At 38.4% G+C, this 144179-nt stretch overlaps 7 protein-coding genes across 10 annotated transcripts; 5 read left to right on the forward strand and 2 right to left on the reverse strand.

The window, feature by feature from the left end:
- Nucleotides 1-4490: 4490 nt before the first annotated feature.
- Nucleotides 4491-13481, reverse strand: LOC117412632 (non-histone chromosomal protein HMG-14A-like). The gene is made up of 6 exons (XM_034021154.3): nt 13192-13481; nt 10877-10909; nt 9563-9592; nt 9425-9475; nt 8243-8380; nt 4491-5267 (listed from the first exon to the last, which is right to left on the reverse strand). Exons 1-6 carry the CDS (start codon nt 13204-13206, stop codon nt 5220-5222), a joined length of 315 nt encoding a protein of 104 aa, XP_033877045.1. The 5' UTR covers nt 13207-13481; the 3' UTR covers nt 4491-5219.
- Nucleotides 13482-18552: 5071 nt separating this feature from the next.
- LOC131697827 (non-histone chromosomal protein HMG-14A-like) lies at nt 18553-25050 on the reverse strand. Its single transcript, XM_058989284.1, has 6 exons — nt 24878-25050; nt 23618-23647; nt 23097-23126; nt 22384-22431; nt 19756-19884; nt 18553-19260 (listed from the first exon to the last, which is right to left on the reverse strand). Exons 1-6 carry the CDS (start codon nt 24890-24892, stop codon nt 19213-19215), a joined length of 300 nt encoding a protein of 99 aa, XP_058845267.1. The 5' UTR covers nt 24893-25050; the 3' UTR covers nt 18553-19212.
- Nucleotides 25051-28279: 3229 nt separating this feature from the next.
- Nucleotides 28280-41847, forward strand: LOC117412679 (adapter SH3BGRL-like). Its single transcript, XM_034021235.3, has 4 exons — nt 28280-28627; nt 37956-38141; nt 39228-39308; nt 39865-41847. Exons 1-4 carry the CDS (start codon nt 28583-28585, stop codon nt 39895-39897), a joined length of 345 nt encoding a protein of 114 aa, XP_033877126.1. The 5' UTR covers nt 28280-28582; the 3' UTR covers nt 39898-41847.
- A 2634-nt stretch (nt 41848-44481) lies between these two features.
- Nucleotides 44482-48080, forward strand: LOC117412096 (TLR adapter interacting with SLC15A4 on the lysosome-like). Of its 4 annotated transcripts, XM_058989285.1 has the most exons (4): nt 44486-44634; nt 45163-45355; nt 45680-45855; nt 46203-48080. In XM_058989285.1, exons 3-4 carry the CDS (start codon nt 45684-45686, stop codon nt 46982-46984), a joined length of 954 nt encoding a protein of 317 aa, XP_058845268.1. In that variant the 5' UTR covers nt 44486-44634; nt 45163-45355; nt 45680-45683; the 3' UTR covers nt 46985-48080. The 4 variants fall into 4 exon arrangements, with proteins under 4 accessions (XP_033875980.1, XP_033875985.1, XP_058845268.1 ...); XM_034020089.3 differs by lacking the exon at nt 45163-45355 and having other exon boundaries at nt 44482-44634; XM_034020094.3 differs by lacking the exon at nt 45163-45355 and having other exon boundaries at nt 44482-44634; nt 46206-48080.
- A 3364-nt stretch (nt 48081-51444) lies between these two features.
- On the forward strand, nt 51445-54805 carry LOC117412471 (nuclear receptor subfamily 0 group B member 2-like). Its single transcript, XM_034020925.2, has 2 exons — nt 51445-52016; nt 53475-54805. The coding sequence occupies exons 1-2, from the start codon at nt 51509-51511 to the stop codon at nt 53714-53716; spliced, it is 750 nt and encodes a 249-aa protein (XP_033876816.1). The 5' UTR covers nt 51445-51508; the 3' UTR covers nt 53717-54805.
- A 1093-nt stretch (nt 54806-55898) lies between these two features.
- Nucleotides 55899-62539, forward strand: LOC117412470 (sodium/hydrogen exchanger 2-like). Its single transcript, XM_058989286.1, has 12 exons — nt 55899-56295; nt 56906-57369; nt 57778-58028; nt 58609-58826; nt 59193-59389; nt 59496-59585; nt 59789-59859; nt 59966-60121; nt 60667-60772; nt 60923-61033; nt 61466-61529; nt 62331-62539. Exons 1-12 carry the CDS (start codon nt 56067-56069, stop codon nt 62537-62539), a joined length of 2166 nt encoding a protein of 721 aa, XP_058845269.1. The 5' UTR covers nt 55899-56066.
- A 2056-nt stretch (nt 62540-64595) lies between these two features.
- On the forward strand, nt 64596-68963 carry LOC117412455 (transmembrane protein 182-like). Its single transcript, XM_034020907.3, has 5 exons — nt 64596-64786; nt 65685-65805; nt 66266-66364; nt 67256-67393; nt 68092-68963. Exons 1-5 carry the CDS (start codon nt 64616-64618, stop codon nt 68313-68315), a joined length of 753 nt encoding a protein of 250 aa, XP_033876798.2. The 5' UTR covers nt 64596-64615; the 3' UTR covers nt 68316-68963.
- The last annotated feature ends 75216 nt before the right edge of the window (nt 68964-144179 follow it).

Here is a 144179-nt window from a genome sequence, read left to right on the forward strand (position 1 = left end):
TGGATGCATACCTTTCGGACACTGCCAGTGCCACCAGTTCTTGCAGCATTCCAATCATTACAATATACTCACTGTATGCTATACTGATAGAAAAACCGACAATAGTAGGGAACAATAAAGCAAATACTATTAGACACTGCCTGTGCCTGTGAAAGGTTGAGTAACATACTTGGCCAAAGTGGAAGGGGCACTCACCAACCTGCTTGGCCAGCGTGGTGAGTTAAATGAGTTGAATGGGGGAGGCTTAGAGTCCTGGCACATGGGATTCCCAGACAAGCTCAAATCCAGGTAAAGACAGATTTAGAAAACACTGATAACACAGTGTAACAAATTTTTTTTTTTTTTGGTTCCTGGGTAGTAAGTGTTATTTTCTAATTGCTTATGCCTCTAAAGTATAGAAAATGGCTATTATTCCCCACAAACTTTGCTTTTGTGACCAGGACAGTGATATTTTGAAATTTACCTATTTTCCAGAACATTCCAGATAGATTCAGTGCTGAGTAAACTTGGAGTAACTTCTAGAACTTTCCAGTAATATAAATAGTAGTATAAATACAGGGGCCTTAAGCCCACCAGTTCAGTTTAGTTCCAGCTGCCTAAGTGGATACATATCTGCATTTTTCTGAGATGGCATCAAGAGGCTGCAAGCATCCGGCAGACGCATTTTGCTATGTCTGCGGCCAATTTATCAAGACAAGAGCGAAAAAGTACTCCGTGGAAGCATCTGCTAAGATGTGTGAGGCCTACAGGGATATTTCGGCATGCCTGTCGGGGATCAAGACAAACCCTTGGCACCTCATTTCACCTGCAAACACTGCAAAAAAACTCTGAAAGGTAAGATGGACAATTGTTGCTTTGAATTTTATGTTATAAAATTTGTTAAAATTTTTAAAATTGTAAAAGTTTTTAATTTTAAAATGTTTTACAATTTTCAATGTTATTGGAAAAATATATCATATATGAAAAATGTTGCGAGAATCTCTTACACATTAGTCATGGGTGAAATAAATGTATTTTTGTAGGATGGTACAGAGGGGAAAAGAGAGCCATGAAGTTCACTATCCCAAGAATTTGGCGGGAGCCAACTGACCACTCAAGCAACTGCTACTTCTGCATGGTGGACCCTTCCAAACGTCGGACTGGCAAGAATGCACCTGCTATCACGTATCCGGACCTTCCTTCATCCATCGCCCCGGTGCCACACTGCCATGAGCTCCCCGTACCTACTCCTCCGGAGAGAGAGCAGCCGTCTTTAGAAGAGAGCAGCAAGTCAAAGAGCGAGGAAGACGTTGTAGATCCAGATGACAATTTCAGAGGTGTAGCTGAGGAGAGAAACCCCAACCAAAAAGACCTCAACGACTTGATTAGAGATCTTGGTCTCACCAAGTCCAATGCCGAGCTTTTGACGTCTAGGCTCAAGCAGTGGAACTTGTTGGATGAAAGTGTGCAAGTCGCAGATCAGAGGAAGCGTCACCAACCTTTTTCCAGCTTCTTCACCCGTCAAGATGGGCTCTGCTTCTGCCACAATGTGACCAGTCTGTTCGAGGCAATCGGAATCGCCTGTAACCAGAATGAGTGGCGCCTCTTCATTGACAGCTCATCCAGGAGCCTCAAAGCCGTGCTGCCCCATAATGGTAACAAGTACCCGTCTCTTCCCCTGGCTCACTCGGTGCACCTCAAAGAGGATTACAACAGCATCAAGACCTTGCTGGACGCCTTGAAGTATGATGAGTACGACTGGGAGGTCATAGGAGACTTCAAAATGGTGGCATTCCTGATGGGTCTCCAAGGCGGTTTTACCAAGTTTCCCTGCTATCTTTGCCTTTGGGACAGCAGAGACACAAAGGCGCACTACCACAGGCGGGACTGGCCACAGTGGACCGAGTTCTCTGTGGGGAGGAACAACGTCAAGTGGGAGCCACTGGTGGACCCCCGGAAGGTGCTGATGCCACCACTGCACATCAAATTGGGCCTTATGAAACAATTTGTCAGAGCTCTAGATAAGGAGTCGGCAGCCTTCAACTACCTTCAAGACTTCTTCCCTAAGCTGTCTGAGGCAAAGGTCAAAGCCGGTGTCTTCGTCGGACCACAGATAAAGAAGATCCTGGAGTGCAATGAATTCCCCAAGAAGCTCACTAGTAAGGAGAAAGCGGCTTGGAACAGCTTTGTTGCAGTGGTTCGGGGCTTCCTGGGCAATCACAAGGCCGAAAACTATGTGGAGCTGGTTGAGACTCTGGTGAAGAAATACGGCACAATGGGCTGTAGGATGTCCCTCAAAGTCCATATCCTTGATGCTCATCTTGATAAATTCAAGAAGAACATGGGAGCGTACTTGGAGGAGCAAGGCGAGCGCTTCCACCAGGATATACTGGACTTTGAACGCCGCTACCAAGGACAGTATAACGAGAACATGATGGGAGACTACATTTGGGGGCTGATTCGTGAAAGTGATTTACAGTATAATCGTAAATCTCGAAAAACTACTCACTTCTAAATCTTTTGTAGTCATTTTTGTATTACTTTAGTATATATACATGTTCATTTGGATTCATATGTTGTTTTTTTCTGACTTTATGTGAACGAAAAGACACAAATTCGACCGTTTTCTCACTGGAAATAGGTAAATTTCAAAATATCACTGTCCTGGTCACAAAAGCAAAGTTTGTGGGGAATAATAGCCATTTTCTATACTTTTGAGGCATAAGCAATTAGGAAATAACACTTACTACCCAGGAACAAAAATTGTGTTACATAGTGTAATAACTCAATATAGGAGCACCAGAACCTAGAACCCTGAAGGATTATAAACACCATATAATAAAAGGCAAAGAAAAAAAAAACACTTTTGAAGCTGCTAACATTTTAATGACAATGTATATTTTTCTAAAATAAGTCACTGCAGCTTAAACCCTTTGGGGAATGTAAACAGACTAGACAGTCTAAACCGTGGATGAAGGGACCCTAGTAAACCAGCATCAAAGAATAATACATGTTGGTATAAACTTCAGCATTAGGTGTGGAACAGCTGTGGTTTCCATGATCTGGTGTGAGAGCCTCTATTTTATATGCTGCTCCAGAGTTACAATTATTATGTGCCTCCTGCCCCTTTACTAACCACCCAGTCACTGTACACACCCAAACCCCACCCTTCTGTGAATACCGGGTTTAGTGCCAGTGCTTAAAGGACATTTATATGTGTGGCTATTTGTCATTTCTTGAGACAGGCTTCCCTCGGGCCTAGAGCTTAGACTTTTTTTTAATGTATTTATTTATTTTAGTTCTGTATTAAAACAGATTCCTAAACCAGTAGCCAGGGTATTCCAAAAGGAGCTGATGTAACTGTTGTGACTGCCAGGGTGACTGTAAATGAAAGCATAGAGCCTCATACTGTACATGCAGACACTAGAATGAAACACTTGCTCATAGCGGTGTAAATAGCATACTACTCTGTAATATGCATTCTCCTGCAGTCTTACTACCCCAGCTTTAAAGAGGTTACAGTTAGTGAAATAATTCCATATATCTGCACACCCTTCATATTAATCAATGTAATCTTACACAGCATGTGTTAGTACTCGCTGTATCGATATTTTTATAGCAAACTTGTGTAGACCCCCCAGTATATTCAGTGGTTGTGCTGAAGAACATACTCAATTGGATAGCTCAGGTGGGGTTTACACTTGTTTTTTTAATATACAAGTTAGATGACTAACTTAACAACTTCTAGTCCTAATTTGAATAAAAGGCAAATACACGTTTCCTAATAGGAACAACACATTGTAATGCTATGCTATCTGAACATCTCTTGCATGTGTGTGCAAGTCATCTGGCCAGCAATATTTTGCACACCATGTTAAACAAGTTCTGACACATGGCAATGACGTAATGATTCTTAAGGCTGGTGTTTCTTTTAGGTTGACGCATGTTTTCTCAATGTTCTATTTCGGCAGGATAACCTGTTCTTGGGCTGGAAGATATTAGGCATTAATAAACACTAATGCAATTTGTTTTTTGAGGATCCTCTGACTACGTATGTGACATTCACTAGCTCTGGAGTACACAAAGGTGGGGCTAGCAGAGCTCAACAGCCACTGTCACGATTTAAATGGTATAGGGAATGCTGTTCAGTATTGTCACTAAGGATACGCTAGACAAACTCAGCTCAAAGCCAGGCAGCATTAGAAAGAAAAAAAATAGAACTCTGAATGACTACAAACCATAAAACAGCATAGGAAATGTCAAACAAGCAATACAATTTATATGAAAATATTTAGGCTGAACTGACATGCAGCGAGCTTCAGCTCCTCACCTGAAGGCCTTTGTGATCTGAAACGATATTTTATCCAATTTTAAAAGGGATCGTCAAAAAATAAATTTTATATATATATATATATATATGAACCACACATATTATGCTTTAAAAGGTAATTTCCCTACTAACACCTCACAAAAAGTAAACACTCAAAACAGGCAATGGTCTTCGAGGAGTGTTTTTCTGTTTTTAAATTTGTTTTATTAAGATATTATTAAGATCTATCCAGCAAAATGTTTAAAAGAAATTGGGTACACGCATCCATCTGCCCATTCAAAGAGATGTTGGTTTTCATTAAACTTATTTTACATGATTTTCTTCTTAATTGTATAAAAATCAATAAAATTAACCCCCCAAACCTGGTATTTTCACACTTTACAGTATCACTAAAATATTGATTATTTTCAAATTTTTATAAAGCCAACCCCCAAATAACTGGAATGTTTCACTGTATTATTTTTTATACCTATTTTTTTTCCAGGCTTCCCGGAAAAAACAAACAAAAAACAAGCACACCAACCCAAAATAAAATGTGATATGGAGAAAATTAAAACAGCTGCTGGGTAGAACTGCACACATGAAAAGGGGACACAAAGACCAAAAGTTAAAATCTACCACAAACTTCCCTCTTAGGTATCATACAAACTATTACAACCACAGTTTAAAATGTAAGGGTTTCCTGTCCTCGCTGATGTGTATGTTTTTCTTGTTGTCACGGTTTCAGTCCTTCCTCTTGGAATTTCTTCTTAACCCCAAGCAACCAAGCTGTTTGGCGCTCCTTTCTGAAATTCATGCTTTTAAAAAAAAACTTTTATTTATAAAATAGTTGATAAAAATATTCCTCTGTTAACAATACTTCATGGAGGTACAGATACTGGACAACAGAGATGGGAGGGCAGACAGCATGTTACTCTGGGTGGGCTTCTTTCTCTTCAGAGGCCTTAACGGACTCTTCCTGCGAAATGGAACAAGACATGAGTAGATTCTCTGACAAAAACCACAGCATTGAGCAACTACTAACAGTTAAAGACCTGTCATATATCAATCAATAATGCACTTATACATGCGTCTTATGGCCCTAGTCACAAAACTATAGAGTAGCTTAAAATTCAATTTTCTTTCTTTTTGCTTCAATTTTTATGATGCTTACACATTCAGAGTTGTTCTTTTTGCACTTTCTCAAACACTGTGTGTTTCAAAAGTGAACTTCCGTTCACTAGACACTGTACACGTAGGTCCCAAATGTGCAGTTTCAAAAGAATACACAATACCGCAGACATGTATTTTCAATTTAAAACAGGACATCTGGTACTACGTACACGGAAAGAAAGGTCTCAGTTTGATTCCCTTCACTTTCAGGAACTCTTTTGCACTTCCTTTTCCTGGGTCATTTCATTTTTTGTAGTGTCTTTGGGGTCAAAGCATCTTACTGGCTGCAAAGCATGTCACTCATTAGGGTAGGCAGCTGGATGGTTATTGACAGGGAAGGCGACCCCGATGGGGTGGGGACAATTTCACTCTCCAGTTGCAATGACAATAAAAGCAAGTCAGGCTTGCAAATAGATTATTTTGTGTAGTACCAGCTATCAGGTTTTAAAATGAAAATACATGTTGGCTACTTTAAAAACTACAAAAGTGAGACCTAATTAATGAATGGAGGTGTATGGCATTAAAAATGTATGGAATTACAGTCTAACTTCACTATAACGAACCCCCTTTAACAATCCAAGCAGCAAGAACTGTGTTTTTTTCAATGGAAAATAGCCCTATTAGAACGATCACTTTTACAAAATCTACCCAGATAAAACGATCTCGATAGTGACTGACACTGAACTTTCTCCAGTGTGGATGTTTTATTCTCTCAGTGAAAACAAAGCCCTTGGTAGGCGAATTCGAAGATAAGGCTGATTCACAGATAACCTATTATAGTGCGAATCACGTGTGACGTATGCAACCGTTGCCATCTTCACACAAACTGCAATTGCTGTATACATATTTCTTATATATACAGTTTAAATGTTGATCAATGTGAAGTTGTCTTGAAAGAACTACTGAATACTGTATAAAGATGTTCAATTCAATCTGGGCATTCTTCATTCATCCGATACAGCAAATTGCCAAACCCCATTACAGTGAACAACCTGATATAACCAACATTTCTCCAGGTCCCAGGGGGGGTTCGTCCCGGGGGGGGGGGGGGTATTTTGCTACAACCATCACTTTAAGGTGCTTTGGCCGTGTTCAGCAGCTGTTCTTCAGTTCGAATTGCCTTCCACAGACATATGTAGTGTAGGCTACATCAGACAGGTCTTTATTTAATAAGTGCAGCACCATCTAGCAATGCTGTGTATCGCCAGTAAAACAACAGGAGACAAACTGGCAGATGATTATGCTAAAAAGCCCCTTTGGCTAATTCATGTATCTATATGGCAGGCAACTAGCAATGAAGAGCAAGGTGGACCCAGGTGAAATCACCTCCACACAGACTTAAGAAAATGCAATGGCAATAGAAACAAGCAACTAAGGCACTGGCAAGAAATGTTATAATTACTTCAATAAAGATTTGCACAACTAATGCAACATTAAAATGCTATTGTAATAAACCTTTTTCCTTGTTATAAATCACCGAAACCTTACACATATGTTTAAAAATAGATCCTTAAAATAGTGTGACACAGCAATTATTTCTAAAGGTAAATCTGAAAGAACGTTTGATGAACGTCTACACCGCTGGGATAAGCCACAGCTGGATTTGCTTAGAGGATTTTACCGTATACAGCAATCTATCTGGATGGTAGTCAATTTATAATTTGAGTTAGTATTAAAAAAAAAAAAAAAAAAAAAAAAGTAATAACCATATTCAAATAAGTTAATAGTTTTCTTACCTCTCCAACAGCTGACCATTTTGTTTACCAGACTTTCACTTTAGTTCAGGCAAAGAAAGTATTTCCTGTCCCAACATTAGAGGTTCACCTCTTGCCTTACAGATAACAGACCCCCCAACCCTACACTAGCATTCTGGGTCAGTTGGGGTGCAATACATTCACAGCAGGAAGTCAATTGGCAAAGCAACCCAAGTACTTCCAGAAAATGTAATAGTGCTATGGCTTATAATGAGCTTCACCCCAGTCAAAGTCTGTAAAAACCAAAATATCAACAGTGAAACAAAAATGTTATGTGAAGACAACCGCTGGGACCCATGGTGTAGACCCAGAATGTGGCTGCCCATTGTTGTTTTCACCTGCCAAGTCTATCTGTGTTTATAGATATATTGAATACATAATATATTTTGGGGTATACTGTATGTAGTCTGTTTGTCTGTCCATCCAGTTCAGAATATGGGGTACCTGGAGACACACCCTGTTTGCCTGTTTCTCTGTCGAGTGTCACACCAAGTTTTTACAGTAGTGCTACAAAAAATATTTTATTAGTTGGAGCAAGCTCTCCACAGGTGAGGGTCATTGGTGCTGATTGGGCTAATTTACCATTCCATGTGAAACAAGTGAAGAAACAGCTGCTTAGATTTTTGTAGATTGCTGCTCTGCAGTCTAAGAAAAGCAGCAATCACAAATCCAAGCATCTGTGTCTTCACTTGTTATACTCTGAATGGTAAATGAGCTCAATCAACACTAATTACCCTCATCTGACATCAGCACTGGATTTCTTGGAGATCTCAATAATCATGTCATGGGTTTGCGCAGCACTAATATCTAGAGAAGTGCTTCTTTAATTGTGATTACCCTTGATCTGGACATGCTTTAGCACAACCCATTGATAGTATTAGTTAAAATTGCATGACCACATGTGCATACACTGGATAAAGGCCATGGTGATCTACAATGCATGTCCATCCTATATATCTTGCGGGGAGGAGGCTGTCCAGCCCTGTCTGACCACACCCACCCAGGCTCCTCCCCCTCTACACTGTACCTCGTTGGTTTTGGCGTCTCCATTCTCAGAGTGGTTTTCCTCCTTTGTATCCTCCTGCTTGGTCTCACCTTTCACACCCTTTTTTCCTTTCACCGCTGCCTTCTTGTCTTCCTTTTTATCGTTCACAGCCTTTTCTTTCTGCAGGGGATACACTCTGTTAAGCGCTGAAGAATTTAAAAAAATAAATAAAATCCTGCACTCGCCCCTCCAGCTAGAGAAGAGACACAAAGTCTTACTGGTAAACTGGGCCTCATTTAAAACGTGTTAAAAATGAAAAGGGTTTAGAACGATTATCATCTTGGAGCAGGGGTGTGCAAACCCAGATCCGGGGCAAAATGTTCCCCTCAAGACTTCTGAATCAGACCATTGATTTTTCAGCTGACCTCTGATATAAATGGCAGTGCACACTGTGCTAAACTGACACAAATGATGTATGCTGTGTCTGGCTGGTCTAGTGAGATAAGCCACAGAACCAGCTCAGTTTCAGGCCTGTGGCTAAAGACACCACAGTCTTAAAGCTTGTAGGACAGGATTTCGATGTTCTTTTATATTACCAATACCAAATTACATAAATATCAATAAACTTAAATTAATCAACCCCATTTTCTTGTTTAACACTTGATGGTTGATTAACAATACTCTACAGCAGGGGTCTCCAACCCTGGTCCTGGTGAGCTGCTGTGGCTGCTGGATTTCATTTCAACTAATCCCTTAGTTACTTAATTGAACCAATTATTGGCTTAATTAGTCAAGATTAACAGGTGTTCCAGATCTTTAGACGCTGATGATGTAAAGACACCTAGAAAACCTGCCGGATAGGGGCTCTGCAGGACCAGGGTTGGAGACCCCTGCTCTACAGTAAGGTTAACATATTTTTTTTGTTTGTTTAGTAACTACCTTTCATTGGCATAACAACTTTATAATATATAGTTATAAATAGTTTTGCAGACTATTTTCCTGCCACCATACCATTGATACTGTTATTGTGAGTGGGAATTAGGGTCCCACCCAAAGAACTACTGTATATGCTACGCAGGAAGTCTGAATACTGCTGCAAAAGGAAGTGAATCTATTGTGTGGTGGCAGGAGAAACTTGCCAGGAAGTAATTTTTTGAAAAATAAACAGAAAAAGGGGCTTGCTAGACAGTTGGCAGGTCTGTTGATTCTGCATAGTCACTTTACCTTTGCTGCTGTCTTTTTGGGTTTTGGAGCCGGTTTCGGTGCTGCTGGTTTCTAAATTTGAAAAACCAAAAAAAAAACATATTTTATCAACATTATATATTATAAAATAATGTTTAAGGTAGAAGGAAACATACTTACAGCCGATAACCTTGCCGACCTCCTCTGTGGCTACGTAAAGAAACAAAATAAGTTAGTGATGTGCAATAAATAAATAACACATCGGGGTCAACTCAACTGATTCTAAAGCTGCCGAATCCAAATACTGACCTTTAAACCATTAAATAAGGAGCTTGTACAGGTTTCATAATCATATTCAAGATGTTTGATTTGGATACCTGGCTACAGAAACACCCCTATTTGAATAGATCCCATTATCGTACCACAATCGGGTGTAGAAAGGTAGTGTACCTCCTTCATTTCCATCTGGCCATTCAAATTTTGTGATTTATCAGACGCAACAATTCAGTCCTTGTTTCTGCCCTCTGCACATGTTCTTGAATTTGAAACAGTGGTCTTCACCCTGGTGTTTGGCACACGTTCTGTAGCTGTAGTACTGTATATTCTGTTACTGTGTCTGAGCTTTATGCAACAACAGACGCAAACAATGGTTAATAGAAGTGATGCACGTTGTGTCCTACAAGCCTAGGATTGTTCTGTGTCCCACCCACCCCCAGGGCTGAATGCTCATTGGAGAATGATGTCATAATCTGTTGCCATCACACCACTGAGATTCCACTTCATACTGGAGTGCTCGGCCTAGTTTTAAAATGAGGCTTAATGAAGCGGTATTGTACGCACTTAAAACAGTGTTGTGGTAAGTACGTGTTACACAAGGATTTGGAAATAGACAAAAAGGAGGGCCGTAGTATGTATTGCAATTTGCACAAACATTACACCAGCTGACAGTTTCAATGCTTAGTCATGTCTCTAGGAAAAGGGAGGTCAGGAGTAGCTGCTGGCCCCCCTCGTCCGCTAATGTCTGTCAGTGACGGAGGGTTCTCTTCAAAAGTAAACCCTAGCCTTTACTCTGAGCACAGAAACCAGGATGAGAACACAGTTACAAATTAAATGGAGACAGACTTAGGACAGAGGGGACATGTTTTTACAAAGAGTGGTTTGTGTTTTGGAATAGGATACCAAGCCACATTCTTGATGCTGGACCATTGTGACTCAACTGGACAACGTTTTGGGATCAATCAGCTACTAGGAACTGGATAAGCATTAAAAGCCTCCTCTTATGAGGGGCAACTGAAGGACTGCCCACTTACAGACGTATGTGCTTCACGTCAATAGGCGATTTTAATTTGTTGTTAAACCCCTGTACTCAAGCACCACCGTACAATCTTCAGATTAAAACATGAATGACCAAATGCTTTTATTTTTATTTTAAAAAATAGGATGTTCGCAGTTCTTCCATCCTTCAGGATGGCATGACAACCAAACAAAACCTACCTCCTCCTTGGCATCACCCTCTACAGCTACAGCCTGAAGGAAAAAAAGAGAAAACATTTTATTCAGAACAGCTGAACAAACTGGATTTCGGGAAGAACTGACTGATGTAACCCCAAGATGAGATCACGAGAGGATCAATAAAAACAAGCACTCTTCAGGACTGAAAGGCTACAGCTGGTTAGTCCTACTCTTGAAACAAAGTCTAGACAGACACAGGGCTTACTATTGCAATACTGGCACGACGCAGAATGATGGAAGGCTCTGTACAAATACAAAACTAATAACTTAACAGCTGTTCTTCAAATGAAAAAACAAAGTTAGATTAGGTGACAGTATTAAAGAGTGAGAATATTACTGGTATCTTAACTAATGTATTTGTGTTGTCTAGAGATTCACTTTGTATAATTTTCTGTTTTATTTATCATATCCGGGTGGCATTTTTAATGAAGTTTAAAGCATCTCTGGAGCTTTCAGGATCATGTCCAACCTCCTAGTACATCAGGTATAAATGGAGTGTAACCAGAAACCTGTCCCCCTGCAACACTTCCTCTAGTGGATGTAAGTTATACCAGTAAGAAATATAGCAGGTGAAGCACAGAAGAAATGTGGCAGTTTTGAAACAAGACAGGGTGCAGAGTAAGTGTGAGTTTCTAACCATGCTTAGCAGTCATAATACTAATCAAAAAAAACATTCTGGGTTGTTCCAGTACCCCTTGTTGCATTTTAATATCTGCAGAAGTCTGTTGTGATTTGAGGTTTTGGAAGAGCTGCAGAAACATGCTCTGCGGTACATTGTTACACACTAACCTTTCTGCTCAAATCAAGCTAGAGAGAAATAAAGAAATGAAAAGGCCAAAGCTAGTTCAATAGAGTAGCATGATGACATGGGGATAATATAAATTCTGCAAACCAGTAACTCAAGATTTGCTTTCAAATCTGTCAGTTTAATTTACACTTGTATTGGCCCATAATTTTGAATGAAGTGCAAAGTTTGCCCCAATATATTTAGAAAATGAATTACATAATTTTAACGTTAAATAACTATATAGGCTATACAATTTTTTTTTGCCTATTTTCCCCTTTACTTCGTCTTCACTACAGCTCATTCATTACAATGTTGTTAGTTTCATTACAATTTCTATTTGCATGCTAGTGTGCAAGTAGATTTTTTTTCTTTGATTCTTTGGATAACAATGTATTTTGTAAATTAATATATTTACAGTAAAGACGACCGTTGTCATACATTTATCACGGCAAATACATTGTACTAACATTCTGTTTTTTTCTGAATAGAACTGTTCATTTTGGAGGCTGTAGATAAAACGACTGCTCTGGTGCAAAAAAAACAGCACAGATTTGCCTTTTAAATAATTAACAAAGACTACAGATCCCACAATGCTGCAGAAGCATCCGTTTGCATTGATATCCATTTCTACAAGCACATGATCAATCGAAGCAACACGACAGAGCAGTGAGGGCACTCAACTAAACAATCTCGTAGGTACAGCCGTACGATTGTTGCATTGTACAGGTAGACAGCTATGTATAAAGTTTATGAAGCTATAGATAATTATAACAGAAAAAATGGCAGTGAGCCACGTCCCTTCCGCCAAAGAGTGTAAAACAAAACTGCTATTTGTGGCTCTGAGGTATTATTGAGATAGCCGTGATGTTTATCCTTACGCCCCCTGCTGGGTTGAAATGGTTAAAGCGTCACCATCTGGCACCACAGTACAAGTTCAATAAGCGGGAGACGACAATGGAGGGAAAGCGAAAAATGAAGAAAAACTAAGTCAAATGCAACAAATACATTACATAATAATAAATACAATCCATAAAACAGCTCTTATTCCGCGGTTTATTCCGCCTGTAAAGATAGATATTTTCAGTAGAACTCCGATTAGACCTTCCTTTTACTCATGTCCTTGCAGTCTTTATATAAATCTCCTCTGGGGCGCTATGGCTGCTGTTTGTAATCCAGCATGGAGACACATAATCGGCAACCGTCGCCTCCACTTTATGCAGAGACAGAACAGCAGAAATCTGAGTGAAGCACCGTGATCCCATACGTATTTTCTCGTACAAAACGTTTTCTTTTTTTAAATAAAAGACAAATAAGCACACATATGTACCTGTCCAACACTCGCAAATAACATTTGCATTAAATATATATATTTTTTGCTTCACAAAACAGTCTCCTACTATAAAATATTTTAGTTTCAATGTATGCATTACTGATTTTTTTTTTTTTTTTACTCTCCCCTTTCTTTTTTTAGTGCAGGTAAGCAACTGGCAAAATTAGCGTATGTACGTACCTTTCTCTTCGGCATGTTTTTGTGCTTTTATCAAGTTAGAAATAAAGGGGGAATGATATTCTTGTGGATTAATTGCAGCTAAATTCTTCTTTTTTTTTTCAAACACTAAACACACCAACACTCCAACCAAACTGCTTGAATAGGGACTAGGGGGAAGCGCTCAACCTTGATTGAGACTCAAAAGAGCCAACCAGCTTTAAAATCGAAATCCCGTGGTGGCAATATTGAAATACACGCAGGTTTGGCTAAACTGGGTAGAAAGGGAAGGATAGCGGAGACACAACGAGAGAACAGCAAGGCGGGGAGTCGGGCGACAGTTTTTCACGGTGTTCTGGTGTAGGCAAGGACAGAGAAAAAGGTTTCTTTAACAGGAACTGCTGCATACCTGGTTGCGTTACCCTATAAACACACACATATGATTTCATATTTCTTGGAAGAGGGGCAAACATGCCAGCCCAACTATGGCGTGATAGGTGTCTGGCATTTTTTTTTCTAAGTGTGTGTTGATGCTGTGCCAAAATCAAACCTTACCTGCAATCTTATTGGTTGGCCATTTAATTTAGCATTACAAAAAAAAAAAAAAATAGGATTGGTTAACAAATTTATCGTTTTGGTTTTTTTTCCTAGTTTGAGCAGAATCAAAGTGCAGGGGGAGGTAAGAGAAGTTGCTGGAAATTACGCTTTAGAAAAAAAAAATAGAATACAAAGTGCGTTAATTGTAATTTAAATTTCAAATACGCTATATCTATACATTCAAACTTCCAGGTAAGACTAAAGAAACGCCTACAATGTGTGGCTGTTTCACATTTTGCATGCACAAGCTGTGTCACTCTCGACTGAGTAATTTGTTTTGTAAATTATTGGTTTTGTTTTAAATCATTAAAATATCTTGTACATTACAGAGAACAGCAGACCAGAGACACTCACGTGGATTGTTACTTAGCAAATGCAGTGCCCCTTACAGCAGGAAGTACGTCAGCTCCTTCTTCCCCTACCTGTTTAAATAGTTATACTAACCTTGGGGACATACTCTAAATCGCCAGTAGTACATTTTTTGTCTGAAACCAAAACAAAAAACATAATTTGCTCTTCAAGAATGAAACCATTTTAGACAAATCACAGGCCCCTAAATTAAATCACGAGTTGTTTATTTCTGGGCTTTATTAAATTTCGACTATCTGAAAAAAAATCGTGCAAATGACAGTTTGGAGTAAGTGGGTTTGAGAATCGAGCCCGAAGTGCCATATTTTGTAAAGTAACAGCAGCAGCATTGAAATGTGGTCAAACTAGCCCCAGTTTGTTTGCATGAGCCTGGTGTAGATCAGGCTGCTTCTGTGAGCGCTGCTACCTGGACTGCATGATACTCTGGGGGTAACGTAGCCTCCCATGTCCGGTCTCTGCCAGATTAAGAGGTTTAACTGCACTGCCCTGGTCATTAAGCATCTGCACATCTGAAACCATTTGAACCTCCGCCCAATAAAGCCATCGGTTCCTAATTACCTAAAGATTTTACAAGGTAGTGGAGAGCTGGACAGAGAACGGTTCTTTTAGCGGTTGTTTTAACTAAGAATGCTTTGCGAAGCTAGATCCAGTCCCATTAGAAAGCACTGCAATAACAGTACCATGCATGAGCGTTGTGCCAGCCAACATCATGAAGCACAAGTTTGAAAGTTGGCTCAGACTGAAGTGACTTCCCTTTTTCCTGCATAGATTCAGTATGTTCTGAAGATGCCCTTCTTGTTTTGTCCCCTGGGTCTGCTGTCTCTTCTAAATACTGTAACCTTATTCTGTTTGTGTTTCCATTGTTGCTCCAAATCCGCACACAGCAACCTTTGTTTTGATTGTTTGTATTGTTTTCATCTTAAATACATTTATTTGGACATTTAAGGAGTTGAAAAACCCTTGAACACTGGGTGGCCAGCCGTGTTGTTTTAAACAGGTAGCTTTATATATCCTCCATATGAGGTCAAATCAAATCTTATAATTAGTATTACTGTTTTTATTGTTATCATTAGGTGTTAACTACAGGGCGCAGTGTGTAGCAAAGTGTACAAGGAGATATTAGAGTCAATGATTTTATACAAGGGAGGGAGACTCAGAAATACAGTCAATGTGCTCTTTTATATAACAAGTGACTTGGTTTTTCCTTATTGTAAGGGTCTGTTTAAAAAAAGTTACAGCTAAGTACTGCTTTTACTCTGAGTTTGACTTCAACTGAATCAGTCAATTTTCTTCTAATAGGAAAAGCATGAATAACACATCTAAAACAAAAAAGAAACAGAGTTACAGCTAAAATAAATGCCTTGAGTTGTTTATTTCTGGTGTGGTGCTCGTGCCGATTTGGAAACTAGAGTTCAGAAAATCTGATAAAACACCCATGATTAGAAACTGGAGCTTTATTACAGTTGGGTGTACATTATTCCACTCTCCAGATGTCATATTTGAGACTGATTGTAATAACAGGCAAAGGGATGAAAGAAGGTTACTGAAAGCCAAAAAAAAGAGTCTTGTGTGGTGCTGCAGATGACAGAAATAAACAGCCGTCATTACAGCCCAGCACTTGAGGGCTTTTTACCTGCTGCAGTGTTCATGTATGAGTGGATGCCAGCACAGGTCCAGCAGCCCTTGCTTTGTTAAACTGCACCTGCTCATTGGGGGAAATGAACATACCATATTACCCTTCACAGAGGTATCATGAAAAGAATGCCACTTCTATAGCAGTGTTCTCCCCTCTCTGAACCATCTGCCTGCACAAGCACCTCTCTAAGCCACTTCAAGCATGACAGTGGCTCTTCGCCCTGTCTGGCTCTATCTTTTGATGGCCGAAAACAAATTGTATCCAATTACTACTTTATGCCTTATTTCTTTGTAGGTTTCGTATTTTCTGGCCCATGCAGAAATTGGCTTTCAGGAAAGATGGCGAATCCTTTTCTCTGCAGAATTGAATAGGAAATCACTGCAATGAAAGCTTGCTTTTTTTTTTTTTTGAAATGTATGAAAAACAGCAAACAGCTGTGAAGAGAAAGATCAGTTCCAATAGGAGCTGGTGTAATGTGTTTTGACAGCCAGGGCTGCTGTGAATGACAACATAGAGCCCCATAGCTACAGACCTTAAAGAAACAGCGCAGGTTTTATCTTCTTAAATATGTGAATTGCCCAGGGTTTGACCTTTGTGAAAATGTGCACTATTACAAAAGCAGTTTAAGTAAATGCAATAGTTTCAAAAAGCACTTTCTCTGCCTGACAGTTTGTTCAAGTATTTCTAAACTTACACTAAGTAGCAGTGTTGTGTTTAATAGTTATGTATGTATCTACTGCCCTCTTTCCCTCATATATGCCACACTGTTGTCTACCACAGGAAACCAATCTGTCACACTCATCCTGTTTATATTTCTAACTTATGGCTGTTGCTAATTCCATCTGCAGTCAACAATTAAATATTCAGCCACAAATGTCAGAGATTATCAATTATCTGATTGCATAATTCATGCAATGCCTTTTGTTCTGCCTTAGTTTATTTTTTCCTTCTGCAGCCAGAGGTTTAAGAACACCCCCATCAAAGTGAATTTGAGGTAAACGATATCTGGGGCTGACAAGAGTCCGAATTCAAACCGGTTTCATCTCAGGATAATGTCCATTGAAACAAACAGGGTTTCAATATTTAAACATCCCTGTCCCAGTGGTAATTGGAAATGTATTAACAACTTTTGTAACCAAGCAAATGCCATGCTGCACCACACACTAACAGAAAGTGTTGTGTATGTGCTGTATAAATGTGTCCATAACCTTAACTTCTCAATCAGGATATGCAGGTGAACTAAATGCAAACGTTATAAAATTAAACAAATATTGTGGCCTGTTGTTTTACAAAAGACATTGACAAAGACTTCACGTTGTAGCGTGTCTAATTTTCAAGTTTTCTAAAGAGCAGTAATCCTGTTGTAATTATTTTTGATAATCGCAGCGGTTTTTGCATGCAGCGCTGGATTTAGTATCAGAATGGGGGGGCTTGTGCTGTTAACTGGGTTTGAGAAAGAACAGCTTGAGGCAGCAGGATTTGCTGGTACAGGCAATACCAGAGATGTACGATGCCTAGAATTTTGCACCAGTTAAGATAGAGGTATGTGTCACCTGAATATTGGTATCTTCTGAAATACTGTGTGAGGACAATGTCCTATTACTCCAATAGTGAGAACTCCAATTCTGGCTCAGTTACAATGGCTGCCTGTTGGGTTCCATAGTCTGTTGCCTGTACTTTTCTATTGGTTCTACCTATCTTTCTGACTGGGTCGCCTCTTACATTCTCAAGTGCCAGCTGTGGTCTTCGGCTGCCAGACACTCACAACTACCTAAACACAAGGCAGAGAAGTTGCTGTCTGCATTAGTCGTCACCCCTCATCTGGTCTGGAACTCTGCCCAGAAACATCCAAGATCAGACTTTCCCTGGCTTTCTGTGGGTTGTAAAAATCCAGTTTTGCTTTTTTTTTCTATGAAAATGCGTGACAATGCGCTATCCTGTAAAGGTCTGACTCAAATGATAAGGGTGATGGGTGCGCATCATTTACATTATAAGGTGTCAACCACACCAGTCCTTCTTCACCACTGTCTACTAAAGCTTCATTCCAAGACGGATAGCTAAAAGGCAACTGCTTTTTCTTTTTTTTTGGTCAAGTGAATTTTGGACTACATTGTATTGGGAGTGCTAGACTCCTAAATGTTTACTCTTAAAGTTTAAACCATCTCAGATAACCCAGAAAAAGAAGCACTCCGACTGAGTTTAAAATCAATGCCTACATTATTAATGTGTACGAGACAACATGTGTACAGATCAAATGTGTATATGAAATGGACTAGGAATAAATACTGAATATTAAATTACCTTACAATGTATAGTAACTACTGTAACAAAGCGAACATCTCTATTTTACATGCATGTTTCTGATAACATTTAAAAATGTAACTTTTGGAGAACGTTTAAACTCTGAACTGTTACCACCTCTACTCTGTGCATGCATACAGAGATCTTCTTTTGTTTTCACAAGACTGTACTTAAGAGATATGAGGCTCAAGAACAGAATCCGATTTCTTCAACATCGACGGGTGTGAATAAAGAAACAAATGTGCTGCTGTTCTGATAATAAAGTATCCAAGAGCATTTACACATTGGATAACATCTGTTGTATAAGAGATTGTTCCACTGAGGGAATAAATAGAAATTCCACAAACTTATATTGACTTTAAGGTTAGGATTAAGTTAAAGGTTTGGGGTAAAATTGAAAGCTTTACTGTGTGATGCCCCTGGTGATCTGACATACTACAGAAACATCTACAGAATCTGAAACAATCACACATGCTACAGAATGAGGAAAATTCCACAGAGTCTTTTTATTAAGATACATCCAGAGTTAATGTTTAAAAGAGCGGGAACACACAGACACCTGCATATTTAAATAGATGTTAAAACTTTTATTTTAAAAAACTGTTTACCGTGATTTAAAAATCAGAAAAAAGACATTGTTATTTTTGTTTTTTCTTCCTGCTTATTATTTCACATCCTGCAAGTTTTTATCAAAATGGTTTATTTTAAACCCGGTTTACAAAGCCAACCCTCACAACCTTCCTGGAATGTTTGGTACATCGTTATTCCTCTTTCAGATTTTTCCCCATTTAAAAAAAAAAAAAAAAAAAAATGCACTGAACACGTAAGGAAAATATTGGAGATGGGGCCATTTGGAAAGGACCTCGGAGCAACACACTCACATTTCAAATCTACCACCTGTCCTTTCCCTACACCATAACAAACTGTTACAACCACATTTCATTCTCAAATAAAAAATGATTTTTTTGTTATTTTTATTGAAGAGATATTATAGATGTACCTCACTGCAATGGTCTTGCTTAATTAGCTTTGTGCTAAAAACCTGTATTTATAAAATCGTTGATAAAAAATATTCCTCTGTTAACAATACATCATGGAGATTGGGGTACCACACAACAGAGATGATGATAACGGGGGAGGGGCTACTCAGACTTGGCTTCCTTGTCTTCCGAGTCTTGAGGAGACTGTGCCTGTGGAGGGAAGGAGAGAGACGTTTAGATAAAGAAAACTGGGAAAGAGACATTAACCAGCCACAACAGAGAGCACAGTTCACACAAATTCAATTATTGCAGCGAGGAACATTGTTTCAGTCAGCATGGGCAGAAAAAAAAAAATATGTAGAGGGGGGACTTAACATGAAGATTGGTGAGATTTTATATTACTAATGTATGAAAATATCCCTATGGTATCGCAGCGATACTGCTTAAAATGTAGAACTGTCTAGCAGGTCTGATAAGTTTAAAGAGTAAATTACTTCACTTGACCAACTGAAATGAGGAAATGAAAGACAACAGTATTGACTCAAGGTGCATGGAACAACAGTGTGGGCTAGTGTTGATGCCACACGCTAGTTCATCAGTAAGACTTATCCTCAGTAGAGGGTACAGAAGACAGCTGTGGCTCTTCACTCTGTCACCAGCTCCACCCACCCACCAGTCCCAGTCTACTGCTTTGTTTGCTTGTACCTCGTTAGTTTTGGCATCTCCATTTTCAGAGTGATTCTCCTCGTTTGTGTCTGCCTCTGCCTTCGCTCCCTTCTTCCCTTTCACCGGCGCCTTCTTGTCCTCCTTCTTATCGTTCACAGCCTTCACCTTCTGTGGGAGGGGAAACTCCATTAGCACCTTTAACACGAGGGACGGAAAAGCTCTTCTCCCAAGCAAGATTCCGCTCTCCATTGGAAAGGCAAGCAGTGTGCCCAGAGTTTTTGTATTTAAAATTGAAACTTGCTGCTTAAATAATAAATATAATAAAATCTGGTTTGTTAATTTATCATAATTTCACCTGTGCAATATACCATGCTTTTTTACTGTGCTTTACGATGGCTAATCTATGCATTACAATACTCGTGGTGTGCCAAAGTTGCTTATGCTTGACTGACCTTTGCTATGATTTTACCATTACAAACAACTTAAATAAGAGACAGGATCCTGTATAATGCTGCCTAATTTGGATATTTTTCAATGGAATAGCCCCATTTTAATGAACTCTGATCACAGGCTGTATTTACTGTGTTTCCAGACCACCACTTCATGCAAACTCCATGGGTGTGTTCGGTTTTAATTTTACCTGAAGCCAATACAGTGTATAGCTTTAATGTGGCAATCAAGGCACTACTAAAAAAAACAAATCTGACAGGTTGGCTGCAGACTTAGCCACGCAATTCTAATTTGAGAGAAACCTTAAATACTTTCTGCTGAGTTTAAACATTAAATGGTGATTGGCTGCCTTAAATCGTGAGCACCAACAGGGCGTGAAATTAGCGTTTCCTTGAAGGGAGCTCAATCTCTGAGACGTTTTAGCAGTATAGCAGACGACCAGAGAAGCGACAGTTATCCCTTTCACGGGAAGGGTAATTACATCCCTGTGTAGAGCCAAGGATCTCCTTCCCTACAGTGACAAGTACAGTATGTACACACTAATCACCATGCCATGTTAACTTCAAATACACAGAACTAGCAACACAGCTCTCTAATTCTTACCTAATGTGACTTCCTGTTACTTCACAGGTCTCCTGTATAAAAGCTGCATACAATATGGTACTGCATTTTTAGATACAACCTCAATTACGCTGTTGTATTGTACAAAACTGACACGGATGAATTCGAGATCGGGCAGTAAAGTTTTGGTCTAGTCTTTTCTCAGCAGTAAGTCACGTTGCTGCTTGTGTCCTCGGGTAGCGACGTCTTTTAATACACACATCGCTACACTGTACTTGAATTTAAGACGCAGGCTATTTCTGAGAAGCAAAAAAAGGTTAAAATAGTGCATCTTAAATTCAAATGAATATGGTATTTTTTTTTTATATTAATGAACAAAATGCACTGATCACTCTTTGATTTCTGCATGTCCGGCCCATCCTCCCATTCCACTTAAAAAGGTTGCATATCGGAACACAGAGACAAAGAAAACATGTAGGAAAACCAGCGATTGGTTACAGCATTGTGAAGGAGAGACAATACAAGAAGCTTCTTGGTGTGATTTTAAAACTCCTACAAGTAAGCCCTCTATGACCAATGACTGCTTTTCCAATGTCCATGCAATCTTTATCATGAGGTGGCACGCAGGACACACTGGAAGTGCTGTAGCTCAGGGATCATCAGGGAACCATCAGTACGTTTGGTAATTAAGAGCTTACAATAAAATACATGTTTGGGGCTTTAATCATGGAAACTGCGAGATCTATGATCTAATGGTAATACATACTGAGCATTCTGATATGATGATGTTAGCATGGTGCTCTAAACCTGCTACACTTCTGGGTCTTGTATTGCACACCATACCTTCACATACAAACTTCCAGTAAAACTAGAACAATGTGTTTTAACTACAATTAATGTATTTTTGCTCAAATCCTTATATTGCTGGCAACTATTTATTGGTCTATTACAGGTTCCAGTCCCATCCGATATGGGGGAGTCTACTCTCTACTGTAAAGAAACTGCAAATAAAAACACCTAATAGACCTTAAAAAACATGTTTTTATATATTCTTTTGAAATGTATATTGACTTCAGTTTTTTTTTATTATTATTTTTAATAACCATTGCATATATTGGAAATTTTGCATTTTATGTTTGTCAATCATTTGGTCATAGACCAGCATGCCAAAAATTGCTGGCGGCCATTTTGAAAATGAAAGCCACCATTTTAGGTAGCAATAGCTACTCACATTGTTTTGACAGAATGTTAATGTGAACAGTATCTACTAAATTTGAAGTCTCCCCCCCCCCCCCCAATAGTTGCTTACAATAAGTGAAAAAAAAAGTTTACTGCTGGATATGTAAGTACAGTAAACCACAGAAAATGTAGGTCCATTCATTCTTAAAGGCTGGTTAAAGACGGCAGGTTGCATTATTAATCGTATTTGTGCTTTAATAGATCTAATGATTGGTGGTACTCTTTTAATGCTTATGTCTGTTTCAAGTGCCATTTTGGTGCAAACTTGAACTGGCCAAACCTCCACTGACAGGATTCCCTTGTATGAAAGCAGGGTCAGTAAACTACAGCTGCTTCTGCCACGGGTGATGTTCAGTGACCGACGGGATTGATCTCAGTTACAGACAGACAGACAAACAGACAGACAGACAGGTGTACCTTTGCTGGCTTTTTAATTTTTGGTTCAGGCTTGGGCGGTACTGGTTTCTAAAAGAAAAAGAAAAATCATGATTTGGACAATTAAAAGAAAGTGTTACCATAGCAAGCCCTGCCACATACAATACCGATCAATATACAATATACATCAACATACACAAATTGCTCCAGTCAATTGAGTCTCAAATTACAAACATGGTACCCAAAAGTCACACTGTGAACTGAGCTCAAGGAACGATGGCCATTTTGTAATGAAAATGTATGTATTTTTTTTTTTTTAATGTAAGGGTAGATAAAACCAGATTTTCCATTTATAAATTCTAATGATGTCAGAAAAGTTTTGAAGGCTGTATTTACAGTACTAATCCTTCCAAAACAGTAACTAATTTATATATTGCATTTAAAATCAAAATGGCTGCTATTCCACAAAAAACAAGTAAAATAATGTCAAAATGGTGACTTGGCTGACCAAAATGATGATGGTAATGTTTATTATCATTATGTATTTATTTAAAAAGTACCTATGTATATTTTAAATTCATAAAACTAAAAAGAAACAAAAAAAAACTAAAAACAAGCAAGTATTTAATTGCTCCAACCTTCAGCTGTTTCTGCCTAGTTTAATACACTTGATGTTGGTTTGTTTTTTTCCTCCCCTTAACGAAAAAAACAGGGTTCTAGACTTTTCAAGAGAGGAGAATAAATGCAATACTCACTGCTGATAGCCTTGCAGATCTCCTCTGAGGCTGTGGAAATGTAACAAACAGGTTAGCCTCACCAAACAACATCTACTCAAAGAATACATTATCTCTCTATTATTTCTGCTTCACACAACTTGTATAATAATAATTCCTGGTAGGCTTTCAGATGTTCTTAAAGATCAGGTAAGGGCTACCTTATCGACTAGTATCTAAAACTGTACAAACATTCTTACTGGTACTGTATGAAATGCATAGCAGATTTACCCATTCCAGGTTTTAATAAGAGCTTGATTAGCCATAGTGTTTACTTAACAAGCTCAGTGTCTTATTAAAACTAACATAGTAAAACAAGGAGGCAAATTGCTATGCAATGGGAGTCTTATTTGCATCCCTGATATGTTGTATTACAACGCGTTTTGAAGTTGAAGATAAATGCCACACTTTTTCAAATGAAAATACTTTTTTTTTTTTTTTTTTTAAATACTGTTGACAATCGTTTTTTTTTAATTTCGTTAAGGAGTTAAAAGCAAACTTACCTCCTCTTTCACCTCTCCCTCAGTTCCAGCCTGCAAAATAAATAAATACAATTAAATACAAGTAAATCATTTAACATTGGATTGGATTTTATTTTTGCCCATCCATGTGGCTTATTCGTGAAAATCGGTGGTACTTCGAACTTAGAAAATAAGAAATAATTATTTAACAAACTCCACGAATAACAAGTGCTTTGAAATGGGAATGAAAGCGTGTAATAAATACTTGATAATAAGTCATTTCAACTTTAAGCTTATGTGGGAGGTCAGGTATTCCAGGTGCTTCGCGCCATCTCAGATTTAAGTTTAACCAGACCAGCATTCTGGTACTAAACCAAAAGTCTAATGCTCTGCAGTGAGGAGAAATGTGTTTTATTGTGGTTGTTAAATAGCCGGGTTCTTTATCAGTAACGATTTATTTATTTATTTTTAATAATATTCACTGGTGTTAATATCGAACGCAATTTATTTATGTTTATTGTTTTCACAACATTAATTTTTCATCAACACGTAGTGAAGTCTTTCCTTTTTAAAGCAACATTTTAAACGCACACACAGCGCTATTTCGTGCATTTGTTTTACTTTCGTATACAGAGCAATATTTAATTCGAAAACAATTAGATAGAAAAAGCGCCGTAATATAAAAAAAATCTGAATGGCATCCCACTAAAAGCAAAGCCTACGCGGTACTTTATATTTTATATATCTGTGATTGTTCTTTCTCAGCCAGGCTAAATCGTTACCCGTGCGCCACCTAGCGTCTTTAAACAACTACAACGACCATCTGCCACAACAAATACGAACAAAGAAAATGTAATAAAATTACATCGGGCGTAAAATATTAAATAAGTGAACACTGCGCAAAATTTGCGCAGTGTCTAGTTTTATACAACAGGACTGTGCCTGTATAAAAACAACATGTCTTTGCCTTCTGCCTATCTATCATAACAGTTTACAGTATCTGAATTAGACCATGGCTGCCGTGTTTGTATCCAGCATGGAGACTAACCTTAAGACACTCGGACGTCTACTGCTACGCGAAACAGAAACACCTTCATTTCAACGCATTTCCCATGCAAAACATGCGGGAAAGATGGATTTTAAATGCATTTTTTTATTTTTACAAGTCCTTCTTTTTACCCAGATAAAATTCACAGGGTTTTTAATGAATTAAATCACCGATGTCTCACAGGCTACATAATGCGCTTCTTTGATTTCTAAAAAGAAAAGTGAACCTGCATTTTTTTTTTTTTTTTTACATACCTTTCTCTTGGGCATGTTGGATTCCTGACTGGCCTCTTAAAAAAAAGTAAAAACCTGTTCTGCAATTGAGTGTTTACTGCATGTAAACTACAAATGCTCCCCTTTACTAAATACAGTAGTAAAAACACTCCAACATTAAAACCCTGTGGTTGAATGGGGGAGGGGCGCGGCTAAACGGTGATGGATGTTGCAGGCGACCAATCCGCGGGCTGCACGCTGAGCTGCATCGAGCTGGAATTTCAGCACCGGGAATTTTTACGCGCGAAATGCTGAATCGTATGGGGTGGAATTAAAGGGATTGAGTTATTACCATTGAGAAAAGACCATCTGGCGTTGTTTATATTACACGTAGGGTTTAGGGTGGTGTTATGGTGTTAAACAGTCAGCAACGTATATTTATTCAAAATTCAGCTTTGAAAGAAATGGGCATTGTCAGAGCTGTTACAGAATTTTACTGAAAGAATAAATAATCTATTCAGATATTTCGGTTGTTTGTAATCCAACATGGCGCCCAGTCTGGTTGACATTCCTGTTCGACGTATAATACAAATTCCTCAGTCGGAAAACCCCGAAAGGACAACTGGATCCCGCTTCAGACGGGATTTAGGATTGATAGTAACGATCCTCTTCGTGCACCCGATGGCAGAAAACCAATGACTGCTGCCTCAGTAGCGGTCCTAGTGGCAGAATTTATGAATGCATGTTCATTGTTATTGTCAATCGGTTTTAGATGTAATAGTTTCCCTAAACAATTGTGACAAACTCTATTTTCTTATTTTAATTCGTTTATTCAATGGGAGTAGGCCAAAATACAAATGTAAAGCTTCTAATGCAAAAATAAAACAACACAAAAGTCATACCCCGAGTTCCCCCCTATCTGTGTGTATTTAAACCCAAAGGGTACAAATTTCCCAAATTTAAACTATGTTTCAATTATAACGAATCATTAAAAAAAAAAGATGAAACGTGTAAAATGTAAACACGTAACTAGTTACAAATAGTGTTCCTTTATTTCATTATTTAAATATATAATATATGTTTTAATGTAAACAAAACATTTACAGCTGTTATGGATTTGAAAGAGATTATGTTTATTTACAAAATGCCAGCGAAGCGTAATGCACCAGAATAGATTTTTAACCCATAACATTATTCTACACAAGCACCGATTTTTGGTTTACATTTTTTTTTTTTTTTTAATAATCAGTTTAAAGAAGAACTCAAATGTATATTTTATAAAACATTTTATACAAGGGAGTCTCTCCAGTTCCAACACATTTACTCAACAAAGAGAACAATATATTATGTGTGGGTTTCCTAATTTTTTTTTTATTCCCCCCCCCCAGTTAGTTTGCCCTTTGTAAATGACTCCGCTGCATAATTAAATGGTGGCATAATTACAAAACTGTAGTTTTATAATGATTCCAGCAGAGGGCAGCAGTTCTTTAGTCCAAATCATTACTACCGTTCCTACTGCTGTTTGCGTAATTCTGGAATTATAACAGCTATACTCATTATGAAAGACAGTGCATATAATAATACTATCTTATTCAATTAAGGTGTACTCCCCACATATTAAAACCAATTTCCTAACCTGGCAGGCTAAGCCATTGTTTCACCCGGTGCAATAAGCACTCTATACAAAGACCATTATGTGCCTGACAATAACACAGCGATGGTTTTGTTGTTGTATCTTTCCCAAGGTCTCAAATGCAAATAAATAAATAAATAATCTCATCTCGATTCCAGGTGGGTAGACAGAGTCTATGATTTATTATTTGTATAATAATATAAAGTCCAAAACACTAAGCTAACATCGCACACCGACTGTTTTATAATACAATTACCAGTATTGCTATTGCTGGTGCTATCTCCGGGATCAGTTTCCCAAATGTCACAACGTTGATCCCAATCGATGAAAGTGGAGGTACAACACCACAATAATAGATTGTAGATCAAATTTCCATTCTTTGTGATTATTATTTAAAAAGAACAAAGTTAAAACTAGATGGCACTGGCCCCTTCTCCTATAGTCCAGTTTAATGCAACGTGGGATGTAAAAGCTCTGCTTTTTTAACAGAAAGGGATTTAACATGCTAATCTCACATGCAAACACACCCAGTAAATCTGTAGTGAGTGCTGGATTTGAATGTCAGTTTGCATGGCATGACCTTCACAGCTCATTATTAGTTTAAACAGCACAAAATATTTGATTTGAAAATCACATGGGACACCAGTCACAGCAACAATAATATATAAACATTAAAATAATCTCCTATAGGGTCCCCCTACCAGCAACCACACAATTAAATAACTTCATAGCAGCATGTTAATGCTGTATTCAAATGTGAAGTTTCAGGTTGGTTTATTTGGAGTTTAGTTAGTTTTGTTTTTGTAAAGCTGTTCTTGGTTTTCCAGAGAAATGACAGTAGCTCTCTCAGCCCCCGTGGCTGTTGCACTGTTCCTGTTTACTTTATCTCTGAGAGAGCAACAATGCTGACTGATACACATCCGCAATCACATTGCTCCTTTTTTCATGTTTTCATTTGATGTTGTACTTTTACACACACGTGCTGCTTTTTCCTCATTGAATTTAGTTTTTAGCCAACAGTTGCAACTTGACAGATTTAGAATGTGGCATTCCTTCCAAAAGGCACCACAGCACTGTTCATAGTCTGTTACATGACCAACAAGGGCATCCAAGAATTCACCCACTCAACATGGCAAGATGCCTTGATTGTTTGGATTAACAGCTGGCTCTCATTCCATCAAGGTCTGTTTCTCTGCAGTATACAGGAGCTCCTGTCACTAGCAAAGTCTGTCAGACCTACTATCTTGCCCATTGTTACTGAAACTGTTGGGATATGCAGACTATATATTGCAGAACACATCATGTCAATGACTCCATTCGAATGAGAGTTATCAGTGCTTTGAGGGGCGTCTGTGTACACCTGATAGTGTTTCACGTCTTGCAGGCGTTTCTAAGTGTGGTCCATGCAAATTGCAGGAGACATACAGTTCAACACGCAGAGTAAAGATAAGCCGTAGTATGTTGTACATGCTGCTCGGAATGTGGTCGACAGGTTAAAAACTCAACCATTTCAGGCTGAAAGAGTCACCTCCCTGCTTCAATTTTTTTTTTTCTAACAGTATTGGACCTTAACCTGAGTAGATAAGCGAGCCATTCGTTCATTGAACAAACACGTTTACTCACCGACTTGTTAAAAACAATGCAAGTCGCAATCTCTTTGAGATTAATCTAACCTTTATCCTTTCACTTGAAAATGTTATTGGTACTGAGCAAACAGGAGGCAAGATCTCGCGTTGCTGGCCAGAAGCGATTTCGTTGCCGACTGATGTGATGGTTTCAGAAATTATGCAAATATTTCTCTGGCTTCCTGACTGAAAAAGGGGTTTTCCTGCAGTCAAAACAGTTGCACAGCAGCAGCAGCTAAGAGAGTTTGCACTGCTAGAAGGAGGGTCTCAAATTGAAGCATACCAACCACAGCATACGCAGTCCAGCAACAAGAAGCTGCGTTTGCAAGAACATAACTGCCTCGTTCACCCTCTACCTTTAAGAGTGAAGTCAACAGAAATTTCAATTTTTTTTTTTTTTTTTTAAGTTCCAAATTAATTTTTGCAACGATTTGTATTGTTTGTAGTATTTATTTTCCTGAAAGAAAGATACAAAAACCAAAGGAAACCATGGTGATCAAAGTTTATATAGCATCGTCTTCTGGGTCAACATCGGTAAGAGAAGAGTTTCTATATATGGGCAATTTATATAGCGAACCACTGTGTGGCAGTTAAAGAAACGTGAAGATGAAAGATAACAACGAGAGAAGTTATTTTTCTATTCTTTCTGTTCTTTTTTTTAATGCATTTAACTTTTCAGGTTTAGTATTAAGAAAACATTTGGATGACAAAACGATTTTGCATTTATAAAACTGCGTTCACTTCCAGTCTATAATAAGGGTTAATTTATTGGAATGGAAGCCTGAGCCTTTAATCTTGATCGAATTTTGGTATGGATCTAATTATTTCTGTGTTTTCTATTAGCGTAGCATGTGCACTGCAATTAGACTCGGTTATTACAATATAAACACACATTGTATTTCTATCTTAAGCAGATAGAGTCTGCAAGGTAGTTAGCTATGTTACTGTTTATCTATGGAATAATAGGACTGTGTGGGATGGCTCCACAGCTGAATGCTAAATAAGGTGCGTTGAGCAAGTTCTACCATGCAAGCCTTGGGACAGTGTGGTTGATTTATGAAGCCCTGTGGGGTTAGACAAAACCCACCAGCATAGCAAAGCTCACGGGGTTGTCCCTTAAGTGCAGTATTCATTTTAAAAGTCTGAGCCAATCTGGTAAAGCCACACATAGCCAGTGACCTGTTTGTCTTCTGTTACTCTGTAGGTTTTATTAACTGACTGGCATTCAGTTCCATGGGCTGTCTTTGCATGATAGGTTTTCTTTGCATCTGGCCTCAGGATGGTTTGTTTTCTCTGGCTTGGAAGTATGGTGCACACAGTTGCAGAGTATCCAGTTTTAATGTATTTTTTAACCTGTTCTATGGCAAATAATTAACTTGTGATTTAAAGTTTTGTTTACAGAGCCCAGTATGTAACGAATAACTTCAGACTGCTGCAATAGTAGCAGAACACATCGATTTGGTTCACAGAGGTGGCAACATGGCAAAAACGAACTGTATCGAGTGACGCCTTGTTTGCATAGCACAGGGCTTCTAATTTAAGTTTTCTTTACCCAGAAGTCACTCCAAACCAGTATTTTTCTAGTTTGTCTGTCAGGCAAAGTGTAATTATAAAAGATGAGCAAGTGTAGGCCTAACTATATCATACAGAACTATTTACCAACTTGTGGTCTGTGCTGGGTGTAACTTTGGGCACTAAAAACATTATGCCATGTCACTTGTATACATTAAATATCTTTCCTTTTTTATGCTGAAGAATTAGTTGGCCTCAGAAATATTCAGGAACGTTCCATCCTACTCAGAGCTTTGATGGGATGGAATGCAAGTACCCTGCAGAACAGAATGCAATCTACAGCAGAGCATTTCTATCAGGATTACAGAGGACAATATCTTTTTATTCTGTTTACATGATAGATTGAAGAACTAAATCACAATAGAGAAGCATACAACATCGAATTAAACAAAGAGAAAGGCTTTCAAATGCACTGCAATATTCTGTTCTTCCTTTTTTGGCATCAAAACTAAGCAAACATGTGAAGATGAGTTGTTGGATATTTCTTCTTGTTGTTAGTGAGTTTGATTGCCTCCGGGCTATATACCAGAATATACTGCATGTGAGTTTGATATTGCTCTCTGCAGTCTGGTATCCAGGCCTGTGTAAAAGTGTGGAGACTACATACCAGGAAGTTCACAGCTTGTGATTGGTTCCTGCCCGACCAGCAGTATCAAAGGCAGCTTATTTCAGTTACAGGTTTTGCATTGCCTCCTAGCATTGCTATACATTCAGAATAAAACCATTACCTTAATCAAAAACAGTTGCATGCTAATTTAATCAAATTGCCATTGTTAGTGGGTTTCATGAATAAAGGTTTTGTATGAAACTAAAACCAGACGTTCACTAAAGCAGCCTTTCAAGGGCTGATACTCCACACATAGACATATACATGTCTGGCTCTGTGGTTGATTTAATATCTGCTTTACTCTAACATGGAAACAGTAAAGCTTTATTTGCTTTCATTGCCATCTACTATACAAACAAAGTTTGTCCCTACGGGAAAACAAGACCTGTTTCAAGACTTCCTGCGTTTTGAAAAAAATAAATATGACCGCCTGCTAGAGACGAGAGCTGTCAAGTCAAACAAGACATGCTGTGGTCAGTCTCCACTCTCCACTCTCCACAGAGACCCAGCATTTTCTATTGCGTGTCTTGAGCCAAGGGAGGAAGTTACATTAAATTACAGAATGTCAGAATCAGCCGCTTTTTAAAATGAAGGCCAACTCCATGATCAGCGATAGAAAGCCGTTTTGAGTTTCATGTTTTCGTGTATAGCTTGTTCTTTGTTGTACCTCATTTAAATGGGGCAGATGAAGAAGCTACCGCTCAGTCTGATTCCTGGTGTGACCACCTGAAAAAACCTTCAAACAAAATTCCTCGAAGAGTATCTTGCTTACAAGATGCCATCTTGTAAGCAAGGTTAAAAGACGGTTTAAGCTGATTAAACCCGCTGTGGTTGGTCTCCAGTCTCCAGAGGGAGCACATCTTTCTGTCGCATTCCATTACAGAGTAGCCAGAGGAGGCAGTTACATTAAATTAGACTGACTGGAAATAGAGTTGACTATACCAAAAGCTTTATTGTGTCTGTAGCAGGATAGTTTTTGAGGTACTCCATGTTTATTTTGTTCCAGTTTGTGAGGGGGGGCTTGTGGTATTTCCTGCTGTATTTTTGCTGGAAATTCCTGGAATCCCTCCCCCCACACACACATAAACATATTCCTTAGAATTGTCTTTCTGCATAATTATGCTGTTCTGTAAGAAAACACACATTTGCTTGAATCCTGTGGAATTATATATGGAGTGGTAAACAAGCTTTCTGGAATTTTCTACAGCATTTTTGAATTTTTTTAATTCAGTACCCTCACAAGGGTGACAGTATAACATTGTGAATAATATTATTCTGCTGTGCATTCAAAATAAGGCAGGCTAACCGGAAAAAATAAGAATTTGAATATAAATGCTAGTTAATGTGCTATGTTAAACTGTGGCTATTACAGCCAACATACATTTTACTTTGGTGTGTTTTTCAGTGTTAATTATTTACTTCGCCACCGTGCCTTCTGTGTTATAAATATAGCACTGTGCAATGTGTGAAATTTGTGGAAATGAATTAACACATCATAGTGTTACATTGCGTGTTCGATTGCAGTGCAGATATATCTAGACCTGGATCTCGCATTCTCTAATCCCCTGTAGAAATGAGAGGATAGGCTGTGAAATTATACCATATGTCTCTGTTTTTATTTGCTAACACTATATTGGTAAAACACATTTTATCACAGTACACTCTAATTTGAACACCCCAGGCTCTGTGCATATGGCTATAACTCCCATTTAGCAACATGCAAATTAATATTGAATTAAAACTATGTTGAAGTCAATTGCATTTTATTTAGGTCTGTTGGTAATAAAGTTGGGCTGATCCTTTGAATAAAAAATAGTGTTTGCCAGGACCACAAAGGGTCCAGCATGTGTGATGTATAAATAAATATAACTAAAGAATGTGGATATGACAGATCTTGAAGTGGAAAATCACTGGTCGTGTAGTGTGTGCTCCACACTCTTAAAAAATGCTTTATGTTTCAAGGTTTATTGATTGATTTGATGGCTTTCAATGGGGTAAAGCTGCTGCAAGAGATTATAGATTGCAGACTAGATAAAACATTTTCGTTTCAGTGACCTTTGTGATAAAACACAAACACGTATCATTTGAGCAGGCAATCAGCTGGTTGTCAAGAAGAGCAATACATTCAGTCCTGGGTGTGCTGGACTGAAAAATCAGCACATCCCAACAGATCCTCTACACACACACACACACACACACACACCCCTGTCCTGTGCACTGTCCTCCATACCTCTTAGTTTCGTGGCCTTCATTTGGCTGACAAATTAGCAAAGTATGCTTGGCTGCTTCCCAGTGAGGACATGGCTGGGGAGTGTTTCTGCTGTGCAGCTGGAAATGAGAACGTCTAACAGAGGAGGTTTATTGTAGTAATGTGACATGATAACTCCAGGAGAGGCAGTAAGTGAGTTTTGAAAGTAGGTGCAAATTGTAGGCAATTAAAGGAGTGACAAGGGTGGAGCCTAACACCTCTGCTGTCTGTGGCTATGGGTTCAAGACGGGTAGGAGTTTCTACATACAGTTATTGACTGAGTCAGTGGTCATAATTGGCACTAGTTTAAAAGCTACAGAGCAACAGAGAAAATTAATGTTTGCAATTTAATTTTAATTGCAGAATCCAAGGGTGGGTATGCTTTCATTTTGAAAATATCAAAGGAATGCTAAAAAGGTTTTAAATCAATTTTCTTCAAACTTACAACATCAGCAATATTATCACCTTCTTTTCTGTTGAATATTTTTGGTGCTTTGTTTGTATTTTATACCTACATTTGATGTATACAGATGTTTGAATGGCAACGCTACAGATAAAAAGTTACTGCATTTCTGAGCCACGTTCAGTTTTACAGTACCATATGATTACTGTGTGAGTGTGTACTTCATTCCTCCACAATTTTCTGTGTACTTCATTAGAAACCAAATGTCACTGTGCTCTTATGTCTTGCAGCAGGGTGCGCTGTTGGGTAGTGGGGATGTTACAGACAGCGGGGTATGTTTGAGGAGTCCTGTGTTGCATTGTAAGAAATTACAAGGCACACTAAAGAGTCATAGTGCCTTGGATTAAATCAAAATGACAGTGCTGCTTTGGCATTGAGGTGCTATAAACACATTATTTAACAGCACAGTATGTTTGAATTAATGCTTTATGATGTGAGGTGAAAACTCTGAGGTTTCAAACAAGTTTACCACACGTTGCAAGTTAATTTATTTGCATCCATACAATCATTGCCAAAACAAAACCCAATTTTCAAGTATGTGCCACGGTCCATTGCACACCTTGGTTCATTAACCAGAATACTACAAGGGGGGGTCTTTCTAAGCAAATCGCACACCTTGGGAGCTGCACTATGCCTCATGGAAGCAAACCAGTAATTATTCACTGTTTACTGTAAACACATGAGTGCATTTAAATGGCTGTGGTCTATAATTTAAAACACAAAGTAGTGCTTTGTGTGGGTAGAAGATAATATTACAGAAATTCACTGAAATTGCATGAAAAAGTACCTGTCTGCATTGGCTGTTTTCTGTGCTGTCTCTCTCTCTCATTGTCTTCGGCTTGTTTCAGAGTTATTAACTGACTCTGCCTCCTGTAGCCATGTCTCAGGAGATAACGTCCATCTCATGTTTCAGTTTCCTGTTCACGTTCTTGTTGGTTTTGGGGCTTGTTTCCAAGCATGTAACCGTTACTGCATTGCAATTCTTACCTTACTAATAGTTCCATTCCTTCAAAATCCAATCTAATAGTGTACTGTTTGAAGTAATATGATAAAAGAACATAGCAAAGATGTCAATTAAGTGTGGCAATCTAGATTGTTTTTTAAATTTGTGTTTTGCCTTGACTGTTTTCAGGTATGTCCCCATTAACTTGTGGTTTAGTCTTATTTTATTGTCATAACCTCATTATAAATGAACTTCCTGTGTAACAGGTATGAGGTCCTCATCTGACAGCAACTGTGAGATTGAGGCTCAGTCTGGGGTCCCAATTCCTGTTGCACAGCAAGTGTCTCTATAGTGTGATAGCAGATGGCAGGGTACATTTAAAACTAAACAATGTGCAGTGAAATTGAAGGTAGTGAATACTAACTGTAAAGAGGAAGTGGTGCCAACCCCAGTACTTTCCTTTCCTACACAGACATTGTTTTCATCTTGATTGCTCCCACGAAGTTTGTTCATGCTGAATTATACTTTGTTATTTGTGCAGCCCCAGGCACCAGCTTTTCTCAACTGTATTTGTACCTGCGTTGAACACGGCTTCTGTCTCCATGGTTCTAACGCAGTCAGGCTCTTTTTACAGCCACTAAATCCATGACCTCATTTGTGTGCTCTGAGACTCGGTCCCTTACAGAGTTCCAATCTCCCGGGCCTCTGCTCCATCACATTTTACCAGCAATGAAGTTGTAAAAAAAAAAAAAAAAAAAGACAATTTAATTGCATGTTCCTTGTGTGAACTGAAACACAGCTTTCAGTGCCAGAAATGTTTTTCAAGTAAAAAAAAAAAAATGTTCACTTAGCCCTGCGATTGTGGGACAGCTGCTGGTCAGAGCTAGCTGTGTAGATGCTGGGCTGTCGCTGTTTCTGCGGCCTGTGGACCGCCAGACAAAAGGGCTAGCATACGGCTTTAGCCTCAGATTGGCTCAGTTCCCTAGCAAATTAGTTTAGCTTGGCTCCAGTACAATGAACCCTCTGTAGTTGGCTTGCCTGTAAAAGGAATGCCCTGCTAGTAGTCTTTAAACGGCTTGGAAGGGGGCTACTAATGAGCAGCGGCAGACCTTAACACTTGTGGTGCTGTGCTGGAAGTAATCTACCTGATTTTTTTGTAAATAGGCCAATTTTATAATTGTTTAAAACATAATAATAATTACCTTGCGGGTATAATTTTTACATATCAGTTGGTTACTAGCATTTTTGGCTGTATCCAATCCTGCAGGTGAAACTTGGTATGGTCATTCTTTAGGCTCTGGTTATACAATAAAGAAAGGGAAGAGGGACTTACATGAGGTTTTATAAAATCCTTAATGGTATAGACAGTTAACCCAAGTCACTGCATCGGGTTATACACAGAGATTAGGACGAGAGAGCAGAAATGGAAGTGCACGTTTAGAGCAGGTAGGGAGCGCTCTATACACAGAGAGATGTAAATCAATGGAATAGCCTACCAGGTAAAGTACAGTAGTAGCACCTAAAACATAAAGAAAAAAAAAATAAATCAATTCTGTCTTACTAAAGTAGATCCCTGTAGTCGGCGAATGGTGTGCTATGGAAAGACGGGTCTTGATGGGCAGAACGACCCTATCTTATGTCAGGCTGATAACCCTTTCATGAGAAGTTTTTCTACACACTGTGAATGCATGGGCAGCGTCATGGCAGGTGTGTCTGTTGTGTCCAGCCTCATTCACTGGAACCCGCTGATTTTGCTGAGGATCTCAGAGAGCTGTATCCTGGGGATGGTGAGACTCCTGAATTTCTGACACTTGATTCCAACAATCCTACCATATTTGGTTTGTGTTTGCCTGGCTCCTGCTCCCCCTCTGCATGCTGTGGGTCTGATCTGTGTTTTTGCTTGTCCTTATATGGCCTTGCTGTTACTGGAGAGCAACATCTGTATATATTGATGAACTGTTCCCTAGTGCGCGATGGATGGATTAATAGGGCTTTTGTTTTAGGTCCAGTTTGAGGATGGCCTGGAGTATCATTTTCATCTCATTTATATACAGCTAGGCATTTTTTCAAGATAAAAGAAATCTTCAAAAAATTGTATAAAACTTTTTGTGAAGCACTTTTGTACTCGCAAAACCAGAAACATGTTTATTTTTAAATAGTAATGATTTTATGAAAACATCGACTGTAATTATATATGATTTTAAAAACAAAGATTACTGAATGTTAGCGAAAAAGGGCAACATTATCGTGTTGTCATAGAAAAAGAAAAAGTGTGTGTATTTCTATTTTATTTGACTGGTAATTGATATTACTTGATTAAGGAAAAAAAAAACAATTTTATTTCTCATTATTTTACTTTGTTAAAACAAAGATAAATTGCATTTTGTGTTTTGTATTTGAAATGTCATTATAAGGTGCAATAAAGTTTCGTTTTTTTTAACACAGCCATAATATTGCAACCACCAACCTGCCCCCCCCCCCCCCACCCGTGTCCTGTGTTCATTTTTTTTTTTTTGACATCTGAACTACTTCGTTTTTTTTAGTTCATCTTTTATTTAACCCAGTGTTCACAAAGTGTTGTACCGCATACTTGCTTTTAAGAAGAACATTACATTGATTTGATTCATGTCTGGGCGAGTAGCCACTGTAACAGCATGTTTTTTTTCTCTTTGGAAAGTTTGTCAGTCTTCAGACGTTCAGTAGTTGCCTTGATAAAGGGGTTGGAGATAATGACATGATTCCATACATCTTGTATGTAGTTCACTTCTATTCGCTATATAGGCTAGTGGATATAACGTGTATATAAAGTGCTGTTTTGAAAAAAGCACGTTATACCAAACATCTCAAATGACTGACCTGCGTTGAAACAGAAAATATTGCTGAAACAGACTAAGGGAAAGCAAAGCTTGCAGACTGATGACTTTCTTTAACCTTGAATGCTAACAGTAAACTGCTTTCATTTCAGCATGTACTTCCTCAATTTAAAAGAGGTTTGTATCTAAAAGTTGCTCAATTACAGTATATGTTTACGATTGCTAGCGGTTTATGAGTCTTGATGTAGGAGTTTTTATTGTGAAAGAGAATTCAAAATACATGTGAGTGAGGAATTAAAAAGGCTTTTGTTAATTGCAAAACGGTCATCTTCAAGATTCCATATTAATTAAGCCCACTCGATTCTAGCTAAGATTATTGCTGGCTATTTTGGGTGTTACTGTCGCTGAAGAAGAGCAGTACCATTATTTTAAATTTGTATTCCTCACGATCAGATATGTGTATATAGGTTGTCAAATTTCACGCGGCTCCAATTGCTATGCAATAGGAGTGTTTCGTTTTTATTCTGCATTTCACAGCTTGTGTATAACCAATCTGGCTGAGAGTTTCGCACAGTTATGTAACTGAACACAGCTGTTATGTCTAAAGGGTGAGACACTTTCATCCAGCAGTTTCTTTTGGAAAATGATTCTGAAAATGTAAAGCAATGAAGCAAAAAAAACCAAAAAAAAACTGGCTCTTATAACAGCCAGGAGATTGCACCAGCACATGGAAACATTGTGCTGTTATCAAACATGTTTATTGTGAAGTCTCTGAATGCATGACAACGCAGGGCGGACCTACCAGATATTGAATTAATTCCCTTTTAAATAAATCATAAATCATATGAAGCAAATAGCAGGAAGCACAGCATGGACTGGAGCCTAGCAGTGCTATAATACAGGAGGTTCCTTAAAGGGAAAAAGTCCTATTTTCATTGAAACAGGATTGCTACATCAACACAACCTTCAGCTTCATACAGTCTTCATATTTGCAGAATTATATAAACACAATAGTTTCTGTGATGCTGACCTAGGCTGCCATAAAGCGTTCATATGACTTGTTGGCACACATAGTCCTCTTGCATATAGAAACAGTAATCTGACGTAACATTGCACTGTGCCATGGTGTTTAAGACATATTCCCGTTTGGCACCACCAGGTCCTGTGCTGTGTTCGGTGTCTTGACTGACTGCCCTTGCTGTGTTCCTTGTTTCAGATTAAGAAGCAGCAGCAGGATGTGATAGGGTTCATGGCAGTCAATAAGATTGAGTTTGAGGAGTGTGACATTGCAGCCAACGAGGACAACAGGAAGTGGATGAGAGAGAACGTTCCGGAAAACTCCAGGCCTGCAACTGGAAACCCCCTGCCACCTCAGATCTTCAACGAGGAGCGGTACTGTGGGGTGAGGCATAGTTCTTGTCCCAAAAAACACTGAATAAACAATAATTTATAACACAAGCAGGGCCGGCTAGTGATGGGAGCTATTTCGGTCTTGGATTGTGTTCCATTAAGACTGTAAAGATATACAGAAATGTTTTATTGCTTTTCTGGTTGCTTCCCACTCAATAAGTACCTCAGAGGCTTTGAGTCCTGTCCTCATTGCTGTTGAAAGCAATTTGAAAATGGAACCAGTGTACAGAGGGTCCTCATAATCACCTAATAATTGTACCTGAAAGGTTATCGAGAGTGTGTTGGATTAGCCAAATGCAAATCCGAAAGGTTTGTAGGAGGCTAGGAGTGTATGATAAAAGTTTGGTGAGGGTGCAAAATCATGGCAGTTATCGTGCTTACCATGAAGAGTGTTGCAGACAGATAGGTGATAGACGGGCACAAGCAGCACAGCCTATTTATCAATGAATGAGGACACAAGAAAAGCACTGTTTGGTCATTTAGTACCATGTATGTCCTTTACAAGAGGTTGTCTGTCTGTCTGTCTGCAGTTTCCAACTGCTAATAGATATATTGTAACCAGCTTTAATGAAGTACAGTAGCCTGCAGTTACAGACTGTACGCCTAAACTACAGTATAATTGTTTTCCAATTGAATGCATTCGTTAATCTGCAGTGTTTTGTCATGCATGAGGCTAGTCTCCCACGTGATGCTGCTGTTTACTCTATTCCAGTTTCTCTGTTGCTGTGGAAGCTGAGCTGTGATGGAGCCTGTCTGGATGGCAATTCATGTTTGATGGTTTAGCCCTTCTCTCTCTCTCTCTCTCTCTCTCTCTTTCTCTTTCTCTCTCTCTCTCTCTCTTTTTCTCTTTCTCTTTCACTCTCTTTCTCTCTCTCTCTCGCCTCTCTTGTCTCTCTCCTCCCTCTCTCTTTCTCCTCTCTCCTCCCTCTCTCTCACTCTCGCTCTCTCCTCCCTCCCTCTCTCTCCTCCCTCCTGTCTTTCTCCTCACTCTCTCCTCTCTCTCTCTCTGGTCTAGAGGGGGTCACTGGATGTTGGTCATAACAATCTTATTGTAAAAGTTCTTTATTTTTCTTTTCAGAATTATGAAGCGTTCTTCGATGCCAGGGAAGACAACTGCGTGTATGCGTTTTTAGGCTTGACTGCTCCACCTGGGTCAAAGGTTGGTAATATTAGCTTTGCAATTAGTAAAAAAGCGGCTTTCTTTTACTTTCTTTTGCCCATTTGTACCTCACTTACCCCAGACATGCTTACTAAATAGCTTGGTATCTTTAATGAGCTACCTGTCGGACAAGAGCAGTGGTAAACCAAAGTATTATCCATGTTCTAGAAATAATGATCGAGAAAGTTGGGACATATGTTGCCCATTAACCCTACACTCAGAACTCATTTTATAAGCAAGTCATCCCAAGATGTACCCCAAGTACATTGGCAGGATGACAACCAACTAGGAACTTAGTCTCTCACTCATTCACTTTATCATTGCATTCTGTAAAAGCTATAGGAATGTTTTCCATTCTTAGCAACAAAAAGAAAGAACAAAGAAACTCTCATGGCTGATCTCAAATGGGATAAGAATTCTCAGCAGCTTTTAAGCTCCAGAATGCTGCCTTTGATGTGTTTTGGTGTTCTCTCTCTACAATGGCCTTAGCAAAAGCTAGATGCTTCCTTAAGCAATTCACTTCACATTTCCAAACTGACCACTGTCTCACTTGCAGGAAGCTGAAGCCCAAGCCAAACAGCAGCAGTGAGCAATCGCCCTTCATCAAACTACAGCGCCACTTCCTGCCAACCTCCAGTACTGCAGTTAACTGGAGAAGTGACGGCACTGAGAGAACACTGAAATAATAAGAACCAGTTCTACTGTGCTTATGATTTGAATGCATTGATATTTTTTGATGTTGCACCATTTATTTCTTTTCTATAAAAGAAGAGCCAAAAAAATAATTTAAAAGGAGGGAAGAAATGTTATCATCTTATTAATTTGTTTTATTTTATTTTGTGTATAGAGAATACAGAGGTTTAGAGTACGATATGAGAAATTGTTAAAAAGGGAAATTTTGCATATGCCACCCAGAACATACATTCTGTTTATCACATAGTTTCTTTTGTATCTGTTTTCTTTGCTTTGTGGAGAAAAATGCACACATATTTCACTGTACTAACCATTACAACTGGTATGAAATATGTGTATATATATATATATATATATATATATATATATATATATAACTTCAATATGAGTGCAGACAGAGTTGGCGTTTGCATACAAATTTAGTAAATGATAAAAGCGTAGCGGGCTAATCTGCATGCTGGAGAACCTTTAAGCATAGTACAATATATATTTTTATTGGTAGCTGTTTTTTGTTAATATAATGAGATTGCAGGAAGTGTATATTTATTGTGACTTCACTTTACACATTGGCTCATAGCTCCTTGTTCCACACCACCATAGACGTGCCTTGTTTTCTACAAGAGAGAAAAGTTGTATTCCCTTAATGACGGATGTGAATTGGAAAAATATAGGTGCATTTTAATGATCTAAACCGCCCTTAAGCATTACATGAATCCTTTCATAATGATAAGCATTAGCCTGTTAGAAAACGTATAGAACTACAAGTATGATCCTGTGTGTTTCAGGGCTGGAATCCATACTCAACGTTAACCCTATAGAGTGACAGTGCCCTGTATTTAATATGGGTCTGTTTACCTGCCCTTCATATTCCAGTATGTGTTGATTTCATTCTGTGATAAAGGGTACCATGCTCCCCATATAACAAGCTTCCAGAATGATTGCTTATCTGCAGGGTCCAATTGCATTCATGGCTTACTGTGGCTGAAAAGTCAAGGCGTTTGAATTAGTACTCCAAATGACCTTCTGGCTGTGACACCGTTTTACTGCTTTAAAGACAATAAGGACAATATTCACTGCTTTGCTGTTTAAGCCAGCTTATTTAGCACTAAAAGTGGACTTGAAGGAACAGCTGCCTTTTGGTTCAGGTTATGCGGCATGGAAATACACAGTGGTAAACATTTAGACAATTAAGTTTCAGTATCCATAGTTTTAAAGTAAAATAAATGATGAAGTACAACTTATACATTACATGGTAGATTAAAACATTATTTGAATGGTAGATTATTCTAACAGTTCCAGCAATAATTATTCTAAATCATTCTAACAGATGATCTAACCAGATGTAAAGGACACATTTCCACATATCCGTTACACTTAGCATCCGTTAAATCTGTCAAGCTACGCTATTTAGAAGGGGGTGGAGTACTTCTAGTATACCACAGCAATAAGACAAAAGGATATATAAAATTATATATTCAAACTAAAGGGATTCGTCCGATTGATTTATACTATAGTTGGTTCAACTCTACAGGTACAAGCTTGATTGTAGTAAAATAATTGCATAGAAAAACCCTTTTCATCCTAACGTGCCAGCTAATATAAAACACATCTACATGTTAAATGAGTGCCAGCTAATATAAAACACATCTACGTGTTAAATGAGTGCCAACCTCTCTGGTGTGAAAGTGCAAAGTATAAAAACAAACCAGGTACTGTCCAATGAATCAAACCAATGGTCTTAAAAACAACAGTTGATGCTACAAATGGTGCAGGGTCCATTGCTTATTAAAGAACTGTTACCTTTTGATGATGTGTATGAAATAAAATGCCTTTTTTTTTCTCTGCAGATTGTTTAGTGTTTGTTGTATTAATTGCTCACACAAGATCACAGGTCCGGGTTTGTTCTAATTGGGTTGCTCAGAAATATTTTCTCCCAAACAACTTTGATACCTCCCAAAGCAGCATTCCCACGGCGAGGGGGTCAGTTCACTCTCATGAACATTGCTGTTCTGTTTAGGGTTACAGCATTTCGAATGGAACACTTTCCTCCTTGACTTCAGCCGAGGCCTGTGCTAACAGCACGTGCATTTCTACATTAAAACAGGGTGACTGTAGAGAACGAGATTTCACATTTCTATAGATTCTGGGGTTCTCAGTCAGGAGATCAAATGTAATGGGAGGCGTTGAGCCAAGATGATGTCTGAACCCCTGTCCTATAGTACTTACAAAACAAAGTCAGCTTGATATTTACATTGTTTTTAAGTGTGATAGCGGTAGTAGACATATGTCAAGCAGACAACTGTTTTTGGTAATAACTGTATTGTAAAACTAAAGAACATACTTCCATTCACTGTGTCTCCTTTGTTTCTCTCGCCACAGGGAAATTGTTTACTGTGGTATACCATGCTACAAGCATTGCAGAGTCGTAGCATGGTGACGGTGGTGAAAATTGTACATTTTCATTGTATACTATCAGCAGCTGTACTGTGGCTGAATAAACTTAGAAGATTTACTGTGTTGAAAGAAAGAGTGATGAAAAAACCTCAACTAATTACAATATAGTGCAATTTGCCATGCATTCCAGCCTTAAACTCTTATTGTTTGCTGCAAAACCTTACATAACCAGAAGCAAATAAAACATACCCCCTATATACCACTGATCACAATTATTTCTGCAACTGGAATTTTGTTTAACACTCATCAGTGGCAACTAATAATAACAATGCAAAATTAGTAAATTACCCTATTTTTTTTTTTTTTTTTGAGTAAAAAACAGTTCATGTTTTGCTCAGTAGATGGCACTGCTTATTTAGATATACACACAGGCACGCCATCAAGAGTGTATTCTTAAGAACTGTTCAAAATAGCAGTAGCTCACGATCATGTTCTTTTGTTAAGAACTACTACAGGCATTGGGAAAATAAATGTCAGTCTGTCACCTCGCTGCTGTTTCTTTCATTCCTCTCAAAAGAGTCAGACATAAATACTGAGCGGTACTTTTCTGTTGAGACTGACTGGCCATTCTTCTAGATAAACACTAGGGCTAATGGAAGCTTTGTGATCCTTTATAGGCTGATATGAAACACGGGGAGATTTCTTCCTTCATTCCATTTTTAATATTACCAAACACTGCACACTGACATTTTTAATACATTCAAGTTTCTATCTAAAATATAATGAATGTCTGCTTACTAGACTCCTCCATTCTGTAGGCGTCTGTGCACTTTATAGTATGTTGTGTATGTTCCTCGTAGGTATTATTAGCTGTAAGGTATAACCCTCCCCCATTTTGTTATACTGTACATTTACCAGGAAGCACACAGAGCTGGTAATCCCAATGCAGACTGTAAACCTTCTTACACATGTAATATTGGACAATGTACCTTTAAATAACCAGCATTCAAAAACATGGTTTGTATTTCACCATTGTTATACTTTAAATAAAACAGGGAATTATTTACATATCACATGGCCATATTTGAGCTTCCCTATGACAGCAAGCGGAATTAGGTATTGGTCAAAGAAACAGGATGTGTTGCTCCATATATGGAAATTTCACAGACGATGTGCCTCCATATAAACATATACAAACTCATTTGATCTGAAATATGATCAGGGCTGTGCTAGCTGGTCAGGTTTGATTATACTTAAGAAGAAATTTTTCAGTTTTAAATAGGATTGACAGTTTCAGCTCTGTAATGTTCATCTCTGAATACTCAGCCTAGTACACAATGTAGGGCATTCTGTTAAATATTATGATATGGAAATGATCTGTAAAGACTTAAAAGGTGAGTTCTCTTCCAGCCTGATTGGAAATATTGAATCTAAAAACATTGGTCTTAGTAACCTGCATGCATTTCCAGTTAGGAATACCAAATACCCTCTGAGTTTGCATAATGTGATTGTTTATTATCCCATGATATGTGTTCTTTATTATCATGTAATTACTCTTTCTGTATTCATGGACAATGGCACAGTTAGTAACCAGTCATTCCTTTCCCCTGGAAACAGGGAGTTAAAGAACTGCAATGGAAAAACTCTCTCAAACTGACAAATAGATAGTCTCCCTACACCCCAGATTATTTTACACTCAGTAACTTGAAATAAAGAAGGTCCTTAGAAAATGTATCACAATTGGTCAAGTGGTTCTCTAGCTATATGTAAAAATGTGTGACATGTGGGATAAATGCTTTTTTTAAATCCCTGGCTCTGTACTTTCAGTTGTCATCCCAGGGGGGGATAAATTTATCCCCCCCCCCGATAAATTATTTTACTGCTGCCATAGAGTGTTAATAATACAAAATACCCCATGAATTTGGGCATACTGAAAAAGCATGCACAAACCACCCGCTTTTCTTAAAAAAAAAATTAAATTGCTAAATGGCTGCTTCTGTTAAAATGAATTCCTACACTGTTCCTGTTTCTGAGGGGGGGACAGTGCCTTAACGTTATGAGCAAGCATTTTAATTTGCAGAAGTCCAAGACCCAGCCAGACCTATCTTACTCTTTGTTTTTGGCATTGTGTAACATCAGAAGACCAGAGTGACTGCCTGGTTTGCATCACAGCCGCTCTACAGAAACAAGAACCATTCATTTAAATTGACAGATAATTGATTGATCCGAGCAGGGCTTGGTGAGTACACATTGGCATCTTTATAAATCTATTATACATGATTGATAGTCTGACACAGGGAATCATATTATTCTATCAAGCCACGGACTTAAACACCTTTCCTGTCAATAGCAGCTACGTGATCCTGTCATTGGAATGTGTTGCTAAAAATGATGCCAATGCAAATTGCCTGTCTACTTGCTGTATATGGCATTACACTATTATTTTGCTACTAACTGTATTTGTAAGTATGAGGTTGTTCTTGTTGTGATGTTGATTTTCAAGCAGCATTGGGAATGTGCGAGGCAAATAGGTTTTTCATATTGAATGTTTATTTAATATACAATACATATCATTTTTGTATACATGAAGTCTAAATGTTGTAAAACTTAATAAGTAACAGCACACTATTTAAAACTTGTGTGGGTTACAACTTGATCTGTTCTAGCACTGAGCCCCTGAACAAAGTTTTTTCAGTACTTCAGCCATGTCTTTAGTTATAGATATCATTGAAAAAGTAATTTTACTCTACATGTGTTTTTGGTACAGATGAACAGCGAGTGTGACGCACCAGGATTTCAATACCATCAGAGAGTTGGCCAGTCAAAATTGTTTGTTTTAGTAGTGTCACAATGTCTTCATAAAAAGAAAAGAAAAAAAAAAACATCCATGATGCAACTGGGAATGAACAACTCAGGGAGCTTGAAAAGCTGATAAACTTGAACAATACCAGCGTTCAAAGGTTTTTTTTTAAATGAATGTTTTTTTATGCACATTTTGCACAGGGGACTATAAATTTGTTCAAGTATGAAATGTGTACTGTGTCCGGTGAAGTCACTGACACTTTTCTAAGTAGAGGAAGTAACACTGGTGGTGTACGTTGCTTATTTCCACAGCATACTATTTATACGTGGATGTGGGTGAAATTATGTATCATTGAGCCACAAAAGTAAATCTTCCTTCTCCTGTCTGCATAGCTGCTTTGAAGTGAACTTTGAAGTGGATTCTGAAGCAGGACAAAGTGCTGGCGTGTTTAAGCCGACCTTTACCTTTTCCTCATTGACAGAGCCATGCTAGCAGAGGGCTTCATACGGGTCATTGGATACCAGGACAGCAGGTACACAGCCACTCCCATGAGCCTCCACTGTCAGGATGGAGGGAAAGACAAACCCAACCAGGAGGATGCACTGAAAACAGACTTTGTATTAGCAGAGTTCCCAACGTGTACTGAAGCAACACAAGGTATGCACTTGAGGGCTTTCAGTATCAGGGTATAGTTAAGCTATAGGGTTAGAGTACTGTATCTTGTTGTAGCTCTGTTTAATTATTCAAAGCAGAAGTCAATAAAGAGGGAGTTGAACTTAAAATCGAAATATGTAAGCAATTAAGTAGAATACAGTAGGCTATAATATGTTATGTGCCACACAAATGTTATATACTATTTCACTAATAAATCTTTTCCACTGCTGAGAGAACTTGGCCAGGGTAGTGGGATAAATCCCCTCGCTCTTCTTCAACAGCTGGACATCCACAAATAGCCATAAACACTGTTTTAGAAGTGAGCTAATGTTTTCTCTACTTCTATTTAGCAGAGAAAAATGCAGAGCTTCCTCCGGCACAGAAGTCCACTGATTCCCTTAAGCAGCCCTCTCCACTAACTCAACGGCTGCAGGTTCCACCTTACAAACAGAAAGTGTCCTGCGCTCGTCCTATTCCTGCCAGTCCTCAAGACAGCTACAATGGACTAGAGCTTTACCGTTCCTGGTCTTGCACAAGTATCTGCAAGAACTATCCGGACCTCCAGATCCGAGGGGATCACGTTGGGAACGTCAGCTCTGTTGGTTCTGGATTAGCCATCAGGGAATACGAGTATGAGACCTGCAGTGGACCTCTTTTGCAATCTGGAGACCTGGAAGATCTGGAGCTGGAACAGTCCACTCCAAACCACCAGGAGGATGAGCTGTACCAAGAAGAACCATCGGATGAAGGCTACTTAGCTCTGGACCGCAGCATTACTTTGCAGCAGGAGCCCCTCTCCAACTCCATGCTCAACAGCTATCTAGAGAAGAAGGTGCTGGAGGTCTACAAGCAATACCTGGAGGACAGTTTGACCAAGTGTGCCTCCCCCAGTCACACGTTGGCCCATAGCTTTGTCATGCAGAACGTCAACCAGATCAGCATGCTGATCTCTCAGGAGAAGAAGATGGAAACCTCCAAGGTTCGGAGCATGGTCCTTAATTACCTGTTCAGCGCCATCAGCGGGAACAGCTCTGAGTTCAGCACGCCCAATCTGCACTTCTCAAACCTGGAGCAGAAGAGATATCCAGAGTCCTCCAAGAAAAAGACCACGATCAGCCATCAAGCCTTGTAGAAACTGAAATTAACAGTACTTCCCACACATTACAGAAGTGGATCTCAATTCCACCTCTGAAGAACAATTTGAAAAATACCAGTGCATTACCAAATAGAAACAGTAGCAGAAAAATATGGAGACAACAGTATTAACATAAATGGCAACTCAGTGAATTAAGAACAAATATTGCATAGCGGTCCTGACATGGCAACATGATGTTAGAACCAGCAATATATGATCAGTGTTAATTGATTGGCACAGAAACACTGGCATGCCAAAAAATATAGAAATGTTAACACTGCTTTCCAGTGTACATAACAAAATGCAACACAATATCTCAACAAACAAGCGCGTCTATTTCAAAGATTCTGAAATATTTCTCATGCTACAATTATTCAGTCGCTGCTAAAAAAGAGACACATGCAACAAGTTTGTTCTTAAGAGCTGGATTGTATTTTTATCAGCATGACAAGTCTAAGAACAAAATACTATGAACAAATACAGCAATACAGTTTGTAGTGCATTCTTTTTAGACCTGTGCTGGTACTGGAAAAGGGAAAATCAGTGAACACCAAGATGTTTGTAAAAGTTTTTAACTAGTGCTCAATCCAATCAGAGAGCATACGATTTATAAAATGAAAAGGAAAAAATGTATTGTAGGGGGCAAAATAAGGACTAGGGTTGAGAAACACTGCTGTACCTATTTAAGCAAATTACACAATTACTATATTGATTTTAAACCCTCTGTGTGAAATGTAAAGAATCCCATTATACTTATTCCAGAATTCAGTTATTATCAAAAAATACAGCTGCAGGTATTTCTAAGTAAAAATGTTTACTGTGGCACAGTGTTAAAAACTCACTTCTATATACTGTGAAGCATGAATTTAGTACTGTATTTGTAAGTCATTATAAAGTTAATTGTTTTAAAATTCTACAGACAAAGCACATCTGGATGTTTGTTTTATCTGCCAACTCTATTGTAAAATTCTCTATTTCTATATGTTTTTGTGACTGTACATTTCCAGTGCTTGCTTCTATGATCTTACTGAAATTTAAACCATGTTTAAAATAAAATATCAATATGTGAATAAATGCTGTGTTTCTGTTTAAAAAATAGATTAAAAATTGAAAATACGGGTACCAAACAATGATCCTAAGCGTATGCCTTATGTAATAGTTTAAATAATTAGAGTGGAAAAGCATAGCAAAGTAATATTTTAAAGGTGTGCAACAGGAATTACTGTGCGTATGTGATCAGAAGACTGGTATATTAATATTCATGGGATTAAGAGTGACAGTTCCGCATGTGTAGTGTATCTCACAACAACTTTCAAAAGCATTCCTTTTTATAAGAGCATGATTTGGGAATACAATCAATTCTGTGGTACACTGTGGTAAAAGCATAGTGAAGAGTATTAAGCAGAAGTGTGTGACCAGAGTCAAACACAGATAGGTACGGGAAATCACAGATACATTATGTTACAGCATGGTCAGCACTGTGAATCCATAATGTAAGCAATGGAAAAGCATTATAAAGTGTATAATGACCATGCAAATGTACTATGGTAAACTAAGAACTTCAGGAAAGGCATTTAAATACCGAATACATTTCTTAGAAGTTGTTTTTTATTGAAGTAAAATCTAACACAGGGCTTAAATTTCAGTTTTCTTTTTGTTTTGCACCAATTCCTCCTATTTATTTCTTTAAAGGAGAAGATATTATCAAAGTGCTGTATTATATGCATGTAACTTGACAAAGGCAAATGCATTGTTTTTAACTAGAAAGGGCATTTTGGTTTCACTTTCTGAAAAAAGGGTAGCAAGGAATTAGGTCAGGTTGTAAATACTGATGATGAGACACTGCACCTTTAAATCTTGCTTGAAAGAGAAGCAACAGCTTCTTACTTTGTTTTACAAGAAAATAAATTAGTACTATTAGTATTATTAGTAAAATACAGCAGTAAAATAAATAGCAAATTGAGAAGCTGATATGCTCTAGAATAACAATTTGAAAGCTAAACAAACAGAAAGGATATATTTGTAAGGGTTTTTAGGACAACAAGACACAGCACTAATTGCAAAAGAACCTCTCAGACAAAGGGAACTGTAACAAAAACTAGCAAATCACATTTAAATTAAAGCTACTTACAGTTTAACTTGTTTATTAGGTTCCAGACAATTCATCTTTTTGGCTGCCTGCTGTTTGGGTGTGGAAACCACAGATTCACTGGAAACAGTAGTTGGCTAAGCCTAGTGCAGAGGAATCAGGGATGCAGTGTCCTTGAGGCAGGCGGGGGTGTGTTATTAGCGATGCTGGAAGAGAGTGAAAGGCCTTCTCCCAGTTAATATGAAACGGAACGCAGTGAACGCAAGTTCCAGGAGACCTTGCATTCAAAGGGTCTCGGAAACTAATGAAAAGGATAATTACTCGACAGCAACAAAAATAAATCTGCTTCCTGTGTAACAGTAAGCAAGGACGAACGCTTCTTAATGGTGCTCATCAAACCAAACAGACACCAACAACAAAGCCAGCAGCTGACACATCTATTAGCCTTTTATCCCGCCAAGTTTCTTTCATTTTACTGTTATTGTTGTTGTTGTTATCACTTGTGTTGAGCGTTTCTACAGAAAGGACAGGCTTGTTCTGACAAGGTTACAAAAAAAATGAAAGCTTCTCCAGACTGAACTGTTCTGAAGGATCTCAAGGATATGGACAGCAGCAAGGTCAACACAGACTCAAATCAAATTCAACATGAAACTAAAGGTCAGAGAAGAGAGTTGACAGCCCAGCTTAAAGAGTAACTCCCTGCACCTCAAAGGGAATCCGCCTGGAGCTGAGCGGGAATTAAGGGGCACCGTATCCTGTATTGATCACCAGGACGATGAATACATGTTCCTACTAGGGAGGCTCCGCTGCAAGCACACTATCAAGGACTATCGATTGTACCTGGCGCAAGCCTTGGCCTGTTAGATTTGCTACTGTCAGGCTGCAGCCCAGCTTCCAGCCCTGCATGGAAGCGTGGCCTTGTCTGGAGATTTACACTGCAGTAATTAAAGCACGGCCGCGGGGCCTTCCTGTAAAAGCAGGCTTTATGGAAACACCAAGGCCAGTCGTGTCACAATAATCAACTACATATGTCAGCAGAAGTTTCTTTCATGTGTTATTTTTCAAAGTAATATTTCCTAATCATTTCTTGGGACACAATATACCATTTCCCTCTGTTGTCTTTACAAATATTATGTTTCTTTTCCTTTGTATTAGATTTGCAGAAAAACAAAACAAAAGCAACACTTGGTTATCTTGCAACATATTCTGTTATATTATTCGAAGAACTTAAAGGGGTGTTACACACAGAACTTTCACTTCCCATATTAAAGTTAGCCATGGCAAATTTCCATTGCAGTTTATTATGCATTGCCCATGCTTATTTGCAATTTTCCAGTGGTTTAACATAAGCCTTCTTGTCTGTGATTTCCCTTGCTTGGTTGTGCTTTGAATTACTTCCACTGTGATCTATGTTATCACCACATTACTGTAATGCAGTTATAAGGGCAGGAGCAAGGCTCAAACTATATGTTGTGGCTGTGCTTCTATTCACAAGGAATTGGTTCTTGTTAGAGTAATTAAGTGCTAATTACATTTTGATTTGTGCATTGGGGAACAGAACAAGAAAAACATCTCTGTTAATGGCTTGTTGTTTAGATCTGTGATGAGCTGGCTGCTGCTCATCACTGGTTAACAAAACTGAAGTCAAGTTTAAAGATCAAGCTAGAAAACTTGATTATGTAAGAAGAAAAAAAACTGGATTTACTGTCAATCAATACGCATGTCAGTCACTGCATGGTGTGAGGGAGTGTGGGATTGATCACTGCTTGCTGCATTCTGGTATATTAATAATGAAGAGAAAAAGAAGGAAATCTCTAAAACATCTCTTAACCCATTAAGTGTCATTGTCCTCATTTGAGGACAGGCTAGTTTGTAATTTTTTTTTTGAGTATTTTTAACTGGCACCTACCTGTTATTTAAATATTCTCTTTAACTATATTGTTATGATAACTTCTAATTTTGTTAACCGCAAAAGTAAAAATGTAATGTATCCGATTACATAAATACAGCTTGTGTTTGGACTTTTTCAAAGAAAAATGAATTTGGTACTGCACAAAGTTATCCCACCTACACTATTGGATAGAAGTAGGGTCCCAGTGGAAGTAAGACACAGAGCTGAAGTTTGTTTTTAACAGATCGGCCTTATCTTAGTGCACAGAAATATCGCTTAATAAGTTGGAAAACAATTTGACCCAAACAGCTAGCTTTAATCGCTGCCGTTTTTTTTTTTTTTTTTTTTTTACAATTGCAATTCTGACCTTGGAAGTTGCAAACAGTGCTGTTCAAGGCTAACAGGCAGCCAGGAATATAAAATGATCTATATCCACTCTTCTCTCTCTCTCTCTCTCTCTCTCTTTTCACCCCTCCTCACTCACGTAACATCATAACAGTTCAGCGTGAGCAAGAGGAAGCAGTGCTGACACTGCAGCCTGATGGCTTCCAGCTTGAACCCCAGTCTGCTGCTGATGGGCAGGTGCAGCTGTCAGGGGCAGTCGGAGGAGAAGTGTAGCACCAGCATCCTCTACCAGCTCCTGAACCGGGGCTGCCAGTGTGGGGCTGCCCAAGAGAGGACGCTTTTATCCCCATGGGCCGCTAGCAAGGCAGCCTCCGAGGTACTGCTGAAAACGGTGGAGTTTGTAAAGAAGCTGCCCTCCTTCCTGGCACTGCCCCCCCAGGACTGTGCCAAGCTGCTCCAGGAAGGCTGGGTGCCACTCTTTCTGTTGGGTTTGGCTCAGGAGAAGCTGGACTTCCACCTAGCGTCACCCAAAAAGAGCATCCTGCTGGGGATCCTGACAGAAAAGCAGCAGCAACAGGGAGACTCTGGGGGACAATACAGGGAGAAGCTGGGGAAAGCCAAAGAGTTCTTGAACCAGTGCTGGAGTCTGGATATAAGCACCAAGGAGTATGTCTATCTCAAAGGGATTGTCCTCTTCAGTCCTGGTGAGCCACCAGGCAGACAGCCAACCTTTTATTTTTATATATTTGTTAGTTTTTTTTATGAATATTATTGGTCACGTTTTAAAGCTAAGCTGCATTGAGTGCACTGTTTTGTTTCTTAGTGGAGAAAACTTGAGTTAAATTTACAACACTAGAATTTAACTGACATTTCACCCTGAAAGTGGCTTTTGAGTATTTCCTTTCTAATCGTTTTGTGTTTTCTTCTTTTTGAAACACTGGTGGAACTACATTTTATGCTGTCAAAAACATTTTGTAATATTGCCCAGACTGCAGTGTCGGTGTGGCCACTGTTCTAACTCCAATGACCCAGTAGGGTGCTATGATATGCTCATTGTGGTGCTATATTTCAGATTAATTGGGTTTCTTTAGAAAATAAAAAAGGCACTATTTCAAAGCAGAGCCGACGTGTTGCCCCAGGTATTCTGTTTAAATGATTCGTTCAAAATGCTGTTCTGGGCAAAATTTCTTCCAACCTTGGATAATTTAATTGAAAAAGTATTTACAAGTCCCCATAAATGAGACAGGACATCCCTGGGATTTGGCTACAATATCCTGTGCTTCAGCAGACATGTACCATTGAAATGCTATAATCTGCAATAATTGTAGTAATTAATATTTAATAATATTCATGCAAATAGTTGGCTTTGAAGGTAGCATGCATTATTTGTTGTCAATTAGAGGTTTTTTTTGGAAGATTACGTAACACTCACAATAAATATCTTATGGTTTTGTACTGAGCGGATAGGATTTCTCATGGTTATGACGTGGAGCTGGTTGTTTCTAAATGTTGCAATGCACTGCTGTACTTTTTCCACTGTTTAATTTATTTTACTGGGAAAAACCCCATTTACTAACATATGATGCTGAACATGGTCATCTATACTAGGGCAGAGGGAGACAGAACCACACGCTGGGGATTAGCTGCTATTTATTCCACCTGTAACTTTTCCAGGATCCCACTGAAAATTAAACCTTGGTCTAAGCTCTATTAGCCATAGTCAAGAGACTAGAAGTTGGGTGACTGTCTATCTGTAATTTACATTAAATAATAAGTAGCTTCAAATGTTATTTTTTCGTGTTTATTTTTTTTAATTATTTGAGTGGTACTATTATGAGATATTAGTGCTCCATTTATGAGTTCTTAGATTTTTTCCCCCTACATCTGTCTTTATTGGTCTCTTACTGTAGCCTGCCTGGATAATCCTAAATGCACTGAGCAGAATTCAGTGACAAAGTGAAAAGGATATCAGCTAGATAACAGAGCAATACTGGAGCAACATAACCAAATCCCTCCAGCATAGAGCTAGTTTAACAATCTACAGTATACTGACTGGTTCATGTGTTATATTATGCTCTTTGGCTATGAAGCTCAAATGTTTGCTGTATTGTTTTGCACTGTAATCTTTAATAATAACTGGCCTTGTGTCTGATCCTCCCCAGCTGCCCCAGGCTTGCTGTGTCCCCATCACATCCACTACCTTCAGCAAGAAGCCAAGATGACCTTACAGGAGCACATGAACTCCCTGCACCCTGGCGCCCCCTCTCGACTCTCACAGCTCCTCCTGACCCTCGATGCCCTGCGGACCATCAGTGCCAGGGGCATCACAGAGCTCTTCTTCCAGCCAATCATAGGAAACACAGACATGGGGGTGCTGCTGCTGGAGCTGCTTTACCCCAGCTAATGCTGACTTTTCACCTGCTCTGAACTGAACTGAGGGATGAAGCTGCAATACACAAAAACTGCTTTTACAATATTCCAGAATGATATTCGTGAGTCATTGTGCCAGACAGCTCCCTATCACCCATACAGGTCCACTATTATTAAAAAACTCCAGATTGTTCATATATGAAAAAGAAATATAAATATATCACAACTGTATTTCATATTTCGTAGTTTTCATGAATTGTCTTGGTCCTGCTAAATGTATACAAGCTACATCTATCATATATTTATGACGTATGTTCGTTTAAAATATTTTTTAAATCTAATAAATTCACAAATATATGTTTTTAGATATGTAATTGTATAAAATTGGCATATGGATTTCATTTCAGTTTTAAATATTTTGTTTGGATGTATTTCACATGTTGTGCTTTTTATATGTGCATGCTTAGTTGCTCCTATATGAATTTCATCATACCATATCAACAAGAAAGACAACTTCTTCCTGAAGTCCTACTGCATTTACACACTGTTGTGACCTTTCTTCTCATCATCTGTATTTGTATTATCAAATGGGATGTAGATGGAACGTGCACTTTGTGAGTGGAAATTATTCATACTGGAGTCTACAGGAATCCAATCCAGCCATTAGTTTAAAAAAACGAAAATATTGGGGATTCCGGAGGAAGCGTTGTATTTGCTCTGGCGCTCCTGCGGGTTAAGGAGGACTGTGTCTCCTCATCGCCCTCCAGAGGCTGGAAGCTTGCTGACATCTGCTGTCGAGTTCCTGGGTGTAAAGAAGAGTTTGGGGATTGGAGAAGGCCCACTGAAACAGCTGAGCCCTCTAAATAAAACGAAATAAACAAATAAACAAAGCATAACCCAACTTCCCCAACACTCACTTATTAACAGTACTGCAATTACAAATGTGTATCTTTTACTTGTTTTTCATTGAGGTAAGTTGTATTGCACTGTACTGTCAATTTATGACCAATTACACATTTATTAGTATTATTATCCTTACTGCATTTGACTAAACAGCAAAACACCTTGATGGGCTAAAATGTGAACTAATAAATATATAGAGAGAGAAATAAGCAATGATAATATTATAATATTAAAAAAAATGGAAAACAATCGATTTGGATTATGGCATATGGTAACTATTCATATCCTTATTGGATATAATTAACATATTTTCTTAATTACCTGACTTCTAAAAGCATCAGCATGTTTTTTGAAGGGTTAAATCTAAACTTCTGCTAAGAAGCATTCATTCAAAGGCTGCCATCTTTTGCTAAAGTGAAGTACTGCGAGTCAATATCATTTGTATTTAAATTAACATTGGTTTATTGTACAGGAGCGATAACAGGAGTCTGTTACAATAACGTGTTTTTGGTCAAAAATGATCTAAACAGAAACAGCAATCCATAATTATACAAAACACAATTATCCAGGGCTGGGAGGAAGTGTGCCCAGACCAGCATTTTGAACCAGTAATTTAACCAGAATACCTGGGGCAACATGTCTGCTCTACTCTGAAATAATGCCATGGCTTCTTTATTTTCAGGTAATCATGTTAACAAGGTAATCAATTAAATATCAAAAATACAATCTTTTTAGAATGTTTCAGACAGAAATAGAATGTTTTGTGAACAATGCCTACTTGACATAATTTCAGTATAATATTGGCATGTCAGTAGTTTGGTTTGCAATCAAAACTCTTGCTGATGATTTAGTTCTGTGTCTTAACAGCAGATCACTTCATAGTCACATCTCTTTTCCAAGGCTAAATAACTCAGCAGGACTGCTGTAACTTGCTTATAGCAATGCCCACCAAACCAGGATTTAATGGAGTGATCACCAAGATTAAAATCAATGTTCTTACTCTTTCTCATTAGCGATTACCATTGATCATTCCTAACTGTATAATAAAGTGACTATTGCTTACGGGTATCCATTGTGTGCTGTATGTCAATTTCATTTCAGTGGCCTTATTATAACCAGTCCTGCAGTCTACCAGGCAGCAACAGTATATACATGTACCTATTGCACTATTGTATCTGCTGTCAGAATCTGCTGAAAATATCTTGTAAAACAACCAACCAATCAAAAGGATTTCGTCACAGTAAAAGGGGGCCAGTGGAGGGCATTTGTCAAACAATACTAGAACAACAACACTATTATGGATCCCTTCCAGTCTCCAATCATTGCAAACTAATGGATTCCAGTGCACATTAAAGTAAGTGCATCAATAACCCTCTGTGCAGCCGAGCGCAGTCCCGACTGGGTGTGGTGTGGAGGCACAGAAAGAGCTTTAACCCAGGCCAGTGCATTAGGCAGGCGGACTTGCTTCTCCCGACACTGCCATGGTCAGGCTCTTGGCTCTTGCTCTACTTGGGTTCCTATCAAGCAGAGAATTGGCCGTTTCTTCTGCAGGCGATGCTAGCTTCAAGACTTCAGAAGCCCACAGCAATGCCCTGGATCCCAGGCTCCACAATGGGTCAGAGCTGAAGGTATTCACTTTCGATTACACCCATGTACAAGCGCCTTTTGAAATAGCCCTATGGATTATGCTGGCATCTCTGGCTAAATTAGGTAAGCACACTTTTGTTATGAATTGTAATGTGCTCAGGATTTATTTCTGATACTGTGTTTATCTCTTTGTATCCAGTGAAGGCTACTGCATCAGTTCATTGAGTTGGGACTGGGGTCACCTGAGAGATCCCAATATTAAGTTTCTGAGCTGGTGGGATTCAAACCCAGGGGCTAGTCATTTGTTTGGTTTCAATCTCATAGGTGACATCTATAGATTTAAGTGTTGATCTGTTTATTTCCATCTAGTCTATCTACTGTATATATTCCTACTTTCACTCATCCACCTAGCCTAACAGGTCTTTACTGACCTGCTTACCTATACAGTAGATTATATATTATTTTTAGTATAAGGTACAATAAAGTACAAGGTAAAGTTAACCAGCTTATCATTAAGACCACTCAGTCAATTAGGAAAAACATGATATGCCTTTACTATGACTAACTCTTTAAAGATGTGTTACATAATTTATGGGGCCAAAGATTTGTTGATAATGTTGGACTGTCTACACTTTCTACAAATGACCAGACGTGCACAGAAAAGCCACCATGTGTGGTGTAATGACGACAGCGCGTGCTGGTTACAGACGTTCCTCTCTGTGTTCCCTGGTAGGGTTCCACCTGTACCGTCGTCTCCCTGCGGTGGTGCCGGAGAGCTGCCTGCTCATCATGGTAGGGTTGCTGGTGGGCGGGGTTATATACGGGACCCCGCACCAGGCCAGTCCTTTCTTGAGTACAGACGTCTTCTTCCTGTACCTGCTGCCTCCCATTGTCCTGGACGCGGGCTACTTCCTGCCCATCCGACTCTTCTTCGAGAACCTGGGCACCATCCTGTGCTACGCTGTGCTGGGAACGTTCTGGAACGTCTTCGGGATCGGCCTGTCTCTGTACGGGATCTGTCAGGTGGGGCCCTTTGGGCTGGGCGACGTGTCCCTCCTCCAGGCCTTGCTCTTCGGGAGCCTGATCGCTGCGGTGGATCCTGTGGCTGTCCTTTCAGTCTTTGAGGAGATTCACGTCAACGAGCAGCTCCACATCCTGGTCTTTGGAGAGTCGCTGCTCAACGATGCCGTCACTGTGGTATGCACTGGTTATTACATGCACTGGTTATTACTTATTATTACACTTAGTTTAAATAGAGCAAGACACTGATATGTGTAACATATATATCACTTGCTTTCCTAAAATCACAGTCTATTTTGATTACTTAAACAGCAGAAGATCTTAATATCACTGCTTAAAACTGCTTTATTATTTTGAATTATCTTCAGTGAGGTTAATAACAAGGTCACAATGGTTGCAGTATTTTGATCCGCTCTTGTGTCGATATTAAAATGATGCTGATCAGAATCACAAACGGGTGCTGTGAAACAGAAGATAAACAGCGTATAGACAGCAGGAAGGATTCCTGTTAGATATTCCCTTGACCTACTCCATCTACAGTACTAACACTGCATGAATAAATTAGGACTCTCCCACTCGTTGCAGGTCCTCTACAAGCTGTTTGAAGCATTCTGTCAGATGCCAACGATCTCTGCAGTGGATGTGGTGGCTGGGATCGGCCAGTTCTTCATGGTGGCGGTGGGGGGGGTGGCGGTGGGCACAGTCTACGGGTTCATTGCGGCTCTGACAACGCGTTTCACGGAGAAGATCCAGGTGATCGAGCCTCTCTCTGTCTTCCTGTACAGCTACCTGTCTTATCTGACATCTGAAATGTTTCACTTCTCTGGCATCATGGCGTAAGTACAGTGGGAACCAGTTGCCTTTTCAGTGTATAATGTATTCGTATCACATCAAACTGTTCAGAAGTAAAAAGGAGCTTGAAGAAAACGAACTGCACACTGCATTCTGTAACTTTGAAGTCTGTAATTGAGGCTCAGTGTACCACTTCTCACTTCTATAGGCTGTTTGCATGGTATTGAAGAGAAAAGCTCAGGTGATTTGGTCCTGTAGTTGGTCCAGTATTGTGCAAATCATACCTCTTTTTTTTATTAACTTTTACATTTTAATTTAGGCTTGAGTGTTTTAAGTTATGGATATACTAAAATTCAACTTAACCATCCAAAAATTGCAGAATATTTCTTGTATATCTTGTGGTACTTTGTGTTTTCCTGTATTTGGACATTTCTTTCTATGCAGGATCATATGACTATTCCGGTACAGTAGGTTTTATTCTGATGAGTTATTGCCAAGCTTTTAGCTTTGTTCACTTCTCAGAAACTGCATTCCAAAACCTCATACAATTACACCCAGACAATACGCCTAAGTATCCATTGATGGAAACCACGTTCAACTGCTGTCTGACCTTCTTTCTCTCAGCATTATAGCTTGTGCAGTGACTATGAAGCAGTACGTGGAGTCGAATGTTTCCCAGAAGTCACGCACCACTATCAAGTACTTCATGAAGATGTGGAGCAGCGTCAGTGAGACCCTCATCTTTATCTTCCTGGGAGTCTCCACGGTCAGAGACAGCCACGAGTGGAGCTGGCCTTACATCTCCTTCACACTTTTCTTCTGTCTGCTCTGGAGAGCTCTAGGCAAGTGGGAGGAAATATGTGAAGCTTAACCCTATACAAGCCCTTATAAATATGCACTGTTGTATTCCAGGGTGAAACCATAGCAAAGTAAACTTATACATAAGCATTTGAAAAGCCAGTGGAAATGCTGGACTTGCTACACTTCATAATGGTAACTGACATCACCAGCTGTGTTTTTGAGGAGTTATGTCGGGTTTCAGTGTGGCAAGGGATTATTGGTTACTCATTTTCCAGCTGAAGAAAACAAAACAGTACTGTATAGGGATCAGTGCTAGCAGCATGCTCATATTAAAATATTTTGCTGTGGCGGTCAGGGGTGCATCCAGATGGAAACAAAGTATCATAATGCGTGTCTTCCATTTTTAGGAGTTATTTTTCTGACCTCCATTGTGAACAAGTTCCGTATGAATACCATCACCTTTAAAGACCAGTTCATCATTGCCTACGGTGGCCTCAGAGGGGCAATCTCCTTTTCTCTGGTCTTCCTACTTGATGACTTCCCCAGGAAGAAGCTCTTCATTACTGCCACAATAGTGGTCATCCTCTTCACTGTCTTTGTGCAGGTACATTGCAACCCCTCATAAGATATTGCCCCATACTGTTTAAAGGCCATCTTAGTTTCCCAAGGGAAGCATAGAATTGGAGGCTCACTGTGTCCTTCTGTTACAGGGAATGACAATCAAACCACTGGTTGAGCTGCTGGAAGTTAAGAAAACAAGAAAAGCTCCTCCCACTGTGAGTGAGGAGATCCACTGCAGGGTAGGTAGAGACTGACCAGCCCTGCTGCTTATCTCTTCTTACATTTGTATTCTTCCTTGCTTGGACACTAGTTGAATAACAAGTTTGCAGGCAACAGTGCTGTGTTACCTGCTGGTCCTTCCTCAAGCTGGTTAGTGTATTATCCAGTTTCTATTCTTTCAGTGCTACTCTTACTTAAATAAAGCTAGCTGTGTTTCCTCTAGCTTCTGGACCACATACTAGCTGGAGTTGAAGACATCAGTGGGCACTGGGGCCAGCATTACTGGAAGGACAAGTGAGTCTTTCATCAGTGAATTGGACTCTTCAACAGCATAGATAAGCTGTAACACACACGGAGGAATGTGATGATTATGTATGTATGTGGATTTTTTTTTTTGTAGATTTCAATATTTCAACAAGAAGTATTTGAAGACGTTTTTAATCCGAGGGGACAAACAGCCAAAGTCCAGCATCGTCCTCTTTTACCAGAAGCTGGAGAAAAAACATGCTTTTGAGTTCAACGAGTCCGAAGAGTTGATCCACCCACCTCATCCGCCGTGGGTAGCAAATTGCCTTCACAAATATCACTTATCACATTCACAGGCTGCTTTTAGGCTCCATGAGTTTATCACTACTGGCTGGTCAAGTTTCCTTTTAGCTGATATTGCATCAAGGCAGTTTTACAGGACGCTGGTGCATTAGGGACTTTTAGGAAATAAAATATGAACATAGCTGAAATGCATGGCATGGTATTTGATCGACTGTGCGGTATTGAAGGCCAAGAGCTGCTGTGTAATGGAAAGAAGTAAAGATTTATCAGTGTTTGAAAGGGTATGCAGCTCTTGCATTTGTATCTCAGAATAAAGGCATGCCACAAAACTTTACAGAATGGGAAATTACATTTTGTTCCATGACAGTTGAAAGACAATGGCTGCAGAGTATTGTGACATCTGAGAGATGTCAATCAATGTACACAGTGACTAAACATTGCATGCACTGTGCAGGGAGTTGAAGGTTGGTCCACTTAAGGAACTTCCTAACAAACAGTTTAGATCTGTACCTGATTTTGTGCCGTAATCGTGCTCTCTTGTTCCTGCTGTAGAGGAGACTGCCAAAAACCAGCGCCCAGCATATCACCTCTTCTGCCTGGTGAGCTTGACAGCATCAGGACCATCCTGACCAGGAACCTGTTCCACATCAGGAGAAAGGTGAACGAACCAGGGCGGAGAAACAGACCCTAAATAATTGAACTGGGGGATTGGGCAGAGAGCTGTATAAAACCCTAACTGCTGTTGTGTGTGCATTGTGGTAGGGTTACTTTATAATTTGTAATAATGTATCACTTATTTCCTGTACAGACGCCAGCCTACAACAGACATACCCTGCAGCGGGATGGGAATGCAGAGGAGATGAAAGAGATTCTGCTCAGGAGACGCCAGAGTCTGGGGGGGAACCTCACCGGAAAACGGGTACCTGTCTTTGCTTCAGCTACAAAGTCTAGACTTACAAATAAGTTAGACAAGTACTTTCATTTAGCCTCAGACATTTAAAGACCCTTGTCAAAAATCCTAGCATTTTCAATATCTATTCAATTCCGTAGATGTGTAGTTTCTTTAAGTTTTATCTTTTTAAATTCTGGAAGGTGGGTTTTTTGAGTAGTAGCAAACAATCCCAGTATTTAACTGTTTAGAAAAAGTTTTAAGAAATTGCACCACAAATACCTGTGCCATTCATCTATAATTCATTTCAGATTTCATTTCAAGGTGCTATAAACATCCTTGTTTTTGTTTTAAACTTCAGTGAAGTTCATTGGTAGACACAACTGCAGAACCACAGTGGTTTATCATGTTTATCCTGGATAGCAGTGATTTCTGTTAAAGCTCTGTTTGTTTCCTCTAAAGGGTGGTGCCAGTGAGTCAGACAAGGAGCTAAACAAAGAGAAACGATTAACAAGATCTCATACTGGTAATCTAAACTATTACACTTAGTTACTGTAGAATGATATCATCTCTTTATTGATAGTTACAGTTTATTGTGTTAAATTTACCCCATGCTTATACCATGCCTTCACTATGCTTTACCCTGCTGTTTCTATACTTTCCGTCTGTGCTTTACCATGCTTTCACAACAGCTTGTCTTAGAGCACTTTGCAATGCTTTCACCACGGTTATTTACATGCCTGATTTCTTAGTGTGTAATGTAGAAACAGTCCAGGTTCAATATGTGAAATGAAAATTTTGAGGAAACCACACACTCACTGGCACTTTTTCAATTTCTGCTACAAAAAGTTTGACCGGATATTATAGCTTTGAATGGTTAGAACCATGAACGAGTTTCACATTTTTTGAAGGGGAATTTGCTACTGAATAATATGAAAGAAACAGCACACTTTCTATAGCTTAATAAACAACCTTTCAAGTTATAGAATGAACGATAACTAATCTAACCTCACTTAAAGGAAGATATTAAAATAAATACACAATGTTGTTGTCTATACAATTATTTTAAACTGCAGCTGGTTCAAATTCCACCATTCTTTCAATCACTAAACAGGACTGGAATACTGACAGAAATGCACTAAAGAGACTCTGGGTGTCTCTGCTGGGTGTTTGCTTTTCATAATGTTGGCACAAAAACTTTGAGCTGTGCCAGTGGATATATTTACTGATGGCACTGTTCAGATCAATTAAATAGACCTACTTTGAAAAAATGAGTTTTTAAGAAGCTTGACAAATCCCCATTCCTTCCTATTCCATCTCTCCACAGTGGGTTCAGAGCACAAGCCTGCTGTTGAAGGCGCTAAGCCTCTTCCATCTGACATCCCAGCATCCATGTGTGCTACTGGGGCAGGAGGCATGGAGAACGGACCCGGTTTAAATGAAAGCACCCAGTCACCTGGAGGCAGCACCCGAAACAGAAGAGACAAACCTCAGAAAACACTGAGCTTTTCTTTTCAAAATGAAACTCAAGAGTAAAGAGTCTTACAAAAGGAAAACAAAAGGTGCAAAAGGATGGTTTAAGCTGCACAGAAGATATTGAAAAGGGTTCCAACCAACACAGAAATACACCTATCACAACAAAGAATACATCAAAGGCATTGCTATAGGCGGCTTTCTTTCACAAGGAGTACCTGCTGGTTGTTTATATAAAACGGTTTACTGTTTCCGATTGTAAAATTATTGACAGCTGATTTAAAATTCACACTTACAGTATATACAGTGTATAACTAAAGCATCATGAGGCAGGCTGCTGAACAGCAACATTTTAAGATTAATATATAGTTCTGCTGGAAGACTGAATAGCAGATAAAGGTTTAGGAAAATTTGTGATCTAAGGTTAGGATTAGGTTTTATGTGAAGATACTCCTGGAGGACTGAATGATCATGGAGCATTTGGTTGTGGATGAGATATTTAACTTACATTTAGCAGCTATTGGGTAAATGCATGTTACAGGAGGACTGGATCATTGTGCACTTTCTTTACTTGGTTTTAAACCAAGGGTGTCCAATCGCTGACCTGATACGCCATTCCACTCCAGGTTTAACAGGTACAATTATATAATAAACTACTTCAGGGTCTGGGTCTGAATTAGTTCAATTAAACCATTTAGAACAAGGTTGGAACAAAGACTAGGAGTGGAAGGGCCACTTTGGACACCACTGTTTTAAACCATGGGTCATTCCCTATATATATACTGTTTTGTTCTGTAATACACTATAACTGCTGCACCACTGTAATTTCCAAACATTACATTAATTATATTCAACCAATAGTTTTTAAATGCATCAACAAAACATCAGTAAAGATTGCAGTAGCCCGAGTCACATACAGCATCAATCTCTCAAGGATGGAGAGCATAAACAAAACAAGATAAAACATTGTTCTGTGGCTGCACTCATCTTTGATAAAAGAGTGCCCTCTTGTGGCCATCGTACTTTACTACACATTTTTGATCAAACATGTTGCTAATAAAACAGAAACTCTTTTTTTTGCACAGTTTTATGCTGGAGCAGTTATTGTTATGCCTGTTCTGAATATACAATTCTGTTAAATTGGGTGCATTACCCAATAGGAGTGGGTTGGAATTGCTGCTTAGGTTAGCATTTTGTACTATGTATCTGGCAAAAAGCATTTCAAGTATGAAATAGACAAGTAAGAAAAATCACCAAGTAAAATCTATCACCCATATAATGCTAGGGGACTAACGGTGATATTGTGTCCTTGCACCCTGTTGACAGTGTTTTGGCAGGTATCTCTAATATTTTGTCCAACCTCTGTGTAATTTTAGATCTGCTACATCCACAGGTTTTATTTGCTTTGGTTAATAATGGTCCCTCTAAAGTAGAGTACTAAGTTAACCCTGGTGAAACAAAGTGTAACAAATACACAATATAAAAATGGAAAAGCCGTGGTTTAACTGCAGAATACTCAGAATACTGTGCGAATCTACCATGGTTAATATTTAGATGGGTATTGAACTAAATCAAGTAACCACTTTGATTTTTAGATCTAAACGCCAAACCAAATGTATCAAATACACTGGCATGTCTAAATAGCTTGGTCAGGCTACACCACACACCCTAATGCTAACTATTCAGAGAAGGTTAAATATGCAGCCTGCATTTACTGTGTCATTTATTTTTTGGATCCTACGCTGGTTCACATAGAGGAGCCAAATAGTTAAGCGTGCCTTTAAAAAAAAAAACTGCCAAACTTGTTTGATGCTTTCAAGCAAATTGGTTTAAAATGCACAGCAATAGACAACGAAACACGCCAGCACTAATTATTATTTTTAAACCAACATCAACTGTGCTGTTACTTTAGCTCACTTTTATTTTTAATTACTGTACTTGTGTTCGCGTGATTATCCCAGTCCCCTGTGAAAATCATACCAGTCTCGAGTCTCACAAGCTGCTGTTAATTCTGAGTCTTAAAATAGCCTCCCAACTACCCTTCTCCCCCTGTCATTCTCACTCACCCGCTTCTCCGACCGAACTTTCCCCTCATACCGCTCCATAGTTCTGCTCAGAAGCCTTTCCCCTGGTTTCACAATGAAAGTCGGTATAGCAGCACTGGTAGCGGGGGTCGTCGGTTCCATTGGTGTTCTCTGTTTTTTAACGGCCTTTGGGACTGACTACTGGCTATTGGCGAGTGAGAACTGCACTGGTGACGAACATATGCAACCCGAAACTAGCACTTCTGGGCTCGCTAATAATAAAGAGGTAATGTTTATGGTTTTTTTATACTGTAATGTTTTAAAGATGCAACAAACCCTCAATAAAAGTTTACCACAGTATTTTCGCACGATATTTTTTGCAGTTTTACTACCATGATATTGGCATGGTTACTGCATACTATGCATTTACTACAGTTTAACACGTTTTGCTATATTTTTAATATGCTTTACCATACCTCGGTATAATGTACAATGCTTGCCTATGCTCTACCACGATTTCACTATGCTTCACTACACTTTGCTATTCGTTTACTATGGTAAACTTTTAATAAGGGATAGACAATCTTTTCGGATAAAATTGTTACCATACATTATCATATTCTGCTACTATACTGCAACAACCTTAACAGCCCTTTTAAATTTGTAAATGGACATTTTAATTGAAACAGATGCTCTGCACTTTTACAGATAGTAGTTTTAATAGACCGATGCTGTGTGTAATCTGCATTGATTGAGTTGACTGCTGGCACACATTTCCACCACTTGCTGGATTTCGTGACAGGTGAAGAAGACTGCTGACCATTTCTCAATTCCTTCCTTCAAGAAAGATGGGGGTTTAAATCTACAGCAAAGTTTTTTTTTCTGTTTTTAGTGTTATCTGTTTTGAGAGTGTGCTTCATGAAATGCCATTGATTTGTGCAACCTCGGGAAGCACCTACCAACTGAGCTCCCACCATCACCCCTCTGTTGATTGGTTGTTTTTGCCACTGTGACTGAAACTGATTGATGGCAGAGATTTATGACAGCTATTATACTGTATATTACATAATATATTTTTAACGTGCATATGAATGAACATATTGCAGGTGATTCTATTGTTTTGTACATGTACTTGTTTTTTGACATGTTACAACCTCATGAAACCGTCTCCTATTCTAATACAGAATCAGACTGTAAAGGTTGAGAACAATTTATCAGAGATCCGCTTTCACCACGAAGGCTTCTTCTGGAGGTGCTGGTTCACTGAGGATGTCTCCCACGACAGCATATGGAACTTCCTGTTCAGTAGGTGTCATTGTCAACCGTCTCTGAAGGAATGTCACATCCCTTATCAAAGATACATGCTACAGATTAAACAAATGGGATAGGTAGAGAGATATATGGATAGATATATCTGCTATTACCTTATACTGCACTGTCCTCTACTAATATATTTCAATTGAAACAGAAAAATGCTTTTGAAACCTACATGAAATTTATGATGGTCTGTGACTAGGCACTGTACCTTACACAGTACTAAGTAGGGTTTCATACTTTGCCACATGAAACATCAGTTATATGAATACCATTTAGATCACTTACTTACAGGATAAGACAACTCAGCGCAACATGTACGGATTGCTTCAAATAATATACAATCTTTACACCCAAAGACTTTCATTATTTTCAAAACGCCAGTACAGACATAGATGATGATACATGAATGACAACAGTTATACAATTCATGATCATTCTACCTTTCCAGCAAATCAGCCTCCATCCAAATACTGTGTTCATGGATACCTCTTTCCCTTGCCCATTTCAATTGGACCAGTTCCCCATCCCTCCTATGATGCTGCTGCAGGTATGTTGAAGCACACACTGAACACAGCTGCTTTGAACAGGCTTAAGGTTGCTTCTCTGGATACACCAGGAACATAAAGTACCTGCTAATATCGAGTAATTCACTAATGACTGTTCCAAGAAAACTCTAGATTGAACTCGTGACCAGTTAAAATGAGTTGATCCTTTGTCAGCATATTATTATTATTATTATTATTTATTTCTTAGCAGACGCCCTTATCCAGGGCGACTTACAGTCGTAAACAAATACATTTCAAGAATCACAGTGCAAGTAATAATACAATTAAGAGCAAGATAAATACAATGACTTTGGTTCAAGCAAGTACAAGTGTGACAAAATACAATTCAATAATACAGCAGATAACAGTGTCAGTGATAGTTACATCAGGATATAATTAAATACAAAATACAACAGATTAAACACTTGGCAGATTATAGTACTCTGAAGTACAGGATTAAATGCAGTATATACAACATTTGAATTATGGAAACTACTTTAAAAGAACCAAACTCTGTCAAGTTGTTTGTTTATCAGTTTTGTAATGTGTATGTTTCTTCTTTAAAAAAAAAAAATAGAAGTTAATTAAAGACTGAAGTAAACGATTTGAAAGTTTGACCACTTTTAAGTTTCTTTTTAGTTAAACTGTTTACTTAATGGATGTTTGGGTGAGTTATTAGTATTTTCAATATGCTAGTACTGTAAATATTTAACAGTCACATACCCAAGAAGGATATCCAACACAAGGACATATTTCTTTATTTGAACCTACATTAATTTACAGCAAAATACAATGTGTAAGGAGCAAAAATAATCAGTATAGGCCTTCCACATTACCGCCACAATTCTTTCTGACAGTCATTCTAACAAGATGTGGTCTGTTTCTCTCCCCAGTATTCCGTGGGTTCTGGACTGCGTTCATTGTTTTAGCTGTCACTGCCAGTCTGGTGGGCGGGTTCTTGCTGGTGTGTGCTGTGCCCTTCACGAGCGCCAAGCTGTACAAACTGGGAGGAGGGTTCCTTATCACAGCTGGTGAGCGTCACAGTGCCCGGGGATCACAGCATTTTAAAGAGAGGGCATGAACTGTATGTGCGGGTTGGGGATCATGGAGCTAACATTGTGAGGGGGCGGATTGTAACAGTAATCCTATAAAAATGAGGCAGTCTGGAATTGAAGGCATTTAAATGAAAAGCCGTGGGGGGCTGGCTGCTCCTCTCTGTTCCTGGTAGAGGTGTGGTCAGGCTCATGGTTATCAGGTTTCTGTCCTTTGTATGTTCCAGTGATGGAACACACTCATCACATTAGAATGCCTTACGCGGACAGGCCAGAAATACAGTATTTATTCTTACTGTGTGGAAAGAAGTCTTCCCAGAGTTCCATCCTGCTTGGAGGTGGGGCTGACCTCACAGCAGAGTGTGCTCAGTGTCAGTGTGCTGCAAGTTAGGAGAGTATTTCTCAGCTTACTGATATTATTAGATTTGGGTCAACTTAACCTATCTTTTCTTAGAACTAGCATGTGTGTGTGAAGTTAGGTAAATGTTTTAACTTCCATTTCAAAACAGACCTATATAATATTGTTGATTTGTGCAGAACTATAGAAAGGGAAAGTTCAGAACTGCACACAGAGTTGTATCTAACTCCCATCGCATCTAAGCTAACGCAATGGTATCTAATAATAAACAAGACGTTTTTTTAAAATGTCTCTTGTAATCTGCTTTGTCATGTCTCAGGGGGGCTGTTCACCGTGCTGATCGCTCTGTTTGTGCTGTGGAAGGAGCTGGTTGCAGACATGAATAAGTACATCTTGCTGGAGAGGAGTCTAATCTGCCTGGATACAGAGGTGTATGTACAATACGGCTGGTCATTCATGTTCGCCGCGGCTGGGATCCCATTGGTCCTCCTCAGCGGGCTGCTCTTTTATTTTATTGGCCGGCACAATCAGAGGAACAAATGATAGACTTCAAGGGGCGGGAGTCTTCTTTTTTTTTTTTTTAACTATACCTATAAGCTTTGTGGACTAGACATTCTCATTAATTATCTGCTATGATGAGAAAGTTAAAACAAGATTTTAAGCAAAAAAGGAAATGAAAATCAGACACCCATCATAGCATGTTGGTCTGTTTAGTTTCAGGAAGGTAACATTTTTATGATTAAATGCGATATTTAGGTCCACCGCTATGTACAGTAGATCAATGGAATAGACACCATTGGGCATAATCTTTTAATTTCTTTGTCCATAATTTATTTTATCTGTTAATACCTTCATACATAATTATACATCATTAACTGAAAATAACTCATTTTGTTTTTTAACGTCTGAAAACACAAGAGATCAACTCACATATTGAAAAACACGCATGATGATATAATGTATGGTAGTCAAAAAAGAAGAATGCTGAAAAAAAAAGAATATATTACATACTGATTTCAACAAGCCAAAGAGTGACTGATAAATGTGTTGCTGTCTAATTCAAAATGACATCATTTAGGCATCTGTCTTCCTCATGTGACTGGTTTTTACTATCATGTTTCATGTTTCCATAGGTAATAAGCACTGTATTAACAGTATAATTATGTAATGAAAATCACCCATTTTATTCAACTGCCTGACATTTTCTTGTGTTTAAAGAGAAACAGAAGTTTCTGAGTTTCTGTACCAGGGGTCTGCTGTGTGGGGAGGCAGCCTCTTATGCAGAGACGAATTATACTCTGTATGGGCTCTTAAAAGGCTCTGTCACACATAAAGGCCTTTCGTATTTGCATGATTCATTTGTGTGGCAGAATCTGGACAGCTTTTTCAGAAGCCCTTTCATAGAGCCCCTGTGCTCTGACAGCCCTTCAGGAACCAGAGTGCCCCCGACAGTGACAGCTCAGCAGCAGACTCACAGCTTTGATGTGGGACTGTTTGCAGCACTGTGCAGCTCTGTGCAGCCCTATGCAGCTCTGTGCAGCCATGCAGCTCTCTGCAGCTCTCTGCAGCTCTGTGCAGCCGTGCAGCTCTGTGCAGCCCTATGCAGCTCTGTGCAGCCCTGTGCAGCTCTGTTGGTGGGGAGGTGGGGGGGGGGTGAAACACAAAGCAGAATGGAGACCAGGGGCGATGGGAGCAGCCAGTCCACTTCGGGGGGTGTCCAATGGTGTATGGGGGCAGGAAATATTAGATCAATATAAAAATGTTATGTTACAGACCATGTTTCAATCTGCCCCATTGATCCGGGCTGTAATAGTGAAATGGTGATGACAGAATCCCCAAATCAAACAGTTTGAATTGCTGCTATTGAAAACCAATGCCACTGATTTCAGATTTCATTACTGGATTTAGAAAATACATAATGCATCAGTGTGCCCTTAGGTCTGCAAATATGAATTTATCAGCACACAGATACATTGACAATGCAGCCCCAAATTCTAATGGGATAGATCAGTTTCCTATGCAAATACATTTCCATGCCCTACACAAACTCAGTTTGTGTGAAATTAAATATTAAACTTTACATTAATCCCCCAACCCTAGACAGTTCAGAATACAAGCACAGTATAGTGAAGAATAACCAAACATGCTATTCAGTTGTAGAAAGCCCATGGAGCACAGGTGACAACAGATCTAACCTAGAGGTCAGGACTCAGCAGGCAAGGGCTCGGAACAAAAAATGTAACACCTGCTAAACCCTGTCAATAGGGTACAGAGCCACCATAAGCAGCATGGTCAGCAAACCTGTAGGAGATTGAATTGAGGGATACGTGATTCAATGAATATGCCATTCTTCAATTGAAGTTGTGGTTGGAAATCTGTAATTAAAACAACGTCAAGCAGGTGCACCAATGTATGCAAGTGGTCAAATGTGAGAAGTGGCATTCACCGTTCTTATACAGTACTGTAGGGTCGGCTTCTCTGTTTTTGCTGAAGGCACTTCATAAGGAAGACATTTTTCCCATTTCATTTTGCACGCCTGCTGTTGTTATCATCAAACATGACCCAAGTTGTTTTTAAGCACCTGTTTGTCTTTCTTGCTGTGCTATTTAGTTCACACGGCTTTAGCTTTTCACATACAGTCGTGTGCACACAAACACACAAGCACACCAAAAGCTCATAAACAAACACACCCATCCATCACAATGTACTATTGTATACTAGTTCATCCAATCACTGTTTGTCCCCTAGATATATTATTAATTATAAGTATATATAATTGTTTACATATCCGTAGTGAACACAGAAACTCAAACACACATTACCAAGACATAACTAAAACAAACAAAACATGCAAATACATACATAAATCTAAACACACGCAGATACACACATTCAGAAACACACACACACACACACACACCACTGCATAATCTAACATAAACATGATCAGACATCTGAGGGTCTTTCATGAATGAAGAAATAAGAGCTTTCGAAACTTGTCTGCAGTAGCGTTGCGGCCCCCTGTCCAGTCTCTCTCTTCTCCACTGATGAATGTCAGATCCTGCTCAGGAACCTGACTGTGCCGTGCACTGTCTCTCTGATTTGCCTCCATATCACTGTCTATTTGCATATCATAGCCAAGCCCTGTCAGCTGCTGTCAACTCACAACCATTTATGCACCTTTCTGCAAAATAACCAGTGAATAGGAGGGAGAGCCTTGAAGTTTCTGATAGTGAGGCCACGTTCTGTACTTCTCCCCTTATCTACTTCAAGCAGCTTCCCATTTCAAAGAAAAGCTTGAAAAACCTTTGCCAAAAAAAGTCACTGATGTAAATGGCATCCAGCCACAACAAAGTAAAGCCATTTTATTTGTTATTCATATCATTTTATTGAATAAAATCCACACAAAAAAAGCGCTGATGCACTTTATTAATTTGAATTACTTGAAGTCATTCTTTTTAAAAAAACAAAAAAAGAACAAAACGTAAAACAGATTTTGATTGATAAATTCAGAGCTATGAAAAATGTACCTGCGTATTTTCAGCTCAGACCCTCCTCCCTGAGTGATACAGGACCTGCTCCTCTGTCTGGTCTGGTCTTTAAAGGGTATGAAGAATATAACAGTTTAAAAGAAATGTTGGAGGTGCCCTTTAAGAGGGGTGACAGCAGTCATTATTATGCCAATCTGCACAAGTTACATATTTATTTATTATACAACAGTGCCACTTACTTCTATTGGGATTCCAAGCTGGTATGGCGGGTATGCTGTGATAAAGCCAACGTCATGAAGGCTTACACTTTTTAAACCCCAGTACAGCTCAGTCTACAGCCTCCACTGAATGAATCTGACTCAGACTTGTACTTTCATGTATCATTTCGATTAATAGAATAGCTGTCTATATAATTGCAAAAAAAATCCAGATACCTTACTTTGATTTGATATTCATCTACACTTGTTTAAAAAAAAAAAAAAAAAAAAAGCTAGATTGTTTTTGTTTTTATTTTTTTATTCACTGGTCTCTCTGGCCCCATTATTCTAAAACTCAAAACCCACAGCATTTTCCTTCCAGCTCAGTCATGGATTTTAGTGTTGACTGATGCCGACGCAAACCACATCCTGCTGGGTTTATTTTCAACCAGCCCTCAAGTTATTGCTTAATTAAATGCTTTGCATGGTTGGCCAGCCTGCCTTCTCATCCTTGCACTGTGCCTGAGTGCTTGGCCCTGTCAAGGGTGGTACTATCCATTGTTCTCTCTGCACCAGGCCCTACAGGAACAGTGCTGCTCCAAGCCATATTACAATGCCACCCCCCCTCTCTTTTAAGTGGGATTACAGAGGAGGGTTATGTGATCAAAAAACCCCACCCTATTCCAAAGAGACCCCACAGTAGAACGGCCTGTGACGTCATCCAATTAACCTGCATATAAACACATGTTTAAGTGTCCAGTAGCACAGAAGACTAATACGTAACGCAGGAGAGATGTCAAAAGCTTTGATTGATTCCTCAACACCCTCTCCCACCTGATGGACAGAGCTCTCTCTCCCTCTATAACCACAGAAGCATTTTACCAGGAAGATGAAAGCAACCTGTTCAGAAGACTGGCCAGGGAAAGGGAGTATCAGTGAATGCAGCAGCAGAGCAGTTACATTACATTCACAGCAGGAGGACAGTACTGCATAACACTCAGACAGGAATCAAAACACAAAACAATTATTTACAAGGGCATCTCGGTTTGAGGGGATCAAACAACAGAGATTGAAAAAGACCATCCGGCTACAATCAAAAAGAAAAGGTGGATTTTACAATAGAAGTTCTGACAGCCGGTACTGTAACTATGTGCACAGGTATAGGATGTCCGGGGAAAGTAAGAGATAAAGGATTTGGAACTAAGCAAAACAATTAAGCCAGTGCTATATACTCCTATCATACAGGGACAAGCAATCAAGCTTACTGTACATGGAGCAATGAAGGATGCAATCATAGTAGTACAAATCTGCATGCTGTGAGATACATAGAACATTGATGGGGAAAATCTGAGATATAGTGTGTTTGCAAGGGGGCTGGGTGGTGCAGTGGGATCATTTACCAGTCTTTCATGCCTTTCACTACTGGAGGTCTGGGTTCAAACCAGGCTCAGATCACTAGGGAAATTATTTTGGTGATGTAGCCCCTGTAGATATTAGTGACTCTTGCAAAACCACAACACAATTGTCTGTCTCTGCTTACAAGAAGCCCAGGAGTGAATTGCAAGGGGGGTTCAGATCAGGTCTGAGGTGTGTCTCAGAGCTTCAATGACACCTATCAACTCCGTGCCTCACTGTAACCTTTGCCATTGATCCTCACCGAAACAAGAGACTAGGCTATTCAATCTTTTAAAAAAGTGTGTTTGTCACATGACAGTCAGTGTCTGGTTGCATTATTAATGCTATCATTTTGAGCCACGCAAATGAAAGCTGACTATATTGCATCTGCCTCCTTCAAAGTAACATCCGATCAAAAAGATTGTCAGCAATGCGATGAAAGGTTTGCTAATAATGAAATGAAATGCAGGTTTTAATGGGCACTCATTTCAATATAAACATACTGTAGCTTTCTTTACCCACTGCTTTTCTCTCATGGTCAAGTATAGGGATTTCATCAAACACCATACTAATCAAATACATCATATTATGATACTGCAAGTACTTACCGCTAATTTAACCCTTTCTTGATAGTTTAATTGAATCAAGGATTTACAAAACAGGTGTTATTACTGGCACTTGTTAATAAAAAAATACATCTGTACAGTAATCACTGCCTTCTACATTGAAAAGAGTTTTCTCTGGCAGTATACCATGGCAGTAGGATAACAATGTGTTTAGTGTATAGTACAGAATGGTGAAAGCATAGTGACACAAATGTAAAGCAAAGCAAAATTTGTAAGAGCAAGTATGTATTATAAAGTATTGTAAAAAAAAACAACCAAAAGTTTAACCATGATAAAGCACAGGAAATACACTGTGTGGTCTGTGGCTGGGCTCACAGCCTTGACACGATGGGGCAGAGACTTCTCAAGGTGCTGGAAGGTGCCTCGAGGGATGTTAATCCATTCAGTCATTATTATTTAACACAACTGATACAGAGAGGTAGGCAGAGGATTATGAGGACAAATCTGTGGTTAACGTTCATCCCAAACCTGCTCAATTGGGCTGACATTGGGGGATTGTGGTAATACAATGGTAATACAATGGTAATACATGGCCACCAGGTATTCTTGCCTTGAATGCTACGGTAATAATCCTGTAGTATGTCAGTTCAGAAATGTGTTTTGCCAAAAGATCTGGGACTCCATTTACGGAGCACACAGACTCGTCTTTATAATACTCTACTCAGTCATTCCACTGAATCTTTTATTCTCATCCCATTTCACCTTGTGTCTGTTGAGCCTGTTCTGAACAGCGATACAGCCTGGCAGATGTGCAGCAACTTTGCTGAGGAGATTGGATGGCCACACCCCCTGCTGCTGGCTGCCAGCACTGCCTGGCTCCCTGGACTCCACTCTTCTGAATGGGTTCATTAGGTGAGCGGTCTGGGGAGCCCTCAGCTTCCTTCCTGTGTAGAGAGCCGGGGGAACGTTTGGAATCTTTATATCCTGTGTGTGAGGGGCAGTCCATGCCTGTCAGGATAGGTTTTCAAACACTGGATAAGTAGGTCATATTCTAACAAGAGCCAAAGAACAGACTTAAGTCAGCAAATCCTCAAGTATGTATTTATGTCAACCGTATTTATGTATTTACATATTTCAATGTTTGAATCATTGCCTCTATAGCTTCCATCAACTGCGCAGGTTCTTTCCATAGAATGCAACACGCAACCATAGCTAACTTTTCACCACTTAAAACAAATGGAGCTGTATCGGGAGATAAATTAGCCATGACAACGCATAACACTTGTTCGTAATACTGTAGGTTAGACTGTTTTCATCTTATTTTGCCTGGTCTCTTTTTAATATACATATAGAAAAAAATAACCAGTAGTCAGACCCAAACACTAACATCCCTCTTCACTAAAAAAAAAAAAAAAATCAGTCTGACTCTGTTTAAAGATACAAAGGGTGAGAAATCAATGTTTTCCTCTGTGACAGATCTGGGTGAAACTGTCTGCTGGCGTCCTTAGAGTCAGGTGCTGGAACTGAAAGTAGAAACATAACTGTCTTCCAGACAGCAAACAGCTTTGTATCCATGGAAAAGCAGGATCCCAGAGGATGCACATCAGTCACTAGATATTAAACAGAGAAACTGAAAAGAAAGCGGCAAACAGAAAACGCACTGTGATCATTTACAAGCTTATAATGATGAGTAATATTCTTATCCTATCTAACATGCTGTATAACACAACATATCATCACACTTATGAAAGCATTAGCTTAAATGTTGATCTAATTTACTTTTTATGGTCCTATTTTGAAGCAAGTGCAAATGGAAAGTGAAATTTGCTTAGGGAATAAAGCAACTTTAATGGCATCAAACTATCAAGAAACCACTGAGTTGCATTGAATTATACAGTGTACAGGATATACAGTTGTGTGGTCACAAAGTCATTGTTACAAAAAAGTTTGGGGGCAGTTGCTGACACTTTTTCTAAGTACTGTACACTGCAATTGATCCAGTAGTTGTGCAATAACAATGCCATTAATGTAACTACATGATGCAGATATATGTGCAGTATATATTCTGCAAGTAGATTTGACCCTGCAACAGTTGCGGACTTCCTAAAAACATACCAGCAATGTTAGAAAACAGTATGTTATCAGATTATTATAAATGGCACACTGATCTCTTTAGAGGGGTTATCGCATTTTAATGTCTTAATAAACAGTAACTATCCTAACTTGTGTCCTTATAATGTCACTATTAGAAATGGAATGGGGATGAGGTATGTTTCTGTTCTGCCCAACATACTTTCTCAATGCCCTGGTATCCACTAACTTTATATTTTGATGAGCAAACTGTCTATAGCGTTTATATCAAAATGGAGATTGGACCACATTATTTAGATTTGAAATAATCCATTCTAGTTCGGAGTCTAATTTATAGGAAAATAAAAAAAAACAAATCCCTGAAACAACATGTTTGAATGCTTTTGGGGGCTTTTTGTTTTTCCAGCCCCTAAGCTACAATGGGAAAATTGATTTTGAAAAAAAGAAAAAAAGAAAGCTTGCTCAAAGGATATGAGCAGGGTCTTCATAATTGGATCCGCGTGGTGAAGGGCTCCAGGCTACTCTAGCCTCATTTCTCAGCTGACAGCTTTCCTCCGCAGCCCTCAAACCCGACGCAAACGGTTTGATTGTAGTGCGCGCCCAACATTTGACCATCCTATCTCTGACAGTCAGCCCGCGGCATAGCTGGTTTGATAACTGTTGTCAGATTTGTGACAGCCGTTTTAATCCAAGCAGCCAGAGAAACACAACGGTCTGCTGAACACAACCCTACCAGTAATATAGACCTTTCGTTTGCATAGAACCTTCCGCAGGTTAGCCATGCCTGAAAGACGCACAGACAGGGCTTCATTCCGTCTAGCTATCCATCTAGATTTTGCACGATCAAATGAATTTCCTATAAAAACAATGTTTAATTGGTTACTTTATTTTACGGTGTTGGGGTGTCATTTCTTCTGATAGTAATTTATTTGCATTGCAGGGATTACAGTAACCACATTACTTGCAACCATGGCTATAAAGACCAGCTGACCATTAAAACCAGTCTATAAAAACATCAAGTACTTAACTTTAGGCCTTAGTTATAACAACTTTAAGCTGACATTTACCATGTGTGCTGAATAACTCTGTACACCTGTTTAATTTGACCAAAACCTTTGACGGTAGTGCTGGTATTTCTGGTTGATTATGAAGGCTCATATATGTTACATATTAATTTAAGTATAGGGCTCATTATCACAGTTATATTTTAATTTGTGAAAATAGGACATTGAATTAGAATGTCCATCAAGGTTTATCTGCCGCTAAAAAACAACAACTGATGAACCAAAAGTTGCTCCAATTGTTTTTATTAAGTGAAATAAATAAAAACTGCAGAACAAGGTCATAAAAAAACAGTGAATGTTAATGATAGGCTTCTTCTCACAGCTAAGAGTTATTGTGTTTAATTTCTGATATAGTATTTCCTTTCTAAAAAGGGGAGAAAACTTTATTTTTGCACCAGAGAAAAAGCTTATTAAATCTGTCTCCTAGTCTTTTAAATATTTCTAACACATTTATACATGATGTTACCGGTACTGCAGTTATGAATTTGACATAGTAAGTATCTATATAGTATTACTCAATTACATCTTGTGTGGGGATGACACTTAAATTGTGGGATTTGCAATGCCACATTATGAAAATCCAAGTACCACTACAGGGTACCAAGAGGGGTTTTAATCAGCATGGATATCTGTTTTCTGCATAACTCAGCCTGTTATAGAAAATAGAAAATTAACAGCACCACGAATTAGAACTGTCAGCTCCATAGGGACTGGTTTATCATTGACCAATTTATTGAAAAACTCGCCACTACATAATGGTTTCCATGCTGGTTACATGTTTTAAGCCTATCCTTTAACAAGCTTTTAGAGACAAGGCAATTAAAACTGAGAGATATGTAAAATGTAACAAATGGAGATTTGTAGTAGCATTGCACGCACGTTGATTTAATAAGACACATGGGGGGGGAGCTGGGGGGCAATTACTGTGCTCTAAGTAGTAAATTATTTTGCCCTTTCGGCGACAGTAGCTACCAAGAGTGTGAAGCCATGGCGATTGGGTATGTGTAACAAGAAAATTTAAAAATTGAAATTTGGTGAAAATCACCATAGCTTCATTTTTTTTGTTTTCTCAGAAAAAAAAAAAAAAACTTGAGTCAGTGGTTCGAAATTACACCTCTGTCATTTTTTTGTTACTCCTGCTAAAATAAAGGAAAACCAAAACAATGGTATAAGTTCAAAATGCTTGCCATTTGTGTAATGAAAGGGTCACAATGGTGATGTACCATTGACGCTGGGGGAGAACACTGTAGATCAGAGCACAGTTTCATTTGTTTTCAATTTCACCAAACGTTCTAAAAATTTAATTTATAAGCATTGTACGGACCCCTCAGCCTTAGCTCCTGATGTTACAGCTTACACTTTAAATGTGCGTCCCCTTGGCGATATGTAACTGTAGTTCATCCCATGAAATGTATTGTAGCTTCTAGTTTGTTTTCTGTAAAGCTAGCATATAACAATCTCGCCAGCAGAGGGCACTCTTGTTTCTTACTCTGCCTCATCAATAGCAGGGAGCAGGGTTTGCATTTATTGTGTTGTTTCCCTGCTTGGCCTCAAGGTGTTTTTTTTTATTTTCAGCTTCAAAGCAGCGACTGTCAAAACAAACAGAAATGCCTTAAAAGGGAGGAACTGATAAACCGACACCACCCGTGAAAATAAACTCATAAGAAATCATTACAGTTTCTAAATTTGTTTTCCTATTTTTGATTGGATTGCTATCTGACAATTCTGTGTATTTTAGTGATATTTACCCATATGAAAAAGACCTAGGTTCAAATCCAACTAAGAATTGAGTTTGGTGGTCTCAACCTAGCCCCAGCAGACTTTAGTCTACACCACAAAGCATCACACCGTTTGAGACAATTTGCAATCTATGCTTGAGAGGGTCAGGATTGCGCAGCAGTGGTTCAGGTGAGGATTAACGTTCATTAGGAGAGTGTGAGCAACGTCCAGAGATACTGAGGACTTTACATTGACTTTACATTGACTCCCATACCCTGGGCACAATAATACAATCATGAAAGTTACAAGAACTAAATGAAATACTCCTGCATTTTTATGTTTGAAATCTCTGTTTAAACATTACGGGGACACGCACGCACGCACGCACACACACACACACACACACACACAATACTTTTATTAATGGATTAGGCGCTGCTTTGATTGTTGATCTGTGCTTCTTGGTATCAGTATATCGGTCAGAAAGTAACAATAATTACCTTTTGCCCAAATAGTTTAAAATGTGTATTAATTGTATGTTCATTTATTAACATATAGACTAAAATGTACACATATAGAAACCATATATATTACAAAGTTTAGATCTAGCATCAGTGTCCAATAAATACATAAATATAGAGCCTAATGGCAATAAGAGTATGATTCTATAAATGAACATGTGGTATGTCTCTTATTGTATCATCTTGTGTGAGCGAGAGAACCATGAAGCGAGTGCCTTGCATGTCAATCATTTTCAGCAACAGGTCGTCCCACTTCAGCTCCGACCAGGGGCAGCCTCCACTCTCACCCTGTATTAGTCACTACATGCAGTGTTCCAAGTAAGAATTCAGGACCACAACCAAATCAAAGGATTACCCATCTAAACCCTCAACCGAAATTAAAATAAGAAAAGCCTAAAGCTTACAATAACCTTTGTGGATATGTGCCAGGAGATAATCATGAACACTACATCCTAGGCTCATCATCAGACTATTTCTCAGCATGAATAGCAAATGGAAGCTACTTACCCTTACCAAATAATCTTCACTGGCAATGATGGAGCAATGGCAATGCAAATTATTCTACAGTAAGTCGTCACAGGCAATATCATATGTTATGCCAATCAGAGTTAGTTCCCCTTTGCTCAAAGACATTTCAGATCTGCAAGAAACAGACAGACGACCAATATTAACAATTATGCCTGTGATGTCCGACTTACTGGATGGCCTGTATATGAATGGGTAATGGTAGCACAAGGGCAGTTACAATGTATGAGTGATTGGTGGAATGGCAGCAGTGTGGAGTAGTGGTTAGGGCTCTGGACTCTTGACTGGAGAGTTGTGGGTTCAATCCCAGGTGGTGACACTGCTGCTGTACCCTTGAGCAAGGTACTTTACCTAGATTGCTCCAGTAAAAACCCAACTGTATAAATGGGTAATTGTATGTAAAAAATAATGTGTTATCTGTATAATGTGATACCTTGTAAGAATTGTAAGTCGCCCTGGATAAGGGTGTCTGCTAAGAAATAAATAATAATGGTAGTATTTTATATTTGGACATACCAATGCAAAATCGATTGCATTCAACACCCCCACATCAAGGCATATTGTAAGTGCAGTGTAGACAGGGAGTAAGAGAAACAGAGGCAGTTTATGACTAGCAGCAGGACTGTACTCCACTGTTGATGCAGGACCTATACTAGTGGCACTGAGCCCTGGCTCCCTCAGTCCCAATCCTCTGTGTAAACTTTAGTTAATTAAGGGCGCATTCAGCACAATGAAGGACCAGCTTTACCCAAATTCCTTCCCCTCCATTCAGACTCTGTAAAGAGCAAGCAAAAAAGAAGATGGCAGTTCATTATTAAAGCTCTCTTTATTTCTGTTTGCCCCTTTCTTATTATGACAATGGCGAGCGCGATTACTTTTTTTATTATTATTATTTTTTATTATTTTTAAATTTCCTTTCAGAAGCGATTGTCTTTCAAATTGCCGTGCTGCCTCCGGGCTCCCGACCTTCACTCTCTCCCCATCTGGAGAACAAATGAAGCGAGGAAGATCAAAACCGCAGGGTAATAGTCAGGAATGCCCTGGTTGCGAGGCTCATTTCAATGCGCTCTGCTGTTCCACCAGGCCGACACAAACTAAACAACAAGAGGCTTTTCGGCTCTGTGCTGCTGGGAGCTGGGTGGCTCAGCATATCGACTAGATGGCATGAAGTGTTTCAGCTGCTGGTCTTTGATTTGATTGTAGCATGTCAATCAGGTGTGAAATATCAATATTCATAGACATCTTAACTGCTGTACTCTTCTTGTTGTTTAGATTCACCTGTATCCAGTTTAAAACACTCCCATGGCCTCAATAGAGCTCTCAGAATCATGTCTAATCCACAAATACTAGTATCCCAGAGTGTAAGCATTAACCTGTCCCCTGCAATACTCCCCAGGTGAATGTAAGAAATACATCAGTAAAAAACACCACATAGAACAAAGGCGATATTTCTTACATCCACTACCCTTGTACAAATTTACCATGGTAAAATCAAAGCAAAGTGTAATAAAGCACAGTGAAAGAATGGTAAAAAAAAACAGGTAAGCATTGTAAAGAACAGAGAGGTATGCTAAAGCTTATTAATAAACATGACAAAGCAGGGTAAACTGTAGTAAATGCATCGTATAACCATGGGAAAAGCATGGGAGAACTGCAAGACTACCATGGTAAACTTTTATAAGGGTAGGGGCAGCGGTGCCTTCGGTCCAGCTTTGAGGACTTGCTAATGGTGTATTTTACCTACTACTGTTGGTATATTTAATCAGAATTTAAAGTTTTCAATGTCTTTATGTATTACGTTTCTTATACATCAGTCTACCCTATGTAATATTCTAATTATTTAGTTTGTACTCATTTTTATGATGCATTTCACATGATAGATAACCGAATCGATTATAAAAAAAAGGATGTTCTGAAAAGCAGTGTTTTTCTGCATGACATAATTGATCATTTGGCTTATTGTAAAAGTAACATTAGAGCTACTCTTTCCACTTGTTCAAAATGTAAGCAATGGATGGTTTGTGGTGCCAGATTCTGGGGGCTTTGTCACAAGTATAACTCACTGTACTCGCTGACAATAGGGGTTACAAGTGAACATCCAGAAAGCCAGAAAAGAAAAAAAAAGGAAATTAGCCACAGAGACTGAGGAGAAGACAGAGCCACGGCAGGGATTTCAGTAGCTGTGCTGCAACCAGCCACTGCACAGAATTCATACAGTACCTCTACTTGAATACTTAATTAACCTTTAATGCGTTTTCTGTCACCTGCAACAAAAGGAATCTAAGTTCATTTGTTACAAAATTACAGCGGCTGCAAGGGTGTCATTGATTATATAAAAAGGGTAGGCCTTAAAAATGAGATGTGAATGAGGAAATAATGTGACTTAATGATTCACAAATTAACCTCGGCTGCCCTCCTAACTGCACTGTAGGGCATTAACAAATACCAGCGGAGCTGCCTGATAATAAGTCCAAGGCAAGCACCTATAAACAAAAGGGCCATATTACTTGCCATGGCAGTAATTATGCTCGGAATCTATCTAAATGTCTCAGGGCCTGGAATTTGTTTGCGCCGTGTTTATTACCTGTCAAAAAAAAATGGAAAATATGGGGAATGGGCAAGGATGGAAAATGATGTTATTAAACAAGGATCGGATGTGAGTCATGAGGCTCAGCCAATGAAAGTGCAAACACCATAGGGTTCAGCACACAGAAATGATCGTTATTGGCGTTTTCTTTTTTCAGTCATTACTCATTACAAATAAGAATATTAAAAAGGGTAGGCTGCTGTAAAACAAGTCTCGGGCACAGTCGCAAGAGGCTTGTCTAAACTGGCTAGAGCGGTCGAGAGCCTACAGTAGTTTGGGAAGGACCATGGGTGAGTAAACACTGAGTAAACATTCCATGTTAGTCGCCCTGGTGAACACTCCAGAACAGCAATATTATGAGCGTTCTTGGTGTTGACGCCCACTGTGACCCCATCAGGTGGGCTGTTCAGGTCAGTAATTCACAGCGGGAGAGACGTGAGACTCAGTCATGCAGAAAGTAGAAAGTTTCAGTTTGGAACAGTGTATTTTAAAAACCTGGTCTGGATTTTTTCCACAGTAAGTGGAGTCCCCATAAAACAGGGTCTAACATGTCTGTAATGTGTTTATTGTCCAGCAGGGGGCTAAGAAGTTCTTAGGTTTTCATGTGGGATTATATCCAGCATTGTAGACAACAAAAATATTTATATTTTAATCGCAGTGCTAGCCACCTGCTGGACTATAAGAACATTACATGCGATTCTGAAAACCTGCTTTTGAATTGAACTGTCTTAAATGAGTAAAACAAAGTTTATCACTTTCAGGTCCAATATAAGGTATTATTCTGACTCCTGGTAAAAGCCATTTCTACTCACATTTAGTCCAGTTTTCATCTGGTTTGTTACAGAAATCTTGTGAGATCAATCAGTAATTACCTGGCAGTCGTTTACATCCGTGAAGACACTGACAACAGGACATAGCTTAAAATTCTATCAAACACATTTGAGCTAATCTATAACAATATAACATGCTTTGAGTGAATATCACTACTTTGTGATTAATGAAGTATGTAAATACTGAATACTTTATCACGGTACTGAAATGTTATCATTAGATCAACAGAGACAATCTAGATTTTCAAGAGTTTTAAACCACTGTTTTTTTTTTTTTTTACAAAACATACATTTTATTTTTTAAATTTTAAACCTATGCATCATCTTACTTGTTGAATATTCATTGAAAGTCATCTTATATTTTTCACCATACCTGTCTGGGCTTTACAATGCTTTTCTATGCTTTATCATGCTTTCAATGCAGTAAATGCTGTCTAATCCAGCCCTTCTGCTTACCAGCATTCTGTATAATTCAGCATGATTTTTGGGTCTCGGCCAAATCCCTATTTAAATGAATGGTGTGATACCCTCTACAATCCGGAGAATATTCTGGAATTAGGCGTGATTTTTATCAGTGCGGCACTGGGTGATTTTATTTCTTTTCTAAGTTCCAAACTACAGTATTACACTTTGTTATGCTTTTAATAGGGCAGACCTTTATAAGGGCAGGTATGTGGGAAAGTAAATCTTCAGCACACTCAAGCGAACAGGACTTGAGGCTCGGTGTCTTTTTCTAAGAAAAGCATTCATAAAGAAATACCTGGTGAGAAAGAGAGCAGGTATGTTAGCAGAGCCCCCAGGCTGCATGCATTGCAGTGGGAGGAGAGAGCACGCAGCACCAAGTGGGTCACAGCAAGCACACAATTAACTCTCCATGCTAATACAGAGCGGCTCACAGCCCAAGCTGCAACATCATGCCAACATTGATTAAGAATGATATAGCACATCCTCATTGTCAAACACTATTCAACCAACACAAACCTGAGCCGGAGAAGTACTTGTCAGAGTGAAATGTGTCTTTGATTTCTATTACGCCTTTCCAGTAATTGCTGTCATCAGTGGCAGGTTATTATTACAGCTGAATAGAGTTTCAGTAATTACTTTTTACACAGATTCGCTAGGCATTGAGATTGAAGCATTTTCTGACAGTCTGAATAGTCTTGGAAATAATCGCTTTTCTTTTTGGAGGAAACGGAAAAATTAAAAAACGGGATTTCTTTTTTTACATTTTCTTTCTTTTTGTGTTTTGTTTTGCGGGGGTTTCTTGTTTTCAGTGTTTAAGAAATGAAGAAAAGCTAATTATACTGGAAGGGTGGTTCTGGAGTGTAAGGGGAACAGAGAAATGCACCTTTTAATCGCAATACAAATATATTAAAATACTTCATTTACACCGTCTAATGATAGTTCAGGCAAATTGTGCATATGTCTGACCAAGTATGGCAAGCAAAAAACAAATATTATATATTGCCTTCATGCAGGCATTTAATGCAGACAGTCATAAAAATATGCATTTACAAATAAACGAGAAGCAAGAAACTAGCAAGAAACAACTCTTTATTAAATTTAATCAGAATAGTGACGTATATTTTCCCGTGCTCAAAACATACTGAATGAGGGCTCCCGAGTGGGCGCATCCAGTAAAGGGACTCCACCCGGAGTGCGTTCTATAGCTTGGCGATCGCCAGTTTGAAAGCAGGCTATGCCACTGGACCATACAATCTCATGCCCTGACTTCAACATATTCACCAACCCTGCCCATGCAATGCTTCTGAAAGCATGACTAGCAATCCAGGTGACTGATTAATACCAGGATTTGTAGACCAACGAAGAAAGAACAGATTGTGGTCAGATTGAAGCATGTATTTGTTTGAAATTAAAAAAATAATAATGGCTAAGGTTAGCAAGCTAACATTTTTAATATTTATAAATGTCAATGTAAAATTCCAGAACAGAAAGTTTTGTGTCTATCACGGTATTTTAATATTTACAGAAGAGGAGCAGGGTCAAGAACAATCTGGCTTTTTCTCTTTACATTCCCTCAGTAGGAATAGAAACAAATTGAATTTCTTTTGGGTTATATTTGGATTTCCAAAGGGGCATGTGAAGAGCGCTCAGCTAAAGATAACACTATATAAATGTATTAATAAGATGTTCTACTAAGCTTTGGATAGTGTAGATAGTACCTACCACTGCTGAAGGTCAACGCCAGCTTGTTATTGGTATGTAAAACGGTGTGTAAATGGGCTGTTTTGCAAATGGCATCCCCAACATGTAACCTTTTTTCTTTACCCAATTATTTTACCCTCCGTTTTCTCTCCAATTTTAGAATTTCTCATTATAATCCCTCACCGCATCAGCTCCCCACACCAGCCCAGGAGAACTGAAGGTCAGTGGGTGTCCTCCGATCCCAAGCCAATATCCTCTTCTTTACACCCAGGAGTTTGCTGCTGGCCTCTCTGGGACAAAGGCCAGCCTTGCAGATGTCGGCTTGAGCTCACCAAGTGCATGGCCAGTAGCAGGCCGCAGTAGCAAAGTGAGATGTCTCTTCTGATTTTGCCTCCCTAGTGCCAGAGCCAACATGAGAAGGACCAGCTTTTATATTTGCCTTCAGAAACAGAAAAAGGGAATTACCTTGAAATGGTGCACCATTTCTGACTCAAAATGCTTGAGCAGAAGCATGTCATCCATATACTGTAGCTACCAGGTATGACAGCGGAATATTTAAACTTCTATTTATTAAGGACGCAGGCTCCAGCTAGTGTCATTAGGACCAGTTCTCTAATTGAAATCAGACTCACTTGTGAGCATTCCTTAAGCAAACAAAGCAGGGAAGCTGGAAAGAGAATTCTGTTAAGATTGTATTAGTGTCCTGTGGATATTTATAGAGCCTTGGGTGCTGTTACAGTACATAACATATGCAGCATTCACGGATTGCTTATTACAAGGACGCCATTTGCTTTACAATAATATAGTTGTTATTGGTCAAACACAGCAAAAAGGGCAATAATGCAATCACAGCGTAATAAATCCAGTTATTCTTTTTTAGGTAGGTAGACAGATTTTTCTATAAAATCATTTACATGTCAACACCAATCTACCTTTGTATGGAAATAACATCTTTTTTTCAACACTTTAGAATTATAGACTTTCCTTATTGTAATACCTATGCAAAGAACATTGCCTTTTATTGTGGTTGTGAATGTGGCACAAAGGCAAATGTAATTCTTTCAATGGGTTGAAAAGAAGCAATCTTTTACATGACAAATCTAACATTATCGTGTGTAAACCTAATTTATAATGCAATCGCACGCTGTTTCCAGCTCATTAATTGAAGGAAACCTATTTGCAAATTTCAGTAGGCAGTGCAGATTCTCATCTATCCAGGAATACAGAAAACTCCGCTACCCCCTGTACCAAATAATTCAGAGAAGGACTTAAATCTAAACGAATGTCAATCGCTCCAGAAAGATTCTTCTTCTCCTGTCTAATGAACTCAGTTATGAGATGTACGTTTATGAAACTAGCAAAGCCCTGGATGAGAGTGACATTGCCGTTTTATTATTTAAACCATCATTCTTCATCTTCTTCTTATTCTTACTATATTAAAGTTGTTGTCTTGCATCTCATCCTATTCAATTTCAGGGGTGCTGAACCCTTATAAAAGTCTACCACAATACATTTGCAATGTAATTTAGCATTTTCCTTTGTTTGACCTTTTTTATGATGTATTTACTGTACCATCTTTAACCATATCCAGCCATGCTTTTTTATTCTTGCTTTATCAATACTTTTCCACACTTCCCAATGCCATGGTTTACCATAGGCAATTTTATTGGCAATACCTCCATGCCTATGGTGCTGATGTCCTTCAGTGTGGTGGATTGGAAGGTAGACTCTCAAAAATGACAAACATCAAGTACCTACAAACAAAACAAAACCACAAAAAAAAAGGATTCTGCTTGGATCAAGTAAAAACATCCAAGACCAGAAAGTGCAAGTTAGCAAAAAAAGCATGACAAAGGAAGGATTTCTTGCGTACTTTGCATAAAACTTCCATAATCCCTGAGGTCTTTTTTTTAAATATTTCAAATCTTGCAAATTCCTTGCGTGATCCATGCACCCCTTGCATAACTCTGGCATATTTTTGTGCAAAGCATGCAGGGAATCCTTCCTTATCCTTGTGTCATCCATACATAGTTCTTGCTTTAAACTTGCATTTATGGGCTTGTATGTCTTCCTTGATCCTAGTATGATTCTTTAATACCATATCAGTACGAGGATGCTGCTGTATCAGGGTCACTGTGCCATATTTGTTCCTAATCTATTGTGGTGCCATTGATGGTACTACTGTGGAAACCGGACTGTGCAGAATGTGTTCAGCTTGCTATTGTTTGTGATCCCCATCCTCATGATGCTTAAAACCAGTAATAAATTCAGCCTCCAGACAGCATAGATGCAAATGATACAAAGAGACCTGACTGGTGTGCAAATAACATAATCAGAAATGAATAAAAATAACCAGAAGAGAAGAAATTAGAGCCTGAGCATCAGTAGTTATCTAGACAATAATGTATGGGGTAGTGTGTGATTTCAGAATTTAATGCCCACCCAAGGGGTGAGATGCTACATAAAACTGAGGGCCTTATATTCTCACACACTACCCCATTAAGTATTTTTTATAATCTCTGGTGAGCATTTTGTTCCTGCCAGGGTTCTGTGTTGCTTGTTGTGGGGGGCTTACTGCTTAGTCTATGTCAGTGAGTTATTATATTAACTTGCGCTGCGGTCACGCTCTGTCGCTGGTGTTAATGAGCACGTGTTTCCCGTAATAACCAGGCAGTTATTATGGGAAATATCAACTGGATGAGCCCATTGAAAAGATTGCTCACTAATTATTATAAACGTTTCATTTACAAATGAACATAAGAAAAGGTCAGATGAGGATTTTGGTGTTGCACTGTTTTTTCTTTATCTTCATGAGAACCTGCATATCATCCTGGGTATGTAATGCATTTCCAGTAACAGAGAGCGCCTTCTATTAGCACTGCACTAAGTATACAGTAGTACAGTAGTTAGCCCCTGCCCCAGTGCTGAGATTCCTCCCAGCTTCCCGTTGCAAGCAGAAAGCAACAACACGACCGTCTTTCCTTCAGTCTGCCAACCCCATTAAAGTCAAATTAAGGGGGGGGGGGAGAAGAAAAGGGAGTCACAGCAAATTCTGCTCAATCTGTGCCCCCAGGTGCGTACTCCTCTTTTACATGTACAAGATTACCTGGAGCTCGGGGGGAATCGCACAAAGAAGCCTTCGGGGGCTACACTGCTCCTCTGATTGAGGTTTGCAGCCTGTCTACACGTCCCACCCAGATAAGAAGAGATGAAAGGAAACAAGAGTAAGGATGTCGCTCCCATCTTCCCTTTTTATCAGAAATCCCATTCTCCCACCCAAACATGTCAAGGGCTCTGCCTTCTTTACTGTGTGGCTTAATCCAACTTGACCGAGTGGAGAGAAAAAGGGGGAGAGGGGGAGTGCTGCCACTTACAAGCTTGAATTAAAAGCTCTGCACCGTCCAGGCTCAGACAGATTCTTCTTTAATTAACCTAACAAAGGGAGGATCATTTTCCTGCTTCTCTTCTGATAAAAAAATAAATAAATTATAGTCAAATAAATGTGAAAATCCTAGACAGAAAGGACAACATACGTGACTGAAGGATTATGAAAGTGGAATGCTGGTTTTAAAATATATAAAGACCCTTTAGTGGAATCTAAAGGAGATGTGTCTTTCTGCCTATCTGTCTCAGATTTGGGGCAATCCGCTTCTTGGCTTCGTTTCGTACCTGGCTGCTCGTTTTTATTGTTAATCATCAGCAGCAGCGTGCTGGGCTCGTTCAGGCAGCTTCCCCGCGAACAATAAACAAAGGGATCTGGTGCAGCTGATAAAAATGGGTGATTTGTTAAACCGGCGATGAAAAGCAAGCTTAACACAAAAAACGAAATAAAATCACCTAGCCTAGATAGTACAGTATAGCACATTACGTGTGTCGCTAGGAATTAATTTCCTAGTCAGTGGCAGCTGGAAACTTTGTGAATGAAGCAGAATGTTCTAAAAGCTTGATGTTAAAGTTTTCTTCTTCACATCCAGGGCTCAACTATCAGTCCACAATATTATATAGCCTCACCCAGGGGTTCCCAAAATTTCTTGGCTCAAGGCCCCCCCATGACATTAGGTATCCTGACTGAGGTCCCCCACCCAATGAATACATAGAAATTGATTTTTATCTTAGAAAAAAAATCGAATGGCATCTATCGTTGTATCGTTCGACAGTGTTGAAATGTGTAGACCTTTAGTGAGGGAGGTTATTAGTTTGTACTGGTAGAAGTACTACAGTACAGTTTTCATTGTGCTCAGAGTCGTTTCTTGCACGTTTGAGAAACCATTCTATAATAATCTTACTCTGTTGTACACTGCCTGACTGCAAATGCAGCATAAACCTGTCTGTAAAGGTAAGTGGGAGTGGTCTAGTAGGAGGAAAATATATCAAGAACTTAAACCGAAAAACCATAAATTGACAGAAATCATGCATTTATTTATTTATTTATTTATTTATTTATTTATTTATTTATTTATTTAAATAAATAAATAAATAAATAAATAAATAAATGCATGATGTCTGTCAATGTAAATTATAAGTGCATCAGTATTGTTGCCTATTTTGTTCTCCTCACAATCACCCCATTATCACCCCATTTTGTTGTATAATGGTACATACTGTAAGCACGGGCATGAGCTGATGTTAATGCTACATTCAAAATAACCCCAAGCACCAGCGTTATTGTAAATTAGTTGATCCCCTGGTCTGAAGAACATTGCTTTGTCAGGGTCATTTGGGAGATAAAATATTTGCCATCTCGCAAACCATCTCGCACCGAGTTTGGGAACCCCTGGCCAAACTAACCAGTCAAACTCCACATACCCTAGGTAAAACACAGGTGGAGGTAAGGGAGTGGTGGAAATCCTATTACCGTAAATGGGCATGGTAACCAAGCTATTCAAGATGTCCCTGATCCAGGGTGAGTCAGTGCAAACCACCCTGTTACCAAGGTAACGAACATGAAGGCAATATGTCACAACAACCCTGCATAACAGGACATACAAAGAGATGATAAATTCAGGTGACCATTGGTACAAAAAAGTAGAAAGAAATTGGGTAGTAGAAAATTGGATATAGCATATGAAGGCCAGTTGACAGTACCTGTATCTTGTCTCCCACTATCAGAACCAACTCTCTTATTAAGACCCTTTAAAGTGGACTGTTTAGTGTATACATTTTTGCAATGGCCTAATTGTTTCATTCACAAGACATGCTAACTTTGCAGGAAGAATAGAACGGGGTCAAAACTTTCAAAATAACTACTTTTTAGAGCAGCAATGATTGACAGGAGGAAGCATATGGAGCTGAAGACACATCTAGCCCAGATTTAGATCTAAGGAAACAAATATTTGCCTGAAGGGAAAAATATTAATTAGTTTGCCTACACACAAGAAGATAAAAGTCAGGGAGACAAATCCATCAAAAGGCAGCGAAGTAACCAGTAAAATGGAAATTATTTGTAAATTGACAGTATCCAAACTTGGCAAACACTGAGGGGTAAACAAGTTATTTGACATGCAAAGCACTCGGAAATCACAAGCTCTGTCGGGAGGCATCTGTGCGTGTATTCAGTTATTTTGACAGAAATTAACATTATGTGCGAATCTTTTTCGCATGATAAAGATTTCTTTAGCCTCCCTAATTATTTTTTAATTACAATCTTAGGATGCTCTCTACAAACATTAGAGAGACAAATTAAAAACATTAAAGAGCTGCATGTATCTGTACGACGCACCGCCACCTTGTGATAATATGACACTAAAAAGAGCCCTTTTTTAATTGGAAGGAAAGAAAGGTTCCTTCCTGTTTTGTGTTTTGACTTATTTGGGGTGACGAGTTTACATGCCAGTTTCAAATTTGAATTTGTTTTAATTATTTGTATTAGTTTCAGAGAGTGGTGACAAAGACAGTTGGATAAACACACTCTGCAGAGCTAATTAACTTGGCAGCTGAAGACACTAAATTATGGTCGGCAAACATTGCAGAAGTAACCCCACAGGTCACATAACGCATTTACTGCTTACCTGCTTGGATGAGTGATAAACAAGCTTTAACATGCATTGTTCTAGGGATTGTTAGCACTTCTAATGACCTTTCAAACAGAATGTTTGTGTTCTTGCTGTGCTGTCAATTCCTAATCTCCTACACATATGCATAGGGCTATACATTCTGTATGTATTTGCTTATATATAATATTACTCAGATGAGCAGCTGCTCAGCACATCTGTACATTAAACCCTTTAAAAAAAAAATACATAAAACTTTAACCCCATAATCCAAAAATGTATGAAACGCAAGATTGACTTTTTAATACAAATGAACAAATAACCAACCATACGATATTCTTTTTGTTAGAAGCTGAGTAAAAACTTCATACAGTGACCCCGATTTACTGCCAGACAGAGACATCTACAGAGACAGTCAGCAAAGCTTCGAAGATATTTATAGATCTAGATAGGCAGGCAGGTAAATGGATTGATAGGCGTCAAGAACATTCTTATTTCAAACCACAGTGGCTATGTTTACAACAGAAACAGAGAAACAGAGATTGCACGCTATGACAGCAGCGCTGTTATTCCACTTGACCCCGTCCTTTTCTATTTGGACATGAGTTTACAACAAACCTCTAAGTGCCCGCACCAGTGGATGTCATTCTATGGTAATTAAGGAGGCTTATATTTCAGATGCCACGCATCATAAGAACTGTACTATGAATTAAACGTCCATCGCATTAAAAAGGGTGTTTACACTAATGAACACTATTACTAATTCTATTGTTAATTTGTTGAACTACATGTTATTAATATGTGTGCTATGCAATTACCCCTCTTCACTCAGCAATACGATCATCAGTATAAATAGCTTCACTGGAATATGAATTTCAAGTTAAAACAAAATGTGTCTGATGAAGGATATATGAGTCTTACCTCCAGACCAATACAGTTTCCAAAAAAAGCTATAATGACTTTTGACAATCGTGGGGAAGCTCTCGTGTAGCTCTGTGTCCATTCCCTGGTTGGCTTGTTTTTCATTGGTCATTATGCTATTTGTTATGAAGTTGTTCGATAAGCACTAGTTTTGCAGCAGGATTGCAGGATGTAAAGACGTGTATTTCTGTCTCAGAAAGATGATGATTCTTCAAATTGTCTTTGGAATTTGATGTATTTTGACCAGTGAAACGATTTTAATCAAACTAAACTGTCACTCACTTACCCCCTCCAGGCATTCCATGCATGCAACAAGCATTTCCAAAATCTAGAAAAGTATAATACAATGACAGCATGATGACATCAAAATTCTAGAAAAGAACATTCCATTCTGTGGGCCAATAGTCATTATAAATATAGCCAGTGCTCCTGAAAATAAAACTTCAATATTGGGTCTTCAGGGGGCACCAAAAGCAAAGTAAAAATCCAATTAGAACCAAAGGTAAACAATAATACCTTAATGGGAGGTTATTTTGGAAATATATGAATGTTTCAAAAATCCCTTATTTGCAGATAGGCAGACAAACATACAGAACAGTATTATAAAAGAACAGACAGACACACAAACAAAACATGTTTATGAATATGTATAAATTTAATTATTTGTTCAGTCATCTATTTATTAATTTGTTTTAATTAGATAACCCTTTGAGGCAGATTTCTCATTTTCAATTCCAAGCAGAAAAAAAAAACAGACATCTTCAAACAAGCAATCCAAACTCACAGAGGGTCTGGGAATTACACAGGCTGAAATCTAAAATTATTAAACTGCATGAAGGCAGGGCCAAACACAAGCAGACAGAAACAGTGCACTCTAGCTTCCCATCCCCCAGCCAAATGAAGGGATTAAAAAAAAAAACTCCAACCAGAGCAATAAGGGGAAATGCTTCTTTTAGCACCAGTCTTGAAGACCTCCCCATTTCTAACAACTTCCATATGAGAAAAGTGTCCATTCTAACTGAAACATGCACATAAACTCAATGAAACGCACCACACTTCAAACGATTGATTATACCAAACAGCTTCCATATTGATACAGAATATGATTTATAGATTCATGTATGTATTCATACAGTATCTTCAAACATGGTTCAGTGTAAGACTGAGATTTTGAAATACCTAGGCCTCCATATCTATGAAACACTCAATAGAGCTGAAGTTAGAAATAGTAAAAGAAACCTGATAAATTAAATGACAGGTCTTTCGACTAGAAGTATTTTTCAATGTCTTCAAATACATTTTTTTTTTAGTATTTTATATCTAGACAACAAAGAAAATTGCCGTATGTGAATGATGCTTTTCTAACATTTGCAGTAGATCTTGGTTATGCATTTTGCAGAATCCTTATTGTATATTATGTTCATATACAACTTTCATTTAAATGTTTAATTCTGAAATTTGTATAGGAGAGATGCATTTAATTGTATGATATGTTCGTGAAACTCACTATGCTACCACAGTGCAGACCGTATAATCTATAGGGGCTTTAAGTTTAAAATACCACCTTGGTCGTCTCTCACTGGGCTGTCATAGCGGCTGAGGGACCTCACTTCCTACTGAGACTGGTTCCTCCAGGGCGAGGTTGAGGCACATTTGGCAGCGTGTGCCAGACCATTCCCCAGTGGAAAAAAAGAAAACCTCATTCATCACTGCTATCCATCTATCACCTTTCACCAGCACCAGCTTTCTATTTAAAAAATGGATACACTTTAAAACCAGATAACTACCCTTTAAAACTCTAGCCCTAGGATAACATTGTAATTATGACTCCACTATCCTTTTAGCAGCTTAAGAACCTAATAACAAAATAAACAGCAACTGTGATCAAATGGTTTGGTTTTTTTTAGGCAGTGTTAGAATTAAGTAATTGCACACAATTATCATAGTTTTTGTAATTTGGTACAAAAGGATAACGGCGCCATCATGAAAATGTAATCCTAGGGTAGAACACAAAAAACATTAACTAGCACACGTTTCTCTCTTTTGAAAATGTCTATTTAGCTTTATCTAATGGTCTCTATTCATAAGAGTTACTGAAAGGCAGCTTTGATGTGTTAAATACAATATAAAGACTGTGGGTGGCTTATTTAACAATAGAAAACTTTAATACATGTGAAACTTTGTTTAATCCATAAACCAAATTGAACAATAACTCATAATGGAATTAAAGCCTGATTTCTACCCCCTCAAAAATTGAATTTTTGAAGCAACAGTTAAACTCAAGTTCAAGCGAGAATTGTGTTCTTAGTCAAACAGATTCCTTTGTTACTGTTGTGTAGATATTATATAGCATAGATAGGATATTTCTTAGAGTGATGAAATACATATTTCTTTCTTTAATAAGTCTAAGAAATGCAGTTCTAGGAGTTTCACAAAGTTATAGGACTGTAAGCATTAACAATGTGTTTTTAACATACAGTACTTACTTTCCCACTTAGAAACATTCTACCCCACAATGGAGTTCTACATCTTTTTTTCTAATAGGAGTCCTGGCCAGTTTCCCTGGGTGGGAATGTCACTCAATGAGAGGAAGTGGCACAGATTCCTAATCAGAATCTCCTTGCTCCACAGCCTCATCTCATTGCTTTCCTTTGTACTGTACCTCTGCCAGCTAACCTTAGCCCTTCTCAAGCTAACCTTAGCACACACTCTCCCCCTGGCCTTGATTAGTGACATTTTAAACAGGAAATTATTATGTTTGTGTTTTTAAGATAATTGTAGTTTGTTGTTGTAAACCATGGCTCCAAAAGATTCAAATTAAGCTTTAGACCTGACTATGAATGTCTTAAAACCGTTTCCCCAAGTTTACATCATTTTGTTCCAAATGTAAAAATAATTAATGAACCAAAACTGGGAGAAACAACTTGAAGAGCCCTTAAATTAACATTCAGAGTAATTTTTTTTCTAGCAATACCAAGTCTTAGTTTAGCAAGTGCTTTTGTATTTAAATGCTTATTTGCCTCTAGGGCGTCTTCACCTCGAAATGTATAATTTGATCATTGGAAGTCATCCACCAGCTAAAACTATTCGTTTGTGCTGTCTGAGACCTAGCGGGGTATTTCAATGTTATTATTATTTATCTGATAGGATAATCACGAAATTGATGTGGTTTCTCGGGTGAAACAATTCATATGTGTTCATGAATCGGGATACCTCCTTTATATATCGCTTCATACATGACCAAAATAACTTCATACACTTGTAATCTTTCAAATGGTTCCTGAATGATGAATGCATCCGATTCATTTTTTGGTATGACTACTTTCTCCCTCAATCTCATTAATGTTTTTCTTTTTTAACATCATAGTCCTGCAATAAATACTCAGACCCCTGACTAATTCCATCAAGTTCAAGCAAAACATAGAGAAAATATCTTATAAAATAAGCGTTGAGATATGTAGCATCAAATAACTTTGTCATGTCCAGTGGTACTGAGTGAATATTTTTTTTATTTTGCTTTCATTCAAACCCAATGACCGGGACAATCGTACTGTACCAAATTACTGTAAGGAATTCTCTGATATCGGCTGTTAAATATAGGTTTAAACATACTTTCTTTTTCAAACATTGTACTTGTTATATAAACAGGATACTCCATTAACATTCTTAGACTGCTGTGGTTACTTCAATAACTCCAGAACTCTGTGAACATTAACCCATGTGTCCTAACATGTTATTTCCCTGGTCTATGGTGCCATTCAATCAAAGCTCCGGACATACAATGGCATGCTTTGAACACATCACTACGTTCAAAAACATTCGGTATTGAAAACACATTGCACCTTTTAGAACAAAAAAAGAAATGTCACCATAGTACAGGAAAGTAAAACCAGTTCTGATCAAATTCAGAGATATGCAGCTTGTCCCGTCTCTAATTGTGTCCCCTCAGTTTTTACCGTTCCTTTTACCTTTTCTTTTTCATTTCCCAGGGTTGCCAGTGACCGTAATTAGCTCACGAACACCAGAGAGCCTTCGGTCACAGAGATACATTTAGTATAGAGAGAAACCCTCAGCATTAGAGCGTAAAAGCTAAAGTCAGTTGAGAATATAAAATTATAAGGTACTTTATAACCACGTTTCTTGCTCTGTACCATTAAAACTGCTTGGAGAGATTTGACATAACACTTCAGTTCTGTCAGAAACTTACTGAAGGGTTCCTGAGGTTGTGCCTCGTTTGGCAGGGTCTATTGAATTTGCAGTAGCAGAAATTTGGAATGTTTTACAAAAGTAATTTAGTTTGTGGTTTTAGTCATAACCTGGATCTGTTTGTAACTGATAACCTCAGTGGCCTCTATAAAGATCTCAAAGTCTTCCCTCTAAGAACATCAGGTACACCAGAGTGTAACCATTAACTTATCCCTATTCAACACTGCCCCCAGTGGATGTAAGAAATAATAAAAAAAAAAGTATGTGGTAGATCATAATGAGCGTTGAAGCTAAACTAGCAAAAGCAGTAAACACTGGAGCCAAACTTTATTTGTTATTGGTTTTTGTTTTGTTTGTGGGTTTAGTCTTTTCTGCTATAAAAAGAAGCCGAAAAAAAACACCTTTGATTTTAAAAGGCTTTACAGACAATGCCATTCGGTGGGCCTACTTTCCTTTTACTTCCCATGTAAAAAGATATATTTTCATCTCCATTAATTAAGCAAGGTGCCTATCTTACTTTGTTTTGTGTATTTTTGAGAAAGATTATCACCTTATTTCAAAAGAATTAACACATGGAAAAGGGCATCCTATTCTCATGCAAATTGCGCCAGCTGTTTAGCCGAGCTGGTCCTGTGCTTTAGGCTCCGGGATCTGCATAAAAATGGAGCGAGCTGATATGACAAGGCTGACAATCGCATGCAAATAGAGATCAGCTACTGCAAAGACAGGGGGCTCATTTTCATCAAAAAGAATTAGCTGACAAAATAAAATAACCCATTGTGATAAAAGTAGAGATCGCATTATTGGTAGGAAGGGATGCAGGATTTCTTTGAGGAAGAAACAAAGCGGGTGGTGATAAGTTGTCACAAAAATAAAATGACAGATTTCTATACCTCATTGTGTGGCTATATAATCTAAAAATATAGTATTATTTACATGGAATATCTATATACTATAGATACTATATACAATACAGTAGACTGTCCTGCACTTATGAATGTGTTCAACAATTCCTCACATGTCTTCTGTAATATATGCAATCTGCACCTCCCTGTTGCAAGTCAGTTTCAGTCTCAATAGCCTGCGCATGCTAGTTTGGTAGACGGTTAATAAGAGGTCCTATCCAAGACTACATAAATCACTAATGAACAAATCAGTCACTAGATAACCCAAGAAACTGTCCATATGCACTGTGCAGTATGTGCAGCAGCTGAATTTAAGGGAAGCTTTTATCATATACATAATAGAAGGAAACCTGAATTGAGATGGGTTTTGTAATGACCACTAGGGGTGTGCAACTATGATTTCTGCCCCATCTGCAACTATGGCAACCATGTGCTAATAAATGGAAAATATCTATACAAAATCATAGTTGCAGAGGAAAACTGCAAAACTACAGCTGCACCTGCCTAGTGGTCATTCTAAACGCACATTTGAAAAGAGACATGCTGGAATGGTTAGTGAGTATGTTAAAAAAATAATCTAAGCAGTAATGCTATAGATAATGCTAGCCCTTATAAACATTTCTCATAGTAAAAGCATGTAGTGAAAGCATAGGTAAGTATTTTAAAGTCCAGAGAGGTACTGTATGATACAGAATATTTAAAAATATGTCAAACCATGGTAAACTATAGTAAACACATAGCACAGTATAACCCTAGGAAAATTGCTAAATTACCGTACACATTTAAATGGGAGAGAACATACAGTAATATGATATTAGAAAGTGATATTACAAATTATGAAAATGTAGGTTATATAAATCGGTGGTTTTCAACCATGGTCCAGGTTTTTGTTTCAACCAAGGACTAAAGATTAGTTTTAATCATGCACTTTTTTTAACAATGCACATAAGACCATACTTTCAGACAGCCTCTGAGACTTTAAACAGTGTACAGCTACAATGATTGCTCTAGAGTCAATATCCATTTACCCGAGGACCAGGGTTTAAAAACACAGATGTAAAACATCCCTTCAATTTCAAATGTGTTCAGTCCCTCCACCCTTGTGGCTTCATCTTGTATAAATGTATTCAAATCTGGACATCAAATGTACAAACATGCCAAGGATTGCTGGTTTCAGGTCTAGACATAATCTAATCAGTGCTGTTCTCATGACAGATAGTTGATTGAAAGCACTACTGTTTCTAAGCCAGTATTTCTCCACCCGCCTGCCCCCTGAACTGAGCCATGACCTGCCAGCCTGGCTTGACCTCTGTGTATTCTTCTATAGCATTTACCTCTCTTCAGGAGAAACACACCTGTTCATTTGCAAAGCTAGACCCAAACAACTAAAGAGGGGTTTAATTCAGGTCTCTTAGAGATGTATTCAATCAGAAAACACAGAGCCTGTGTCTTTCCTTGTTTTATGGCTACATTTAATTCAACCTTCAGTGCCCAAATTTATTTTTACGTGAGTTTTATTAACACTTGGCATATGAATGTACAGCACTATATGTGAATTAACATTGTAGATTTAAATTTAGCAAAGAATTATTGTGTAAAACATCTGCATTTGAAATTATAAAGCAATACATGAATATAAAAAATGAACAAAAAAATATTTTTCAACAAGGTTTATAAACTGTTTTCTTTATTTCATAAATGCTCTTTATTTTCTTGAATTAATCCTAATACAATAAAGCTACATGCTTAAAGGAATGAGAATATTTTCATGTATAGTATAAAGGTATCCACATTTCCTAAGTGGTTATATAATAATAATAATAATAATAATAATAATAATAATAATAATAATAATAATAATAATAATGATTCTGTGCAGTAACCCCATACTCTGATTACTAATGGAAACTCCATTTCCTTGTATTGGTAATAACAGAAAAAAGAGGGAGCCTGTATATGGATAAGGAAAAAAAGGAGTGCGAAGGCTTAAAAACAGACAAGCTTTTGGAATTATTTGTCCTCGGAAAAGTATAATTTAAATGCAAATTCCTGTGGAAAACAGGAACCATGCCCCCCCTCTACTCCCCCCCCCCTCCCTCCCCCCGCCCTGAACAGCGGGCAGTCTGTGCCCTTGACTGGAGGGCATGTCATCCAGGCATCTTTTCAACACCAAGCCGTCAGACTGGCAGTGCTGACAGATGAACAGCTTACCATTAATTTCAACCCCCCTTTCATGCCTTCAATCCAAATGGTGCATATTCTCCACAGGGAGGCATCAAGGTCTTTGCCTTCCCTCCTTCGCCTGCATACTCGCTCTGACTTATAAATCAAGTGCATATAAGAAGCGAGGGCAAATATCAATCTCGCTTGCCTCCACTCCCCTCCCACTTCTCTCTCTCTCTCTCTCTCTCTCTCTCTCTCTCTCTCTCTCTCTCTCTCTCTCTCTCTCTCTCCAACTCTCTCTTCTAATGTTTCTGCTGTTCTAGAGTCGAGGGACAACGCTGAAGTTGTTTAGGATTTATTTTTTTTCTTACAGCCCCAGGTCCTCATTTAGAAACCTTTAGTTCCCTCTGTGGGGGCTGAACCAGCACAGCTCTGACAAGGCACATCTCACGTCCTTTTATTCCATTATTTTCTTTTGCTTTTTTATTTAAAGAGAAGGATTGATAGCCCGTTGGACCCAAGGTTAAACTGGAATTGCATAAGTCCAGTGATACAGATCAAATAAATAAACAAGTCAAGGTTAAAAAGCAAATATAGTGTTTGTTTTGGGCTGTATACAGTACAGCAAATCTACTGTATATGTATAGTATAGTGTGAAAAAAGATATATATTTCCTACAATATGAAACAGGCAGTTAGAACGAAGGAAATGTCAGAGGGAAAAACTGTTACGTGTGCAGCTGGTGGCTAAGGACTGATCTAGTAGCACTAGCAGCATACATGTAATACAGTAATACTACCAGTAGGGGGGTGTGGCAAAGTGTTTGCAGTGCGCAGGTGTAGGGGTAATGCAGTGCTCAAGACAAGGACAAACAACAAAGTACTGGTGAAATAATCCAAAGTCTTATGACAACAGTAAACAATAAAGAGAACAGGCAATATACGGGTTCAGTCCTGAAATAATAAACATGGTATTTTAAACACACACAAACACGGTCACAAGTCCAAAGTGAGTGCTGTAGTGCTCATGGTGAAAATACAATTAATCGTGACACAAGTGCATGTTGTCTGGGTTCAGTGCTGGCCTGTAACAACAGCTCTAGATCGTGTTAGCCGTCTAATAAGAACAAACAAGTAGATTTTAGACACGACAAAACAAACAAAACGCTCATGATAACAATACAATTCTCCTTCCGGTTCAGAGTTAGCCATACAAAGGAACAGATCACCTCGCTACGTTCCCTCATGTACCGTCAATCACGCCCCCTTGGTTAACGATTACAACAGCTTCTCCAATCAGCGGCTGCCACATCGTTTCCCTTCCGGGTCGATGACTTGGTGTACCGTAGCTCCACCCCCTTTCAAGATGGCCGACTTCCACCGAACCCTGGGAGTGAATTGTCTGGCCATCCAGTCCAGGGCACTCTGTTCCCTCTACACAGCGCCCTCACAGGTCGGGAGGGAGATTTATCACCAAGAATCATGCTGTCTCTGTCACAGTGGGATATCAACGTCTAAAGCCTTGTGTATGGGTCGTCTTTGTTGACAAAATTGTTGGAGGGTTGCTAAGTTAATTTACTTTGTGCCCATCAAGGACAGCTTACATCTCAATAGGGCAAGCTGTTTCATAATTACATTTTGTTTTCATATTGCATGTCTCTTCCCTTTACCATAGTGAAAGCATAGTGTAATAAAGCATAGAGAAAGCAAAAGCAAAAATAGGTAAGCATTGTATAGCCTGAAGAGGTATGGTAAAGAATGGTAAATGCATAGTACAACCATGGGAAAAGCATGGGAAAAAATGCTCTGCAAATCGACTGTGGGGAACATATAAGGGTTAAAATTGAATATTTAAGTTCACATGAACAGTTTTACAAATTTCTAAAATTTGAAAAATTGCGAATGAAGTGGATATTCACTACAACCTAATAAAGGTAAGTAGAAAACCCATCCCATTGAAACGTGCCTTCAATAACGTTTATCAATTATTACTTATGGCAACTGAGACCAACCAAAGAGGGAGAGGGTGGAAAAAATGCCTGACAGGGTGCTAAGCACTCCCTTAACGTATAACTGCACTAGTCTGATTCATTTATTAAGCTGAAGCCAGCGGAGAGGTGATAATGTTTGCTAAACAGTTTCAGCTGTTGGGGTGAAGCTGGCTGCCTTGGGGCTGCTTGCAGGTGTCATATCGGGGGAGACATGCCTTTTTCATTTCCTCGCCTTTTTTTCCTGTTCTTAAAGACCCCAGGCTCAATCCATAAATTACAGCTGAGGACATGCACAGCAGCTACAGTGGCAAAAAAATTAGGCCCAAAGGCAAAATAATTATTTATACAGCCTTTAGCAGTGAGGGAGAAAGCCATCAGTCAGTCCTCAATTATTCACTAGTTAATCAGTTCTGCCCTCCTTTTATTGAGGGGTTACAGTGTAATTAAGTTGGCAGCATCCTTTTAATTCATCAAACACACAACACATGGCGGTGTTTGCTGCAATCGGGTGACAACACCTTTGTGAACCTGACCCCACGCAATGCCTGATGGGAGTCAGAGCAAGCTGCAGAGCAGGGAGGATGACGCAGGCACAACGACTCAGGCACAACTGGGCAGCCTGATGCCTGCAAACATCGGTGCTGCAGCCACAGCACTATCATATCTATCCATCTGTCTGTGTGTGAGTTTGTATTGACAGTAACACACAGTAAATGCAGTCCAACGTGACCCCAAAGATGCAATATTACCTTTTAGACAATATTACTTTTAATATTGTTACTACATTTGCTCTTAAATGCCTTTTTGAAATTATTATTATTATTATTATTATTTATTTCTTAGCAGACGCCCTTATCCAGGGCGACTTACAATCGTAAGCAAATACATTTCAAGTGTTACAATACAAGTAATACAATAATATATCAAACGCATTTACTAAGTGTTTCAAAATTACACCATGTGCCATGTTGTAGGGTTTAGATACCATAGCAACATCATAGTACCTTTGAAACATTGATACACCTTTTCCTGGGTTTATTTTATGAAGCAAATTTTACAAAAATAATAAAAATACAAATGTTAAGGATAACATTTATATTAAACAAACCTATAGGCAAGAGATACGCTGTCGCTGATAGATACAAAGCTGTTATGGTTTTAGCACAACACACAGAATTTATGTCCTGAAAGTTATCCTTTAAATACTGTAAGTGAGCCGTGACACATGGCAGACAGCCAAGTGGTTAAAAGGGACTGTGTGCTGGGGGAAGCTGTCTCATAGCCTGCCCAGCTCTCACCCCTAGGGTACATTGTGTTGGCTCTAGCCACGGCCTCCTGTTCCACAGTTCTGTATACAAGACCACACTGCCTTCCATTGCTTGAGCAATAGCTCCCAGTTCTTATCTTTAAAGACATCCAGTTCCTCATAATTCTCAGCTCTTACCTCAAGTCCACAATGCTTCCCACCCCTGTATCTGCCTTCCACCCTGCTCTAACTATCATCTGAAAGATAATTTCAGACTGCAAACTTGCCTCCCAGTCATCAGCTCTACCCGCTAGACCACATTGCCTCCCAGCCCATGAGCTCTACCCACCAGACCACGCTGCCTGCCAGACCCTATCCAATAAACACAAGACCTGACAATCTTGAGGTCCTGCTGGCTTTAGGTTATGAGGACTGAATCAGACAGCTCCTATAAGGGTATTGAGATTGGCCTACACCCTGCTGTTTAATATCAATAAACCTTGGTTGCCTGCGGCCCCTATTTAGTTTGTACCTTGCTGCACTGAGTTGCTGCTGGTGGTGATTCAAGTCTTTGGAAAACAGAGAGCCCAGTTAATGATGTCCCCTTTTTGATGGCAAGAAATCAAACAGGGAGGTGAGGTCTGAGCTAGGATTGCTTAGCAGCGTCACAGGGAGGCTGCGGCTGGGATCTAATCACGGCCAAGGTGAAACATCACAGGGAGGTTGGGGGGTTGGGGGCAATGAAAGCAGCGCTGTCAGATATTGAAATCTCAGCAGGAGAGCCAGCTCCATTTAAACTGAATACACAATTACCTTCTGCCTCCTTACCTCCCATGCATGTGTAACTAGCCCGGGCCATTTCACATTTGTAATGCCCTTTCTGCCAGGGAGGGAAAAAATAATAATGTAAAACTAGACTCCAATTACATATCACAGGTCAGCCATAAAAGAGCCCAGGCCTGGGTTTACAACAGCCGTGAGTGACCCCCGGGGACTGCATTCTCTTTTCATTAGGACCATTAGGGAAACAAAGATCTCCAGTGAATGGAGATGGTAGGTGTGGATGTAATGATTCCCCACTATCTTTCTCAAGGGGACATTTGCCTATTAAGGGAACTGTCAGTCCTGTAAGCACAAGCTTGAAACTATGTATGAAAGTCTGGAACCAAATTAAGGTTTCAGCACCCATGTTGTTGTACCTTGTGATGTTCAAATTCTTGAATGCCATTGACCTCAAGGGCACACATTTGAATCCATTCTCTGTTATCAGTATCACCACACACATTTTAATTATATAAGGGCCTATGACTGTTTTAAATTCTGCAAACAACTGCGTCCTTCTTATTACCAGTACAAATTATACTGCCAGTAAGAAACCTCAAAAAGACTGCTGCAAGTTCTTCAGGACTTAAGTTTAGAGAAAGTGAAATGGCTAGTTATATAATTTGTTTAGCCCAGCTACTGGCAGCAGAAAAATCATCTCCCTTAGTGGCGGTTAAAATCCTACTAGTACAGTAGCCTCCGTGCATAGGAACACCTCCTAAGAGAACACTTCGCCTAAGGGAACACCCTTGTGGTGAAACTGATTTTTCCCATTGTAAATGCTCTGGCTAAAGGAACAGGAACTTTGCTTAAAAGAACACTTCTTGGCACCGATAGTGATTCGCAAGAGTCATCGCAAGAGTGTCTTGAGGGACACTGAGTGGTTTATTAAATCTTTCCAGAACCGCCGTCTTATCATTGAATTGTTTCGTGTTCTGATTTCCACGAGTGCACCTCATCGCTACAAAATGGCATGGCAAAATGCAACGCTGTTTCTCTTGCTACACAAAGTTGGAAATCGTTCGAGCTCTTGAAAAAAACCTGAATCAGACACAAGTCGCCAAACAAATTGTTGGTAATGAACAAAAGGAAATCAAAATAAATAAACAAATTTAAAAAAAAGACAACTTGCTTCCCCCACAAATATTTTCTTTGTTCTCCAAACCAACTCTCTTACCTGACACACCTGCAACACAAACATCTTGTCAATTTTCTTAATTGGGGAATTAGCCAGCACTGGGATTTTTCCCTACCCCCCAGGATAATTAATTATATAAACCAGCATTTAAAAATAAATGTGATTAAAATGAGAATTGTAATTTTAGTCTGTAGCAATGCTTCACTTACATACATAAATTCACTTTTTAAAATGATAATAATTAGCTCTGTGATGTGTGCACTACTGCAGAATGCTGTAGGTAGTGTTGTCTGACTGCTCAATAAACAGATAGATGAAAGGCATGGAGACACTGAACAACACTGTCAGTCACAAATAAAATACTGTATCCCACAGAGTGTACGTAAAACCTAAACTTCCACCTTTTGACGTCAACTGTATCAAACCAGGCCCTTCTTCCGACATTAGGCCCTGTCTTTCCCCTGCTAATAACGCCATCACGCCTACGGCCCCACATTTTACAAGAATAACCAAACGTCTTCTAATGTTAGCAGCTGAAGAGGGAGACAGATTTATATTCTAGACATACAAAAAAAGCTTGGATCAGGGATGGCTGCAGATGCCGCAGGAACCTCACAAACGATTCTTTGAAAGCGGGGAGAAAAAGGAGGATTCATAAAGGCTCCCTTTGAACCCCGGTGTGTGGGTGAAAAGGTGAATCCTGGACATGAAACAGAAACGAACGCCTTGAAAGTGGGCTTGTTAAAACTCAATTTTTTTTAATGCTATTTCTGGGCAAAATTACAGGTGGCCACTCTCAAAGTTCCTGCTAATTTCTCAGGTTTCACTTTTATCCGCTAAGCAAGCATCTTGGCCCAGGTTCGCAGGCAGGGTTCTCAACAGGAGCTTCTCCATGTATATATTAAATATCCCTGATTACACAGCCTGCCTAGAAAACCTCACATCCAGCACTAGCTCGCCCTTTTCCTGTACTAACTGGCTTGGGTAATGGAGGGTCCCGGGAGGATGCTCTCTCCTATAAAAATGTAAAAAAGCATCTTCCTCTAAGGAGCTGTAATGCACATGCTTTTATTTTGCAGAACACATGTCCAGCACATTTCACTCTCATGAAAGGGAATATGGTTTAAGTTTGGTTTAATCAAAGATAAGTTTCTCTGAGGAGGACGTGTCAAAGTGCAAGAGGTTGTGCACACAAAGGATAGAGTTTTATTTCTGTTGGCTGCTTGTGAAATGTTCATCTGTGCTTGAATTCCTATTATAATGTTGTTTTTTTTATATACTGTATATGTATATCATTTGTATACTACGGGACTGGGTCAATTAGTAACATGTCATTACTCACAGACATGTCTATACTGGGCTGCTGGAATACTCACTGTGTGCAGCCAACTTTGCTTCTGAAAGTGGAAAACAAACCTTTTCAACAAGGCACGGTTGACTTGAATTACCCTGTGGTTTCTGGAAAAGGAGATCAATCGAGAATTTGTTATTTATAGGCATAGTTTTTCTTCTTTGATATATTACCTGCTGGGACTATGTATGGATACATGTACAGTACAACTATCTACACCCGGATTGATCTGTGCGATGCATATTGACTTGAAGCATTCCTTGGTGTTGGATAAATAAGTGTTTTTAATACCTAGGACATTGTATTAAAGCATATTAATCACTTTTCTGATGGGTTTTTAAACCAGGGCGTCAGAATGTGAGATCTGAGGTTGTTCAATTACTGTGCCCGATGGCTCCTATTTCCTTTATTCATAGGTGGAAAAGTAAAGCTGAACCCACCCAGGGCATTCTGTTTATTAAATAGGAACAAATACTCTAAGTGCTACCATTCAAACTGTTCCAGGACATGTCATCACCTTTCTTCCCTGTTACTCAGTACTATCCCATATCATTTCATTCCCCTTAATAAGAAAGAACCAGTTTCCCAAAAGGATTCATTAAAAAAGTTCTCACGAGAATGTAAACAAGAAAAAACTAAAAAAACAGTTTGCGCTTTCAGTTCTGACAGCTAACTCTGTCCAAAACCTGCAAAGTTGTGCAAGCCTCAGGTGTAATAATAAGCCGGGGTGTTTATGAAAATACTCGGCTGTTTCTACCACTGACCATCCCCTCAGATACAGGAGAACAGAGAGATACCCATCACAGGGTGACCACAATGAAAATCATTTCTTTAATTTGTGAACCACTCACTAAAGAAATGACCTGACATCTTTTTTTAAATAGCTTCTCAATTCAATGCCATACCCATTTTATACTCTAATTATTTTCCCTCACTGTAATAACTTCCCACAACAGCTCAGGAGAACTACAATGGCCTGGAGGACAAAGGCCAACATGGTGGTGCCTTTTACCATGTGGGTCACCTTCTCTTTCCTTCAATATCTGTTGTGTAGGAGTATTTAAAAGGGTTTGTGATTAGTAATTTGCTCAAATTGTATTACTGTACTATATAGTTGTACTCTACATTTTTTCAGTGTTTCAGTGTAAGGAACATTTTACTGGAGCAGAAGATAAGTAAATCTGGCCAACATTTGGTTGATGAATTAAATATCCAATAATATTAATCGAATTAATCTAACAGTATATTATTATTTTTTTAAAATAACTTAAATTATTATGACCCTGTATTATAACCTTTTTGGCATTTTAAAGTTGTTTGGGTGAAATGTACAAAAAAAGGAAAGTACGGATTTGGAAACATACATTTCATAATGTTTACTTTTCCCAGGTACCTGGAAGTCAATATAAATACCCTGGTGCAGACGAAAGCATTTCAGCAACACTATCTTTACCTAAACAGAGGATACAGTTCACCTCTCTCTAGCAGAGGTTAATGCAATCAAGATTACCATTTCCTGCTGTTTTGCTGTGGGGGCAGAGCTGTGCGTAACATGACATTGACAAATTGCCCTGTATTTATTTAAATAATGTAATACAATCTACCGGTAGTCTTGTAATGTGTGTGTTTAAAGCAGTTGACCCCTCCGACTAACTAAAACAAATGAGCCCTCGGGCTCCACAATAGCACATCTTGTAGTTGAAAGAATGGGAGCTCCATATCACCTGAGATCTATAAACAAGCGCATGATATACGTATGATCTAATTAGCCAGCGTGTTTCAGGCTCCCAAGCCCTTCTTATCTGCCTTGCATTGGGCATTCAGCTTGTGTCTGGGGTGGTACCACCTTACCGTTCAATATAGAGGCTGGAGAAGATCATAACGAAAAGTGTCTGCCTAGTTTAATGTTACTGAAATGTATACTGGTAGTCTGTTCCGGATTCTCTGACATTCTGCTTCAATTTGAACTGGTGTCCGGTTTTCATTAGGGATTAGCTACCATTAATTAGCAATAATACCTTGTGATATTTCCAGCTGCTAGACACACAACTTAGTTTATAGGAAAATTGTGGGCGCTGATGGGCTGAATAGATTATTCCTGTCATAAAATGTCTTATGGCCTTGTAGCTTTGTAGTATTTTTACTTATTTATTATTATTATTATTATTATTATTATTATTATTATTATTATTATTATTCATATCTCTCTCTCTCTCTCTCTCTCTCTCTCTCGCTTGATATATATATTATTAAATGGATAAGAATACTAATTTTGTGCTTTATTTTACAGTTTATTAAACCATTATATGTACATTCCAGTATTTTAATGATCATAAATTCCCTGTGTAACAGAAAGCAGAACACCAACACAAATCAGGCCCCCTCTAAATCAAAACCATGAAGTTTGGCATTCTGTATATTTGGTTCCACAATCAGATTCTTTTTTTCACCTTCAGCATACACTTGATCATCGCCAGACACTGAAATTGATGGAATAATTCTATACAGGTCACAGGTGCTTCGCAATAATGAAAGTTGAAATCATTATAAATGACCCCCAAAGCATTTCTTAGAGTCAAACTGGCAACCAATGCACAGGAGGTGATGCAGGCACATACTAATAATGATGTAATTCTAGTTGTATGGTTTATTTCCAGCAGGGATGACAAACTGGGCTTCCTGTACAATAATGGATCACTGTTGTCGCAGTAAACAGGATCTTGTTTCAATTTTGCACTACCTGTCCTGCAGTACCGTTTCATTCAAGGATTACCTTTGCCAAATGCTCTTCAGTGGTAATGCAATGGTTCTGCACTAATGGGGCTAGGGCACTATAAGGGCAGCTAATCTACAATGCTGTGAGCCTGAGCCATTGGCAGAATGGTATCACTGTGGTTTTATATTTTGATATTCTATGTTATCACGATACAAACCAGTAATCCTATGCTGTTCCATTGTAGTATATCAGTACCAGTGTGCAACTGCATCAGGACCACTTCACAATATTTGTTCTCAATCCAAAAAACTAGAACAGAGTAAGCAGCCTAGCACATTTAACAGTACTGGGCTATTGTTCTTAATCAGATGTCTGATTTATTAATGAATCTAATGAGCACTATTATATTCGTTCTGGGACTGTCGCTTTAAAATTAAATAGCCAGCTAACTCTTGTTTCCATCTTTATCAAGCATGCAGGTTTTTTCCTTCATTGATCTAAAACAGCGCCCAGATATCTCCGATTATGCTGCGTAAACGCTTTGATTTTTAATTGCAGCTGTCTGGAACAGATGTTAATCTAGGTTATCTGGATTACTCTTGTGGTGAACAATTCAAAGCACCTGCCATATGTCGTGTGGTGAAGAGCAGGTTAACAGCTTGATTGGGGTTCAAACTCCAGGTCTCCAGGAGAAAGCAAGGCACACCAAAGAGCAATGCTGACCCCAGCCTCTGCTTACAGGTATTAACATTGAACTTTGACCCAAGACGGACACTTGAGACAAGTAGAGTCAATGCAAAGGATTTATACATGGAACGTGGAAAACTCAATAGATTATTTTTTTTAATCTGGAAAGCGATAATGCAAGCGGGAATCTTCAGTCGGTTATCGACTTTGAATTTCGTTTAATGATCTTAAGTAACATGAGCTTCCGGAACCATTGCCAAGGTCACAGGCCAATGTAACCTACTGTAGTAGAATGACCCGAGGAGCCAGAAAACCCATGGTTCAAATCCATTACTGCCTGTGTGCACTCCTGGGAACGGTGGCGAGTACAGTCATTCCTCCACGCTTACTGTCATCAAACAATAAGACTCGATATCTACCCCTTTTATTGAGTTTCCTCCAAGTGGATCTCTTCGCAGTCATAGCAATCGAAACAGATCTCTGTCCTTTATATGCATCTGCTGCAAATGCACTGCCACCTAGCTGTACTGCCACTATTAGCATGGACTGCCATCTAGCTATACTGCCACCTATTGACGGAAAAGTACTGTGCCGCTCTGCATTGAATTGTGCACTTCTGAGATCCCGCCCCCTGACCTTTCTCTACAAAACTGAAAAATGTCTAGAGCGCAATGCTCATACACAGAGGGTCACTGCAATCGTACCTGCGTTATGAGATTCTATAAGAATAAGCAGACCGAGAAGAGAGAAGAGGAATCTCCTTTGTAATATCCAACAGATACAGAGATGTCATCTTAGAGCATTATTCAAAATACACTTTACTAAAGTAAAAAAATAAAAAATACACCCATCAACACTACTCATAAAGCTACTGCTTTATGACTACAGCCCAGAGCAGGAAAGCTTGTAGATAGAATCAGTCACTTAGACAAAATACATTAAGAACTTGTCCCAGAAGGTTTTCTTTGTTATTTATTTTATTATTTTTTTAATTTAACATGGTTAATCATATCTTGCGAGGGTTAATTAAAAGTACACATTACACTTCAATTATTATTTAAATGTTAACATATCATGAAAATCTGTTGGCACTGAAAAGTCTCTCTCCCTTTGCTGTTAACCTTGCGGTTTGAAAACGGAATGCATTAATTGGCGATAATAACTGTGTGCCATGTTTGTGCCTTAAGAGCTGGTTAATAGATTTTGCTCAGGAGAGGAGACATTGTTAACCCTTCATTTGCAATTGAGGACTGATTTTTGCCTTCCCACACTGTTCCATATTATAGTAATAGAAAAATAAATCGCTTTTCTTGTTACTATTTCTTACAATCTCTGTAAATAATATTTAAAAAGACCAATCCCATTTGATGTTTCACATACCTTGACAAATGTAATTCATTAATCTAATTAACAGATATACTCTTACCAAAGCCCCTCTGTTCTGACATTACAGTAAGTCATTTCAGGCCTATATTTATCACATTAGTAATAACTCTTACTCTTGTCATAGTCCAGTTTTGACCAAAATCCAACTAATGGTCCTGGGGGGAATTGACAACAACGAGTGTGTATTAATCCATGATATAGCTTCAAAAAGAACTCTAAAACACAATTAGAAATGATCTGAGACACCCTTTAAACCATGTGTGTTTGTGTGTGTGTGTGTGTGTGTGTATATATATATATATATATATATATATATATATATATATATATATATATATATATATATATATATATATATATATATATAAGTTTCTGAGTAGAATTGATGTGAGCCAGAAGTGCATTGTAAGTCGCCCTGGATAAGGGCGTCTGCTAAGAAATAAATAATAATAATAATAATAATAATAATAATAATAATAATAATCACTTTGTGGTTCTCTGATCCAAACTGCACAAGATAACACACTACACACAATGTAGTAATTTATAATATTCCCTCAGTTCACACTAGATGGCAGCAACAATCTCTCTAGTCAAGGGGACCAAGCTTTTGGTTCTAATTATATATTTATTATACATAGGAATTTATTTTATTTTTTATATTACCCTACATTATATATGGAGGCATTTACATGATAGTTTGTAACAGTTTGTATTAAAATTAGCTATACTGCATAATTATTCTTACTTAAAAATCTATATATTATAGGGTGCTGTGTAAGATACAAGCAGATTCTCACCCACTTAAGGTCAAAGCTGCCAGTAAGCTCACTCGTGGCAAAGGAGAACATATCTTTGGCATTAAAGAGTTAAAAAATCTTATGACCAAAGCTGCCTTATTGCTATCCACACTGCTGATTCAGCTCCAGATCAGCCTGTGCACAAGGGTGAAGAATGAACTAAACGCTGGGAGCTGACTCTTGCTCCGAGACTTCATTTGTGTGGGTGAGAGGGAAGTGACAGGCACAATATTCTTTGCCATTATCAGTGTGACAAATTTTACAAGGTGCTACCGAAAGCACAGAGCCATACAACTTTTACTGGTTACATTTCTCAGGACTTTTAAAATCACAACAGTTTAAGTGCCTTCAGAGCTGATAAATTAAATGTCCAATAAATTGTACGTTTTGTCAGCTAATAATGCTGCTTTATCTGGTTAAGCATATGTCTGTCTCGTTCCTGAAGCATTATTGTAAGTGCCAAAAGGAGATAATGTGCATTTTACAATGTTATGTCTTAAGTGTAATGGATCATTGACCATGAAGAAGTATGTTAATAAATCTCTTAGGCTTTGTTAATTGCACTCAATGAAGTGTCACTGTTAAAACAGAAAAGATGTAATGTAGAAAGCTGAACATAATGTCTTCCAGTTTTACAATTAACAGTTCACTAGGCAAATCGACCAAACAGCTTATAATTTGTTGAAGGCTTATTAACTTGTGTCTTTCTAAGTCAAGGTCATATTGTGAAATGCTAATGATGCTATAGTGTTTGTGTGTGCGTGTGTGTGTGTGTGTGTGTTCCTTGGGAACGCTGCAGGCTAGAGCTGGTGCACTTTCTTCTTGGTGTGACAGGAGTGGCGGGCTCCACTAATCAAGCCGGCTGCAGTGGGGGTCCTGCACCACCCCCAAGCCCCCTTCAAAAGATTGAAAGACTCTGTGCCTCTACTTTTTCTGTGCAGTTAAATTTGATTGTAATGGAAGCTTCGGTTTTAAAGACAGAGAAATGGAAGCCTCACTATACAGCACTATGTGGCTTTGTTCTGAACAAGGAACTAAAGGGACAATTAACTTAATGTTAGGCTCTATATACTTACTTTTTTATGTTACTGAGACACCCTTTAGAAAGCGCTTGTTCATGATTAATGTATTTTAGAATGGTGCACTCAAGTCCAAGGATACAGTCATTTTCGTTGGAAGTCCCTTAACAAACTGGAGTTCTGCTCAAGTTATGCAACTGTTTTTTGGGGTTTGGGTTATTAGTGTGAAATGGATCCCAAATTGATAGTTATGATGTATGAATTCAGGAGGAAATCGTCATTACATAGGAAATTACTGATTAGACGCTGTTCATACCAGGTTATCATCATATCTAACCACTTACACATCTACCATGAACTATATTTTGTTTTTTGGGGAGAAGCTATTATAAAAATTGGAGTACACCATGGAAAAGCATAGTAAAGAGTAGTAAAACATTAATGCGTGTTTAAGCACTGGCAATCTTGGTAAGGAAAAACAAAGTCAATCTCAATAAATCATGGAATATAAATAGTATTAGCCAGGCGTGGGCAAAATGACTGAGGTGGAAAGTTACCAAGGGAGACGGATATTATTTATTTTGTCTTTTCTTTTTTAAAAATATGATTTTCAAATAAATGATTTGCTGTTATGATTGCTAGATGTAAGGGCTTCTTACTGTATGTCAACAATCCACTGTTTCAATCCCCTTTGAAAACCCTCACCGATCTCGTGCAGGTTTTTAAGGTTCTATCATTTGAATTTTGATTTATGGTGGACAGGTGTAAACTGTACCTAATGTGCTTGTTTATTAAATGTAAGCTGTGTCATTTACACCTGTTATTCATCGTGTGGATTGTTTAGCCACCCTAAGTGGAATAACACGGTTGTTTTTTGTATACACCCATTCACATAGTGTATATAGGTACAGCCAGTACTGCACACATTGAAAGTTTGTAGTCAATAAGGTTCTGGCTATGGCGTTCCCAATGGGTTCTGGGAGGTTTGGAGCCTCAGCACCCCATAATAAGAATGCCACTGGCACAACACTTTAGCTTGGTGAAGCAAGACACGCTCAGGTTTCCATTATGATAGGATTGTTAGCTTTTATGTGTTTAATGACATCATGTTTGGTGGGGTGGGGGGTTTCATGTTCCTGTTGTGGTTTGTAGTGATTCATGTCTCCCTGGTATATGTATTTTCCCACAATCAGTTTGCATCTTATGTATTTAATTGCTTTCTTCTTCAAGGGGAAAGGAGGGGGGTGCCACAATTAGATTTCCCTGATGATAGGCTATTATGAATGGATTGTGTGATCAGCATGTTGAAACCATGCCAGCTGCCACGCTAAACTACACAAAATTAGATGAACAACTCTACACTTTTATCCTGGTGAACAATTTGTATAATAATGAACTAATAATCAAATAATTTAAAAAGAAACAATTTGCAAATGTACAATTTTCTGAAAATGTTGCTGATAGAAGACTGTGTGTTTGTGTTTTCTTCTCCTACTTATCCAACGTTAAATTGTTTTGTGATTATTTCTGGAATAATTGAGAATAATATATACAAAATTGTACAGTAATAGTTTAATCCTGGAAAGATTCATTTTATGAACAAAATGTTATGGCTGCTTATACAAAATGAAGTAATACTGACGCCAAAAACTCATAATTCACTGCTCAGTGAGAACAGTCTGCATCAAAAACCTGTTCCTTTTACAATTTGATCACAACTTATTTTCTGTTGAGAAACATGTAGTGCAGAGTTTTTACATATAAATTAAATTCAGCAAAAATGATGCAAAGGTAACAACAAACACAAGAAGCAAAATAATAGTGTAGACTCTTCAGAAAATCATTCAGCTACAACTGCAAACATGCATGTGCTAGGAATATACAGTATATGTGAGCTCAAAATAGGGCACCAGGATGATCAATTAATGTTTAATTAAGTCTTGTGAAATAAAATCCATGGTGACTAATAATCCATTAATCCATCTAGTGCTAGTTTTATTTATAATACAAAATATCAGTGACCTGCAAAATCACAGAAAAAAAACTTGTCCTGTACACCCTAGTCTGGGTGTACAGGACATGGGGCAGCAGTGTGGAGTAGTGGTTAGGGCTCTGGACTCTTGACCGGAAGGTTGTGGGTTCAATCCCAGGTGGGGACACTGCTGCTGTACCCTTGAGCAAGGTACTTTACCTAGATTGCTCCAGTAAAAACCCAACTGTATAAATGGGTAATTGTATGTAAAAATAATGTGATATCTTGTAATAACTGTAAGTCGTCCTGGATAAGGGCGTCTGCTAAGAAATAAATAATAATAATAATAATAATAATAGTCTACCTCTGCGTGCCTCTGAGATGCCTAGCTGCAAAACTAAATGTAAGCAAGGCAACCTCCTCTCCCCAAAAACAAAACGATTTGTGACATCTCAATCTGGCTCTGTCTTAGAGAAATCATTCCTGGAGCTATGCCGGCTGTGCTCCATAGCTCCTGCTGGGGAGGAAATGGGCAACACACCAACCGAACAAGCCTACAGAAAACACAGCATGCAGCAGTGCTGTGTCAGACCCCCCGTGATACCAGCACACACGGGCACCATGGGAACAGAGAGAGAGAGAGAGAGAGAGAGAGAGAGAGAGAGAGAGAGAGAGAGAGAGAGAGAGAGAAGCATGCATCAGCCAGCAAACAAATTCAAAATAAGATTAATAGTGGAGAGGAAAGAAAAAAAAAGGCACATTTGTATTAATGAAAGGGAAAGTGGGAGTGTCTGCTGCCAGGTAGGTTATGATTAATTGCATTAATCCACCAGTAGTACGTCCAACACTAACTGTCCTTCTCCTTTTTGACGCATTGCACATTTGTGGTACAATCAGCAGAGCATGCTGTTCGACAGCATTAGTACCAATTTAATTCTCTCCCAGAACCGACCCATCATTCTCCCAGGGCTGGCTTCCAAAGATAAAATATAGGAGCTCCCACAATAAATTAGGACGAAGTGAAGCATGCATATATCTATTGTTAGCATCTCAGGAGGCTTTGCCTGTTGGCAGGAGCAGCTTGCACTGACAGTCCAAAAAGGAAGAGAAACAGCAACTCATCTGAAACACATTAAAGAATTAAGAGGCCAAATTACTTCAGCAATCCTAAACTGTATTTGCAGAAAGTGAAGACACAGGAAAATAGTTCCCAGCTGCTAATTTTGCTAGAAAGCAAATTGTGAGGTTGCTAACGATTCTTAGTCTTAAATGTTGATATCGTTTTAAGTGGCCCGACCTCAGAAGGGATTAGCGTGAAGATGCACAGACACGTACTGTATGGCATTGCATGAAAGCACACAAAGCACACAGATCTATACTCGTTATATACAGTATCTATCGCATCCCCACAGCAAGGCCATCACACTCCCCAAAATGTGGACATATGGTCACAGGAAAGGTTTTAGGTGCTGCAATTTCCAACATGTGTCCTTATTAGTGTGGTGGCCTTCAAGGTCTATTGACATTGAATAAAGGAATCGGACTGTGGTTCCTATTGGCATATCTAATACCAGTTTATTATGCTGAAGAAACCAATGACAGTCCATGACATTGCTGGACAACACAATGGATTTGGAACAAGTAACAATAATAGGAACACACCAGTACTGGTGGCACTGTGATGGAGCATGTATTGGTCCTTTGTTTCATATGACACCATGTGGTTTGTCAAGATATAAAATGTTACCAATGTGGTACCATTCTACCATCATGCTACCATGGCTCCACTGTACAGAAACACTGAAGTGCCACTTGAAGATTACTTGGTTGAAGAAGTGTCCACTTACACACTCTTTCACAATAAGCATGTCAGATAAGGTTCTCAAATCAACTAATATTAAGTACTGACTTTAGCTGGGAGCACATAGCCACATTGGTGTTTTAGGTGTTAACCAATGACATCCATTTAGTTACATGCTCAGTAAAATTAATTATTACCTAGGAAATCGATAAACTGGATAAATGCGCAATGGCAAAAGCAAAACAAATTATATATATATATATATATATATATATATATATATATATATATATATATAGTAGGCAAATTCTGTGTGATACAAACACCCCCATATTCTCGATTTGAGAACATTCAGAGCTGGAGTGCTAGGCTAATGAGTTTGAGCTGGTGATTAAATACCCTCAATTTCGCATCTGTTTGTTTAGGGTTTTAATTAACCTTTTCTACACCACTGATTATTCAACACCAGCAGAAATAGAAGATGCTGGAATGTACAATGAGAGGACAGATTTCATTACGACACTTCAATATATACTGTGGCGCTCTCCTTCAAGAAAAGAAAAGTACATTAAGCTTGGCGTTTCGGCAGTGGCAATGGTTCTTCGAGGGCCAATGGTAAAGGCAGCTACAATGGTATACGAGTCACTGGTACTACAGTGGATATATAACTGATGGTATGGCAAGTGGATAAACCAAAACACACTGTTTCATGAAATGATATTGATATGATTGTGCACTATTTGTTTCAAATGCTTTGCTGGTAATATTGTTCTCTGTTAATGGTCCAAGGTTTTCTTCTGGGTAGTATCACAGTTATTACAGAAGCCTCAGTGATACAATTTAAACTGCCATGTAGAGGTATGTCTCCCTCTCCTTTTTGGTTGTTTGTCTGCTTTGCTGTCTTTTCTCTTTACCCCCCTTTAAGGGGACAAGCCTGTGTCTGTGATCAAGGGGCAAATACAATGTTTGTTACTTTAGCTAATGTATCAGTATCAACTATTACAAATCCAAAAGCTCAAAGACCCATCTCCACAAAAATACTGGGCTTGCCAATGGTCTGATATCGATGACTTAGCTGTAGTAACTATACCGTTTTCATGCAAAATGCAGATTTGACTTTCCCTTTAATAGAAACATTCAAATGATCAGTAGCATATACTATTCAGCAATACCACAAATGCTATTAGAATCACCGATTTGGAAGCAGAAGATGGTAGTCCAGTTTATTTACTTCCCCAGTAAGCTAAAGAAAATCAAATGCTGATAACATTTCACACTAAATAGGTATAAGAGATGATATTTTCAACTGAAATGTTTTTTTCTTCTTCTATTTTTCATGAGCAATGAAACTGTATTGACGTTACAAGGTAAAGGTATTCTCAAATGCTCAGTCACTTGCTCTGTAGCTCTGTCCCTGATTCTTTCTTCCTGCCTCAGAAAACAACAACAAACAACAAAAACAACTAAAAACAAGCAGGGAAAGCCTTAAGCCAACTCAAATGTGTGCAGGGCATTCCTTTCTCAACACATTTAATTCATGGTCAGTGCCCGAGCTCTAGAGTTCAAAAATAATAAAAGACTGTCAAAAAAAAAAAAAGGAGGAAAAAAATCTCTTTGTTTTCCGGGAGCCTCTGTTGACACTGCCTTATATTTTTTTCTTTCCCTCAGAGTCCAATGAGGCCAGTTCAGTCCCTGTCTTTGATATGCAAATGAGCAGATTGCTTTCATGCAGGGGACACTGGAAGGAATCCAAACAACACAAAAGTAGTGGACCTCCTGTCAATCTGGGAGCTGCGTTGTTCGACACCGCAAAAAAAACCAAAACAAAGCAAAAAAAAAAAAACTGAGTTTTTATCCTGGCCCCGTGTTTACTGAGGATCTGGGTGCGACATTTAATTCTCGTGGCTTTGAGTAAATTGGTTTAGCGGAGTAATGAGTCTTGCATTAATTCTGTAATACCACACAGAGTGACTAGGGTTTCAATTAGGGTCTTATTTCACTGGGATTTCAAAAGCTTTGTGGGAATTTGAGTGACAAGGTTTTTGAAGAGCCTGGTCTGAAATACGTCCAATTGGAAGCATTTTAAATGCATCTGTTCAGTTTTTACATGGGAGCACAGAGAGAAGTTGCCGACAAACTGCGTTTCTTTGCTTTGGACAGACCCTCGGCAGGATTCTTTTTTCCCTGCTTCTGTTCTTATACAATATACATTTGACAGGGTAGCTGATGCTAAGCTGGGAAGTAAAATCACTGCTGGGGTTACAAGCGCGATTCAGGCTTCATTGGGTCAGGACGGCACGGAGGGGGGGAGGGGGGGAGGTGTCCAGATTCCTCTTAAAAAACCCCAGTTATTTTTCTGCCCACTGTCCAAGTGTTACTGTGGCACCTGCCCAACATCAACAACTATCACGCCTCTTTCAATTGTTGTTAGATCTTTGCCTTTCCCCATTCCCCGTTTTGCAATTGTGCTGCTCCCACAGCTTTATAATGCTGAAGGGATCACATGTCTCATCACATGATTAACCTTGTTTAAATCTCTAATTCAGGATGATAGCCAAATTGGGAAGACAATTTTGTAGCTTGAAACCATGGGAGAAAAAAAACACCCTTGGCTCCTAGGAGACACAGCGATTGCTTCTTAAAAACGACACCTCCATCTCCATCAATGCCTCCTATTTGATTTTCTGTTATTCCTAGCATGAAAAACAATTGTATTCAAATTTAATCACGTTTTTCATTTTGAGGGGATAAAACAGTTGGTAACCCTAAACATTAACACCCTAAATATAAGGCTCTGTTGGTGGATATTCTCTGGACTGCAGATTGTCTTCATATTTTAACTGAAAAGACATTTTCATACTTCAGTCTTAACCCCTTGTAAGTAAAACGCAATACTCACCAAACCGTTTCCTGAGCTGAAAACTGCACAAATTCCCTATGCCAAAATGATAGGCCAGTGAGTGACTCAAAAACAGGAAGGTAGGATATTTTACTCAAAATTATTGCCAATTAGCTGCCGGTTCAACAATAGACTTATTCACCACAGTAGTTGATTAATGTGAAATTTTTCAGTTGGCTACCTTGTACTTGGCCTATTTTTGTGTCCAATTAGTATGCTAATAACAGTAATTATGTTCTATACTGCATGTCTCATCACCTAGAGGGTTTTTAAAATGATAAAATAATGAGAATAAACAAGCTGATGCTGACATTCACTGGGCCAGTCTAATTACTTACTGAAGGCTCACTGGGGAATCAACACTTTAGTAAAGAAACGCTTATTGCTTACTTGGTTTGAAACTGCTATGTTATAGGGAAATTAACTCCTCGATTGCCCTTGTCACAGGGACCGGTCTACTGCATGCTCCCCCTACACATTGTGCAACAATACAGTCATAATTCTGTTTGTATGTTTGTAAATGTATCTGATTAATACACAGGTATAGACTGGAGTTGACGCATATAGTCAAAAACTATTGTCCCTGAGGGGGATATAGTATCTGACAGGAGCCTATATTAGTAGTAAATTGTCCCCTGAAGAACACTATATCAATATGAAGGGACAATAATGATCCACTATAACCAAAATACCCAGTCCGTACAGTATATGTTTTGTATTAAACCTTGAAGCTTTATCTCTGTTTGTTTTCCCGACTGCAGCGTAAAAGGCAGTCCAGGTCTTGAGGCTCATATTGCTGTTTCTGGAGTTGTTGTATTACTGAAAGAGAAGTGCTTTTTATTCACCAACTTTTGTATTTTTAGCATGTTTTTGCATGTAGAATTTCTTGAAGTTTATGAAGAATAAAAGTGCTCCTGATGTATTTAGTTTTCTTTTTGATGTTCTGTGAAAGTGGACCTACATAGGATTCGATACACGTGAAAAAAAGATGAATGTTGCAGTACAGGCTGCAAAAATAGATAGTTGCAATAATCGTCTAGAGCCTTGTCCATTCACTAGAACAAGTAATATTTAGGGAAAAACAGAAGGGCAGTACAGCCTAGCCCTCTCAACATCTTCCCCTTAGCTGGAATATTATATTCTGAATATGCATTCATTCATTTAATTAAAAATTGAAAACTGTAAATATTCTGTATTACACTGTGATTTAGGTTTGATGCTGTTGTCATTTTTCTTATCGGCTCCCAAGTCTATTACAGTAGGTTTCCATCTTTTCGTCTTCCTTTGAGCGGATGCATGGAAACCCCTTCACGTTCCGTGGAATGATGAGTTTGGGGAGTAATGCAGGCAGTGCAACACGCAGAAATGAAGTGGCTAATTGTCGTTGTGCGTGTTTGTCACCCAGTACCGGCGCTCATCACATCCCTCTGAGATCTAAAAACCAACATAATTAGAACAACTAGGAGGAAAAAAGCCACGTTATCAGAAAACTGTTTGCAAAAGGATGTTTTGTTTAAGGGCTGATTATCCAGCAGAGTCTGCAAACACTTGGTAAATCACTTGGTGGCTTTTAAGCTATCCCATTTGGTAATATAGCAAGACGCTTTTTAGAAGTGGATTTATCAAACAATCTTTCTTCATGATGACATTGAAACGTCTCTATTAAGACCAGTCAAGGGATGAACAAAACGTGACTTCATAGAGAGTGTGTATACCATAGGACAATTTAAGACGTTATTAGCTAAGCCTTTTCTGGAAACCTGTGTTCTAATTTCCTGATTTAGCCAGTGTTCGTTTCTAATAGTTTCTATTTTATTGAATTTTTTTTCTGACTCAAACGTGCAACACCAGGATGCATCCAAGGGTTTCAAAATGGTTGGTAGTTTACAACATGTTGGTCTTATCAGAGGTAATTTAACAAAGGGTGGATACCCTTGGGACTGCAGATGGTGGCCTTTATACTGAATGCAGGTGTGGTCTTGATATTGAAGGTGACTTTACACTGCTGTCAGCAGAAGCTGTTGCAGGGGGGTTGGGGTGTTCTATTGTCAGAATCACATTGAATATAGTGGTGTCCCGGGAAGTGCTAATCTGCGTACTACTGCACTAATAGAAAAGGTGCTTTCAACTGTGAATATGTTCGTCTAGGCTTTTTAGCATCCCACATTGTAAGATACATTTGCTACTACTGTATAAAATAACTGGAAGAAGCACATGTTAGAAGGGGCTTACATTACACTTGTGTGTGCCACAGAATCCAGTTTCCATTAGCTAGGGGTGGGAATTTAGATTTTTATACAGACATAACTTTCGAAATACTTCAAGTAATTATCTTTCCACAAAATCAGTGCCACCTGACTTTATAATAATGTAAATATATTTTGTCTTTGATTGTTTTGGTATTGTATTTAACAAGGTTGGAAGTGGGGTCCACTTGCAGCTTTTAATGTATATAATGTTTTACTATCCTGCTTCTATTGAAACATTCAAGTCTGTGAAAGCAAATTGACTTTTTTGGCTGCTTCCTTAAAATGAGTCAAAATGCTGCATCAATGCAGATGTGGGCTTGCTCTTTTGAATTCTCTTCATCTGGAACCGAATCAGCAAGGGTGACCAGTAACTCATTTATTCCATAGTTTATTATTCCTCTGTGCAACTTAGAAACAACTCTGTTGATGTTCCAGTTTGTGTGCAGGGTGCTTTCAGCTGAAGGCACAGGCTTTCTCCATCCTTGAAGCCTTCTTGTCTCCCTGTCACTGCTAAAACTCTGATAAAATGCCTGGCTCCTGATACTGCTTGTAGCAGCTGGATGTTTGGAATGTCATGTACAAGCTCTTGTCAATCTGCCAAAAAAGGGGTATTTTTCCCAAATGGTGTCTTTGTCAAACTGATTACATTATTCAAGCAATATGTATGATGCTGATATTTTCGACATGAGCTTTTAAAGGTAACTAACTTGTTAAATATCATTATATATTATTGTAAAAACAATTTCCCACCAAAGATTACTGTACTCAATAAATGGTTGATCAGCAAGATTATTGATTAATGTTCTGTTATTTATAGCATACAAAATCAACCAATCACCTTTACAAATTCCAGTCAGATGTCATCACATGCATACAGTAGCACATAAGGCACAATTCAAACTTTATTTTTGTTTAATTGTACTTTCTGTCCTCGTTGGTACAACTTAGTTTTTGTGATTTCTATGTAGTAATATGTTGTATCTATTGTGTTACTTATTTTAAGAAACTTCATTTCATGCAACTTTTAAGCAGCCAGACCTGAGGTTGACTTTGCAGTCCTCTCGCCCAAACTGCGCAAGATGACAACATTTATATAGGTATGGAAATAAGACTCCTATTGCATAGCAGTTTGATCCATTCCTGGTTTTACGATGAGTTTAAATCAGACACACCTGAACTTGTTACCTATGCACTGCGGCTAATCAAACTCATAGTAAAACCTGTAATGGGCAAAACTGCTATGCAGCAGGAGTTTGTTATTCCAGTCATACTGCAGTAATTAACGATAAACTCTTAATTTATTAGCAATATTAGGGTATGCGTTTACCAGTAACAACAACTTTATTATCTGTTAATTGAATGTTTAAGGACACTTAAGGTTAGGTAAATTGATTGATGGTGTACTCTATGAGAACCATAAGGCAATGATTGGGCACAGCGATTTCTTCCACGTACCGCCATATTTTGATCACATTTCAAATATTCTTATTCTATATTTTCTGTGGTTGATTTTTCCTCTTTCTTTACTGCCAGGGCAAGTACGGCTAGTTATCTACTGATTTCAGAACCAACAGCGGCCTGGATTGAATCAAAATAACGTTTATTTAAACCCTCTGAAGACAAATAACATTAAGAAGAAGAACAGGGGTTTTAAAAAAGAAATACATCTGTATCTCTTTCAACTGAGAGTTGAGACTGTAGCTGCAGGTTCCACCAGACAAAGTCATTTAGAAACTGCAATGATTTGGCCACTGCTATAGAATCCAACAGCATTTTTTATACTAAACCTGGATTGCAGTAAGCCTCTCTTGTGTTATCTGGATGGAGGTCCATTTCAGAAGAGAAGCGACGGTTTAGATCCATTCAAAGCAGCCTCTTTCATGGTTCCTCCACTCTGTCTTCTAAGCGATTAAATACTTACAGTTTTATTGCATGGATCTGTTGATTAACACACCAAGAAACAAGCCTAATTATAATTAAACAGATATTGATAGAAGCAGGCCTGGCTTTGATCTTGTCATTTCCAAAGCAAAGATTCTATCAAAGTCTGCCACTTTCATGCAGATGCTTAGCATGTAAAGCACCTCTTTGGCTGTTACACACAAGTGTTGCGATTTATCTTCCCTGCTCATGGATTACAGTATTGCTAATTTGCTTCAGAAAGAAACAGTCCCGGTACTAGAGAACTTGGCTGTGTTTATTTTGTTTTGTTTTATTGGGAGATAAAGTACATTTCCTGTTTGCCTAACAGATTTTTTTTATATATTATCATTTTTTTTTATTTTTAATGGAAATGTTATCCAGTAATTACCCAATAAATTGAATTTAGAAAGAGGGCTTGTATGGAATGTAATTACATCGCTGAAGAGCAAACAAAGAGAAACCATTGAAAAGAATGGTATCCCATTTAGGGCTAATCTCGGCAGTGCTTATAGAAAAGGTGGTTTCAACTGTGAATAGGCTCAACTTCTCAGCTGTTCAGTATCTCGCATTGCAAGATACCTTTGCTACTATTTAAAAACAAAACGCAACAAGACAACAGTTAGAATGGGCTTAAATTTCACCTGTGTGTGCCCCAGAATCAAGTTCTGAATAAAAACATATTCAAATATTCTAGTACTTAAACTCTAGTCCAATTACATGCAGAATAAAGCTACTTGTGGGTTGTTGAATTTTCTTATGTAATTACTATGGTACGATATACATCTTGCAGTAAATAAGTAGTGGGTTATTGGGGTACCGAGAGGGAGTAATTGAAATCTATTTTGTGCAGAACTATGTACACCCCAAAAATACACCCCACTTAAGTGTTTTCTGGTTGGATATCTAACATTTATGTTACAAATTAATTAAATCAAGAGCTTCTAAGAAATGTACGAATCAATTTAAAATAAGCACAAAAAAATTCAAAATAAAATGAGAATAAATCATTCTGAACTCAACCTTACCAATGCAACTGTGAATGTTAAAATGCTGTCTTTAGTATTGGAAATGGCAATGTATAGTAACATAAGATAGTATCTAACTCCCTTTAAAAAACAAACTGTCCAGTTGAAACTGGAGCCAAATGGTTACCCTACCTTAGTCGCTTTTAAGAACTGCCAATACCCACTGCTGCCCTAAATTCAGGGGCGGATCCAGACTTTCATGAAGGGGGGATACCTGATACGAAACATACCGTTAAAGTCAACAATATTTTGACATTTTTAATGGATCCGCCCATGAAATGATGCACATAGTAAATCAGATCTCCTTTTCCATTCTGAAGGTTGACAGAGAAGGGGACATTGTTTTAGCTCCTAAACCATTGCTTTAAAAAACATAGTCAGAGGGATTAGTGCCTTCAGATTCATTTACAGAGTACACACTGGCCTCTAGAGTTCCGTTTAATGAGTTCATAAACAAGATGGTTTGTTCTTGTGGCTGCAGCACTGCATGTTGTGCCAGGGAATACTACTTTCAAATCCCACATCAAAGCTCAGTGTCTGAATTGGAGCTAGGCTATAGTCCATAGGTGAGAAGTATTCAAACCTAGGCCCAGGGGCCAAATGTGGCTCTCCAGGCCCCTGGAGCCCTTCGCAGATACACTTTTTCAAGCATTTCAAGCAGCCAGGCCACACTCTATTTTTTGTTCAGTTACTAGGTGTTTGCTAAAGATATAATTCACAAAATGTTCTATGTGTTTGGTCCGGTTAGTTAACATACCACATCAGTGTCGGCCCTTGTGGATTAAAACACTAATAAACCCCCTGATTTGTAAACCAGAAAACGTATTGATATCCCTGCAACATGACATGATCCTGCACCATCTGCAATTCGTTTTTCCTGTGATGGGACCTAACATTGCATCTAATAAAGTCTGATCAAAGTAGTTGTAATAATAATATTAGTATTGGATTTGGATACCAGTGTAACTTCTGGCATTTTGCTCTTAGAATTGAGAATATCCATGGCAAAAAACAAGTATGTATGAAATTGCAAATGAAAAACATAAAAAGGATTTCAAAAGGGGGACATTTTTTGCAATCATACAAAATGTGAGTGTGTGCTTTTTTTTTTAAATTAGCTCTTTTATATTCCAACTCATTTCGATCGCTAGTCAAACAGAACAAAAGCCTGTTTAAACGCCTGCTCAGCTTATTGTGTTAACGATAATGCAGACTTGGGTCAACCAGCACATATTGGTGTGGCGTTCAAGAACACAATTAGTGCCGTGTTGATATTAGAAACCACCGTTCAAATTACACTTTCAAACACCTCCCTAGAAAATGTTCCTAATCCGAGTTCTCTAAAGTGCCTTACACTGCAGCGAATTAGCATTTGTTTTTGAGGAGCCGAGAGTGGCAGTGCAGCACTGCACTGACAGGGTTCTGTGTGGATGAAGTCTAGCAGACTGCGAGCGAGAACTAAAGGTAACCTTGCAATAGGCAGAAGCTGATCATGCAGTAATTGAATTGGGGTTCAAAAACAGCAACGTGCTAATTAAATTAATGTAATATGCAGCTTTAGATAAAGACGTTTTCCTTATTATTTCAGCTTGTACGATTTGTACCATTGTTTTCTCTAGTCAGTGTTCTGGGGCCTTAAAGCTTCCAACCCATCTGGCCACCAGGGGGAGGATTATCTCCAGCGAGATGAATAGCTCTTTGTGAGGACGTGCGAGAGGCTGAAATGAAGCCTCAGAAAGACTGTGCGCTGGCCCAGCTGCCAGCGGCGACTCTGTGAGGCTCTGTGAGGCTCTGTGAGGGACAAGTCAAAGTCATTCACTGGGAGACGCAGCCAAACGCCTTTGTTAATCTCACAGACTGGAGTAGTCAGCAGATTTAGGTGTTTTACATTATTATAATAATATGTATTAGTATTATTATTATTAAAAATCAAAATGATGATGATGATGTTTTCTAGAAACAACTTCTATATTTTAAAATATTATACTTTTAAGTATTATGTTTAACAACAACAGCAGCAAAAACAACAACAATAATAAGATTATTAATATAAAAAGTATGCACATTATTATAGTTATTATTAATTGTACTATAATTGTGACTATTAATAATAACAAATTAAATACAATTATGAATAATAATAATAATAATAATAATAATAATAATAATAATAATAATAATAATAATAATAATAATAATAATAATAATGTGGTTTATTTGTTTTGTATTTGATAAAATAACAGTATACTGTAATACTGTCATTTGTTTCCCTATTATTAATTATAATAAAGCAACAATAAAACAATTCTATTCGTCTTGTTGTTGTCTGTCAATCCTACAGTGCTTACACATGAACACCAATGCAACACCACACACACACACATCCAAAATGGTTTGCACACTTCCCTCTCCTGCTGCGTTAAATAAACAATGCCATTTGTAACCATGCTGGCCCAGGATAGGGTGTTTGTTGATGGTCTTTTAATTACAGTCAGCTGCTCCTCACTCCCGTTCAGGTCCCTGTGAGCCCTGTTTACATGTAACTCCACTACAAGCGTGTCTTTACAGAAAGGTCGCATTTATTAACTTTGAAATGTACACTCATTAGAGGCACATATTAGTGCTGTTGTTCTAAACCCCATGCTCAGTGTAGTTTAGAAATACCTTCCATTTTTATTTTTATTTTGTGTGTGTGGCTTTAATTCAGTAGTCGAATGTCAAGTTCAGGAATTATTTCAGCTGAAGTTTAATTCTGAGGATGCTGGATAACTTTGGTTTTGTGACATATTACTTTCAGAGCATTATGAACTAACATAATTACACACAAACTGAAATTGTACTTATACATGGATCTCATTGGATTGTATCTAAGAAAAGGTAATGCAGAAATATTTCCAGTGGAGCTATTATTTTACTATTTAATCTTAGCTATAAACAGTGGAAGGGTTGTCCTACAAACTAGAACATTTACATGACTTTGGCCTTCACACTACACTCCAATAAAAGAAAGGTTTTGAACGTATTTCTTAACATGCATTTATTTGTTTATCTCAAACTAGTAGGGCACACGTCCTCTCAGCCTTAGCTCTAACAATGAGCAACACAGCCTCTGATTCCATCAGCTCTTACCACTAGACCACACTGCCTCCCAGTCCCTAAGCTGTAACCATTTGGACACACCAGCTCCCAGTCCCACCCACTTGGCCACACTATGACCTTCCCAGTCCTAAACTCTGTCCACTTGGTTGCATTGCCATGTGTATTCCTAGCAGGCAACATTTCATTAAGGGAGCATTACAAAGAAGGATATGAAGATATTTTTGTCCCGTGTTTAATGGCTGAAGTCTGAAAGAAAAAAGAAAAAAAAGAAAGAAAAAAAATCAGGAAGATCCCATTTCAAAGAAGGGAAAACATTCCAAGCAGACCGTCCTGAAGGATTAGCCCAGGAGAGAGGAGACGGGCTGGTGTTTGTTAAGGCCAATGCACATAAGAAAATCGCTATTTTGTGGTCTCTTTCATGCAGTATCTAGATGAACCGCTATGAACTTTGTAGGTTTTCCTGCACCCCATATTGTCTGCCAGCCTAACCGTTTGGTAAATATTTGTGCAGCTGACCTTATATAATGCGTGACATGTTCCCCAGTTCAGATTAGTTTGCTAAAGCTAGACAAAGAAATCCATATGTGCTTATATTCCCTGGTTGCTTGCGGCCTTCCATTCTGGGAGTATGAGGGGGAGCTGCTGGATTGAACATGGCTGCACAGCACAATGTGGGTCTCATTATTCCAGCCCAACTGAGCAGCACAGCGCAGCACAGCACAGCTCACCACTGCACATTGAGGGGGGGGGTCAAAGTGTGGAGAGCTGGGGATTAAAAAAAGAAGGGAAATCATCTCAAAACCTGATGCAAGCGGCTTTATTTCTACAACCAAATTATACAGTTCTCAAAGGGTACTCATAGGCCCTCTTTTATAATTTTGCTCATTTTAAGGTCATTTTTCATATTTTGCATCAATTTTCTGGAATGTGAGCGCCACTAATACTTAGCACATCTCATAAGGCTAAACAGCATACTGACAGTGAAGCTATTCAAAGATGGTAGTCCCATTAAAAATGGATTGAAGGCAAAACTCCCATCTTTAGCCCCTTGTCCTTTTCTGGTGGGACACTGTTGTTATTCAGTAACACCAAAATCAAGTTCCTTTTAGGGAAAGACAGTATTCTGCAGTGAAATTCATCCTGGACCCCAAAACACCTTAGATTTGAGACTCTTCAGCATTAAACAACAGCATAGCTTTTGCTATGGAAGCACCTGCTAACCAACAGGGAGATGCAGCTTCTATACAATACATAATACACGTCAAGGATTCCTCATATAACAAAGTGTGTGCTAAATATTGCAGGCTTAATAAAGTATATATATATATATATATATATATATATATATATATATATATATATATATACTCTATATATAATTGTCTCTTGATAGACAGCAACAGAAAAAGAAGATGGGGTTGGGTAATGTCAATACCATCAATGTGGCTCTGAATACTTATTCCACTCTGATGCGCTGTACTATATAAACCAAGCATTTGTGACCTTGATGTCTTTCACTGAGAAACAAATCTCAACTATCGGCTCACTTACAGTGAGAACTTCATTTTTTAGACTCATAAATATTCAAAAGCTTGTTTGTACGCAAGAGACTCGGATATCCTGTTCCTCATAATTAAGTCTCACAAATCACAGACTTGAGGATTTCAAGAAAACTTGTACTGCTAAAGCCAAGAATAAAGCTCCCACTTAAAGTAGCATTTTGTGGTCAGCGTCATTACCCTATATTAAGATGTACATGGGCAGAAACTACACAGAGTGGACAGTTTACTAGGAATCACTGCACTAGTAAATACATGAGAGTAAATGCCAGTAAAGGCATGATTGGTTATGCAGCATATAAGACCTAGAGCAGTAAGTTGGGTAACAGTGGTTTTGAATGTGAAAGGTTCATAGTGGTTAAATTAGATTTTCTTGCAGAGATATTGCATGCAAACAAAAATAGCACAGTTAAAATATGATATTACGGGGTAGTGATATGTGCCAAGTACAAAACACACAGGTAACATTAAGGGAAAGTAACGTTACCATGCTAAAAAAAAAGGCTTCTGAGAGAACAGGCACTGTAAGGGTTAACACTAACAGCTTGGCGGTCGCTCCTTAAGAAACTTCGCCTCATTTCACCAGGCACTCATTCTCCCCAAGCCCTGTGCTCTGCCTAATAGTAATCCCCACGCTGCAGGGCTCCCACAGCCACCACCCTTGAAGGAGAGCTGTGAATGAAACTGTTGCCGAATCTTTGTCCACATCTAATGATGCATAAATCCCCCTGAATAGAAACAGAACCCTGAATACTGAGAGAATGAGCTGCTGGAAAAAAAGGGGGCTTTGAGAACGAGGTGAGGCTTTATTATTTCTGCACAAAACGTTTTTTTGTTGTTGTTGTTGTTTTTTGAATGAGCAATCTCCATTTACCCCTTTACTGCCCTGCGGACAGCCAAACCCCAGCTCCTTCAATGGGGAAACGGGGTGGGGAGCTTTTCTAGGTCTAAGAACCAGAATATTTAAGCGACTTGCCTGGTGGTTGAGTTCAATAACTGAGATGTTATGGGCAAGGCTTTTAAAAGATATGCATATAAAAACTATTAAACTGCAGTGAAAGACAAGTTGACACAAACATCAGCAAACTTTAACGACACTAGTTCAATGGTAGAGGAACAGCAGGTAGAACACTCTTATCGGTACAACTTCCAATTATCTGCAGTTACAAGACAGTTCTGTAGTCCAAAGATCCAATTGCTATTCCTTCCCTTTACAGGAAATTATACCATTGGAATACCATTAAAATGTATCCTGAAATAAAACACAAACAGAACCCACATAACTAAGCAACGCAATTGATTTGGAAACAAACACTGTACAGTGGTACAGATATGATTCCACAGCACTGCAATGCAGCATGTATTGGTTATTTGGTATGCCAAAATATTACATTTGTACCACTGTGACACTGCATTGCCATGGAAGGTCATTTAGTGATGGATATAGAGGTGCTATACATTGGATTTAACCCATGTCTTTGTCTCACCGCTAACCTGTAAAGTTCATCATACAAGTGCTTTTCCCCGCAGAGGTGTGTAAATAGACTGTTACTGCAGTTTAGTGTTTTGTCTTTTTTTGTGTGGTGTTCTTGTGCCGCCTTTGTTTCGAGGAGCAGGTCAAAAGGAGGTGCAGTTGTTTTTCTGATTGAATCCATCCTGAAGTAGAGTTCTGGTAGCCTCTAAAGAAATTACCTTTTTTGTTCCACTACTGTATTTGATTTGCATTTGAATTCCTGCCTTCGTTGCTGCTGACTATATTTGAAAAAAGGAAAGGAAAGGAAAGAAAAAGCCCCTCAAGCACGACTGAATTTCGTTGCAGCTGAAATGATGCAACATACTGTTGCCTCAACACTCACTCTCCCTATGGAGAGCTACTGTCCATTAAGCAGGCAGTACGTGCAGCCATGTGCGGATAGCGTATACAATAGACTCAGTGTTATAGATCAGGGGTGTTGACAATGTTGTTCAATGGGGGTCACTTCTCTGTGAGTGTGGCGTGCTCAGAGAGGGGGCACAAAAATCACTACAGTCATGTCTGCTGTTTAGTGCTGCCTTGGAATGTACCAAGACTTGTTTCATAGAGGGTACAAGAATGACAAGGGCAATACAATACGCAGGCCTTTTTTAAAATGTCTTATACAGTTCAGTCTTTATATTAATAACATCAAACAGCATTGTTGTCAGGCCAGTACCAAGTAACAATTTAAAATGCTGCCGATGTGCAAAGCCAACCTTCACTTACATTCAGATTCAAGTAACTGTACCTTATAGGACACATCCTAGTTTTTCTATACAACATAATCATGTGGAAGTAGAAATAAAAATATTATTACCTTAAAAAATATGTATTTTGATTATTTTAAAAGTAATGCAGGCTGTTTTTATGGGCACCCAAATTATACAACAATAACACTTTTTTCCTTTAACCAAATTGCTGTTTGGTTTTAATATCTGGATCCTGTTTACTTTGTGATTGAAATGATCTGTATTAAATCGGTTATAACTTTTATTTATCTTTTCCCTAAGAGTAGCATCCATTTGCAATCAACTGCTACAAGAGCAACTGAGGGTCTTCCTCAAACTGAAGCTGGCAGTTCACAAAATATTTCAAAAACAGCAGCTTTTGCTTCAAAAGAAAGTCCTGTCGTTTGCCAATATCCAGATCATGTTAAATTACTGATTAACAAGGAAATGATCAATTTTTATCAGCTACCTAGTAAACCGTAATGTGCGACACTGACAGCATATAAATATTGCCTATCAGAACATCAATGAGGCAATTAAAAATGGAAGCTGCAAGTGAAGTGCGTATCTCGAGCCATCTTGTCCTGCTTAAATGGTAGACGACTGAAATCTCAGGTGTCAGAGTATCAGATCTAGCAGAGCATTATATACCCAGTCAGAGGAGGAATTCCTTTAATACTGGCTTCAGTCTACCATCATACTCTCACATACTGATTACAGTTTCCACCACACATTAAGCAATGGAAGCAGGTTTTAATAATCCCCATGATCTCTCACTAGCTTGCATTGTCTGCCGACACGTGCCACGGATATCATCATTCACACAACTCCAGAACGATTAAAAAGCGCACAACACCGGACAATCCACCTAAACCAGGGGAACGAGGGTCATATTAATCTTGTCACTAGTAAAAAGCCCAATGCTAATGGTATTGGTGAAAGTGCGTGCAAATCCTACAGATGTGTTCTCGTTATGGTCACAGCAACAGATTTTCCTTGACTCTCATCAGTTCTGCGTGGCTGCTTCATGCTGCACGAGTCAAGGCTTTGGTTTTATGCCACAGCCATTCAATTCAAGCACCAGTAGGACCACATATTAAAAACACCACGTACCACTTCAGCACTGCAGATGTCCTTTACATGTGGTAAGGGCTGTTTTTTAGCAAGTCAGCAATAATTCAGTTTAACAACTGTCTCCTTGACAAGTTTAGTGTCATACTCTAAAATTACATGGTGACAGGTTTTTTTTTCTCTCTCTCTCTCTCTCTCTCTCTCTCCTTTTTTTTTTGAAGACCACAGCACAAATTAACCTTTTTACTGCTAAATCGTTAAACATTGCACAATCGCTTTTTTTTCTTTCTTAACAAAAAAGAATGACATGTTATCAATATGTATAAAAACATAAAAAGCGCACAGACCCAGCTGTGATCCAGATTAGACATCTCTAGCACTTTCCATGCGTGCATTTTCAGAACTGGAGGTTTTATTAAAAAAAAAAAACACTGCTATAAACTAATACAGACTGGTAATACATGTAGTGCCATGGTACCTTGTCAGCACCTGTGCTACTGTACCATTTTACAATATTGATTCCTAATGAGACCGTTGGTTTGCAATGGTAATATATTCGTATACCAATGTTAGTTTTTCTTTTACTTTTCTGAAAGGCCACTAAAACAGGAATCTGCCGATCTGGACTTTGAAAGCTATCTCGTCTATTGATAAAAATCTACAGCAATTGAAAACTATGTCTACCTGTTGGTTGTTGGGGGAGCCTATTGGTCAAGGCCCAGTTGCTGTGACCAGGTGTCCAGTCCAGAGAGTACAGGTGAAACAGATCATTGTGTATTGATAAATTGTGACTCATGATAGAGGTGTGTATCATGATCTCCGACCAAAAAGCACCACATAGCTACTTCTAGTTCAACAAATGTTTTTTTCTATTTCTTAATTCAGTTTGTACTTCCAAATGTGGTATTGGTATGTTTCCTTTTCATGGTAAACACTGGTCCTGGTGATCTCTATTAGAGTATATGGTCACCAGGGGGCGCCAAGCTCGAGGTAAAACAACAGTAAATCAACAGTTAATATAACCATTTAAAGGGAGCCACAGCCTCCATTTTTTTTCCCCACAAAATTATGACAATATGTATGTACCAGTTGCCCTAAAGTAATGAAGATAGCATTGCTATGAGTTTTTTTTTCCTAAACAGCCCTAACAAAATGTATTTATAAAAAAATAAAATACAATTCACAAAATAAATGGTTGTTTTATCAGATAAGTGTAATGTTTGTGAAAAACACAAGCGTGGCAAAGTCACAATGTGGTACAATTTCCTCCTTCGCAGATTTTATTATTCCATAGTTGTCTACCTTTGTTTTGCTCAAGCAGCAAACTTCTGGCTTCTCCGTCGAAAACCTGAGCCTTTCTTGGATGCGAGTTCTCTACAAAAGATGGGTTATTTCAGTGTGGGACCTCGGGGGATGCATCAAAGACTTCCTCCCTCTCGTCGGCTGGGGTGATGGGCAGCTGTTTGTTTTTACTGTTCCTCTAGACGACACTTCATATTCTGTTTGAGTAGCCCAAGACTGAGAAGAAACAAACGACACTGTTTATCTTTTCAATTTTCATTTCTAATAAAATCTTATTTTATTTATCTTAACAGTTGGGGTTCTGTCCCCTCCTGGTAATAAACCGGATTTCTTTTATAACCAAGCGGATACATGAACTGTCTGCAATTTCTTTAAAAGTGTGTCTACTAAGTACAAATACTATAGTGGTATAGTGCAAACCTGCATGCGTGTCCAAATAATTTATAATTTAAGTGGATTAATGTACAGTACAGTAGATGAAATAAAAAATATCGATTTATGGTTCATAAAATGTATCAGCATTTACATAATTTAACTAATGACGAATCAAGAAATACTGGCAACAAATATACTCGAAGTTCCTTGATTGCATTTTTTAAAATGTATTCGATAGGCCTTGTAAAATCAGCCTATTTGAACCCCCGCCAAACAAAACAAAACAAAACAAAAAACATTGATATTAACTTTATTTTTCTAGGTACAGGATTTTAAAAAAATCATTACAATGTTTATGTCTTGTTTTGTTTCAATTCTAATCGCATTAGTCTATGGACCAGAAGCCAAGAGATAATAGCATTAGCCCCCAAAGCTGGAATGAACAGCCTCACTGACATTCATGATTAATAGACAAGGAAGAAAGGTGGTTCCTCAAGTTCAGTCAGTAAATAAACTAAAACATGCAATTATACAATTATTAAACTAGGTTATGCTGTAAAATAATACATCTAACAATTTAGCAGCTTTAAGACATTAACAAATCTGTTCTGGTTGTTATGAATAATCACCGCAATCTATCTGCTGTTGTTTCCCTCTACATTGACAATTTACCTTGATCCAGCAGAGAAGAATGGCAAGGTGCAGGCAGACACAGGGTCATATTAGAGTGAAGTTCATCCAGCAATATATAGCAGAAAATTAACATGGTGGTTAGGATTGAAGTGAAACCTATCTTATCATAACTAATTAGGACCAGAATATGTGTATTATTTATATGGCATTCCCAATCAAGAAACCTACATAAATAATTACAATACAGCCCCTATAATGTACAGTACAGTGCTGTAATGTAAATATCAGAGCTAGAGGGCTGGTTAGGTGGGTATATGAACATTGCAAACAAGACAGGTTCACACAGGTGACTGTAAAAGTAAATTCATACTTGTTGATTAGTTACACAAGAGTTTCACGAGCGAACAGGTCTGCTGCTTTGTGCTACTGCAGAGACAATGTAATTTGCTGTTTAGCGATGGTCAAACAAAAAAGTATTATTATTATTATTATTATTATTATTATTATTATTATTTATTTCTTAGTAGATGCCCTTATCCAGGGTAACTTACAATTGTTACAGAATATCACATTACAGAATATAACATTACAGCAGTTATAAAGTACAATAAAATCAGTAGCAAATAAGATCAAATTTAAATAAGAGCAAAATAAAGTACACAGTAAATAATTACATTTAAGAGCAAGTTTGACTAAGAGCAGTTAAAATTATAGTAAAGATATGTGCTTATACAAGTGAAGTTTTAGTATCTGCAGTGTTAGTACCACAGTACACAGCCCAAAGGGCATGACCAGAAGTATAACCTTATACAGTGGAATCCTAGGGAAATCAACAGGCTGTCTCCTGTATTAATGCCTTACTCCCAATACTTTTTGAAAGAGCAGCCACAGTTATGTTTTCTTGGGTGCTGACAGTCTACTGTTAAAAATATCAGCACTGGAAGTAAATGGATTAGTAGTTGAAAGAGTTCCACGATTTGAATTTCAATTGTATTTGGCAACGCAAGCTTATACATGTATTATAACTGTTATTAATCCTTTTCACTGACGATTAAGGATTTTTTTCCCCCAGCACTGTGGGGGGTGTTTCAGTCTTATTCTTCAAACCTCACATTACTGGCAAGGCACCAAAACAATGCTCTGTTTAGTTCTTAAACTACCAGTTTCTAAGTGATGATTCTCCAGGAAATCAAAAAAAAAAAAATAAACAGTTCAGTACTCTTTAAAGAAAGCAAGATTAATAAGCACAATGTACAGATTCAACTTGAAGGAAGAGAACGAAGCACCACTGAGGAATGTATGACACTGCAGTTTAACCCTTTCAGCGTTGCAGACCTGTAAATAAAAGATGACTCCATAGAACTGCATTAACTAATCTTTAGGGTTAGGTTTATGTGTTCATATTAGTAAAACAGTTAAATATCTTATACACTGCAGTGCTGTATATGTAGCGTTTACACAAGTATACAACCTCCTTAAAGACAGAACTTGTGTTCTATTGTTTATTGTTATTTTAAGTAGAATATTTTATTATTATTATTATTATTATTATTATTATTATTATTATTATTATTAACGTTAAATGATGCTCAGTTTGTTGTATGTATTAAACGCCCACGTTTAATAGATATGTGTAATACGGTAGCCAATTAGCAATGGTCTCAAGCTATTTTGTTAATGGCCGTTCACACGGTAAACAACCCCCTCAGCCCCATAGTCTAGCTGTTAAAAATATTTTCAGCTGCTGCATTTCAAGCTGTGCATGTAATATCCAACAGAAAGGAGGCAAATTATGGAATCGGCAATCATACTGCTCTGACTAATTGTTTTCGTTTTACTCCACGCTACTTGTACTAGTTCGGGACTGTTATAGTTGAAGTTCAGTTCAGATCAGTTTGAACCCGTTTGACCGCCGGCCTGCTAATTGGTTAATGGAGTTCATGAATTGGACTGTGGGTACCATACAGCACTTGTTCCGCAGCTGCCACTGTTAGAAAACATAAATTTGAAAGATCTTTGCTTTCAGCTCTCTAAAGCTCTTGCTAGTGTGTACATCGCAGATCTTTTATCCCAAGGCTCAGACAGCATGGACTGCAGACTAATAGATTTTTTTTTTTTTTTTTAACCCGCCGCTAAGCAAAAGTATAAAAAAAAAACTAAAAAAAAACACCCTGTTTTTGTATTATTAATTTGTCATAATTCAACTAAAGCGATCCATTAAAGTACTATATGGCATCTTAGTTTCCGATCTGTATGATGCATCTGTAGTCATAATTACCATGGAAGTTACGAGCAGTTACGGCAGGTATAAAAAAATAATACTTTGCTTTTCCCCCATCTTTCGTTCCAGTTCACTGCAGAGAGAGCAGATAGTGATTACATTGACCGAGCCTCTACAACGCAGACACATGCTCCTTGTTTAAATGTGTTTCTACCTGAGGCAGGTGAGCTTTACAATAAAAACGAGGAATGTTTAATTTTATATATGCCTTAGAGAAAACAACTAATTCTAATAAATATCATAAATAAAATCTTATGGTACAAATAAGTTGATTTTAAAATTGCAGGTTTTGGCTACCTATCACCTTGTATAAACTGCAGATCAACTTGGCATAGAAAGAAATATTTGTAAAGAGAAATAATATTTTGTTTAATTTTTACCCTTCAAAAAAAAAAAAAAAGAAAAGTAAAAAAAGTTATTTATGTGCTGGTCATATTTTGGCAGCCTAACTGTGACAGTATTGGAGTACTGCAAGTGTAGCACGCTGTAGAGTTAGCCAACCTAGAATAGAGCCAGACTGTGTGTTTGTACAACAACCTTGTAATCATGGAGCCTAATAGAGCAGGCAGTGGCAGCATTAGTTTGAGAAGTGCAATTATTTAATCTGCTTCAATTTCTATCATTTATTTTCTTTAAATTATTCTGACATTAACTTGTGTTGCACGTATTGACAGCATCATCAATCATGTTCATATTATATTTTAAATATGTTCTTCCCTCACGGTGTAATTGCTCCAGTATGTTAGGTTCCTGTTTGGAAGTCAGGGCTTTTTTTTGAGTAGTGGGTTTGAGAGCTCTGAGTTGATGTTCTCTGGGCTGAAACTAAACATGCCAAGAAAACTGATGTCATTACTTGAGAAATTCCTCAAGAAATGATTTCACCCGCCCGGGGCTGGGCTAGAATGAGTAACTCATGTGTCTCTAATGAAGGGGAGCTCTCTGGTTACTGAAGTTGGCATCAAAAACAGTAATAGTGCAAAGCAGCCCATTAAAGTGTAGTGGATTAACTAAAAACAGAACCGGCCCATTTAAAGACTACATACGTTAATGTAAGAAATAAAGATATCATTATTGTTCTTATTGTTAGTAATGCTAATTGATAGTAATAATATTGAGGAATGGGCATTTTAATTCTTGTAAAAATGTCAAACTTTTGTTTTATGTTAAACGACTATGAAATGTATGGTGGGTACCAACAGAGATTAACTGAATATTTTTTGTTTTTGTTTTACCTCCGATGTATACAATATTTATCAGGAACCCAGTTTTAATTACAATATATGGCAGGTCTACATAAGGTTACCCCCTGAAAGCAATAGGCTTGGTTGTACAGAACAGTAGTGTAAAGTATTTCCCAGAAATATATAGAATCTGGGAAAGGTTTTGTCTGATGTGTGTTTGTGCCGAGGGTCTGGATCACATCATAAATTAGGGGAGCTTCAGTGTGAATGAATCTTAATCGAGTCCCTGTAATTCCAATTCAAATTCCAAATCTCTCACCTGGTCAACTTGCATTCATTCCCAGATCCCTGCACGACAGGTCCTTGATTTGAAACAAACGCATCCAGTTTGTAGAAATCAGTTCACACTTCACTATTGTACACTAATGCCTTGTTTCCACTGTAAAGTGCTTACATGTGCATGTGTTTTACATAGGAGATACTGGTCCCCTATCAACCCTGAGAATTGCTTTAAAGAACAAAGAGGATGACTGACGCGTCAATGTTTTTGTGCCATACAGTACTGTAGGTCTTATGCATTTGTTATCTGCAAATCTAATTCTACAGTACAGGCTTGGCATAGTAAGTATGCTGGACTAGGGTTCAGTGTTTTTCATCTTAATATGCAGCTAAGATTAACTGCTGTGATATCAGCCTGATGTGCTTTCCTGTTGTTTGTTGGATGAATAAAATAAGGCAGCTCTCCAGGTTCAGCGTTCCAGCGACAGTGAGTACATGGACAGGTTTTCCATTCATGTAAAGGAGTCATGTATTTGTTAGTTGCTGTGGCTGGCAGTGGAATTACATTACATTGCTCTACCACCCCAAGCTCAAGCTTACCCCTAATTTGCTTGTCTCATTTTCACTTGATTGAGATTGCTCTCTATTGTCTGATTGTAAATTACATTCAATCTCAGCTCTCACTTGCGCTCTGCACAGCATTCAGCTGCAGTTGTGGGGGAGAATTAGGTGACAGACGTCCAGTGTTTGAGTTGGCTCAGTTACAAAACTGGAAACTGATGCAGCCAGGATCCCAACCAAAAGCAGTAAGACCATTCAAATCTTAAATGCGAAGTAAAAAATGTACACCTGTACGCTTTTACCAAACATCGGTCAGATAAACTTAACTGAACATTGATTGAGTTTTTCAAAGAAATATGAAGTTCAAAACTGTTAATTAATAATAAAACATAATTTAAAAAAAACACCCTATGTAACATGGTATGAGTCCAGAGCAAACACTGTCAAAGTTAAAACTCAGCTGAATCTTTCACAGAGTCTAATGAATCCTAGTAGCGCATGCATATATATATATATATATATATATATATATATATATATATATATATATATATATATATATATATATATATATATATATAATATATATATATAATTTTAGTTTTTGTTTGGTTTCTTTAGTACACTACTCCCTCAGTACAGTATATTGCCATGTCAGGATCGGATATAAATCTGCTTTACACAAGAGATCAAAACATAAAAAATGTCAGAAAACAGTTACTGTAGCATTTCTATTTGCTTCACGTGTAATTTACATATTCAGGGTATGTTACAGTAGTATGCCAGATTACTTTTACTATAGTGCAAAATACTGCGTCTATTTTTAGTGTGCCAACATGTTCAGCAGTATAGGGTCTGATGCAACAGTCAGTGCCATCAAGAACTGGGAATGATTCCATCAATCTCGCCAGGAAAATCCACTCCTGGATGTTTTAAAGCAGTTTGCCTTACCAGGGAATCCACTTTAATTGGATGCACCACTTTTTTTTTTTTTTTGTAGTAGTAATCTCAGGATAACCAGGCATTGGTGGTTGATAAAATCCAGGGTGTTTGACCAGTGGTGTAAAATTCTCAATCAAAAAATAAAGCTGGTATTGGTTGATTCAATCAGGACTGAATTACAACCCAATCAGAGATATACTTGGTGTGGGTGTACTTGTTATATTCTTTAGATATTCATATGCAGAACTGTTTTCAGCTCACCTTTGATTTTCTTGTTGGAGGAGTCATGACAGTCAGATTTATCAAAGACAGCAGGGAGGCAGGTCACAATAAATAGCTCTTCCTTCAAGGTAAGATTTACTCAATTCATGTTTAAGTCTTAAATCGTTTTTTCTTTTCTTTATTGAAAGGTGTTACACTTTCTCCCAGAGTATAGCTGTAAAACAGCTGATTGAGTTACAGTGTTTCCTGCATGGCGCCCAATGAATCTCACACCTCACACAGCCATATTGACTTCTGTTGGGCACAGACATAAAAGCTAAATATTTGCCTTTTTGCCCATTGCAGTTTGCCAGCCATTCACTCTAAGAAATTAAATGCAGATGTCTGTGACTTTAAAATATGACCTGATTTATTAAAAAAAAAAAAAAACATAAAAAACTCCTTGTGCCTTAATGAAAACTGGTTTCAGCAAATAGGAAACAGAGGAATAGTGACAATAAATTGACAGTAAGGTGGCTAAGAAACAGCCCAGTGAAAGACATGGATTTATAATATGATTTATAGAAAACTTTGGGTTTTGGGATTCTATGGAGCTAATCTTTGGTGTAAACTTGATATTTTCTTATAGCTTAAATAAAATGATGTACTGCATTTAAAGTTGTAACATTAATAAATCAGGTTGGTACCTTGGTTATCTAAAATGTTGGTTTAACACAATCTATGTTTTATAAGAAGTATTTATTGGACAATTAGAATAGGATCAATCGTGGTGTTTTACATATTTTCACGGACAGAAAGACAATAAGGATTCTCACATTCAATGTGTAAATGGTGGCGTTTAGGTCCGCCAATGTTTAAATCAGTTGACTAGACTCCTCTGTGTCCTAATGTGATCGTGTTTGTATAAATTAATTTGTTAGCAAAGTGGTTGATTCAATAAAGCAATTTCATATTGGTTGAACATCAAAGGGAATGCAGTTTTACATTAAAATATGCTGTAGTTGAATACTGCATATGATAATAAATGTAAAATTTGAAATAAATAAAAAGTAAAAAAAAATGTGGTGATTTTCATAAAATTCAGTGTAACTGTTCCTTCCTTGCAATGAAGCTGCAATTTAACATTAGCGGAATAGTATTTTGACTATAATAAGCTACAATGTGTTTTAACTGTAGCCTAACCAAATCCCTGCGTCATTTATTACATTCCCTATCCACGTAATTACCCCCATCCCTTGAGATTCAGATTGTGTTACTGTTTGTCTTTCAAGTCACTTTCACCTTTGCCTGCCTGTTCCACCAGCACTGTGCCTCTAGGGTATCTCTCAGTAAAGTCAGCGGCTGAGCTGTGATTGAAGAATCACATCCCAAGGCTCACCTCTGGCCACTTGGCTCATCAAACCCCACTGTAGTTGTGTCTTGCATTAAAGCACAATAGTTAAAGAGTAAGTAGCGGGGTTCCAAAAGATATAGCGTTCAGTGTCCCCACGTGTTGCTACAACTGTTTAAATAATACACCTGTCATTTTTCTTTTCATTGTTAACATCCTGGCAACTTTTTTACACTTATAACTGTCTGTTTCAGAGCTATTTTCAGATATAGTGTGGTCAAGAAATTCAAGAGGAATGTAATGTTTTGGCAACTTCAATAAGTTGTTGGGCTGTCCAAGCACTGTCCAACATCATGCAAAACAAATCAATAAAACTCACAGCTCTTGGAAATAAACAGAGCGATTGCAAATATCATAAAAAGGTGAGGGATGGTAAAAAAAATAAACAAAATTGCCACTTCGTTACTTGCTCTTTGTATAGCAGATAAATTAAAGGTGAAGTTATTTTGGCCAAACTTTATGCCCATCTCGATATTAAATGTTTTCCTGCCCCACTGCATCATGTTTTGTACATTAGTGCATTTACGTCAACGCATAGCTTTTTTAAAAAAAAATTCTCATGCTGTTGTATAATACAGACGGAAACTGACATTTCTTGCATTCATTTCCGAGCTTCACTGATCAGCTGCGCAGTAGGGCTCCCTGTCTCGCAGACCCCTCTCCTAGCAGCTGTTCCTCTCTCCTTTCCCGCAATGCCAGCAGCGCATGATGTTGATGTTCTAATAAAATTCAAGCCAAACATTTTGAGACATAAAATAAATTGGAGCGTTATTGAGCTTTCTAATAATCTTTGTCGCATCAGTGTGCTCGAGCCACATAGAAGAGCCCGTTGAAGTTGTGTTTGCTTCATGGTTCCATACAAATAAGTTTGCCAAAGGAAGTGTCATGCCAGATTTGTAATGTATATGAGCATAACGTTGCTTAAAGTAGTATGCATGAGCTCTGCTGTTCTGGGTTCTGGTTTGCATTTAAATTTAGTGAGAAATATACATATCACTTGCATAGCTAGCAGAAATAAAAAACGTAACATTGTGAAATCCATTTATAATACAGTGACACACTGAGTGAGTAACCCAGTGTGGTGAGTAATGGTGAGTTCAATAACCCCAACACTGGGGGGAGGGGGGTGTCTTCATTGCAGTACAGCTAAAAACATATTTGTGAACTGCAACTGCAGCTATGCCTGTAAACTGTTTCTTGACCCTGTACCTCCTTATACTAATGAAAGTGATTCCTTCCCAGTCACTTACAATTAAACAGCATGCAACTTCAAATTCCTTTTTTGTATTTTTTTTTTATTTTGATTGACTTACCTTTTGTGTTTCTAATCATTTTGAGTGGGTATTATTTTATACTCCGATATTGTGTTTAATTTCGTTTTTAATACACCCTGTGTTAAGGTGCTTCACCTGAGCTGACAGATTATTTTTCGCCATAGACATTTATATATCAACTAAATGTCTCTACAGCTATAAGAGTCAACTCCATCAACTGAACAGGCATTGTGCACAGATACTGCATAATGACATCAACACCAAATACCAAAAGAAACCAAGTAATGATGATTTCTGAAATTTGTTTAGGATATTTTCATAGGTTATGCTTACCAATGAGTAGCAAATACACTGCAAATAAAGCCACTGTTATTAAAATCTAACATCTAACTGTGCATGTGAGTCTCTTCCATGTTTTTACAGTCAGAAATACATTACATTTTCAAAATACATTGATTTTTTTTATATAGCAGACAGCTTCCATCATTATAACATTTTAGAAATGAATGTTGCAGGTCCAGTTTTGTTAGCTCTTCTGAAATCTTAATACAAAAATAGACCCCCCTTGCTCATATATTGTACTTATAAAAGTATTTTACAATGCATGTTTTGGCAGTGAACCACCTCATGAATTCCCATTAAACTGCAAATATTACACTATTTGCACAGACCATAAACCATTGCCATTGCTGGTACCACTGATGACCTTGCTTGTTTCATAGTCACTCATGGTATAGGAATGGCTGGTTGCTGTGTGCAACCTTATTTAGAAACTCCCATGGACTGATGAAGAAAATCTGCAAGAGTGGAACGTGATTCAGCTGTGGTGCATGATCTGGCAATGGTTAACCGCAGTACTTCAAGACTGACCATGTCAATAGTTCATGGTTTAAACATGAACAAAAAATCCTCTTGGTATAAATTAAAAAGACGTTTTGTAAAGATGACTAGTACCAAAGTACCATATTTAAATATTTAAAATTCAAGTATTTGGAAACTGGCCTACCACATTCTTTCACAGAGCTGGAGGTTGAGCAAATGTAGAGCAATATTTATTTTGATATAAATAACATATGACGCAATAATGGAAGCAAAATAAATATTGGCAGAAAATTAACTTAAAATAGCACCCTTACATGTCTAAGGTAAACTTATTTTCTATACATACTCTTTCTGTAAGGATTTGGAGTGGCACAAAATGTATTAAAAAAAAAGATAAATACATATATCAATCAATCAAGTAATCCGGATTTATTTTGGATGAAAAAAATAAATATATATATATATATATATATATATATATATATATATATATATATATATATATATATATAATATATATATATATATTTTTTATATATATATATATATATATATATATATATATATATATAAAATGCAAAGAAATCCTATTCGGGTAATCCCAAGTGTAAATAATGCAGCACAAACATGGGTTTGTATTGTGGGCCCGATTTGAGGTGCTCTTTTCTGAACTGTGTATACAAATGTTAGATTTCCAAGCAGTGTAAATAAATTATACGATGTAATCCTTGCTATTCGGTATATTATGAACTGCATGCCTTTCCCCACCTCTTTCTGCAAGTAACCTGCCTGCCACACATTCGTCGCGTCT

Source organism: Acipenser ruthenus, chromosome 16 (assembly GCF_902713425.1).
Source record: "Acipenser ruthenus chromosome 16, fAciRut3.2 maternal haplotype, whole genome shotgun sequence".
NCBI classification, from domain to species: Eukaryota; Metazoa; Chordata; class Actinopteri; order Acipenseriformes; family Acipenseridae; genus Acipenser; species Acipenser ruthenus.

Coding starts and splice junctions, on each gene's coding strand:
- LOC117412632 (XM_034021154.3), bottom strand. Junction 9,476..9,562: donor GGTCGGCAAGGTTATCGGCT/GTAAGTATGTTT, acceptor TTTCAAATTTAG/AAACCAGCAGCACCGAAACC. Junction 8,381..9,424: donor CCAAAAAGACAGCAGCAAAG/GTAAAGTGACTA, acceptor TATCCCCTGCAG/AAAGAAAAGGCTGTGAACGA.
- LOC131697827 (XM_058989284.1), bottom strand. Junction 23,127..23,617: donor AGGGAGAGGTGAAAGAGGAG/GTAAGTTTGCTT, acceptor ACATTTCCACAG/CCTCAGAGGAGATCTGCAAG. Junction 19,261..19,755: donor GAGATGCCAAAACTAACGAG/GTACAAGCAAAC, acceptor TTCCCTCCACAG/GCACAGTCTCCTCAAGACTC.
- LOC117412679 (XM_034021235.3), top strand. CDS start 28,583: ATGGTGATCAAAGTTTATATAGCATCGTCTTCTGGGTCAACATCG. Junction 38,142..39,227: donor ACGAGGAGCGGTACTGTGGG/GTGAGGCATAGT, acceptor TTTTCTTTTCAG/AATTATGAAGCGTTCTTCGA. Junction 39,309..39,864: donor CTGCTCCACCTGGGTCAAAG/GTTGGTAATATT, acceptor TCTCACTTGCAG/GAAGCTGAAGCCCAAGCCAA.
- LOC117412096 (XM_034020089.3), top strand. CDS start 45,684: ATGCTAGCAGAGGGCTTCATACGGGTCATTGGATACCAGGACAGCAGG. Junction 45,856..46,202: donor GTGTACTGAAGCAACACAAG/GTATGCACTTGA, acceptor ACTTCTATTTAG/CAGAGAAAAATGCAGAGCTT.
- LOC117412471 (XM_034020925.2), top strand. CDS start 51,509: ATGGCTTCCAGCTTGAACCCCAGTCTGCTGCTGATGGGCAGGTGCAGC. Junction 52,017..53,474: donor GATTGTCCTCTTCAGTCCTG/GTGAGCCACCAG, acceptor GATCCTCCCCAG/CTGCCCCAGGCTTGCTGTGT.
- LOC117412470 (XM_058989286.1), top strand. CDS start 56,067: ATGGTCAGGCTCTTGGCTCTTGCTCTACTTGGGTTCCTATCAAGCAGA. Junction 59,390..59,495: donor TCTTCACTGTCTTTGTGCAG/GTACATTGCAAC, acceptor CTTCTGTTACAG/GGAATGACAATCAAACCACT. Junction 59,586..59,788: donor GTGAGGAGATCCACTGCAGG/GTAGGTAGAGAC, acceptor TGTTTCCTCTAG/CTTCTGGACCACATACTAGC.
- LOC117412455 (XM_034020907.3), top strand. CDS start 64,616: ATGAAAGTCGGTATAGCAGCACTGGTAGCGGGGGTCGTCGGTTCCATT. Junction 65,806..66,265: donor CATATGGAACTTCCTGTTCA/GTAGGTGTCATT, acceptor CTACCTTTCCAG/CAAATCAGCCTCCATCCAAA. Junction 67,394..68,091: donor AGGGTTCCTTATCACAGCTG/GTGAGCGTCACA, acceptor GTCATGTCTCAG/GGGGGCTGTTCACCGTGCTG.